General features: G+C 38.2%; 1 protein-coding gene across 3 annotated transcripts; it reads right to left on the bottom strand.

Annotated features, from left to right (window-relative positions):
* Nucleotides 1–29,782: 29,782 nt before the first annotated feature.
* TOX3 (TOX high mobility group box family member 3) lies at nucleotides 29,783–115,243 on the bottom strand. Of its 3 annotated transcripts, none has more exons than XM_074913580.1 (7): nucleotides 114,527–115,243; nucleotides 58,360–58,425; nucleotides 54,210–54,464; nucleotides 37,184–37,453; nucleotides 35,617–35,844; nucleotides 34,181–34,261; nucleotides 29,783–31,630 (listed from the first exon to the last, which is right to left on the bottom strand). In XM_074913580.1, the coding sequence occupies exons 2-7, from the start codon at nucleotides 58,402–58,404 to the stop codon at nucleotides 30,893–30,895; spliced, it is 1,617 nt and encodes a 538-aa protein (XP_074769681.1). In that variant the 5' UTR covers nucleotides 58,405–58,425; nucleotides 114,527–115,243; the 3' UTR covers nucleotides 29,783–30,892. The 3 variants fall into 3 exon arrangements, with proteins under 3 accessions (XP_074769681.1, XP_074769679.1, XP_074769680.1); XM_074913578.1 differs by lacking the exon at nucleotides 114,527–115,243 and adding an exon at nucleotides 109,379–109,486; XM_074913579.1 differs by lacking the exon at nucleotides 114,527–115,243 and adding an exon at nucleotides 109,379–109,486 and having other exon boundaries at nucleotides 54,210–54,461.
* Nucleotides 115,244–144,179: the final 28,936 nt, after the last annotated feature.

The following is a 144,179-nucleotide window of genomic DNA, read 5'->3' as shown; positions in this document are numbered from 1 at the left end:
GATAATATCTTTAAAATAAATTTTAATATATGTTAAGCAGAGGTAGATGTTAGTTTAGCTAACATATCAATTTGCTCATTTTCAAGAAAATTAGTTAGGAAACAGCTGCATGTTTTGCATAGAAGAAAACAAAAAGAAAAAAACAAAACCAAAAGGCAACCCCAACCTTCAGGAATTTAGTCTTATAAAAGCAAAGAATACATAGCATCAATGACATTTTCCTCAGAAATTACCTCCGTTTTCACCACTGGAGAAATAAGAGTTGAGATATATGTGGAACAATTCCTATTTTAATTATAGCTCTATATGGGTTCAAGTTTGCTATTGCTACCACAATGTTAATTCACTAAAATATTATTTTCTGGATATCTGAAGGAAATTCCTTGATAATTATGTAATCTTGAGAAATGTAAGAGACAGTATTTACTGCCTCCAAAATTAGATTGTTCTCAGGAAATATATCTGGAATTACAAAAGATAATTTATTTGCAGTTTGATGTAGTAAATTTCAAGGTATAAGTTAGGGAATCAGTCTTACTGTATTAGCTTGATTTTAAATGTCATATTCTTGCCTTCCTCCACCATCTCTAGGTCTGTGCTGGGACCAAGACAAGAAACAGACTTTCAGGTTTGGATTTAGTACTGGGGAAGTACAGCTATGGTCAGACTCTGCACAGCCCCATCCCATTAGGGATGCACTGAAAACTGGAATATCCGTAATTCAGCAGGGAAAATAGACCTTGGATGTAAGGGTCATATATTTTGTCATGTTCCTGGGCCTTCCTCACATACACATATATGAAGACTAACACTGTTACCTGAGTAGCAAGTAAGCTGCTTGCTATAATTTGTGAAATATCTGGAAGTAATGTTTCTAAGAAAGTTTTGTAATTGGTAGCACAGCAGAGGCCACCAAATCTCACCCAATAATCCATTCAAGTAGTCTGCATTTGTACCAGCAGATACACTGTACCAGCAGATACGCTGTGATCTAAGGATGTTAAATAACGGACAGATTACTGTATTCCTTGTTAATCATTTTTGCTGTTTAATTACCCTTATAATATCCTGCTGAGAAGTGGCACCTGAGCTGGGTTTGAATTTCACTCAGTTAAGAAGAAAAATTAAGCTAAACTTCCACTCTTTAGCAGAAAGGAGGAGAGAGAGAGAACACTGAGGGCAGATCAGCAGTACTCTTCAAAAGTCTGTAGAAGACATTACCACAGATGAATCACGGGTGATGGTTATGGCAGGGAGCACTGGGCAACCCCTTCAGGAGTTGAAGATGCAACAGGTCTCCCTGTTTGAATCTCCAGATTCAAAACATCTGTCAAAAAACCACTAACCCTGGCGTAGTGTGTCTGCCCTCAGGAACTGGAGCAGGTGGCCACTTGAGGAATCTTTCCAACATAAACTTATGCTATCCTTTGTTTTGATTCTTCATGTTTATTTTTCACCTATTGCATTATGACTTGGGTTTGTTTGCTGGATTCATGAGCACTGTAGTGTCATATCTCTGTTTCTAATATATACCCACATCTTATTTTAAGGTTTTCATTCATCATATAGACATGTCATTTGTTACCTTAAACCGGTCTTACCAAAAATGCAATCTTCACTTTTATGAACACTCCTAGTAATGTCAATGGGAAAATGTATATGAGTAGGAATATGCAAACAGGATCTTTGCTTTTTAATCTTGATTATTCTAGTAAAATAATAAAAGTGGTGCTATCAACCAACATGTTAACAGAAATATTAATATTACTGGTGTAGTAGTTAAGATCCCAAAGGTTTCAATAGTTTTAAAACAATGGATTATTTTGTTTTCCCACCAAAATTTTGACACAATCTCTTGCCATTTACAAAGAAGTTGTGCATGTACTTTAGGGACAATTCTCCTTTTCCCTAAACACAGAAAAAAATCAGGTCCTAATGTTCATAGGTAATCCTCTGACTTTACGATATATAACATTATTAAATATAATATTAACAATATATAATGGTCATTATTAAATATAATTACAGTTTTGCCATGGGCTTCAGTAAAAATAAGTATATAATCAGGATTTCAGTTCAGTCTTTACATGTCCATTCTGCTTTTCTCTCTTGTTTTTTTTATTAAGCATGCTCTAGCTTGCTCAGTGCAGTTTGTATTCTTTTATAAATAAATCTTTCAATGACACTGTTCTACAGAAACGGAATAATCAGAATTTAGAACATAAATAATGGGAACATAAATAAGAGAGAGTCTCTTTCCTCCCCACTCATTCCATCTTCAAGTTTGACTTTGATTGGAGTGGGATTGCCAGTAGTGTTGGACAGTTTACAAGCTGTCCCCAAAATCCTGAATGATGTGTTTCTTGCTGAGTCTATGCCCCACAGGATCCGCCAAGCAGGCATCACACTAATCCAGTATTGAACTATTCAAGCATGTGGGAGTTTGAGCTGTCAAGTACTGTAAGAATCATATGCAAGAAACTCAGCTTTTCTCTCTTTTTCTTGCCCACTTCATATATGTAACTACATTTATCAATATGTTGTGTTCACCTCACCACTAGCCTATTTTGATTTCTTGCTTTGAAGAAGCCGCTATAATCAATCTAAATCAATCTAAACAATTCAAGGAATATCATATGTTCACTTCAGAAAGAGCCTATGTGGAGAAAAAGCTTTTCCAATTCATGCAAAATATGAATGGAGGGGTAGGTAGCTGAAACGGGACAAATCTCAAAGTGGTCACAGACTTCCACTGAACCCTGAACAAGCATCTGAGCCTCTTTTTCCCCTTATCTGCAAACATTCTCAATATGGCCTCAGAAATCAGTGAACAATTTGAAAATTGAGAATTTATGTAAACCATTAACAACCCCATTTTCCTGCCCTTCCTAAGATTAAAAACAGAAGGGAAGAAATGGGCTCATCCAGTGCAGTGGGATTGCTTGGCTGCATGGTGCTCCTGCTCAAAGGTTTTTGAATGAAACGGCACAATTTGGTTTAAATACAGGGTTTGGCTTGGCTTTAAGGATACTATACAGAATTCTGAGCCACTCTTCAGAAATGCCTTTACACAGATTTACTCCTAGGTTACACAGTATAATTGACCCTGCATTTCTGAGAAACGTCTTCAAGAAGGAAGAAAAAATCCCTAAAGTTTTGGTTGTGCTTGGTGTGGAGATCCACTGTTGTGTATGACCCCAAAAAAGGTTAAGAAAAACAGATCAAGAAGGCAGCTCTCAGAGTTATGTGACCCCATGAATGGAAAAGCTTGAGCTCTCTGTAACAAAGTGGGCAATATCTATTTCAGTAAAATGTTTTTATCATTTATTATGTCATAAGCAAAAGAGTAAAATAAACTGTTTATTATCATGTATAAAATGCTTTTGACCAGCCAACTGAAAAACTAATTTCATTTTCTCATTACACTGCCTCAGGCATCCTTTAACGTCAATTTTTATTACAAAGAAGGGAAATTAAAATGATCAGTTACAGTGGAAGAAAAAACATTTGTTTCAGAATTTTAAAAAGTAAGACTAATAAGCACTGAACCTGCTAATCATTCTTGGTAATTACCATTAATTTTGCAAGAAATGGAAGAGAGGTCCTAGGGATCTGTATTTTAATGCCCCAGAAGGAACTCTCCTCTGTGGAAGTATTAAGGTTTCTAAGAAAACTTGAAACTGTAAAACCAGGAGACTCTGCAGGGACTGCTAGGTCTCATTGCATTGGAATAGGAAGGTTAGTTATATAGATGCTCCCTAAAGGAGAATTAGAGGCATTTTTCTTGCTTCTAGGTGGAATTTCTTGTTCTCCTTTGGGTACGATTAAACCAGCTTCACCAGCAGAGTCATATGCCTTAACAGCTTTTATAATCCTAAAGTGCATCAGATTTCAACAGTTCTATGGACTTACCAAACAAGACAAGAAAATGCCCACCAGGGAGGTCGCTCAGTACCCCCCAGAGTGGGTCATCTCAGCCCTTTTCCTCCAGAAAGAAACTGTGCTAGAGCAATCCCAGACTGAAAGTAGGCCCCATGGTGATCCCTGAAGGAGCCACAGGAAAAAATAAAAAAAAAAAAAATCTGCACTTACCAGTGGCCCAGTAACTCATTTCATACTGAGGCTTTTTACCAGGAGTGAGGGCCTTTTGCAAGTATGTGGCCAGGAAACTGGTAAGCAGCGAGACTAAACCAGTTGACATAAGTATTTACCATTTTGTGATTTTTTTTTTTAAATTACATTTTTCTTGAAAGATTCAAAGAGTGCTATTCAGCTCATCACCATACAGTGCCTGGCAGAGCTTGTAGCAAAACATTTAATCATCTGGTTCTTGCAAGACTTTCCATGTGCTTTCAGCTACTGGGAGACTGGCAGCAGGGAGGACTTTCATGGATACAACATCAACTGTGCAGCGGTAATAAAAGTGATGTTCTTCCTATCAGGAGCTTCTGCCATAAACTCTACCGAAGCAGCACATTCCAACAAGACAATAACACAATAAAACATTTCATAAGAACTTGTCACATCTTTCTGTGTAGCAATTTCATAGGCATTTCCAATCCGATTCCCAAGCTACTCACAGATGTAGGAATTCAGGCTATTCATTTTCCTGGGACAGCTTTAGGATCCATCCTGTTTCCTTTCCTTGTTTCCTCTTTTTTTTTCTTTCCTTTCCCATCATTTTCTTCCTTTTTGCAGAATACCCAGGACTTCATTGGGAACAATGAGTTCTAAATGATGACAGAATACTACCTTAAATGACTATCACTGCCTTCCATGGAAAAGACTGCAGGGAAGTACATGTATAAACATACAAAGTTTTAATTCACCTACATATTGAACAGTCATCTTAAGATAGTCAAGTTAGTGATGGATGGAGGAAAAGCAGAAGGGTGCACTATAGATGCGGTCAGCTCAGTCATTTTCTGTAGTTAAACTACAGGGAATCAATCCTTACCCATCTGCAAAAATCAAATTAGGAACCTCTTAAACTCTGCTAAAATGCTAATTCTTAGTGGGCGTTTACTTTCAAAGCATCCTCCAGGACAGTCCTTCCCAGAACCCAGGTGAGGTGGATTGCTATGGCCCATTCAGGACTGATCTGCAGCTGTTGTATTTTGGTGGAGTTACTCTGATTTATTCAGTAATTAGACCAGGTGATACCAGTTCAGAATACAGTTTCTACATGCCCATTTGCAATGATACAGGCAGTGTGAAACATGAGACAAAAATTTCCTCATCTAGATTTAAGCCCTAGACAGGTGTTTTTCTCTTTTCTTTCCTGAAATTTTTTTAAATATTTCAGGCAGGTGCTTGAATGATCACCATTAAAAGCTAGCTTACCATCTATCTCTTTTCTAAATGACATGTTGATTTAGGACTGTGTGGCACATCAGTTATAAGATGAGTAAGCCCATATTAATTATTCTTTTATTTAAGTCTATACATTATCTTTAGGTGTTTCTCTGCTAGGCTAACATTGAGACTGTGGCATGTATCCTTCACTTTAAAGTTCTTCTGGCTTATATCAGGCAAAATTAATGCTATTATTAAGCTGTTGAATCTTAATGTAATTCATCTTCTAAACAGGCAGCAGCAAACAGTTAATGCATAAGGATGATCAGCAAAGCCTGCTCTTAATACACTTGCAGGAACCTACCACTAGCTAACAGTATGCAACACAGTTTGTTTGGGTCTGTAAAACAACCTACTCTTCCAGGACATAAAAGTAATATAACATTGGATTAAGGGTACAAGAGGTGCTAGAATAATATTTCCAGAAAGCAGGAAAGACAGTTAAAACAGAATGCACTCACTATACAGAAGAAAATACAGTATTTTGAGAATACCTTCTATTATTCTTGTGAATAGTCTCAGGAGGATAAGGAGGCTTTATATCACAGATAATTAAATGCAGGCTCTTTACTATTATATCTGTTGTATTCCAGAGAGCAGTAGGTTATAGGGCAATAGACTGAAATTAGATTTTAGCAGAACATGTGTCCTGACCTTTCTTTAAAGCAGATCTATTTACTTTATAATGCAGTTCATCTTGTAGGAACTGATGTACTCATAGCCAGTGTAAAGGTTAAGACATATGTGACTCTTAAACCTTCTTGCTTCTAACTCTGACATAATTCTCTTTGTTTATATTGTGCAAAGAGATATAATAACCAGTGTTGAAAATTATCTTTTTTGTGGTGATGTTAATTTCAGCTATCCTAACGTTTATACATGCAGTGGAGCGAATGCGTTTCTAAATTGCAAATCTAATGGGCCTGATCTTCTCCACGTAAATCAGAATAGCTCCACTGAATCAAATACTGAAACCAGTGAAATTTCACTGATTTATATCTAGGTACCAAACTTGGAGCTTAAGTGGATTAATGCCAGATTTACATGACTGTAAGTGATAAGATCTTGGCCTCCTGTATTTTGATACATTATGGGCCAGATTGTGAAACCCTTATGTCAGTGGCACAACTTGCATGAGTAAGTGCTCACTGATGTGACTGTGGGCTGCACAATCTGGCTCTGTATTACACAGATGTAAACAAGTAACCAAGAGAAAGTTATTAAGTGGCTTTGATGATCTCATAAATAAACACGTCATGACACTTAAGTAGCTTTAATAGTATCAGAACCACAAGAAATATGTACAGTCCTATATTACAGATGCCCTGTGTTGTGGTCTTTAAACATAATGGATGAGAGTTAATTCAGCTATATCATGCCATGATTCTGGATATCATTTGATTTGCAGAGAAAAAATAGCATAAAATAGGACAATGTTGCACTATGCAATGCAAATAGGAGGGGTTTTGCACATTCCTCACTACTCTCTGTTGTTGTCTGTTGATCACCCAAAATCTTTTTCCTTTGGCTAGTGATCTTGGGTTTTTCCCCTTGTTCTTATTTTCTCCTCCATCATGTAATTTATTTCCTAGCAAAACTTTCATATTTTGAGCACTGCCTTTCTTTGCCGTAGGTAAATTTATCCATTAATACTCTTAGTAGTTGAACATTAATGCAGATAATAGACACTGCATGTGTGTGTGTGCATGCACATTTCACAAACATTAACATACATATACATATACACATACACATATACATATACACATACACATACACATACACATATACATATACACATACACATACACATATACATATACATATACTAACAAAGTTTGATTCTATTTACATCATGTAGGCTAATTCACAAGAAACAGAGTCTTAAGTAGGTCTCTCAAAACGCATGCCTACCCCTGGAGCTGCTGCTGTGTCCTAGCAGAACACGCTTTGTGACCTGATGTTCTGCAGCCATTTAGGACCTGTACAGACACATTCCCGTAGCACATCACTTAGCAGAAGGTGAGATTATTGAACCATTGACCATGTCTGTAGCTCTTCACTACTAAATACTACATAAATTATCACAGGCAAACACATGTCTTTCTCCACTAACAGTACCATTAACAATAAATACAAAAGAAATGGAAGAAAATAACATTTTAGGGAATTTTCCTTTTAAACTTAGACTGACTGACCATTTGGATAATGAACAAAATTTGCAACACACAGGGATAATACATGAACCTTCAATTGGGTTGGGAGGGGGAAGTAGAGAATGGCAACTCAGCAATTTAAACATTGCAGGAATCAGAACAACAGAAGGCTTTTACAAAAGAAGAATCTAGAAGCAAAAGACCTACTAAGAGATTAGCTAACAGAGCCTCCTGGAGATGCTGTGGACTTCAAACTCATCTCACCCCAAAGCTGCTTTCTTCTTCCAGTGTGTTTTCTGTCATGGACTGGGACCACTCACTCCCCGAGGGACAGTACTCAGCTCATAGCACATTCACCAACAGTGGCACCTTGTGGGGCTGGAAATACAGTTCCCAAGGAGCATTCTGTCTATCTCAACATTTATTCTAAAAAAATGTGTTTCCATTTGGGTCAAAGGATATTCCCAACAAAGTTAAAGTAATCTGAACAAACAAAATAGAAAGGTAGAAGTGTAAAATATGTCATACACCTACATAGCAACAGAATATTCTACCTTAATTTTCTTGAGAAATAACAAAATTATATGCCTTAGAAAATTATTATTTTTTTTTAAATAATTTTTCCTATGTTGTTTTTCAAACTCCTTACTATGGCCATTTCTTTCATTCGTTGTACGAAATTCATATGAATTACAAATTCCAGTTTAATAAACCATAGTAAAAAGAGCAAGTAGTAAAACTAGGAGATTTCAAGGGGAGATCCTGGACCAATAGCTCTGTTCTGACCTGATATGATAAACATCTATTCACCTGACTGTTAGGCCTTTCTACTGGATTATCCCAAGTCTGTTTTTATTACTGTGTGCAGAGACACATAGAGTTATACCGCAGGTTTCAGCACAGTTAGAAAATAGTAGCAATGTGAAGTCGCAGGCCTGTGAGAGGTGCGCCAGCAGCAACAGACCCGGGAGCCTTCTGCACAACCTGCCTCCTCCCAGCAAAGCTCACCTTGCAGCTTTGCTGAGGTTTGCTACTAAAGGCTTAAGGCAAGACCAGAAAATTCTTCTTTTGGAAAATCCAGGCCCAAACACAGCACCTGCTGCTATCAAGGCATATGTGTAGGTTATACAATCAAAAGAAGGGGCAGGGAAGGGTGTTTGGCACTGGGCTTTTTCTCTAAGGACCGGGGGGAGTAAAAGATGGTTTTAGAGGATGACCCAGGGTAAAAGTCGAATTATGGCCTTCTCAGCACTATGGGCAATTGGGCTCTCAGCAGGTGCCCCAGTTCCTCTGATACTCCTGTCCTTCATCACACCTTTCTCTGGTTTATGGCTGCCCAAGTGAAGTGTGTCTTTCTAATGGCATTCAGGGAAAAGCAAAACAAAAAATCCAGATTTCTATGTGAGAACCAGACTTCAGAGCAGCCCTTATGTATTTTGATAGAGCAGCACTTGTTAGCAGCAACAGTACCAAGAAAAAGGATATGATGGCTAATAAATACAGCTGCAACCTAACCATTTCTGCTGTAGCAATGGGAATTTGGAGGGCTGCAACCATTAATGTTGCTGCTGGTACCAGAAGGATCTGAAGAGAAGGGAGACTCTAAGATCTCTGGCAAGACCATAAACTTTGCCCCTGCCACAAGCGATGGGAGGTAAAACAGCAGAGAAGCTCCCTCTCTTTCCCCTCAAAGCAAAGCTTTCCTGCAAGAGGGATGATCTGTCCTGGCGTGAAAAAACAGCTCTGGAAGGAGACAGGCCGTCTGATGGTTGCTATATGCAGTCCGCTTACAGGAGTGAGAAGGAGCTGAGTGGCTGTAACAGAACATATGGCACACTGCGGTCTGTGCTTCCCGGCGCTGCTTCAGAGGCAGCCACGAGATCTTCCCTGTGAGCACGAACGTATGCACAAAGCAGCTGTGGGGAAGCTCTTGCAGCTCCTGGCACGGGCGCATCTCCCCTCCTTTCCCTGCTCTCCCTCTTTCTCTAATTTTGTGACATTTCCCTTAAGTTCCTAAACTCTCACTCATTCTCCTTTCTTAGACAACTGCGTACAAGGCCTGCATTATGCACAGGGAGATAAGGGAAATGGTGAATCATGAAAAACAGTCATTAATGCTGAAATACCATGTGTGGCTTTTTCTGAATACATTGCATGAGATTAGTGGTTTATATGGATGATTTTTTTTTTTTCCTAATCAAAGACTAGGCTTTCTCTTACAGCTAAAATAAAAAGCAAACTATGAAAGAGAACCAAAACCACAAGCTTGGTAACGATCCTCAGTAATGTAATTTCAAGTCCCGCAAAAATGTACTTATTCTGGCAATCTCAAAATCTGTGGAACAATTACCACTGGCATAATAAGGGATATCAGCACTGACTTAATGTGAGCAAAATGGCTTCTACAGTGTTCTTAGAGGAAAAGTAGATATATTATGGAAAAGGCGTTACATAATAACCTTTTTGTAAAGCTTGGATGGCAAGATGATTCTGTAACACACTGAAGTCACATGTCATTAATCAGAAATGACAGTCTTTATTCATGTATATTTGACTGAAACTGCATAATTTTAGCCTCCAATAGCCCTGGATAAATGACCCTAAGTATAGCACTTTTTCAAATTGACAGTGATTGATGATGGACCAAAAAATTATGAACACAGAAGAAGTAAACATGAAAAATAGACAAACCCTTTAGTATCACACAGATTTCTTGTTTTCACTTTTGCAACTCCTTCGCTCTCATTTTTTATCTCTATAACCTTGCTCATCATGTTTTAATCATTTTTATGCTACTGCATTTGTTACATTTTGCCTGCAGTGCCCCCACACTAAACCCTGAGCTTGCTGAAAGATTCATTCAGATAAATGGAATTGATTTCATATTTTCCCATTCATGAAAAGAGTCTTTAAAGTTAGAAACTCTTTATGCAGTATGAAACTAAAGAAATTGATTACTTCTAGGAAGCATTTATCTACATCTCTTGAAGAAACTGTAGAGCACTTACTCACATGAGCAGCATCCCTTACACAATGAGTGGTTAACCAGACTCACTGGGACTACAGCAGCACCAGCCCTGTAACTTCCAAGTCCTTTTTATAAACACAAACCATCTGACTGACCATGGGATAAATAATGTAAATAATGTTCTCTAAGTAATTAAAACCCTACACTATTGATCTTTTTACAAACCACTATACACTCACACTAATTGATGAAAAAGTAAAGAGAAACCAGCACCTAATTAAATTCGTTGTGTATAAACCAGTCCTCGTCTGTAACACTAACTGCTGCTAGAATTAATTACTGACCTCACCTCAGACCCAGCACAGCTCTGCACCATGCCTCAACACCAGCTGATGCTCCCTATGTGAAGAAGACTGATCTAAGCCTGAAATTTAGAACAGGTTTTATACCTTCCTCAAAGTGTCTGCTAGTATACGAGCTTGAGTTTATGACAAGATATTTGTACCAGGGACAGCATGAACAAGCATGCTGTGGCAGAGGGGATTCGCCTATTTGCTGACAGGGCTGGTCCGTCTCACTGTGACCCACCAAGATGGGACCAGCTGGGAGATGGGAGAAGGGCAAGTGCTGCCCTGCACCTATTCCCTCTGCCCCTGCAATCAGTCATAGGGCGAGACATGGTTTCTGATTTCAGATGGTGTAGTCTACAAAACTGATTTCATACCATGAGCAAAATGACTTGAAAGAGGAAAGACAGTGGCTTGCAAAATGTATAAACTTTTGGAAATATTTTGTAATTCATCTGACTAAAACCTTTAAGATATGAAGATGAAATTAGAAACAGATGGTGGTCCTATTTTTTCTCTTCAGATCAAGTATTGGCCAAATATGAGCATAGTCCAGAAATCACCATAGCCCTGCTATTTTATTTTGCTACGAGGCTGATGGTTGAGCTGATCCACCACACACTGTTTGATTTCCCCGTTGCAGTCAGCAGGGCTGAGTGTGTGGCAGTGGTTAGTCGTCCTGGCAACTGAAACACAGTTCTAGATGCTGCTTTTATCTGGAGCTATACAACAATACAAATCTCTTCTGCTTGTCAGGCTTAAATGAAAAGTTTTGGGGGGGTGGTTTAGTTTTGTGGGTTTTATTAAACCAAACAATTCTTGATTTGAGCAAGTACTAGCAGTTGTCATGAAGGTGAAAATGAAACTTAAAACTGTTTCCATTGGTATTACTCCACTGTACTCTAAATCTTTGAACTGATTCTGGGAGATTAAAATTCTGCATCGTTTCATTAAGAACACACTGGTGCGTGTGCTGTTAGTCTGTACAAAATGAAAGGCTTTTATTGGCACTTTTCTCTACCATGAGAGTGAATTTCATATTAGATTAATAAGGCTAATATTGCCACTGCTTTATCACTTTATGAAAATTTGCTAATGAGATTTGAAATTGCTTAATGAAAATATCTCCCGTGCCTCCAAACACCTACCCTGCCATCACCTGCTGAAAGCTGGACTGCATGGCCACTGTGGAAACAGGGAGTGAGTACTCAATGCCAGGAGAGAAAAACTTTTATTTTTCTCACACACTGCATCATGTAATGTCATTTCACATCAAGGTCCCCTGACTTACACCATGTCAGCCCAGCTTAGGCCTTCATGCGCTGTAACAGAAGGTGACATGGTCTAATCCAAAGCAATAAGCTCTAAGGAGCCTGTTGCCTCATTAAAGCACTTGTGCACCGGGGCTGGGTGCTGCCACGATCAATTCTCCCAGTCTGCTGAGCCCTGCACCCCGCTTCAAGCAGGGTCAACACAGGACTCTGCACCACTCTCCAAACTGGGGTGGCCAGACTATGCTGCAATCACCTGCTCCCAAAAGTCGTTGGCAGAGGGAGCAGCTGGAGTACACAGGGATACACCCTAACACAGGCCTGCTGACAGTTCCAATATTTCAAAATAAAAATAATAAAACCAACCCAAAAGCAACGGCAACAAAAGTTATTCCCTGCTGTTTACTTTGAACAGCTTCTACTCTGGGTTGAAAATGAATGGTGCTTTTTTTTGTAGTGTTAAGCTCAGCTTGTCCCACTTTGCTATTCCTTGCACTGAGGAGGCAGAGCGATGGTTTGGACACTTGCAGGAAGTAGCTGCAGTTTTGGATTTGCAAGTGGGAAGCTCTTGGAGGCATTTACTATCAAGGGACACCCAGGAACACTCTGGGACTAGGAGAACAATCACGACAGATACGCAGACCAAGTCCACAGATTTGTGACAGATCCATTAAGAGGACCAGTTCTCACTTCTTACAATAATTGCTGAAGGCTGACTAGTCAGGAAAGCAATAAAGCTCCATTTTTTCCTCACTTCCAGCTGCCACAATTTTCTACTGGGCCATGAAGACAACTAGAAAGCAAGCTGGAAAAGTGTCGGTCATAATTCTGCATTCTGTGGTACATTTCTCGGCCGTGGAATTATGCAACAGAGGAATCTGTCCTCGGGTGTCTGCTTCTCTCCTGCCATAAGTCATGGCTTGTAACACTGCATTCAATACCCAATGAAAGAAAAAGAGCCCCTCTCTGTAGGAGGCATTTGGGTTGACGTTAGCTGCACGAAGGGCTCCATGCAGGCAGCACTGTGCTGTGCTCCAGGAAGCGCTGAACGCCAGTGTTTATCCAGTGGGAATCTGGAGCATCTGAATTTCTCTTTGTTTTGGGTTTTTGTTTTTTTTTTTTTTTCTTTACTCTTTTCATCCAAGTGAAAAGCTTATGGGGAAGAGCCACTATGCGGTTTAAAAACAGATTAGTGAGCAGATGTTCATCTAATCCAAGCACCCACCGTGAATTTTTGTTTATTATTAGATCATGTTTAGACCACAAAAAAGATGAGGTTGCTACTAGACTGTTCATGTATGTGTTGCTCATCAGGGCCATCCTACTGCATGTTTTAATGCAGAAAACCCAGTCTTGGAGGTACAGCCACAATAACTTTACTGGGTAGCCTTTAGGTCAAGCAGTTCTACTTTCACACTGAGCTCCTGGTTCCACCCAGATTTGCACCAGCTCAGATTCACTAACACTACAGAGACAACTGATGTCCAGCTGTGGGCCATTAGGACTCATTTACAAGATTATACCCCAGATCATTTCAGATTTACTGTTTGGTTTCTTTTCACTTCTGCACAGGTTGGTATTATTTCACATCACATCTGGGAAATGTGTACACTTTGATTTGAGCACTATGCCAAAAGCAGGTGGATCTATTGGTTATGTCACTAATGAGTCAATGCCCAGCACAAAAGGCATAAGCAAAGTTACATGAATCAATATTAATAAAATATTAAAACAAGGACTCCCGAACAGTCTACATGTATTGATCAGACAAGGAAAACTACAGAAAGGAGCAAAACTCCAGCCCCTAAGCCAACTTCCAACATGGCAACTGAGGGACTCAGAGCTCCTCATTCTCATTCACACAAAGTTTACTGAGGCATCACTCTGGCAACATAAAGATACCTCAAAGGGGATATAAATATTCAAACCTTAAGGTCCATTTATATTGCTAGAGGAGGGTAAAATGGCCTTAGGGTAAATGAGAATTAAGATAATAGATTTTAAGGCCGGAAGGGATCACTGTGATTACCTAGTCTGACTATAGAGTTTTACTCAATAATTCATTTATTGAGCTGATGTCTTCTGGTAGCAGGAGTTCATCTCAGTACCACAGATATTTACGGCACAGTGAGCCATAAAGATATTTTGCAATGAATATGTCAAGGCTACAGAGTGCAGTGAAGCGCTCTTGTAGTGTCCTGACATCCCAGTTGTAAGAGCTGGGTCCTTTGTGTTTGGGCTAGAGACCACCGGGCTGGGAGTGATCAGGCTAATAGTAACTGCTTGAGCATTTTGGCTGGGGTACAGCAACAGAAAGAGTAGTCAGGACAGCCATCCGGGGAAAGTACTTAAGAGCAACTCTTTCTTTGACGGCTAAGGCAACTGATTTTACATATGTGCAGAAGTCACAGCCTGAAACCAGAGACCATAGTTATATTAATCCCATCATTCTGCTGCTGGTGGTTATGACCATTGGTGGAAAGAAACATGGTGCTGATAAACACAGTTCTCAGAAACACAGCTCTGGCAAAAAATGAGAAGGTTGGAAGACTTTGGCTCCAAGGTGGATGCAATAGTTCCAGTCTGAAACACAAGAGGGTGCAGTCCCTGGCCTTGGGCTCACCTCTCAGCCTTCTGGATACAGAAGTTCATATGCACTGTGCTGGATCAAGCTCTTTGTGCTCTAGATGACCTACTTGTAAAAAAAATGGGTTCAAAGGTAGGCCCTTGCAAAAAAACAGATGCTGCAAGTGAGCTGAACAAGCTCGGGTAATTAAATTGTAATAAAAAAAATAGCTTCCTTCATTAACTATGGTAATTGACCCAAAAGCAATAGGACACCTGATATTTTCATTATAACTGATATAATTCAGGGTGCAATCTCCATGTGGAACAGGTCATTTAGATTTAACATGGCTTCAGATTATTGTATTAAACAGCTCATAAATGTCCTCACTTTGTATTTCCAATCACTGCTTTCAACAGAGTTTGACCAAAGATGAATCCTTAGTACAGGATTTATAACAAACAGCATTTCACCAAATTACGAAGAGTACTCTCATCTTCTTTTGCCCATTCCTCTAGGCTCTATCTAGCATGAAATGTAGTCTTTATAGATCTCTCAAAGTTCAGTGGATGTTGCCTCCTATTTTCTTTACTTGTAATTTAAATGTGATAAAGTACGTATTGTTATTTTTATTATTTACAATGTGCCAATACATGGAAGTGTCTCCCCTGCAGAGTACAGTCTGACAGACAAATGTACTAGAATTGCAAAAGAGGACTTTTATTTTTCATTAGATGGCTTTTATTTTACATCCTACACAAGACGGATTTATTGTCTAACTGTATGTATGTAAATGCTGAGCCAATTCTGTGTCAGTCAGACAGGGTTCTTACTGCAATAATATATTTACCCAAATAACCATCATAGTGACAACTGGTTGCAAGATTCCAACCAAACACATTGCTCCCAGTTTTAATGTAAATAGTAATAGAGTAGTAATAAGTAACAAGAAAAGTAAACAAGATTAATTCATATAAAGTAACAATTTCTGTGGTTTTTGTACTGTCAAAACTACCCCAAAGCTCCTAAGTCGTGTCTCAAGAATTTTAGCTAAGCTTCTTCTTGGCTTTGTTTTGTAAGGGTTCTGCTTATTTTCAGTTTCAGCTGTACAACTTGTACAGCACACTGAATGATTTAACCAAGCAGATTTAGAGTTCAGTAGACAGTGTTCTTTGTTAGATTTTAGTCACATACCAAATTCAATAGACTCTCTGCTGCAGGCGTACGTCAAAATGCCAGGAAGGCATGAGACATTGTTGAATATGTTGGAGTTTATTGTTTAGAAAAAATTAAACTTGGTCTCTCATTCAATCTTTAATTAAATAGTCATACTCTAAAGCTCGAGGGACAAAGGAAAAGAGAGAATAAAGACAGTTGTTCTGTAAAACACAACAGATATTTCTTTATATCTGTATTGAACAAGTCAGTATATGTCATCTTCTCTGAAAATAAATACAAGAATTTTGCGTAAATGTGTTCCAAGCAATGAATTACCATCACTACTGCTAGCTATTACCTACATAAGATCATTAACAAACAGACAGCTTTTCTGCATAAATAGAGCTGTGTTTGTTTCCTAATAAGAACTGCCATCATATTCTCTGCTGGCGAGTTTTGGAAAACAAGTCTTAGATCTCTCTGTAAAGACCTCACACAAAAATTGAACAGCCATATGTGATAGCTAGCTAAAAACCAAGTAATTTCTCTGCTCCCTGTCTGCAAATTTGTCCTTAAATATGAACACTGAGCAGACTGTATGTCAGATCCTAGGTGTCAGGCATCAGGCATCAGCATTAAATTGCTTAAACCCAGAGAACTGCCAGGAGTCTGACAAGCCTCCCATTTCAAGAAATCCTTTCAAAGGCCACTATTAGTGGTCTGACCACAAACCTGCCCAACTGGATTCAGAGTGGGAACACTTGAAAAGTGCTCAAGTGTAGGCAACCACACCACAGAAAACGATTAGCCCTTAACTCTGTCACCCCTGTGATGCTGGAAGGATTTGCACTCTCCAGGGGTCACCGTGGGAAGCATGCCACTCTACAGCAGAGTGCTTGCTTCATTTTGTTAAACCATGGAAGCAAGATTTTAATTTCATGACATCCATCAGCAATGGTCCTTACCACTCGTTTGCCCAGACAGTAAAGCATGTCATCAACCTACATTAAAAGTAGCAATGCTTTGGCTGCTTTCTGGCATCAACTGCATGATTGTCAAAATAACTAACAACAGAAAAGATAAATCTCTTTTACCATCGTAACTGCTAAATTGTGTAACAGAAGTGCTTTATTCCTGCAAATGTAGTGAGAATGGGAAACAGTACAAATTCTAACCCGTTGAATTGCAGTCTTTAAATTGTAATCCTGTTTCCCTCCTTGTGGACCTTATTCACAGTAACTTGCAGCAAATCAATCAGTATCTCTTTAAACTGAGATTCTTAATATTAATATTCTTAATTATCTATTTAATGTGGGTAGTGAAAGTTCATTATTCCTATTCACTCCAAATATTTTTAAATGCAGACTGAAGTTTTACAAGGTTATGACCGAATATGCACTATTTTCTTATACCAAATTGTGAAGGTCGGTAAAGTCATCCGATTAGTGGGGATCAAAGAGTAGCCATGATCTTACAGGCAGGAGCCTCCATCTGTTCCCACCAAAACTGAGAGTTACTCAGCCAGTTCAGCAGAGCAGGGTTAGGTCAAAGATGAGTGTATTCAACTTCAGTAATATTTGAAAATTAAAGTAAGGAAATACTCCTGATGTACTTACAGTTTCATAAAGAAAGAAAACTAGTTACTGTTCAGTGCTCAACAATTAGGCTTAAGGCTTGGAAAAGACTTACTATAGCCTCGCATTTTCACAGATTTTGCCTATAGAGTTTGTTCATGAAATTCAACTTTGCCTTCTGAAACTTCCCAAAGCCAGAATAACCTTTGCAGTGATTTAAAAATTAGTCTTTTAGCCATAAAACCTAAAAATAGACAGAGCAAAGGTTTACCCAGCCCATTCCCCGTGTCCAAAACCAGCTGCTCTGGGACGTGGGTAAACACAAGACACACATAACATGGTGTTGTCCCATACTGCCTTCCAGTCTCCAACAGATTTTATCTAGGGGGCTTCCTGAATGAGAAATTGTGTCTTTGTGTTGAATAAACCTGAATAGATTGTCCTTGATGAGTTTGACCAGTCCGTCCTTTGAACCCACATAAACTTCTGGCATCCTGTCAGGAGGAGGCTGACAGTTTGATTATCTGTTCCTCAAGAGCAATGGGATGGCCAGTACAGGAGCGTTGCAGCCAAGGGAGCACAGGATTTCACTTTTTCCATGAATATGTCAGAGCAGGTCTTTAGCTGAGAGTACAGCTCTCATACAGCATTAGCTATATGGCAGTTTTGTTCTTTTTTCTTAAGCAAAAGTTAACTTTTTTATTTAGTTGAACAGGCTTGAAGTAAATTCTACCAACTTTCATTTTCAGACTACAATAGCCAATAATCACTTACAATCCAGGTGCCAGGGAGGTGTGCAAGAACCTTTTAAAATGCAAAATAACATGATTCTGTGACAAATAGAAAGGAAATCATTTTCAATCTAAAAGCAGTTGGAAAATTCATGATGTGTACTCATTAAAAGTGCCTTCAAGATATCAAGACAGGCTTTCTCTATAAATGCCAGATGAATAAGAATGGTAAGTAGCAGCTATGATGTACAAAACACTTCAAGGAACACAGTTGTTTTTGGTTTATCCTGCTGGGTTGTGTTTTTTTTAAGCAAAACTATATTGCTTTAAAGAGCTGTATGTGGACCAAAGGTGGGAAAAAGAGTAGGGAAGAGAATCTAATCCCAACACAATGTGAATACAAGAAAAACAGCAATATTGATTTTGCTTTGTGACCAAATATCATGAAGGTGGAGGCAGCATCTTGTTTTTGTAATGACTATCTGCTTAATTACCTAGGTGTGGAAAGCAAAACACTGCACTCACAAATACATGAATTAACTCATACTTCAAGGGGAAACAGTGTCAACTCTTTCAACACCAACTACAGCCCCAAATTTTCCCCAAGGTCAGTATTGCTCACGATTGTTCATACAGGGCTGCAAAGCTAAACAGGACTGCATTGGGCTCTGAGCCAAAACAGCCTTCACCTCCCTTACAGCAGGCATTTCATCACAGCTCTGAGTTATCATAACTCTTTTACATAATAAAAGTATTGAAGCTGCTCTGTCAGGATTTGGTCCAGTAGCACCAAAGCCTTTGCAAGCTTTACAATTGATTTCAAGAGGTGATGGCTAAAAACCCACTGGCACTAAACTAAAACTATAGGATGGAAATGCTATATATATGATACAGTAATGGGTTAATGAATCTTTATTCAAGTGCTGTTTAATTCACAGAGGGATCATCTATCTACTCTGCTCCAAGGACTCACTTTCTTTCAGTACCTGACCAGCAAATCTCAGTCGCAACAATATTTGCCCTGAGCTGCAGATGATCAGCTGCTCCCATGTGCATTTCCACATAGGAAACCCAGGAGGATGTTTTAAAGAAACAGGTGCAGTTATCAGCACTTAAACATCCCAGACTTTAATTAATCACCAAGAATAATAGTGACCTGCTTCAGCTTTTACTGAAGTCAACTATTTAATCTGCTGCTTCAGTTTTAACAAAAACCTCTGTAACAAACTTCTCACTTCAATTTTATAGAGTGAAATCCTTAGCAGAACCAAAACACAAAAACCAGTAAAATTTAAATCCTTTGGGAATTCTCATTATTTCTATTTCCAAGGTCTGGAGAAAGATGAGATGGATTATGAGCAGTTACAGGCTTTTCTACTGTTCTTAAATCTTAATTATGTTTCCTACTCAGGAACATACTTCATAAGGAGCTTAACTTTAAGCATGTGCTTGCGAGTCATTGAATCCAAGAAGAACAAGGTAGACTCAGGACGCTGGCAACTAGAAATGGTCTCTTGGCGGGCCACAGGTATCATTAGCTAATCTCCAGGTTCAAAGGTTCACAGAGGCCATTGGTGCCTGTGGGACTGGTTTGATTTGATCTGGCCTTTTATTAGTGTTTATAATTTTTCTGTAATTAAAATCTACGAAATTTAAGCAGATTTTAACATCTAAACACATGCCGAATCAGTATCACCTGAATCTCAATAGGCTTGAACACATGCTTTTGCACTGTACAATAAGGGTTGAAATACAATTAGGCCAGCTGGCAGGGATTAGTGCCCCAATACTCAATCCCAATCCCAACATCCATCACAAAATCAGCCTGCTGAATGTCTGTTTAGTAACGCTCTTCTTCTCACTCACCAAGCTACTGCAACAGGAAGGATAGCAGTGAACACCCTGGAACTGCTTTTTTTTTGTAGTCATTTCCAATCAATTACACTGAGTCCCACCTTTCTTCCCATTGCCTTGTTACCAGTTTTTTTTCAGCAGTGTACAGAGACCACTGGACAGATCAGTGCCACTTTACAGTCCCTACTAGCCCAACAGCAAAGTATCCTTGACCCCAAGACATTGCAATTTAAATGCTTTGTGTCATTTAATGCTTTGTGGCATTAGCTGCAGAAACAGAAAAACATCAAACAGGATTACAGGCTGAAAGTTATCTCTCTCCTGTCCCCCCTTCTTCTTCCCAAGCTTTTAATATTACAGGGAGCACAGAAAAATTTCTGCATGTGCATTAAGCTAGTCCTTTCCAACAAATTCATATTGGCTGGAGCTCTGGATCCTCTAGTGAAAGTGTCTGAAGGCAAAAAAAAAAAGTCACCAACCACCACTTGTTTCCTTCTGCTGCACGGTTCACAGGCTGTGCTCTTGCTGGCGTTCTGCGAGGAGCCTCCGTTGGGCCGGTGGCAGTGCCCGTGGCTGAGCACAGCCCCTCCTCGACAGCGGGTCCCTGGAGGCCACCAGCACCCTTGAGCACCAGCACAGCAGACATAGCTTTCCAATTCAGACAAGTTTTTCTTTCCTATAACGCCCTGCTCAGGCAGCACCTACAGGAGAGACTTAAATCAGCAAGACAGAGAACTTGCAGTGACCTCCCAGGTAAGTGCTCAGAGGAGACCTGCAAAGTGGGTGAGGCTCTAAGCACGTTCCTATTTCCCCACACCTGATGAAGCCAGCAGTCAAAATGCCCTTAACCCACAGCAGGGCCAGCACGAGCCCACATGCCCTGTTTTGCAGGAAGATCCCTGAATGTCTCAGGGACTCCCTGTGATGATCCTGACAGTTTACTATCGACGTTGCCTAGCTGGGGCCGGCTGGCTGTTGAGAACAGGCATCAGAGACTAATGATATAGCCTCAAGTCTGCATAAGAATGAGAGTACCGAACCAGTGGTCACAAACCAAAAGTAACATTTGCCCCCAAGAACGTAGCTTGGATAGTGCCTACACGTGCACTGCGCCCTGCAGGGACTCTGCAAGCCTGTCATGCTATTCCCAGTTGAATATTCCAAGCAACAAAAACAATTTTGGAGGAATTTTTGCTGCACAAGCAGTCCATAATTCTGAGAGATTTTTTTTTCATTTGTTTGCTACTCTCAAATAACCTGAAAGCTATTTTATTTCTTCTTTGTATGCTTTCTTGACTTACTCAACTTTTATTTGCCTGTGTTCTCTGTCCAGAGTACCATGTGAACTGCTTCTGGTTTGCTGGACCAAATGATGCTGATACAGAGTGCTGATGTACCCTTGCATTTCCTTGGCTCCCAGATGTTGGCTGAAGATCTGTGTAATTAAAACCATGCTTCCCCATACGAATGCTTATTTGGAGTCTCTGGTCCAAGTAGGGCAGCAACTGTTCATTGTTAGGGTTTCTTAAGGGTGCAAATTATCCCAGAATACACGGTATATGTAGTCTATCCCAAGATACATAAACGAAAAAATATTTAATAATTTCCTTTTCCTAAGATTGCTTCCATTTCATGCCTTTACCAGCTGAGGGGAGGGCTTGTGCAGCCCCCACCCTCCAGCACCCAAAATTACCCCACATGAGAGCCACAGCCCTGCCACAGACAGGCTCCCACAAGAATTGTGTAACTCTCCAAAGAGGTGACCTTCCTGTGTTGCTCAGGTTGGTGTTATCTCAGTCCATCTGTTTGTTTGGTCCTTTTGTGTTCCTGACTCCCTTGGAATGGCCCTGGAGAACTGTGAGTTACTACCTGAGATAAAAAAGATAAGGCCAACAGTCTTGCCAACTGGGATGGAAAGGACTTGAAATCCACCTTAGCTACATTTGTATGTTAGTCAAAACTCATGTTCAGTTAGGCATACTACAAGTATTTTGCATTTTTTACAAATAAGGCACCTCATACTGTTAGCAGCTATTACCAAGTATAATTGCACTGTAGTTCTATAAAATAAAATGTAATATAATACTTACACTTTCCGATTACACAATAGTAATTGTGAACAACTATACAAAACCTCGGGCTTTTTTATGGCTATTTCCAACACTGAGTTTGTGTACACTATATAAACACCATCTGTAGAGAATTTAAGATGCAACTTCTGTTTGAGAACAGATATATAAAACTGCATCATCAACTTTTCAGTGAGCACCCAGTTAAACAGCTATTGTCTGTATCTTCCTCTAAACTACATGAATTCAGTAACTTACCCTTTTGGATTCACACTTCTGCTTCATTGCATCCAAGCTTACATACCTCCAGTACTTTCTGTTTATTGCAAGAACATTTATGCATATGCCCTCAATCCCTGACTCCACCTCCCCGCAGCCCTCCCTGGGCTCCGGGCGGCGCGTGTACCCCCGCGTCCTGCCCCAACCCCTCCATGCGTGGCTACGATTATGCACCAGTGGTTGACACAGAGCAGTGGTTTCCAAATTCTTGCCATGAAAAGCTTTTGAGGTGTTTCAGTAGAAGGCTGCTAGTTGTGAATACCAAAGCAGGGGCTTTCCCCTCTGCAGAGGCCCCTTCTTAAGTATAAAGTACAAACAATGAAAATGAAAAGCAATAAAAAAAAAAAAAAGAGAGATCTAGGCTTTGAATGCTTCCTAGGGTCAAGCACTAAACCCTCTTTTGACAGCTACAGAACTCACACTTGTTCTCCTCAGAGAATTTGACCTCAAGTAAGGAACTGAACAAAGTGAGTATTTTGTCTACAGCGGACAAATACGTTGTTCTAAGGCAACAAACAAACTTCACATAAAATATACAGATAACCATAGGGAAAAAACCCCACACTCCCAGAAATGAAACCCTACTATAATTTATGCAAATTTAAAAAAAAGAATAAAGTAGTTCTGATTTCATTGACTTTGTGTTGTATGGCAGAAGGTTAATCAAACTGAAGTGTTACATTTCTTCTCTGTTATTGATTAACCAAAGTCAAATAACATTTCATTTTGCTTAATGCATTTAAATCACGAATATTTTCCCAGATGCTCTGCACAGTAACTTTGCAGATTTCAGGGAAAGTTGTTTGCATGCTGAAGCATTGAGCTTGGATAGAAACACTCTGCTGTGATAGCAACACATACCCAACAGTTTTCATTTTCTCAATTCAGGAAGAAAATTGCTGTTCCTCCCTCTTTCGAATTATGTTTCTGCAAGAATTATTCCTACATAATTTGAAAAAAATTACAAGTATGCTCATAATGGCTGCATTTTTTTGCCCATCTTCAGCTAAGCCCTGGCTCGAAGTCCCCTGAAAACACTGGGACTATTTCTACTGTCTTCATGACCTCTTACTTAGTCCTGAGCATGCTGCAAAGTTGGTTTAATAGGTCTGGTGCTCAGTGGAGTTGCTTATGCAGAGAATTTGGCCTAACGGCATAGAAGTGATCTCCTGCCCCCACTAAAGTGACTGCAGTTACGCAACCGATCGTGACAGGGCCAAGATGATGCAGTGGTCCATGACTGGCTGATCTAGCTGCCTTTGAAATTATCCATTACATCTTGCATTGATTTTTAACACTAAAATGACATGAAATGAGAATGGAGCCTGCGCTGGTGGACTCACCCCCATTGCCTGTCGTGTCCATCAGCTGTGCCGCAGGCACTGCGCCTGGCACAGATCCCCAAAGAGGGTCTGCCTGGTGTGCAGCTGGACTGGCAGAGATGCAGAATCATGTATCAGTTAATTTTTGCTGATCAGCAGCTTTGAAAATGGAAAGAAATAATCAGAACAAACTCAGCCTCGGGTTTAAAGCCAAGTACAGCTTCAGCAGACTTCAATAGATGTGAATGAGAGAATTACATTTTTATTACTATTTCTGTTCAAAGATGTTTAATTTGTCCAAAACTGCTACCAAGCTCTGGCCATTTTCTGAAGTGAAGGATAAGGATTTCATTTGCATTGGGAGTTTTAAAAAAAGGAAGAAAAAAGGAAAGGCTGCTCATTCCTTATAGAAACACAAATATCTCTAAATTGACACTTGAAATTACCTGTATTCCACCAGGAGTTCAAGACCTGCTGTAATATGTTATCTGCTGTAAATGGCCAAAACACTTATAATATTGTGGCAGATAAATCTATAAGGGAGAAAGTCTGTTAATACAAAGATGATAATTATCACTAACTTCATCTATATTCTGCCAGTGCCATAGTATGCTAAGCAGTAACCAAATCCTTCAGCAACCCATGCTGCAAAGCACCTAGAATATTCCCTCCAAATCCCCAAATGTATGCCTCATATTTACATATATTTTAGACATTTCCACATAAAATTAAGCGCACACATCTTGACTTCTCTTTATTTAAACAAATATGTATGTGGACTATTTATGCATCTCCTTGTGATCACCAGGAATAGGAGAAACAAGAAGGGGGTCTGGAAGAGGAGACACTCTTCAGGAGAAGCTTTCCATAGCTGGTGATTGGGTAGGAGCAGGGTGCAAGAGCTGGCATAGGGCAAGTAAGCCCTGGATAGTACTGTGATTAGCAAAGCAGAGAGAAAAGTGGAAAGGGATGATAGGAAAAGTGAAAAGCAGCTGGGAGGAACAGGGAATGTGATTTGGTTGTTGCCACAGTGCAGCTCCACAGCTGTTTGTCCCATACCACTGAAGTCAATAGCAAAACACTCACTGCCCCATGCCAAGAGCACACAGGGAAGGAAGGCTGCTTTCGTATGAAGCTGGAGCACATACATGGACTGCCTGCTACTATCAGTCTATATACACACATACATTGGTGCAGCAGTGAGAATCCCCTGATCAACAGCTGATACAGCAGAATTTTCAAAACTGAGCTCTGATTTTCAGACACTGAATATTCAGCATTTCCAAAAATCAGGAACAGGAAAGAAATTAAGCAATGGTACTTATTATTTTTTAAATATCCATGCTGTATGGTCGAGTCTTGTGATTTGTGGAACACCAAAACCAATTACAAAATTAAGCACCAATAACGACCAGTGAGAAAAGTATAACACATGGGATTTATTTATGTAGGTACTTTAAGCTAATGCCAGGTATATAGTTGTTATCAGTACACTATGGGATATAGCATCAAAACTAAACCCGCCTGCAGTAACTATACCCTTTAGGTTTCACAAATATTGCCAATAGATATAATGGTGCTTTGTTTGCCTGCATTTACTCCTCTGTTTTGTAAATACAAATATTTGGTCAAGGCATCTGCTCAGTCAAGAGCTGCGACTGCTGATCCAGGTACAGGTTTTCAGACCCATGCACAGTAGAAACCCATCAAAATGACTGAGTATAGAAATCACCAGTCAGGTGGTTAATTCTTTACACATTTATGATGACAGTCACTGAACCAGCACAAAGGTTAGATACCTGTACTTGAAAATCAAACCTGTGACTTGTTTAGAATAGAATTTAATAAAAGAAAATGCAGAATATGTTAAGTTAGGTTATGTTGCTTTTAGGTTCTGATTATTCTTATTATCGCTACTTGGAATTGTTTGGAAAACAAATACAGCGTTTTGCAATTAGACCCCTGATCTATGACAGCACTTGAGCAAATGTATAACAGAGCATATGAGTAGTCACTTTAATGAAATTACTACTTATATACATGAATTATCCACTCATTTTAAGTGATTTGCTGGATCAAAGCCTTTCTGTTTCAATTAGAGCAGCAGAGTTAAAGTAATGTAACAACTCCAGTTTGGAGAAAATAACAGACCAAAGGTGGCTGATTGAAAAAAGATAGTCCCAGAGGGGAAAAGAGAATAAATGATACCTGTAGAAAGTGCCCATACAACTACACCAAATCAAGTATAATTATCCGTTAAAACTTTTTTTACCTTGAAGATTAAAATAAATTTAATTTCAAACCATGTAAGAAAACTCTGCACTACTGTGGTTTGTGTAAGGGCTGAAGATGCTAATGCTACAAGAACTTGGATTAAAAAAACACTATTTAAAATATCACTTCTACCTTTTAACTGAGGTAAACAGCGTACATTATAAATCTCCGGTGTAGCCTATTGAAGTGTCAGAACAGCTCATTCAAAGCAATACATTCTCTTCTGAAAGATTTTAGTGTTATAATCGAAAATTCTCTCCCTCAGATGCACCTGAGAAGCATTAACTTCTTGGTGACTTTGAGAACCAAATCCTTTAATACAAACCTAGCTTTTCCCACAGGCACTTGAAAATATTTAGCATTTTTTCAGTTGAATGCAATTTTCATAATAAAGTAGCTCACTCGGCTACCTGACACCACAGACAAAGACACCAAGTAAGCAGCTCCTGCCAACTTAGGCAAAGCATGATCACAACCCAGGGTTACATACATAAGTAGGCTTTTAGACATCCAACTGCTGTAACAATTCAAGTAATTTATGTATTATATGTTTTTGTTATATTTTATTCATTATTTGTAACATACGCATTTTATTCCGTAACATCCAGACACAACTCTTGCATACCCAATGTCTTTGAGATAGACAGATAGAGGACACAACAGATCTGAAACTTCTGTAACATTTAAATTCTACCTCTATGACCAGCTTTAGGATACCAAAGTGGCCCTTCGCTACTCTAAGCACAATCTGGATGCCTAATTTTAATTTCTGCATTGTAGGGGCTGGTAATCAGAATTTGCTTAACATAATATCCCTTCTGCTACGAAGTAGATTCCTCCACATGAATACACGCCCCTTTCTGTATGGCACCGGCTCATCACTACTGATGCTGCTCCCTACTTTTTAGTCAACTGTTCATTTCTATTTCACTGGCAAACCTCTCGGAAAAGTATGGGAAGGAGGTATATTTTATTCTGTGCCAAAATGCTCAGTCCAGTTTATCAAATCCAAAATATTCATATTTAACTACATCTCTGGTAGTTTTGAGGGTATAATTTTAAAACTACAGTATATTTTGTTAAATCAAGCCCTACACAATGATCCTGTTTTACTTCCATCCACTTAGCCTATTAATGCAGGCTAATACTGCATGTTCTTGTGGCAGCAAAACCTAAAGTGTACCAGGAGACTACAGTGATAGATTACATGTACATGCTGTGTCATATCCAATTAACTCAAATTGACTGTGTACTGCATTATGCTGTTAGTGCATGGAAGATCAATAAATATGGAGAAAATCCAACGAGGCTCTCTCCATTCCCATCCAATTCTAGTAGGTCTGAGACAGATCATGCTCCTATGATGTGTATGCTGCTGCTGAAGAGGGCAGGTGGTGCATAGACACCATTCAAACTTGGCCTATTCAATCTAAACTCCTCTAACTCGCCATTCATGCATAGCAAAACACCATCTGGTCCTATTTTGCCTCCAGCAATCACAGCTGACCAAAAACGATAATAACAGCTGTTGCAAAACAAAAGCCAAACAAAGGGGGGAGGGAAAGGTTAGAATGAAGTCCAGTGCTGCAGAATACTCCATGAAGTGAGAAATGGAAAAGGAGCCATTCAAATAGCCAATCCCCATTGAAAAGAGTCAGTGCAAGACTTCTGGTTAAACTTGAGATATTTAATCCATCTGTCCTGCAAACCACAATGGTCAGGTGATAATATAAAATTGAGATTATGTTGCATAGAGGTATTTAAAGGCTTTGTTCTCCAAGTTAGAAACTAATGACCCTGTGTCAGCTAAAAATTAAACCTCCTTATGTTCTTTCATCATGTGTCAACCTGGGTTAATGTGAAAGTAGAATGTGGTTAACCGAGGTGATAAAGCATCTGAAACCTTGGGAAAAGAAGGGAGCAGTTAAGTGCTTGTAAATGATATGAAGGAAAACATTCTTTAAACCGTATACAACACTGAAATCATAAAGATACTGCATTTTTCCTGTATAAATTGCATATTAAGCAATTTAAATTAACAGTTTTATTTATGACCTATGATAGCAAAGTTATTCACTTAGACTTAGGGAATATGAACACCAACTTGCACAGTTTGAAACACAAGATGTTCTGCAATATGCTATTGTGGGTAATGTAAAATATAATTTTGTAGCAAGCAGGAGGATGCTCCAGTTTTTCAAGATTCAAATTTTGATATTTAAAATGTACAGTCCCGCATGATGATTAATTTATTTTAGCTTCAGTAATTAAAACTATTTTTCCTGGAATTGACCATCAGTAGTTCAGCAGCTCTTAATCAAATGTGATAAAACCCAGGATTTATGAAACCATTTAATGAGTGTAATAACACCTGCTTCTCGCTGCAAATAGTTGAAAACAGACTTCAGTTGTAATTAACTCTTATCACTAGTGACATTTTTCCAACGATACTTCATAGGTCTTCAAAATGACAATTACAGAACTAATACACAATTACTGTCACATGCAGTTTAGCAATTATTTCTGAAGACATTTGTCTAAAGGTTTCAAAACGACTATAAAATGGTTCCCTTTGTTATGTAACATTGGTGGTTAAAACCGACACACACAAAAATCTCTCCCAACCAGGCTCTGCCACGCCATTTCTAACACAGGCAAGCTTGGAATAAACATCCTCCATCGCAGACATTATTAGATATCACACTAAGGCTATTAGGAGCACGGGTAGCTGTCAACTAACACCTATTATGAAAAGCTTCAATTTATACATGATTTCTTCTGCTTCAAGAAATCTATAAATTTATAATTAGAATCTCTTGCTGTTCAATATTTGTACATAATAAACAGAGTACCTGAGGACGATGAAATATTGAAAGCTGTATTCATTATTAATAAACTCACACAGTATAGTACCTCTTCCCTCAAGTCTGACTGCAACTTTTGGGGGATCTATATTCCATTATTTTTGGGTTGTGGTCTGAATTTGGTAGCCATGGACACCGCCTCAAACAGGATTAGGATTCTGCTCAGGTTTGACACTTGCTGGTTTTAATTTTCATTTTATCATAAGCAGTTTAAGATTGTTGCCAGTGGTAATTTGCAATTTTTATCAAGACCTCTTCATTATAGCTTCTGACAGGACAGATGCTGTAATTAATCATGCAAGACAACTGGGGATAGTGGTCAGGCTGCACTCACAGCACAGATATTGCAGGCAAAGAAGGGAAAGAAGAAAATAAAGGATTTCTCCTCTCTGTCCAGCATAAAAATATATAAACAGCACTAATAACCTGACAACACACTGGATGTGAATGTTTCTAAACCCTTCATAGGAAATACCTGCCCTCTCCATCTCACCTGTTCTCTTCCCCCACCTCCATCTACCATGTCCTACTTTTATGATAAAATAAAAGTCAGACAACTCGGGATCAGCCTGAGTCAGAGTTGGGGGCTTACAGACAGGAAGCCCACAGCAGTAGCTGCCTTTAAATCTGAAACTCAAAGACACAAAGAAAACCACAATTTGTGCTTATTTGCATCTCTGAACACTACTGCCAAGGGACAGGTTCACTATCCTGTTCTTGACACCGGGTACCACAAATGCTTTGTAATTCTACCACCTGCTTTCTCTCTCTGAAGTCGCTGAAACCTCAGAGAAGTTGTACATGACTCTTCAGCAGTACGTCATGATGGATACAAGAGCTGGTCTCAGTTCTGATAGGTACCTGCTTACCCAGTATGTTTGATAAAAAGCCAAAAAGTTAAAGAAACTTTCCAAGAAAGTATTTGCATAAAGAATCATTTCTGGTTTTTGTATCAAAGACTTATGGCTCATCAGTTTTACTGAAATGTGTTTATTCTATAGCAAGATAAAAGCATTTATTTTAGATAAGCAAAATACAAACAACTTAATTGCTGCTATCATAACTCATAAAAAAGTATAAAACAGCATAAAAACACAATAAGCAATGTAGCAATTAATAATTCATGTTACCAGTGTTTACATTAAAGCCTCATTTATGAAAACTTTACAACACATGATATGAAAACTTACAACTTTTAAAGAAAATATTTACATTGATTATTCGGTTGTGGAGTTTCGTTTAAATATTCTACTGGTTTTGCAGCGTATTAAAAATTCTTGCATTTTTTCATCTTAGCTTTCTGTAATAACAGTTTTATTTAAGTGCATTTCCCTTTTAAAAATACAGTGTATTAAATCTGAAACTCATCACTTCGACACAGAATATAATATTCACATTTGTTCTGTAACTGGAATTAACGTAAGAGGGTAAATGTCAATATATATTTTCTTACAAACTATGGTAAGTTTATTTGGAGAAATGAAGTGAAAGGTTGGGTCAAACATTTAAGTTCAGTTACTTGCATTTATTTTTCTGAAGATATTTAGGAGAGAAAAAAAATTAAGAGCTTTGGCAAAAATCTGTGATTTACTCTATTTTTTCATGACAAAAAATGCCATCAACTAACTCATGTCATACAAGTATGATTGTATGAAATCCAATCATCATTTTACAGGTAGTTACAACTGTGCTTTAAGGGCTTCATGAGTTCATACTGCCTTGAAGTGCATTATTCAATTTTAGAGAAAGAAGGGTTATATCACATAACTCTGGAAGGCCATTTTGCAGTCATAAGGTCCAGGTATTTATTAGGCCATTTGATTCACATATTGTAGGTAAAGCTTAAATAAATTAAAAAGGCATCACATGAAAAAGAGCACAGCTTTTTTTTTTTTTTTAAACAAAATGATTTATAGTCAGCTAAAAGATGATACACAGCTACATTGTAGTTCTTTATTGCCTATCTAATAGACACTTTAGAGGATCATTCGATCTGTTATGCATCCCTGCATAACTACCATCAACAATTTACAGTTTTCAGCCAAATATGGTTTACCCCTACCCCCTCCATCAACACAAAGCCATGTTGCACGATCATTTATCTTCAGAAAATACTGACCTGTGATAATACTTGAGTCTGTGTCTGAGATTGTATTTGTGACTGGTGCTGCTGAGGTGCTGGCTGAGGGCTCCCAATGGCAGGGATGGGAGAAGTGATCTGAGAGGCTACCGGAGAATGCTGCTGAGGAGAAGGCTGTGACTGGTGTTGCATATGCTGCATTTGCTGCTGCTGCATTTGCTGCAGCTGTATGTGCTGCAGCTGCTGTTGCATTTGCTGTTGATTAATTTGCTGCTGAAGATGCTGCTGCTGCTGCAAATGTTGTTGCATGTGGTGCTGAAAATGCTGTTGTTGCATTTGTTGTTGTATTTGCTGATGCATTTGATGCTGATGTAGTTGCTGCTGTTGCATCTGCTGCATCTGTTGCTGCTGGAGATGCTGTATCTGGTGCTGCTGGCTTTGCATTGAGGGGCTGACTTGAGATGAAGATGGCGTTGCCACCATATTTGTTCCCATGGAGCTTATCAATGGAGCTGCAATGTTTGTTGGCATGTTTGGTGCAACGGTAACAGAAGCTACAATCTGATTCATTGGCAGTCTCATAGTTAAAGGTTTTGGAGCAATTGCTCTGGGGAGGGACTGTTGAAGAGTTTGAGGAGATGCCGATACTGTTGCATGTTGAGAAAGAGAAGTATTCAGAATAAGGGAGGAAGACAAATTTGTGGATGCCAGTGTTTGCTGAACAGAGCGAATTGTCTGGGCCTCAGCAGATTCTGCAGCAGCCTGTGTTTGGAAAAGAAATTCATCATATTTTAACAGAAAAAAACATTGTTACTGTTTACATTGAAATAAAAAGTCACAGCTACTAAGGGAGACTTTTTTGTGTTTTGTTTTCTATCAGAAAAGATCTATCAACAGTCTGAGAAAGATCACTGATCCACATCACCTCTTCATCTATCTCTGTATACTGTACCTCCAGTTCTTATTTGGACAAAAAACTAACCCATGCCCTTGTTCAACACCAGAAAGTCACAAATGTCACATACGTTTTGTGGCTGAGAGCCAGAAAGGGTCCAACACTTTCTAGATTCATACGCTTAAAAAAAAAAAAAAAACCTGTTCTTGACAAATCTGAGCAGAAGCATATCCCCACACACAAGTTATCAGAGCATAAGAGTAGTGAACAAACAATGAAACTTTTCAAACAGCTTTTAAAATTTGATTATTGTAGTTCTTCACATCTAAGGGATCAAGACCTAGGTATCTACAACAGACACAATCCTAAGGGAACATAGTCAAGGCACCTAAGTGAATACACTGGAAGGGGTACAGCTGCATCAGCGGGGTGCCCTGCTTAGGGAATCCTGCCTACTTCCAGTGTCCTGGAGGTTTCTGAGAGACACACCTGCAGGAAAACTACAATCCAGAGAGGCCTATTGCAATAAATGAGGTGTTCTGGTGCCCTGAAGGCATAGTTTTATTAGGTATATTTAAAATACTGAGTATGCTTAAATTAGATATATTTAAGCACCAAAGGTAGGATTAGTCTTTCACAGTTTTACACATCTGCATTGTACATGACATGTAAAATCCCTATATAAACACAACAGAGAGAAGAAGTCTCTTCTAGCAGTGGCTAAGGGAACTGGAGGTGTTTAGACTGGAGAAGAGGAGGCTGAGGGGAGACCTCATCGCCCTCTACAGCTCCCTGAAAGGAGGGTGCAGAGAGGGGGGGATGAGTCTCTTTAACCAAGTAATAAGCAATAGGACAAGAGGGAATGGCTTCAAGCTGTGCCAGGGCAGGTTTAGACTGGATATTAGGAAGCATTTCTTTCCAGAATGGGTTGTTGGGCGTTGGAATGGGCTGCCCAGGGAGGTGGTGGAGTCCCCATCCCTGGAGGGGTTTAAGAGTCACGTTGACATAGTGCTTAGAGATCTGGTGTAGTTGGGAACTGTCGGTGTGAGGTTAATGGCTGGACTAGGTGATCTTCAGGGTCCTTTCCAACTTAGACGATTTTGTGATCCTGTAACTGACATGTTTTAGACTTTACCTTAAAATGTGTCAAATTGTGCTGCAGAAGTGTCTATTCCATCCCTACTCTCAGCCACCACACTGGATGAAAAAGCTCCAGTGAGGATGTCTTAAATTAGAGATGAGATGAATACTGGACTTAAGAGTGTAAATTCCACTTGCAGTTTTCCCACAAGTTACTCAGCAGACAACGTCCCATGAATTTTGGGAGAAAATATGATTTCTGATGTTTTTGAAAAGGAGTGACAGGACTGACAAGATAAATTCCCTCAAAGGTATTTAGAATTGCAGCTGCTATTGAACTTAGCACTGTGATACTAAAGGCTTTGAGAATATCGAGTCCTAGAGACAATGGAAAAACGCAGCTTCTCAACGCAAGGAGAATAAATCTTCTAGCTTTGAAGAACACATATCTATAATTTCTGCTGTTGTATTTTTAATCTTTAATTAAAATACACAGCAACTTTCTCTGCAACTTACTAATTCTCTGCAATTGTACATTCAAATAAATATTCGCAGGAGTTAGACATCATCACATTCTTCTGCTTTCTTCTGTTATTTTTGTAATTGATCTTTATGAAATATTATTAGAGATATTATTATAATCAACCACCTTGGTTATTTTTTACCCATGTTTTAGATGTCCATAAGCATATTTTCATTTATGGTATTCAGATGCAACAGATCTACAACCGGTGCAGTGCTGCCAGTTACAAAGGTAATTCTCAAATAAGACAGCAGAGCTTTGTTTTCTTCACAAGTTTTATTTTAACTCAAGATGCGCTAAAATACTCCACGTGGCTTTCTGCCAGCTAGTCCATTTGTAAGCACTTTCCAAATTCAGAGCTATCACACTTTTTCCCCTCACCTGCAAGAAATACTTAACCTTAGTCATACAGTAACAGCTCTCCAGCTCCACAAAAAGTAAGACTGTCTTTTGAAAAGTAGCACTTTAGGAAAAACAAAACTCTGTGAATAGCTTGCAAATGTTAATGCCAAAAGGTCAGTGTATTTTTCATGACTGAATTTTACTTTTGTAGTGAAGTGCATTATTTTGCCTCCATAGATGAAGGAAGATGTGCATTTACAAAGTTATTGTTTGGTAACCATTACTGTGCCATTAGAGAGATGATTTTTTTTTGCAGAGACTAAGCAGGGTTCAAGCAGCAGCACATCATGTAGAGCTGTATTACAGAAGTCCTAGGATTCTACTTTTATTCTGCATAACACCCCACCCCCAATATTTAAATACCATTGCCAAAAGCTAACTTCCATTACATTGAAGGCATTATTAGGCTTACCTTAGAAACAAGGCTTGCTCTATAGGCAGCAAGTGCCTTTAGGTATTCTTTTTTGGCAGCTTCAGTTTTTCTTTTATATACCTATTAAAAGAGACCACAATTTCACCAACTTCAATTATTAAGACATTTTTGCCAGAATGCTTTCAAAATCACTTTCAAAGAAACAAAAAACACAGACCAAAACCCTGAAAACAGTCTATGGTTAGATGTGCTTTTTCTTCCCTGAAAGATCTAAGTATTCTTGCAGGAGGTTACAGACTTTCAGGTCTACTTGCTGGATTTGCATCACAATTTATGTTGATTTATTGTGAATAAAAAAAGCTGCTAGAGCAGCCAACTGTTTGACAACACTACCTATCCACACTTTACATCCCCAGGATATGATATTTTAATGAGTCTAAGTAACCAGGATACTGGAAGACAGTATTTCAGATGCTAAAAAGTATATGCAGTAGTATAAAATAGAAAAAAATGGCCATGCAATATTTTTTTTAAACAAATATTCAAACTACAAATAAAAAAAAAAATGTTTATATGTTTAGAAAAGGTCATTCATAGAGCTTGGACAATTTGCTTTCCCCAAAGTCGGTTTGAGAGAATCCCATTGAGTTAAACAAGAACAGTTAGGCAAAAATGAATTAATCTGTAATTTTAATCATCAGTAAATTTAATGTTCACCTTTAAATCATGTTCACCATCATCTTTTGGATCAGACTAAAAGTTTCCAAATGTACTTCACAAACAAGTATCATTCATATCTTGACAGAAGGTGTCCTATATGGGAACCTACTCTTCCATCTCAGCTTCCATTAACTGTTATTGGGAGCTGCATGGAGTACCAACAGGTAAAAGCCTCAAAGGATTTTTTTTTTTTTCCCCCTTCAATCCATGTGTAGGAGTTACATGTGTATAGAAAGAAGAATAACCCTCAAGGAAGAACAAACCTCATCTTTCTGTACCAAGTTTGAGTTGGAGATAACATTTCACATACGACATTGTAATGAGGCGTGGAGGATTGGCTTTAAAGGTTGGAAATCAACATGCTTTGTAAGAAATTCATAAGGCAGATCAAAGAAAATGTGCTGTACCTTCTTCTTTTCTTTTCTAACTTCTGATTAATAGGAAAAAAGAGCTTTGAAATAGGAATCATCAAAAGATGGCCCCAACAAGACTCTGGGACAACATCATCTGAGCTTTTTTACAAACTGCCCTTTAAAATTTAAAGACAAATACAGACATTTAATACTACCTACTGGCTCTTATAACAAAATGCTTTCTAGATGCCAAGTTTTCATCAAATTCAAAATCACTGTAGCTCTACAGAGTAAGAGGTCTACATCAGCAAGTAGCATGATCCACTCGGAGCAGAGGTAGGACTTTTTTTACAAGGATTACTACTTTACTTCTTGTGAGACAACTCTGCACCAATTGTTTACCTGTTTTTGTTCTTCTCCTAAACTGTCCCACATAGATGCCACTATTTTTGAAACCTCTCCAAATGTGGCATTCGGGTTCTGTCCCTTAATGGCAGCCTGTGTATCCCTGAAGAAAAGGGCATATGCTGACACTGGCTTTTGTGGCTCATTGGGATCTTTCTTTTTCTTCTTCTTTGGAGTCTTGGGCTTCTTGCCAGAATCTGGGGCAGCTCTTTTTTCTCCAGTAGCCTAAGAAACAGTAATAACAGAACAGTCAATATATGCATGAAATAAATCAGATCAATTCTGAAAAATTATCAACAGTTTGGCTTACTAATATATGATAAAGCTATTATGCAGGCAACATTTTGTAGAGTTCCTGTTGGGCATGCCTTTCTCCCATCAAATAACACTTAGTCTCAGCTTAATCTCATTAGATCTACTGGACCTAATACATGAATAGTTACTACTTATTGTAAGCATAGCTTAGAGTGTCAAAGCCTACAAGCCTGACCTGAAAAAGTACATCCCAAAGCTAATTTGTATGTTAAAAATTTAAGATTTAATCTAGAGTATATTTTGAATAGTCAATCTATGTTTTTCCATTAAGATGTAATTTCAGCAGTAAAGACTCAAAAGGCAAGAGCTTGGAGGCATTTCCTGATTCCCAGACTTAAGACTGTCAACTTAGACATGGGTCAGGGGTTAGAAAGCCCACCCTTCAGGCAAAAAGCAGCAGCAGCTACGCAGTTTGTATCCACCTGCAACGAACACCCACTGTGCCCACGACCCACCTCCACTGGCCCTTGCGCAGGGCCAGGCGCCTCTGGGACCCCAGGGAACCCCCAGAGCAGCACACCCAGGCCTGTGGGCAACTCTGGTCCCTGTGTGCACCTCGTGCCCTGTACCCTCTTGTGTTGAACTATGCACAGATTATTGCAACAAGGGCGTAGAGGGGCTCTAAATATACCTCTGTGATAGTCATTTTACTTTGGTATTTTGAGGATCCTGTACAATGATTTTTCCATATGCAGAATTTCCATAAACCTAATGAGAAAACCTTTCATGGAACAGTTTAATTTAGGCCCTTTAAATATACTGCTATAATAACATTTGCGCTTTATTTTATTGATAAAATTTTCCCTTTAGAACAGATTTATTTAAAGCAAAATGTAAATTAACTAAACTTACAGTTAGAAGAAAGCTTATTTTATTTCTGTCTAAATGTGTTTTTTTTTTCTGTCTATGAAATTTTATTTCTGTCTATGTTTTATATGAGTCCAGAGAATACCAAAATGACAAAACTGTCCAAGGTGATGAGCAAAGAGATTCACCAGATCTATAAAATCTGAAATTAATTATGAATGTATTAGACCAAATATATATGTATATTCTTACATTTATTATTATGGAGGTATTATGGAAACTTAAGTGAAGAAGCTAAACAGCAAATGAATCATTTTCCACTATACTGTAACATTTGTATTTTATATGACCACACTGCAGCTGAGACGATACTGCCACATTCATGAAAATATCGCATACAGACATGTAAAGCTTACTCACCACAGTGCATGGAATAACTTACTCTATTTGATTCATCTGCATCTTCTTCATTTATGGAGCTGGATGGGGAAGGAGTGGCTGATTTACTTGCAGGAGGGGAGGGAGAAGTGTGTGGCAAATTAGTGCCTCCTAAATTTAGCCCCAGCTGCGCACTTAGCTGAGACTGGTTAATGGTGGTTAGCTGAGAAGGAGGCATAATTCCCGAATGAGCAGCATCAGTCATATGGACAATAGATCTCATAATCAGAGAGTGATCCTGGCGATACTGGGAAACCTGTGTGTGACTCTGATCCTAAAAGAGAATGAAACGTTATTTAGTCATTAGCAGTTACCATATAGCATTATCACATAAAGATATTTTCACAGGCTTACAGAACTGACGCTGTCAACTTGCAGTGTGTTTAATTTCTTTTTGATGAATTAAATGCATTTTTTGATAAATTATATGCAGCAACAGTTACCACACTTGCCCTGGATTTCACTTCTCCCCCACTTGTGGATGGGTTTTTATTGTGGAATAAAAACTGCCTTTCCCCCTTTTTAAACATTTCTTCTCTGGATACAGTTTGAAATACTCACATAAACAACAGGGGAAACAGGCTGACTGACAATACAGGGAAAACACTGCAACTGAGAAGACACAAACTGCTGTCAAATGCAGAAAGTAAACAAAACCGGGGCGGGTGGAGAGATATATATATATAGGGAGAGAGAAAAGCATCTTCCTTTACTGACATTCAATTACTCCTAGCTGTTACTAGTAACAGTAGTAGGTATAAAACAATCCTGACTGAGTGGGATTTTAAAGTTGTTTTAAACAAAGAATACAGCCCTGCCAGTTCTTGAGTGCAGACACTGCAGCATGCTGGAGAACTGTTCAAGTAATTCTAATCACTCCTAAAAATCCTTGTTTGCAAGTACCACATAAAACTACACACTTTTATCTTTAATCCAACAATCAAATACATGTGGAAGTAGCAAGCTATGTACCAATCACTGACTTTTTCTTGTACTTCATGTCTCAGAAACTCAAGTGCTTGCATGGTTTTGTTTCTACTCTTTCTTGAGGGCACAAAATATGTCGTCTTCTACATCTGCACAACACTTACCACATTTGTAAATTAAAAGAAGCAAGACCCTGAAGGTAAAGTCAAGTGGGATCTGCCTATGAACAACTCAGTTTTCTTATTTTTAACCACAGGTATCAAGACACAATGAGGGAACATTGAAACAGAAAAGATTTTTAAAACAGTTAGTAAGTGAAGAATATAAATAGCTCCCAAATTGATTCAGTAACCTGATTAAGCTATAGCCATCATTGGAATAGACAGAAACATGAGAAACAAAAAAGATTTTGACAATTCTTTCATTATTAATAACCTACATCACAATTAGTAGCAGGCACAATGTTCCTTAATGAAATGACATAGGACAAAACAGCAATGCTGGGAGTCCAGTGTACAGTCCACTGGACTTCCACAATGGATTCTGACCTTCCCAGTGCTCTCTTATTAAAGCATGGATAAGACCACACCAATTTTCAAAATCTGTGTCAACATGGAGGTATGTTTAGCCCTAGCGACTTTCCTCTTACTTTTTACAACTCTTCCCTCAATAGAGGCTGTGGTTATGTGCTCCTGAAAGCCTTTTTTTAGATGGGACAAGTGCAGCCATACAAAGAAGCAATACATGTGTTAGAAAGGATGTACATCCTGCCTCATCCATCTTATGTACAAGTGCTGCAGCACACTGCTTCCCTGCAGCAATAAATCATATTAATTCTGAATTTGGCATTCATGTGTCTTTCTGCTGAAGCCTATACAGAAAAAAGAAATCCTTCTTAGCATAAAAGTACATGTAGTATTGCACCTGGATCCAGTACAGCTGAAGTTAACCCCACAAGCTCATGATACAGATCCTATACACCAGGTCTCACCCCCATTTTCCCCATACTTTCCAAGCCATTGCCATCTTGGCTCTTCATCCATACTGCACCACGCTGCCTTTCTTAAATTCTTTTAATATTTTTAGTGAAGGAGTGTAGATCCTTAGAGATCAATGCATGTGCCAAAAGTGGAGCACTTGATAGAGAAAGATCAAAACATCAGACTTACTGGCTGAAATACCCATTTGCTTCAGGGCACCTCTCTGAAAATTTACTGCTGTTAACTACAGGGTCATTTTGACCGTGACTTGTATTAGCACTGGCATCTGGAAGTTATTCAAAGTCTTTTGTAAAAGGATATCACTTTCTGCATATTACTCCATTCACTTTAGTTTACAGACATTATTGCATGAAGAAAAACTATGCTGGTAAAAAAAGGTGGAGATCATTAGAATGACATTCTCTCATAGAAATTAACTTTCTTCATTACTTTGGAGGCAGTACTTTCTTGGAGGTGTTCTACACCTAAAAGGCTAGCTCTTAGTCTTTCTTTATGGTTATGCAGTGCAGGCCTTTCTGGTCTTTCCACCAAGGCAACAAAAAATGGATGACATGGGCTACGAACCATTTACTCCAAGTCTTGTCATTTTGGTTGCATCTATGATATTATTGAGACTGAATTCTCTTGACTTGCACTGACCCAGAATCTAATTTTATACAGAAGCCCATGAATTCTTAACTGTTCCTTTTTCTAACACTATTTAATTCTTGTATCTTTTTTTCATCCACTTATTTCATTCCAGTTTTTCTTTTCTGTATATTTTCCTAACTTTTTCAGCTTTTTTTAAAAAAAAAAATCTTTAAAAATTCAGTAAAAGGTAGAAGTGGAAACAACAATATTTTGTAACTGGCTATCTAGTACCAAACAGATAAGACATATTATGTAAAAGAAAATATTTTGTATAATTTCCAATCTCTTATCATTTCATCACATGTGCATACGATAATGATAACATCTTCTGCACTTTGAATTTAAGTTCGAAAGTTAGGTCTAATCAATATTTTTGAAAAAAATCACAAAGGCAGGAATAGGAATTTCATTTTTTACTTTGTGGTATAGTATTGTGGCCATCAACAACCTATGGTCCCTACAGAAGTTGTTATGTTTGTACAGTGGTTTGGCAAGTAGCAAGAAGGTAGGGAACCTTAAAGTTCACAGCATTTGCATATAGCTCCTGAGCAAACAAAATCTTACAATGAGAAAACTATAATAAAGAAAATGAAATTTCCATCAATTATTTTAACTCTTATTTTTTCCCTTATAATACAAATACTGAACCAAAAGGATCAATAGCATTTCATTATCCACAAAAACTTTATCAAAGAAATGTTTAACAAAAATAATCTTATATCAGGAGCATGCATAGAAATACAAGCGCACTAAAACTTGCACATGACATCCTAATTACATTACTACATGAAAACAGAAAAGCTTATGTATTCAAAACAATCCACTGAGAATACTGTGAAAATTTTAGAGAATATCATAAAGCTCTTTTACATAAACTTAACCAGAAGTAAAAGTGATACACAAGTATTATAAGCATTCAGGATTTTTGTAACATTATGCAAAAACAACAGATTAGTTCTGACAAATTAATTAACTTCTCAAGTGGACAGAAGCAAGTTTTGATTGAGCCTGATCTGCTTTAACATCTTGGACTGAAGCTAGGTGCTTTTAACACAAGTCAGGCAAAAACTCAACCACTGGCTTACTCAGCATGACAGTCAAACAAGGACACAATGTGTGAAATGGAAAACCAAAGAGAAATAACTTGTGTGATTCCTCTCTAGACTGAAATGACTGTCTCAGATCTCTCTGTTGTTATCCTACACAAGTGCTACAAAACCACCTAAGGTACAGAGTCATTTTCTGAGGGGAATGCCAGCCACCTCTCTGGTCTGTTCAGTTATACACATGGATTAAAAAAGCAAAATATGGTCCAAAACGTTTCCCCCTTCACAAAATAACCTTATGGTGACCGTATCTAGGCACACTGGCTTTCTATCACCACTTGCTTGCAGAGCTCCAAAAGCACATGTTATAAAGGCATTGAGCATTTGATGCATAGAAGTTCTCATCAAAGGAACTGTAAGGATATCTGTCCATCAAACTATCCTACTCTCAACTATTCTAATCTATTTCAAAAGTCATGCCAAAGAAGTCATATTGCCCAAGGACGTCTCACGGCATATGCCAAATATATACCTCATTTTACTTTTGATTTGTAAAAGTGTAAGTTCTCAAAAATTGATAAAATATCAATTCCTCAACAGCCACTGGAAAGCAAACAACAGAGTAATGAGACTTAAAAAAAGGGAATGTGTCTCACGCTTTAATTTATCCAGTATTATCAAAGGTGTTTTTCAACAATTACTGTACCTGAGCCAGCAAAAGCGAAACATACCATTGAGTACTAAGGGAAAAATTAAGGTAATAAAAGATAGTTCGTTCTTCCATTATCGACTCATTAAGCATCCAGTGGTTAATACAGCTAGCATTTATTTTGACAGATAAATGCATCCAGCCATTACATCAAGAGATGCCCTAATTTTCACTTACTCTGCATTTTGAGAATCATTTACATACAGTAGTTTTATCCTGGATTTCTACTCTAATATAGTTTTAATCTCCAAGAACATTCAACATGATATTTAAAAATATAGCTAGGAAATTACTTTTTAGAACATTTTGAGTAAAACTGAAGTCTTCATTAAAATCAATGTCTACAGCCTTCAAACATTTAAATAGGCAACACCTTCAGTAAGACTCTTTCTAGCCATGTCAGGACTGAGCCCATGGAAGTGCCTACAGGAAGATGCAGGGCTGGGATCTGACCCTATACTGCATGAGCTAGTTTTTTAAGGAAAGTGAGAAATCTGCCAACAAAAATAACTATGCAAAACCCAACATTTATGGTTATGCTCACTGTGCCCTGGTTTCAGAAGCTGACTTAAAACATTATATATTCTATTGCCTCAGGAATTTGTCACTGTCAATGTAACATAAGCTGATGTAATATTTTAAAGGATATACTTAAGTTGAAGCAAATGCACTGCAATGTAAAAAGTGAAATACTCAGTTGTCCCTGTCTGTAAATTACTTCCTTTACTTTTGGGCAAGTCAGCATATCTCTAGAAGAAATTCTCAATACTCTTTTTCTCCACAAGTAGAGATAAAAGAATCCATTAATCTAAATTTTTGCAAGATTGGAACTCACTGCCAATCAAAACAAATCAAACTAACAGAATGCTTTTCTCTGCCAGAGATTAAATCCTTACTTAATAGAATACAAAACAGTTGCACTTGGTACTGCCACCACTGAAGAAGTGTCCTTCCTCTCCCTTCCTCAGATAATGCCATCAGTAATAGATCTGTCAAACTGCAGTTATCAGAATATCCACTACAAGCAGCAGCTTCTTTTCTCTTGCAATGAGAAAACTGTGTTTTGCTTCGTGTCTCTACAGAAAAGAAAACCTTACCTAATTTAATTCCCAAATAAAAGCTACAACAAACAGCACTTGTGTCTCCTCCCACTCAGGAGAGAAAGACAAGCAGCCTTCTGCAGACTTTCAGTGAAAATATTTACAGTTGGGGTCTCAATACATACCGGATCTCCTCTTTCCAAAGGGTCCATTCCTCCCGCCCAATAGGCAGCTCGTTGAGTTAACAACCACAGCACTCTCAGGTCGTAAGTGGTCAAAAATACTCTGGGCCCCCAGTACCCTTGTGCCTCATCTTCTGATAACAAGATTTGATTGCCACCAGTCAAAGATACCCTCCATACATATTCAGTCTCAGTTTTCTAAGCTTGTCCGGTATATTTCTCCTGAATTTTCAAAAACTCAGTCAATACAGTATCACTCAAATGGTGATCTGTGGAGCTCCTTCACACTGGTCATTAGTGGTCTCCATTTTAATGAATGGTTTCAGGGTTTCCCCTCATTTTGGGGGTAAAAAAGGTCTCAGCTCATTTCTTACTCCTTTGTTGGATACAAGGGTCTATCAGCCAGTTTTGCCAGACTTGAAAATCCTGGTTCACTATCCAGAAGAAAATTAAGATCTGTCAGGTTGCGGGTTTCTTTTTCATTCTCCTCTATTTCAGACTGTAAGATATTTTTTTTTGTTGGTTCAGGATATCAGACAGAGCTGCGTGGCATTGCTGAGTGGTGTTATGCTCAGTAACTAATTGGCTTTGCAAAATTTCAATTTGCTCTTGCAAAGATTTGACCGTTTTAGTAGCATCATGTTCCTTGGCCAATTGATCCTGGAGAGCTTATACCAAATCTTGCAAGGATCTGATTGTTTCCCCTTCTGCTTGCCTGGTCAAGCGTCTATCCTTTTGGGCTGTGGTCAGTGCTGTCCCTAACACAGCACACACTTCAGCTTTTCCTTTGCCTGGCCACAATCCTTGCTCCTTTGCAAGGATAATGATATGGCTTGTCACTGCTTCTGGATTATGCCAATTATCGTGGGCCCAGACCATACTTGGCAGAGTAGGACGTGCCTTATACTCCCTCAATTTCTCAAGAATAGGGAAGCAGTCAAGCACGGACACTTCCCAGGCAGTTATGGCTTGCCACTGCTCGAATGTCTCCTAGTTTATAGCCAAGAGGTCACTTCCCAGTTCTCCATGTCTGTGTTTGTCAGATGGAGAACTGGTATCTGTTAGGGCTTTCCAACACCAAGGGAATTGTGCCCACGATGTCAATCAATTTCAATGTCACATCCTGCTCAGACGAGGGAGACAAATGACTTAGATTCATAAATCCCCAATGGAGTGGACAACGGTGAGACAGGTCTCAAAGTTCAGACATCAACAGTTAGTAATTTCCCACAATGTATTAACTGGATACATGATAACTGACTAAGTATATAACAAATTATGGCAAGTGGTACAATATGACTTGCATTAATTAATGATAACAAGGAAAGGGGAAAAGGGAAGAGAGCTAGAGCTGGGAATAGAAATAGAGACCACTGGTCCAGGTTCCTGTGTTGGTCCTGCCAACGAGGTCCAAGGATGCATCTTTCATACTTCACTTCACTTTTGCTATCCTTGCCCCTCCTCAATTTATACAGACCTTTCCTTAGTCCTTCCCTTAGACTGACCTAAACATCTACGTATCACGTGTATGGGGAGGAATAAGGCACTTCATGGGATGATGTAACTAGCTTGATTTTGTTAATCTTCATTAGCGTATGCAGGGATGTCAACTTCAATATGCATTTCGCAGACAATGAAGCAAAGGTTGTTCACTGGACAGATGGCCCTTGAAACTTTACAAGATACACCAGAGCAGAACTGTCCTGTCTCCACAGACTCCCTCCTCCAGCTGCATCCAGGCAGCCTTATCAGCTCCGGACTTCACATTATCCATTGTGTGACGATAGTTTCATCACTTATATTTGAGACATTCCTTGGCTCGGGGGGCCTCCACACCCCCCATTCCTTATCTTTACCAAGTCTCATCTCCCGCCATTGTTTATGCTTCTCTCAGGCTTTGTTTCAGAAAGTTACAAGTCATCTCTTACATGTTGGTTCAGAAAAAAATTATGTCTGCAGCTGGATCTAAAAGATTGGTAGGTGACAGAAGGCTTATGCAAATCCTGCTGCCTGAAGAACATGAAGTAAGTGCAATTTCTTGGTCTGTGTGTTCCCCCAGTCCCACTACATCAGAATTTCTCATTCACACAAAGCACGTAAGCTGGAGAAGGGACATGAAAAGAAAAAAAATAAACACAAACCCAAACCAACAAACATGAGGGCCCACTGATTTATTCCTCAAAACTGAGCAGCTATCTCCTTTTGTTCTGGCAACCTCAGATGTCTTTAGAAATTAATCTCCTGCAATATGATAGAATTTTCTTATTCAGCTGCAACCTCCAAGTTAGTTCAGCATGTTTTATTGGAATCTTTCTTATTTACCGTCCCTTGCTTTTCTCTGGGATCTGATCTGCAACCACATTTGCAGTAAGCCCTCACATGGCTGGTGTTCTTCATACTCTCCTGTGCAGCACAGAGCTTTCATCAGAGCAGACAGCCTGACCTGTTACAGGGAGGGTAAGAGTGCTGTAAGACCACCAAATAGCAAGTTAAAACCATTTCTTCTATGGAACCCCATTTGGGCATTAGGAGCCCACCCACACCAGGCAGTGCAGCACCACCTCAGAGATGTGACTCCAAGCAAGAAGGTGCCAAGGAACTGGTCCAACCAGGCTGGGCACTTGCCAGACCAGCACTGCTCTGGGTCCCAGGACTAGGCACCTTGGCAATACTGCTCTGTGGTCTCTGCTGGTACCAGCTCATTCACAGCATGCTCAGCATAACAAAATACTGCATTACATGGTGAAGAAATACTAGAAGTTCACAGCTAGGCCAAAATCACACAACTATCAAACTAAGAGACAACAACTTTTCTCTGAAATGCTTATAATTCTTACCCAAGATGCCCCACCACTCTAGCATGGAGCATTTGCTCTTTGGGAAATTTGTTCTTACCCGTTTACCTTCCTGTGACCCTGCAGATTCTTCATGCAGTGCCCAAAGTGGGCTGAAGGGATAATGCCTCTTGGTTGCCTCAGTTGATATGGAGTCCTTCTGCTCTTGCAAGATGGATGGCCCCACTGGCTTGCTATAGCCTTCCACCTATCCACAGTGGCTGCTACAGATGCTTTAACATCACCTAATTCACAACTTCTTTATAATTTAATTTTTACACCATTTTGTAGAGGCATTTAAAAACAGATTCTTCACTCTCTTCTCCCCAAACATCTACCATACTTTAAAGCATATTGCATCACACTCCTTTTGGACAAGGTACCCAACAGCATGATCACAATACATGTGTGACTCAGATCACAGATCTGGGCTCTGATCTGATGAGTCTGTTGGCATGAGGAGCTTCTCTCCAAATTAGCAGTACAAGTTTAGGTCTGCTGTATGCAAACAGTGAAAGCACATTGCAAACAAATCCTGGATAGTTAAAATTAAGTCCCAGAATGTCAGATAAATGCTGTTAGCAGTTTTGTTACAACCTCTGCAACTTCAGGCACTTCAGCTCTCAAATCAAAGGCAGATTTCAAAGGTCCTTGATACACAGTAAGCAACGTGGGGAGAGACTGCAAAGAAGCATGACAACTAACAAACATTATCAAAGGTAACAAAAATTGCGCAAGCAACTGGGGGGGACATGCCTGGGGGTTACATGGCATTTGTTTAAAAATTGCTACAAGTGTTGGTAGCCATGCTCTGGGAGGGTGGTGTGTTTTTTCTTGGGGTTGGGGTAGGGGGTTTTGTTTGGGTTTTCTTTGTTGGTTTTTAAAGCAAACCAGAAAAAGTATGTCTCATTATCTTTTGTATTACCAGAGCCAGGTACTTTTTTTTCCAGCTACCTGGCAACACAGAATAATTTAAAACTTATAGAGATTTGTGTCATTTCTTTATAGTTTGAGAACTTGGAAGTGGAAGCTGAGTACTGGATAAGCTGTGGAAGGGGAAACACAGGAGGTAACAGCAGAGAATAGCAGAAATTTCAAAGGAAGTTTTCAAATGACCCAAGAACGAGGGGGTGGCTGGGCCCAGCAAAGCCTTTGGCCAGGTACAACATATCCAGATCAGCTGCAGCATCTGCCTCATTTAGCAGTTTAAAGAAAGCAGCACCTGATCTTAAACTCAGTAGGCAGAACAGTTTAAAGCCCTGTTACAGGCTTGGTGCCCAGCTGGTGTCCACGGTCACACACGTTCGCGTTCCTTCTGCGAGCAGTTCTTAGGAATATCAGAGATTCAGCTTCCGCTCCAATTCCTGACAGCTTTCCCAGTGGGGTGTATCATTTTCCACATATTCATATGGGACTTCACAATATTTTCTGGAGCTGATGGATCATGATTTAGGCATTATTAATATAGTCACACTCTTTTTTCCCCGGACTGTTCTGCCAGTGTTACTGTGTTTCTCTTTCATGAGGAAGTCCCTCATGTATCTCAATAGGTAATAACCTACTTGCATAATTTTTCAATTATTTTTTTTTGGAACCAGCAGTACCTGCTCTTCAGATTGGTGTCTTTGGCAACTGCGGCCACTTTATTTCCTATAGACAGGTTCTTTCTTGAAGTTACTATGAGTTGCCTATTTTTGAAAACAGCACCAGAATCTGTTTCCTTCTCCAACCATAACGGCGCATTAACAGATGGCCCATTGTGTCTGTATCGATGAGAAAGGAGGGAAGAGCATGTCTCAGAAAAATGACTATATTATCCACACCGAGTATTACAATGTCACTGAGGACATGAAAATCTACACACTATTAAAATCCTATTATTTAGTACATCATGAGGCTAACACCGTCTTCCTATCATGTTAAAGTCGTAGCATGTAGTTTCTGTGCAGAAGCCACTGCTGTCGTCTCCAGGGATTTCAGCCCATTGTCCACCTTCCCCCGAGGCCCCATGAGCTGCGCACACATGTGCTCTGAAAGGTAACTTAACAATGCACAATTATGTCATCAGACATAAAATAAAATATTAACTATACACCAATCAGAAAAAATGACTCTGTAAAGACTTGGAAGTTCATCAGCAAAGCACAGAGCTCAGATCTGTGGGCAGAAACCAGCCTGTCACAGCGCTGAGCTGATAGCGGGCACCAGAGCTGCAAAATCCCAACTGTGTCCTAAAGGTCTAATTTCACAAAGCATCCACCACCATTTGAAAGGTTCTCTACATGGCCAAATGTCACTGATCTGAGGCACCAGAGCATCATTTAATTTGGTATTACTTAATTTTGAGATTAGCTTTTCTTGGTACCACTAAGTATTAAAAACAGTGCTGATAACAGCTACCATTTCTGCTGGGAAAGTCCAGTACAAATCAGACTAACATTGTTGTTTAAAACTGGAGTTTAGTAATCCACTGTAGTAATCAAAGAAAAAATAGAAATACAAAAATTCTGAAGATAATCTCTTTTCCTAGTAATAATAGTTGCTACTCCTATAAATGAATAATTATATCCTTCTGGAATTAGTTATATGTTTTGTATTAAAGATGACAATAAACATGTTCATAATAATAACAAGGGCTTGTTTTAATAAACCGTTCCAGGCGTTACACACATTAATGACCCATGAAATAACTGTTTCATCTGTAACACATTAAACACTGTTGTTATAACATTGTATTAATTGAAAACCTACTCCATTCTCTCTAGATAGGAGATTACAGACTGGGTATTAAAAGAGAGGTTTACAAATAAATTTCTTTGGAAAGGGAAATTAAACATAAATTAGAGGCACGCAGTCAGGTAAGCAGTGAAATGTCTTGCCAATTTTAAAGCAACTTCTAAAGTTTTTATTCTTGCAATCTTCTGTTAATCTATTCATTTAAAGTTAATTACTAATTTTGGTATTTAAATTACTAAAAAATTTAGACCTTTAAGTAAAAGGCACCACTGTTCTGAAACATTAATAATATTTCTGTTATATCCAGCCTTTAATATGCTCAAATTTGCAACTCAGCTCTTTAAAGCCACATCATTGAGCTGTTTATTTAAAAGGTCTCCTTGAAATAAAAGCAATAGTCACCATCATATCTTTGATTTCAGCACAGTGCCACTCTTAACTAGTAATGTAATTAAAGATGGGCGTATTCCACTATGAATTAGCCTTATCTGTGCAGAATCCTGAATGCATTGGCAGCACTGCAACAATTATAAAATATAAACAGGCTCAAATCTTCATCAAATACGAAACATTTTCTCTAGCAGCGTAAGTAATATAGGGAACCATATATGTAAAATTATCAGTCTGTTTTTGTAACATCTGTACTTTTTTGAATAAAAGAAAAAAATCAGACTGAAAGAGACAATTATTTTACTGTCTGTTTCTTAGATATCAGAAAGAGAATTTTGAAATTCATCAAAGCTAACCTTCTGTTATGTACAACAGGCTAAGCTGAAAAGAATGTTAACAAGTTCAATTTTCATTCAATCAGCACTACTGCTCTCTGAAATGTTTCATTGCAGGAAAGAAATAAAAATAATCTATATGGTAATTATGAGGATGAATCCCCCAGTAACTTTCAGCTACATGAAAGGTCAGTTCTATTCAAGATATTTTATCAGTCCCCTGCACATACTCCTGTCCTGTCATTTTAAATCTGAACAGCATTTTATTTTCCCATTTACAGCTACCTGCAGAATTAAGTACTTAAGCCAAATAAGAAAAAAAAAAAAAAAAAAAAAAAAGAAATGTTGAATGCTGGCAAAGGCTATAATAGCATGGAGATAAATCGTTCAGCTGCTCTCTCTCAAGCCTCTGGGGCTGCAGATTTTTCTTCTCCTGGTGCACTGTGGGTATTCAAAACTTGTTCAACATGATTTCATTTCATTTCAGGCACTGCCTGAGAAAACTAAATTACAGAATCAATCATACAGAAGGTCAGAGTGAGACTTCATTACAAGTATTGCATGCTTGCATGAATATCTTTCATTTATGACTGACCCAATATGTCACAATAGCTGTCTAGTAAAAATAATCCACTTTCTGAAATTGATGTACTACTGATGTCAATGCTACTCAGCAGGCTGGGCAGATTATAGAGAGGTGTTAAAAAAAGGAACCCTCAGGAGCACAAGTTGTAGTTTCATAGAATTGCCACACTTTGCAGATTAAAATAATTTTTCTATGCACAGCTCAACAGAAAATGAAACATTAATATAAAATATTGGGGGATGATTTTTAATTAGGATATTGCTGTTGATTTCCACTTATTTATATTCAAGTATTTATAGGGATAATATTTGCATCATGTAAATCCATGTGTTCTTTGAAGTCAAATGTACATCAATATTCCATTTTTCAGTGACTCATTTTTGAACATCAGGATTTTATTTGGGTATTATTAAAATATTAGAATTAATCAAACTTCCTCCATTTTATCTTTTTATGGCTGTAGTCTGTTTTAAATGTAGAAAAAAATGCTGTTAAGATAAATGCATTGCGTTTGTTGTCAATAATAGTGAAGTCAATCAGTATTGTGACAAATCGTCATTCTTTCCATAGTATATATATATATTAATAGTATGAACAACTGTTAACTCATCAATATGATCTTTTAATAATTGCTAGGCCACCTTTATGCTGAGAATAAATATATTTTTTGCATTGTGAATTATTTTTTCAATATAATAATACCCAAAGAGTATGTTCAAAAGAGAATGATTTTTTTTTTTTTTTGGTCTTCCTGTGGGAAATATGTAAGATACGTGCAGAAGTATTACAAGGTAGCTAGCCAACTCCATACCCTAAGGGAGACATAGGAAAACCTTGACATAACCTATTTTTAACCATGCCTCTGGCAATTCTGCATTCAAGTTTATAGGTGAACATGTCAGGTAGTACATAGAAAAAAGCCAAAGACACACAGTATTAATCATAATTCTGTCCAAGCCCATTTTATTTTTTCAACATTTGTGATTTAAAATCTCATGACATTTCTTCAAGGTGAAATTCTTCTACCTGACTTTTCAATAGGGTACAAGTACATTTATCTATATTAAATATTGCTTACAGTAGAGCTCTCTAATGCTTCACAAGATAACCAATAAACTCGATGTAGTTCATATTAAAATAATTTAAGTTTGTATTCAGCTAAAGAAGCTTTAGCGATTAGCAATACACTATTAATATATTAATACAGCCTTTAAATAAGACTATCCTAGTATCTCTGGGTAAGAACATTGTTCTGTAAGTGTATACGAACATCATAATTATTTTACAACCCCATCTTTAGTTCTTTCAGATATAGTAAATTCAATTGACCATGAAATGAAATTTCATAGTCAAAATGCCTCCTTTACATTTTTTTATTGCTGCAATAAAGTTTTTATAGCTCCAAGGCAAGGTAATTCATGAAATGTCTAATTTAAAGATGAATTCTAATATTATTAATAAATATTTACCGGTTTAATAAAGTGCACATTTTCCACATAAAATATGATATAATGTTTTCATATTCTATTTTTGAAATACAGATTAACTGCTGGAAATTTTGAGTACTAAAGAGAGCTATCCGAGTTCAGGGGAAACCTATGCAAGGACCCTCTGTTAATGTTTTTAAACTTCCTGAAGCTACCCAGTGTTTATGAGTAGAAGAGAAAAAGACTACTGACTAAAACACAATGGCAGGAGCCATTCCATCTCACAGTATAAAGCAAATCAACCGGTTGTGGGGACGTGTCTGACACACAAATTTCCTCACGTGGCTCCTCCATACCAAATCACACAATTCCTCATCAAGTCTCTGTGGCAAAATTACGTGTAAGTTCCCAACCCACAGCTTTGAACTGGCAATCACCCTAGAAAATAACCACTGGACTACTGGGCTAATAAGACATGAGCTTCTCTAGATCTTCTTTTTGACCTATACAGGAACAAACTCTTACCACCGAAGTCAATGTAGACCATGCCATTTATTTCCACATTGCAGTCTAGGAGAAAACGTAGAGATGTAAAGCCTCTCATCCAGTGCAAGAAAAGGTGAGAGAAAAGATATCTAAGCAGGAGGCATATTCTGGTTCGAACTGTTAAGGTAACAGCATTTACATATGGAAGAATCCCATTCAGTTAAATGATGCAAAATTAAAAGGCAAAACTGGGTCAGGTTACAAACAACTTGATAACATTTGAGGGGATACTCATACACAACTCATACACACAAGTGATCCAGCCCATGATATTTATTACATATTTCTGAGCAAGTTTCATTGTATTCAGTGTACACACGCTCCATTACTTTAGTTTTCAAGCATAACATTCCTGACTCTCCCATTTTATTCATCTGATCTTGCTTTAGTAGTCACCCAACATGTCCAGTGCATACAAAACCCCATGCAAAATGAGATCTGAAAACAAGTAACATATCCTTCAAGACCTGTTTTATGCAGTCTCTGCTTTCTATCTGTGGAATTACTGAATTCAGTACCTCCCAAGCAGGGAGCAGTTAACGCTTAATTCTGTATTAGTGCTAGCTACTCTTCATGACCTCCAAGGAAATATTAAAATTTGCAATGAAGCCAGCAGTCTGCAGAATTCCGAAGAAGCATTTGCTGTGTGTTGATTTCTAAATCTTTAATTAATTTTTGCTTGCCAAAACAATAAAAAAGAAAAAAAGATTTACATGAAACTATAACACAACACCACAATGACCTTTATTACAGTCCAGTAATAAATCTGTATTTTCACTACACCAAGTTTAGCAAAAGGTCCTATATAAAACAGCTAATCACACAAAACACAGTTGATGTAAAATATCTGTTCAAGCTAAACATTCACTCTGTCTTCAATACGCAATACAGAAACTAATTCTAATTGGCACCACTGAGTTAAGAAAGCTAAGTATGATAAACTGACTGACAGCTGCATCTCATCACTGAGTATGAATGTTAACTGCACAAAGCTTAGAGAAACCCAAGCACGGAGATCCCTCAAAGCTGAAAGGAAAATACAAGAAAGTGGAAACTGCCCCATACACCCTCCCACTAAGATTGCAGCCATACAGTGTGTATAGATTCCATACAGCCCTGGTTTTGATTGTTCCAATCATGAGGAACGATCACTGGAATTAGCGTAACAGTCCCATCACTCAGCCCTTCCCCAGACTCGGATCGTCCCTCCCCATTCTGAAGGACTTGGAAAGAGCCCAGGAACAGGAGAACGGGCTGTTGTGGTTTGAACCTGGGCGGCAGCCGAACACCATGCAGCCGCTTGCTCACCCTCCCCCTGCCCAGAGGGTGGGGCAGGGAGACAGACTCGTAGGTTGAATTAAAAACAGTTTAATAATTGAAATAGAACAATAACAATAATAAACAGGTAATGCACAATGTGACTGCTCACCATCTGCTGACTGTTACCCAGCCCCTTCCTAGCTAGAGATCCCAAAATATGAAGCTCCCACAATCGCAGTCCTGGAAACGAGAGAGAATCCACTCCTTCCCAGCCACCCCTCCTTCATATACAGAGCATGACGCTACAGGATAGAGAATATTTCACTGCCCAGTTTGGGGCCGGTGCTCTGGCCATGCTCCCTCACAGCTTCTAGTGCACCTGCACGTGGGAGGATATGGGAGTTGGAAAGATCTTGAGCTCTTAGCAACAACTGAAAATGTCAGTGTATTATCAACATTCTTTTCATACCAAATCCCATACCAAATCCAAGGCACAGCACTATTCTAGGTACTAAGAAGAAAAATTAGCTCTATCCTAGCCAAAACAAGGCCCAACTTGCCCCAGTCTCTGTGGCCAACAAGAGCACTGGACAGAACAAAGTCTTTTTATGGCCCTGCATTTCCGAGTATGATGAAAGTAATATATCCCTATCATTTCTGTTATGAGTTTAAAAAAACCAAACCAAAACCCCACAACATTTAGCTCATGGAATATACAAAATATAGGGAAATATACGGGTTTTTACTGCTGGCATACCATGTCTGGCTCCCTTTCTGAGCTACTCTCAATACTGTGTTTTCATAATATCCTGATGGCTGTCAGATGTGGGTTCTATATTTGAAATACAGAGAAGCAATTACTTCTAAATTCTTTAGTTTCACCCTGGCCAACACTATGCCAGTGCCAACTGTATAACACAATTTTAAACTTTAGCAGCACTTGGGATGCACATGATGCCAATGGATATGGGCTTCCAGGTCCATTCCCAAAATTAAAATCCTGTGTTTATAAAGCCTGACTACTTCTTCACAAGAGATCTGTTTACACACAGTATAGCATTGCACTGTACATTAACAACCACGTTTATCTTCCTGAATTCACCAATATTAAACCCTTAACCATTTGCCAACCTCCTTAGAGAACTGAGTAATAGCACATCATTGCCTTGCTGTGTGACACTGACAACACGTGTAATCCTTCACACAGAATATGCCTGTGCATGATACAGAACACTGGCAAATGCCTGGTCAGGTTACAATACCAAGATGTCATACAGATCTTCTGAGAGGTCAATTAAAACCCACAGATGAAAAAAAACTACATTACCATGCTTTGACAGACAACACTGGGCAATGGAAACACACAAAGAACTGGACCTACCATATGCAATCCATTGCTGTGGATGAGGCCATCCTGTTCCATGAGATTTCGGGATATTGTAATAGAGGGAAGATCCAAGCTCTGGGGGGGAAACTGAGGTGTAAATTCACTTCCTTGTGCAGGCAGCTGGTCTCCAAGGCCCTGAAAGGGCAGCAGTATATCTGCCATCCCCAGTGCAGGGTCTGACTCGGGTGGGGGGGTAATGGGTGGGATTTCAAATTCCTCGTCCCCAAGGCTCGGCGTATGGAACGTCTGCTAGAAAAGGAAAGGACAAGCAAAACCACGTTAGGGCACACTGCTCTCGGCAACCACCTCTGGACCTGCAGTCCAAATCTTGTTTTGTTCTCAGATGCAAACTCTATATGCAACAAAATTTTTAAGTTTCATATACTAAAGGGGTTCGTGGATCATTCTGATTAAAGATTTAAATCTCATTATCATATGGCTTTAATGGAGTATCAGTATTAACAGTTTTTTAATGCGTACTTAATTAGCAACATCTGTCTTTGTTGTTAGTCTGAATATCAGCTACACTGGATTTGGCTGTATAACAAATTGCTGCTTTATTGATATGTTAGTAAAATAGCACAAACAGCTTACATTACTCTCATGCTTCATAAAATACTGACAATTTTGTAGCACACACACAACATTAATTCAGCACTGACCATTTCACATCTTTTGTGTCCTTTTTATCCACTAATAAACATGAAATATTATAATTCTGGTCTTTACTTCTTTTCCATCTCAAAAGTACAATGCATCCTTTTAAATGAGGGTTGTAATTTGGAGGAGAGACACGTATAAAAGAGTGAGGGTGATTACAGCAGCTTCCAGTGCTTTCTGAATCAAGCCAGCTTTGTTTGAACAGTAGGTTTGTTACGAACTAGACACCTGTTACGATGCCTTGGGCAAAACATTTACTGCCAGTTATCTTCAGGGTTTGTGCGTGTTTGTACGTGTGCATGTGTCTGTCAAAGATAATCTTTATTCAAGTAGAGTCTGTATCTGGCTTCAACATTGCTGACTTTTATTTGGGAAACAAATGAGCTATGCTTATTCAAATTTCTTGTGAGTTAAATGAACTTTCATATATTATTTCAGGTCCACTGCTACTTAATAATAGAAATACAGTGCTTGAAATTAGGCCATTTTAAATGTACCCAAATCAGGACTGTCTCAGTCAAATTGGGCAGTTGGCAATCCTAAAATAGGCACTCTTGTCTTGTTCTGGACATGCAAGGCCGCTTCAGGATTTGTTTGTTTGCATTAGTTCAGGATTCGAGGGGGGGAATTGTTTTATGTATTATTTACATTGTTTGAAAGAGTGACTTAATGCCAGTTAATTTAAAAATGATAAGTTCAGTGAAAGATCTCATTAACTGCTGCAAATTGTCATCCTTCAAACTGTTAATGATGATATAAATTAATAACCGCTTGAAAGAAGACAGAAACTGAAACACAAGAAAAACCTTTGCTTGCACATAGAACCTGTCAGCTGTCATTATTGGTCTCACACCAGAAATGATGAGGTCCCAGATTGCTGCAGTCTGCAGTACCGTCAGAGTCTGCTGAGACTCTACTCATCTTGCTCAAACTGCAAGACTGCAACTTAATTCTGGATGTGAAATCTGGGCCTGGATTAGGGCAACGTTTGACTTCCTCACTGCTCTATATTACAAAAGGTGTGAATTTTTTTCCTGTGGACCCCGTAGTTCACAAACACAAAGGATGGATTGGCCAGGAGAAGTGGTTGGCTAATGAACATAACCCTATGGCTGCATTTGCAGTTATTTTGGCACTAATGTGGTCTAGTAACAGATGCAACTGTAATTTGTGACTCATTTGCTACCCCATTACTGCTTAATGAAATCTAACATATCACATTAACAATACGGATAAACACTCATTCTTGATATGTGGCATTTGGCTGTTTTCATTACCACTGTAATTAACACTTGAAATATTATTTCAATAAATATTTAAGGTGCTTTAAAATGGGTCATAGTAATCATGACATAGAGACAGAAAACATAAAGCAAATGTGTGGCTTCTAAGGCTGAATGTGCTCTAGGATTACACTCTTAAGGCATTATTTACAGGAATAAAATGGGCTTCTAGCTCAGCAGTGCTCAGGCCCAAAATCATAGCAAGAAAGCTACATTCATGTTAATGTAAAAACACTATAATTAAATACATTGTAATGCAGTAATTGCAAAGTTAGGTTCACGCTTTAATGTAAATACTAACACTTAATCATATTTTTATTCCTTGTTCAAGCAAAAGGGTTCAGTGAAATTGTTATTATTATAGTATGTTTGAACCTCTCTTTACTTGACATATTTATGAGATAGTAGTAATTATAAGAACTGGATCTTTTTTTCCCCATCTAACAGAATAACTCGAGGACAGCTGTATAAATATATAACACAGCTAGATAATAGGACAATATTTTACTTAGTAAGCTATAAGTATTAAGATGAATGCTACTTTTCTACAAAGGGGAGAGTAAATGTATGAATATCTTAACATTTTCTAAATGTGAATTTAATTTTCACAATATAACTTGTCCAAATATGTATATATCTTTTTTAAAAAACATATAATGGACCAAAGACTGAGGATAAAATAGGTGTAATCTAAGAAGAAAGAAAGCCCCTTAGTGAAGTCGTCTTAAATCCAAATCACTGGGCTATTCAAGTCTGTAAAAAGACCCTGAATAGTATGCAATTTGAGACTGCAGAAAGGTGCTGTTATGACCAAAAGATGGTATAACATTTGTGGGATTTATCTTACCAATCACATTTTTTAAAGTTATTAACTTTTCAAATATTTATATCTTACACATTTAAAAAAAAACTGTGTGCATGGTTAAATGCCATCTGTACTGAAATGTTCAAAACATTTGTTCCTTTTGATAAAAATGCAAATCTGGAGAACTGTTGTATCAACATATAACAGCCAATGTCTGACACGGTGAATTATCACAGCTGGAATTAAATTGTCTCTGAACAGCTGCTGGCAGCAGAGCTTTCATCAATGTTTGATTCAAACGTAGGAAAGAAATTCTACAGAAAGAAACATCATGTTGTCATTACAGATGGGGTTTGTGTTCATTATCACAAATAACACTGGAGCTAGTGCCAAACAATATTCCCTTATCTAAGCAGTCTTGCTGGGTAAAAAGAGATGGTGACCATTGTATAAATGATTCACAAAATATTACTCTTAATTCTAACCTTCTTATTTATTGTTACACCATTCCGCTTATTTTCTCTGAGATCGCTTTTTTAAAAGAGCACAAGAATCACCACTTACAACACGTAAAATCAAGGCTGCCCAGTTTCTAAGCTTTCCTCATGTTAAGACCATTCATGGTTTGCACCCCATATAAACAGTTGGTTCTTGTTCTCTGTATTGCTATGCACATTACCAGACAGTGCATCTTGCATTTGCCATCTTTCCCTTTGGAATAAGAGCTGTTGATTTTTAGTGGCGAGCAAAAGGTGTTTCTGTCTGGAGCTGGAGTCAGTATTAGCATGTTGATAGTCTATTAACTGGCTGTAAGGCGGCACCACTGTAACAAATACAGAGAGCCTGTGGTTGCCAAACCATTCTCCTGTTTCCGTTCTCAAAGGCAGTGATCAAATACATCACCTCCACAACACAGCCTGGCCCCTGGGTTTGCTCTTGATCCTGGTCAGAAGTTCCCTTCACATAGCACATACACTTCAGGCAAAAAAGTTGGTTTTCGTTTTCTAACTTATATTGAGTATTAAGAACCCAAATTAAAACGTTTGTATTTATAACCAAAATTAGCACATTAGCTAGTAATGACTATTACTAAGCTTGCTTTCAAAGTGTACACCTACTGTGCTTTTTATTTGTTTCCTTCTGTGTATAATTTTTTTCATACATAAAGCAGATTTGTTTCTATTGACATGCTATGTAAGTAACAGCCTTATGGACAGCTAAATTGACTAGTAATGGAGAGCTGTCAGGTTATTTTCTTTCTCATTAAAGTCTTTATTTTGTGCTCCATAAAACACACAGAAATTCGGCACTTCACTCTTCATCCATTCAAAGTCTGTTAAATTATCACAGCAAACAGCAGAACATGAGCATAGATAAAAAAGAAAAAAACATCTACCTCATTTGCAGCGAGAAATGCATTATTTGCCTCTGCCATGTTCATGTAGTTGTTATTGTTTCCAAACTGAAAGAAAAATAAATATTTGGATTTTAATGTATGCCACAATAAACTTTTCTTTACCTCATCACCGGCATAAAAAAAGTTGAAAAATCCCCCAACAAAAACAAAACAGATAAGATGTAATTTTTCAGATGTTCTTTGAAGTCAGAACTAGATTGGATTCAACATTATTATTATTACATACTCTGCATCCCCAGGTCTGTACATGGAAGATACCCAAGTGTATCTCTTCAACTTTCTTCGTCCACGTAGCAAAGCCACCCCACAGACCGAGAGGTGACTTTGGAAATTAAGTGTCCATTAGAAAAACACTATTCTCCAGAAAAGACATTTCAACTCCACTACATCTTCCCTGACACGCATTATAATATTTCTGCAGATGATCCTGATCTGGAGAATTGCTGCAGTTAGAAGTAGCTGGCGAATTACCATTCCAAGTAGACCTGGTTTTAGAGAGATGAAGGTCAATAAGGGGAAGAATGAGAATCTGCAGCGTTGTTCTTAAAATCCCATTATTTCCACAGAATTAAAAAAGCCAAACAATCCCCCTTTGTCTATCCTTCATTCCAGTTGAGCTCCCACGCCCCCAGTGAACATTAACACCAGAAAATTTTGCAAATCAGAGAAACTGTATGACACCGAGACCTTGAGATTTACCCAGGGTGGAGTGGGCCGAGTGCCCACTTGCTCCCACCGAGATGCAACTCCTCTCACACAAAAGTGATCTGAAAGGATCCTCTCGGATGCCGTAGAACACTTTCTCCAAATTCTCAAGCCTGAACAATTGTTGATGAAGATAAGTACTTTTACAGACTGAGCACAGAAAAGAAAGATATTATCAGCTTTTGGTTAACTGCACTTAGTGTGCCTTATTCCTCTAAACAGCACTTCCAAAAAGCAGGTGTTCTGGTAACTATTTCTGCATACGTTCCTGGAGCAGGCAGGCGTGTAGAGTTTGCTTCAAGGAACAGATACCTTCTCCTGCTCCTTCAAGGAGCAGCTACCACTAAAACACTGAATCACAGTCTTTCACATTTTCACATTTTTATCAGGCACAGTGCACACTGCAAAGTAAGAGTATCAAATGAGAGAAAAGTGCCCGTGCTGTCCCTGCAATGCCCTGCCATACTAAACATTCTTTCCTTAATTCCCATTTCTGAGTGCTGTAAAGCAATTTTTTTCAGGAAGGCTTTGTTTTATCTTGACAGATCTCGGTGGACATGCCACCCCACCCCCCGAAAAAAACACCACAGCAAACAAATGCCACCACCATTATGTTGCAGCACAAGCTCTGCAACAAGTGAATGAGAATGGGTAACCAGGCACTTGCACTGATTGTTCTTTTCAAGAAAGAAACTCTCTTGTGCTTCCAGAGCAGCTGAACCTGTCTTGAAAGGAAAACTACTTTCCTACAGTTCAGTTTGCTCCTGCAGTACTTGATGCCTGACTGTTTTCAGCAGGGAAGTGTTTCAGACCCTGACTCTCTCCAGCCCCCCCCCCGCCCCCAGCATCCCAGAGCAGTGGAGGGGCCAGAGCGAGCCTTTCAAGAAAGTCCCTTACCCTGAAAACTCCAAAATCCATTTCTGAAAATAAGACCAGAAGTTAGAAGGAGAAAAAAGAAAGAAGAAGAGGAAACTATAGCAATAGAGGGTGAAAAAAGGAAAATGGACACAAAGAATTGGAGGCTCGTGTACCCGATTAATTGTCTAATTGACAAAACAGGACGTTAACAAAATCAGAAGACAATCATGGGGAGGAAGGAATAGGAGATGAGATTTCTCACTCTGAAGTATGAAACTCCATTTGTGTAGTTAACATGCTGAATCTTTCAACCTATAACACATGTTAAGCAACAGAGGCCTTAACACAATATGTAGGCTGCCTCATAGCTATTAAAACTCTGTTATCCCCAGCTATGCAGATACTCAAGTAATGTCATCCATTTTTTAAAAGCCCAGATGTCACCTATTTTTGGAGATTAAAAAATTCAAATAAAATTGCACATTCAAATTACTGTTTTGGCACATAAGGATGTGTGTGTGGATTTGTTGCACAAAGACATAGTACTTCAGGCTCAACAGTGAGATCAACAGGACAGATTTTTTTTCATGTCAGTTAGTGGCAAACTAAGAAGGATTTACATGAAAAACTGAAATGGCTTCAATAGAGCTGTTCTTTCTGCAGTAACGAAAAAAGAAAATGAAATCAAGCTTTCAAATTATACCTAAGTACAAAGGTACAATAGGCAAGTATAGCTCTAACATTGGACAAATAAATGGGAACAAACCCTATCCTATTTTAATGAGCTTAGCATCCTAGGGGCTCCAATGCCTCAAAATGGAAATGAAGCTGATTTTTACCTTGAAGAGTAAAATTCTACATTATTTTGATCTACGGGTATTCCTCACACCAGAGCTGCTGCTGTTCTGATTGCCAAGTGGTTTTCTTCCTTTTTGTATTATTAAAGTAAAACAAAGGGGAAAGTGACAACATAATTTTCCATTTTATTAAGACTGTGGAAGCAAACAATGTAACGAGGAATGTCAAAACTAGAAGTTACAAGTACATATCCTTAAATTCATTCTGTTCTTGGGCTACAATATTTAAGACCCTGTTGTGTATGACTCAGGCACTGATATCAGAACCTGGCATACTTAGGCTTTGATTAGAATGGATCATAACCAGTATTATTTAAATTTATTATTTGTCTTTGAATTAGAAAACCATTGAAGGCACAGCACAATTATCAGTGAGTATTTCTAAGATTAAACTCCCTTATTATCTAATGGTACCTATAACAACAAAAGAAAATAAAATTGTTATTATCTTAAGGACCTAAACAATTCAAAAAACAAATTAAGCTTAGAGTGAAATAAGAACTGGGTTAGAAATCCTCTTCTGAACAGTTAGTCTGCGAATGTAATTACTGAAGAAACTACAGCTAATCAGCTGTGAATTGTATCCATTAATTAGTATTTGCCCTGGAGAAATGAGAAAAATCAGTAACAATGTTAACACTGCAATGCACTGATGAGTACTGAAACACAGGGCCCTCAGCATTTAGTCAAGCAGGTGGCTCCAATGGTCCAAGTAATTTAAAAAGCTCTCACCTGAAGTGCAGAGCTGGAATTACAAAGCACTTCTTGCATATCTTTGTATCTATATAAGGCTATAATTAATGGCTTTTAATTTAGAAACACTTTGTGATCAGCTGGGAACAGTTATAAATCATTCTAAATAGAGCAAGGGGTTCTTGTCTATTTTAGTAAAATAATTTGGGAAAGATGTTTTTTGTGAAATGACTCTTGTTGCAGTCAACATTTTTCTCCATTTATTTTCTAAAGGATCCCTCGCTCAGACCCCTCACAAACATCTCAGAGCATTGCTAGAGTTGACAGCAGGCATTCAAATTAAAGGCGAGATCCAGCAACTTGGTCTACCCAGGTAGACTCCTGAGGGGTCCCGCCTGTTGGGTTTCCCTGGGACAAAAAAAGACTGAGATGCAGCACCTAGTCCAGCTGTATTTTTGTTTCATACCAGCACGGGGGTGCTTTGCAAATTATTTAGCCATAGCGATTAGCAAGGTTTTGCATAAACTTCTGCATCTAAAGATCTCAGAGCACCCTCACTGTGTAAATAAGGAAAAATAATATATTATCAGCTTCCTTTGGCGACACATACCATTGCATTACAAACTACTATTCATTTCCTTTGATTTCAGGAGTTCATCTTAAGTTTTGATAAATATATTAAACATGAGTACCACAATCTACTGTCACAGCAAACCAACGGAAACCACACGCATATGCTGATTTCATGAAACGGACTGCAAACAAACAAAACCTCTCCTGAACTTGTTGTGAATCGCAGCTTTCATTCTTCATGCAAATCACTGCATCAAAACTATGACAGTTCAGCTCCTCTACTCTTTTATGTTGCAAGGGCACTTGAATCTTGGTCCTACTGAAGAATAAGAACCAACATGAAGACTGTAATGAGACAGTCTTCATGGATGTTTGCTTACTAATACCTCGTATAAAGAACATCAATAAAATTGATTATTTCTAAAATAGCTTGTTGAAGATCTTCTCTTAGCTTTGACTACCAAACCAGAAGCCCAACATCTAGCCTTATTCATTTTTCCTAGAAAGGGTGTACATTTGCAATACTAAGGGAAAATTAATGCCCTCTATTCTTTCCTCAGTGCATGTCCTAATGAAAACCAAACCAACTCCTGCCAAGGATTGGGGATATAAAAATTGTATCACTGCCCCATTTCTACAAACTGCATGTTTTCACAGACCAAACCTCCCAGGCCAGACATTACCATACCTGTTTGCAAATCAAGGGATTAGCCACCTTGAATCAGCACAGTGCAATGCTACTTGGGCTTTCACACCACCCTTTGCACTCACCAGAGCTTAAAAATTGGCTGGTTATGAAAGCTGAGGCTAATGAGTAGTGGTTTTAAGAAAGAGGTCTTACATGATGAACATCACAGAAAACCTTAGCAGTTCGAGATAAAAATCAGTGACTAAATGTCGACAGAGTCCAAATTCCTACTGAAAAAATATTCTGAAAAATCTCAGAATGTTAAATAGTGGCTATTGTCTGGGATCTACTTTTGCAACTGTGATGAGTCAAAAGCCACCGCAAGAAATAAAACACGCAAAAGAGAAGTTTACACCATAAAGCCATATTTTAAAAAGCACAAAATGTAAAGCAAATAACTAATTTTGAAGGTGTTATAGTCACAAAAAATAACATTTTGAACCTATAAAAGTTAATTGAAATTTTGCTACTGATTTTAATGGAGAAATTACTTAAAATATTTGGTCATTAGTATTTATTACAACTTTCTACATTTCTCTCTTTAAATCAACTCTGTTGTGGTACAACTCTAATCTGAAAAACATTAGAACTAACACCCACTATTCATTCCCTAAAAGATGCAAATACAGAAATACATAAGTAACTTAAAACCAGACATAGAGAAGCCCAGACTTTTATCTGAGCATCTCAGTGGAACAAAAAATGAATTTTTAAAATACTAGTATTTTTATGCTTAACAGTAAAATTAATCAGGCAAATACATTAGATTTTCTAAATAATTCTTTTTATAATACTGCTATTTAATTTAATAGTGCAACCGCAAGGAAGAAGAAACCATTGGAAGGGTTATTATTCTACCACAGAATACCACCAAAACCATGGAATGTGAATAAATGTCCCAAATGAATAATTCAAACAAAATATATCTAGAACAGGAATGAAACACGTTTTATCATCTTCTCATAACTAATCCACATTTTGCTTAAAAGGAGTGATTGCAATTCTGTACTCAAAGACTGCATATCGTATATCCCAGAATAAATAAAAAAATTAATAGTTATTACAGAATCCCCTCCCCTCCCCTTTTTTTTTTTTTAATTAAAGAAATCCCTATCCCAACCTTTAGTGCAAAACAGAATTCAGACTTAGTTATCATAACACTAACAGTCCTTTCATAATTATCAGTTAATGTTTAGTCAAAATACACATTTGAGGTTTCTCAGGATAGTATCTCCAGACAAAATTTTCACTGGCTTGATGCTGAACTACTGCCTGCAGAACTAGCTCTAAACTAGTTCTGTCACAGCACTACATACCCACTTGCATATGTAGTTTAGATAGTGACACATCCAACTTCCATCATTTCTGATGCCAATTTATTGCTTATGGAAAATGGCAGCCTCAACTGATCACACTTCCAGTATTTCTGCAGTAAAATTGGAAGCCATATTTTTAAAACTACAGCCATTAATAAAATTATTCTTTTACGGTGTGAGCATGCTCATATTTTTTATATAGAATAACATCTACTCGCACAAATATATATTATAGCAAAGATCTCAGTATCTTCATATTGAGCAAATTAATTCCTCTGAGGTTACACTATCCTTATGAGTAAAAAGAAAGATAACGATCCCAAAAGATGTAATTACAGACCAAAACTAAATTACTTTGCAGGTCTAAGTACTGTATCTTAATAATTTCACCGGAGAACATCTTCACTGCATTTGGGCAGATTTGATTTTGCTGCCTGACCAATAATTACAGCTCCAGCAAATACAATGTCTGATAAGGACATCAATTAAGAACAAGCATTGTGTTATTTAAAAAAAAAAAATTCATCATGTTCACAGCCTGTCTGATTGAATGAAATGCCAAATTAAATTAATGGAGATTGCTAAACCTAGCTGGCTGGTGGGGAACCATGCAGAAAGTGGGACACCATAGACAATAAACTGTCTGTAATTAAAAGATGAGAAGCTGGACTAATGCTACTTCAGCCTGATTACTCCAAACAAAACAATATACACTAAAATTATTCTGGCAACAGAAGTACATGGAGTGGGAGGAGGGTTTGGAGAGGGGGCTGCTGCCTTTTTTTTTTTTTTTTTTTTTTTTTTTTGTTAGTATCAACTATCAACATCTATGAACAGCACGGTCCTCACCAGATGTATTAAATTAAATATTGCTTTTTTCTCATCAGGAAACACAATTTATTTTCTCATGAATGTAAAAGTAACAGACAAGAATTCTCCAATCATTTCTGTTCTAGATGGATATACAGCTAATCTCTACCGAGGTTTTAGTTTTAAGTATGATGTGTTCATAGCAGGAGCAGTGTGTTCTTTTCTGGAAGAGCAAGTCCTTCATGACAGTTTCAATACTTCAGAAGCAGGATGCAGTACTCATATTATTTTATAAAATACAAGTATTCTATTTTATTTTTGCTACTAGAAACAAGGAGGCAGATTTTAGTAGCTGGTTCACAGATGCAATGCCACTAAAACGGTCAGGGATTTGTATCACTGTAAGTGAATGACAAAAAAACCCAAACCCAAACAGAATTTTAAAACTAGAGTTTTAAAACCTTGTAAATAAATAAGTAATTTTATCTCAGAATGAATGCAAAATGGTATTCTCGATTTTGACACTACATAACTACCTGTAAAAATTTCTGTACTCCTCTGGCAGGATGCTAATTTTGGAAGAAATAGCACGCACTGCCAGATGCAAGAGGTATTATTTACCACAGACTACATGCAGCTATTGAAGGTTAAGGATCAAGTCACTAAGTATAAAGGAGATGGAGAATTGGACCAGATCCAGTCAAAATGCTGTCCTTTTGGGTCAGCCTTTGACCAAATATTAGTAAGTAGAAAATGTATCCCGGTTACATCAAAGATCAAACCACTACATGCGTGTGTGCTCAAGGGCAAGGATATATTCACAGAGACAATGCTTTTGTCAGCAGAAGATAAACTTTTTGAAGAATTTCATGAAGTGCTGGGCTACTAGGTAAGATGTATTTTATATATGAAGTTTATAGTTGAGCTTTTCCATTCATATTCTTACATCCAATTTATGATTACTGATTATTATAGGATAATACAATAAAAATCACCTTTCTGAGACAGATTACAGTATTATTCTTATTTTCAGTAGATAATATCTCCTGGAAGTGGGTTCATTTCCTGCTAAATTTTGCCTACAAGTTTTCTAGGAAAAGATCTTCATGTATTATACATGTGAAAAACTACCTAGGAAGTGTTACCTTTGGTGACCTTGGCCACCAGAACTTACTACACAATAGTTACTTCTCTTAGTTTCTTCCACACCAGGATTCTCTAACACACCATATCAGGATCCTGCAATGATCAGGAGGAAATACAGGCCCCATTAAAAACAAAAGGAGTTCCTATAGGGGATTTCACACCAGAAAGCTTAATTTGCTTAAGAGCACATTGATGATGAGTAACTAGCTGACAACAGACAGAAACAGCAAATGTTAGAATAAATGTATCTACATACACAGTTTTGCAGTCACATCCCCAATGCTGAATTTCAGGCAAATGAATAATCTCATTAGGGGTTCATTAATTATTGAGTCTGTACATAAGCATCTGTACAATCATACATTTGACAGTCTTTTGATATTTAAAAATCTTAAAAGCTTTGAATTCAGGGGACCATTTAGTGTTGTGGTAAGGTATTAGCTGTCTTTTTCTACCTGCCAAGCCACAGAAATGCAACGTTCAGATCACAGCTAACCCTTGCAGGAGGTTAAAACCTTCGCGGGAACAAAAGCACAAACGCCAATACGGTGGTTGCTATTTGCTCAATTTATTAACTGCGCAATTGCTTTATATACGCCTTTCTGTACATCGCGAGATCTTTAGTTCCCTGTTCTTTCCGTACATCACAAGATCTTTCATGCGCCTCTATTCTTCCCGTACATCGCGAGATCTTCCGAGAGCCTCTCCCTACAATTTAGATTTCATTTTTGAGTTTCAAACATCTGCTGCAGTAACTGTTATACATATATTGATATACGTGTGCCTATGCATGTATATATGTATACACACACGCACTACTCTTTGCTTAGAGCCAAAAAATCTCAGTAGGATAAAATACTTGAGCAAGATCCTAAAGAAAAATAGACATTTATATTTTTTTCTTATATCCTCAAATCTCCATCAGACACACTATTTGCAGATACTACAGATTTAAAAGTTTTAGATAAGCAATTAGAATGAAAACATTTGAAGTTACTTTAAAAGCTTTCAACCAGCAAATAAAAACTTTGACAATAACAATAAATAGCACTGACTTAATCTCTCTGATTCCAGCCAAGCTCTTTAATGTGAACTCCTTCAGTGAATTCCATGGCCAAAAGCTGTAACTGAAGAATATTTTGCAAAGTGTGATACTGTGTGAGTCTTAGGAACAGTAATGAAAAGAGTATTTAATAGTCTCATGTTAGACATTTTCAGATCTCTTAAGAAGGATACAGTCTATAAAAGTTTTTATATGCAAGAAGTAACTTTGCATGAATATGCACAGTATTATTATTCTGTTGACTGACAGTCAAGGCAATTCAATATATGCCAGATTTTTAATGCTACTTATTCCATATTTAAATGCATAAATATTAAAAGGTGGTCCAAGGCGCAGTTCTGGTCCTAATATTTATGCAAGATTGAGGTGTTGCAAAATTAGTCTGAGTCTTGACAGTTCTCTCCAAGACAAACATACCAAATATTTTACTGTCACATGTTCAGTGAGTTTCAATTTACTGTTTTGGCTCTTTGAAGACAAGAATGGATTTTCCATCCTGCCCACATTGCCTTCAAATGTAAAATGGAGAATCAAACATGGATTCTGGGTATATCTCTCCATCCATCTACATATACTAAGACTACTTTTCCTCTGTACAAGGCTAATACAAATATCAAACTTAGACCAACCGATTAAGTTTCACATAAAAGACTCCACAAGATCCACAGATGTTACTTCAAAGAGTGCTGAAGTACCTTCACTATCATCACACCCTGTTGTTGTCTGAAGATTAAAACAGGGGAAGAGAACAAATGTTAAGATAAACACATTCCGTAACAGAGGCCACTGTAGTTTAAGTATTCATTTAAAAATATACAAATATTTAAAGAACATGTTTTCTTTCTTTGCTTTCTAATCTAGAGCAGTTTGAAGTGATTGCCCATGAAATTATTTTCATTATCACTCTCATGAGCACATACTCATTGCTGGAAGAAACCAGATTAGACATAAATGTCACAGAAGAAATATATTGCTGAAATGCAAAAAGAACTTACTTATATGACTAGGTCTCCTGTTTATATATATTTTTCTACAACTTTGTAGCAATTAGGTTTCCATACGAAAAAGGTCTTCTCAAATATGGAGTTTCACGGTATCCATTCAATGTAGGTATTTTACGAGTTACATTTCTCTAAACAGCTCAAATTATATGTAAGATCTTATTTCTGATGACATCAGAGGACAGATGGCAGTTAAATTATGCTTTTTTCCACAAATGCTCTAAAGAACTGAAGCAAGGGTAAAGCACAATTGCTCCCTTTCCACAGCCCTGTGAGAGGGTGGAAATGTCTCTATTCTCCATGACATTCACCAGATGGAGGAATCTCAGTCTCAGAATGGCCTCGACACGTACACGTGGTACTGCAGAACAACTTGCAGGGAAGACCCCAACCAAACCTGTGACCTGATACTGGGGCTGCCTCTCCAATCTGCCTTCCCGTGCCCCTCTGGGCTGTGGTAGGAGCACCACTGCCAGCGCCTGGTGCCATGACTGTGGGCCACTAACTGGTGTCCCACGCGGGGACAGGATCCCCAGCACACATGGCACCTGAAAGCCAGCGAGGTCCTGAGAGCAAACAGCACCATGCCCCCCTCTGCCCTAACATACCAAGGTTCGTATTAAGGGCCCTTCTCTTAACTCCCCCTCAGAAGACAACTCTGTACCTCTATTGGAGTATCCTTCTACCCCCAACAGTTTATTTTTAACTGCTGTAAGGGATTTTATTTTGGGGGGGATGGGTAGAGAAATGCATAAATACAGAACTGGTTTTGCCAGACGAACATTTCTGTTTTACCTTCCTCTTGGAGACACGAAGTACATACAACCAAGGTGTTTAAACATGTCTACCCCCTCATTTATTTTATATAAACTAAGCACTGAATCTAAGCATTTCTTAACATAATGACAGCATTTTATTCTTAGAATCCCAAGAAATAGTTTTATATCACTATATTCAAGATTACTGTAACATTTTCTCACACAAATTTAAAGTGATGTGATTACACTGCAATTGGGCTCTAAGTAGCTTTTCTTAGAATCTTATATCAAATTTCACTCACTGCAGCGAAAATTGTAAATTCCATTCTAGACTGTGATTCAGCTCTACTACACTAGCAAATTATATCAAGTTTTAAATATAAAATTGATAGAGAAACGGTGAAGCAGATGCAGATGTTTTATAATAATCATAATAGAGGATCAGTCAAGACACTTTCAGGCTAAAATCAGTACATGCATAAAATCTTAACTATCTCAACTCTCAGTCATGTTGATACCATGAATTCCTGCAATTTTTTCTGAAATTAAATACTTTCCACTTTAGAAATACTAATCATAATTAAATAGAAAAATAGAATTTTTTAAAAGTCTGTATTAACTCCACTTCATTATATGCAAGGTTGTACAAAACAAGCCATCTATTGCAAAGACAACTTGTAGGATGTAACTCTGCTCTTATTACACACATATCCAAACGAGAAACAGAGACAAGTCACCCAGAAATACACTGACTCCAGCACTAGACTCAGTGATGGCTACCGTCAACCCAAGCTCTCAGCTGCAGCATGCAATAAGCAATGCCCTTCTATGTGGGAAGAACAGGAAAGTACAGGTGAGGCTCAAGGATTTCATATGCTAACCTTGTAAGAACAGGGGTTGTACAAGAAAATGACCGATAGGCACAAGATCTGGGAATTTTCCTCAGGCAAAAATGTTTTCCGATTTGGAAACATTATGTGTGTCAATATAATACAGATTATAGATGCATTTTGGAAACTGGGACATAACACATCGCTTCCTCCTGTTTCTTTACCTTGCATCAACCTTAAACCTGGAGAATTTCTCCACTATTTTTAGTTGGGGCTGGATTACAAATCCCACAGCAGGGAGGCCTCTGGAGAGTCTTCAGCAGCAACTAACTTTATTTAAACATGCAAGATTGAATCGAATGCAATGCTCTGCAATAACGGTAGAGGAGAATTAAATTTAAGAGTGGAATAATCCCTCATACTAGCTTGTATTCCTAATTTATGCCACTGAGACTAATCAGGCTTAATTTATCTATCTTTAGCTTCCCACTGTTTCCTTCCAACCTAAAGGCAACGTTTTGGGCAGCAGAAACTTTATTTTGTAGGTGAGTAACCTACTTTAATTGCATTTTCATGCATTACTACAGTCTAACATTTTCTTCACTTAATTGGGTCACTGTATTTCTTCTTGTAAGTGGGCACAGAAATTACATCTGATACTGGTTGCAGCCCCTGAGGTTCTGCAAAGAGTTGAGGACACACAAAGGGTATATGGCAAATTCCATTTATGATGTGTGAAAGGAATAAAGTTTCACTCAAAACCTTCACTACTAGTAATAAAAACATGAAAATCCTAATGTTAAATTATTGAAATCTTATATTAAGAAAACTAATAACAGTTAAGAAAAATCAGGTTGCTCTGTTTACAATCTTATTTCAAATGCCACCTGACTGATAGCCTCACAGATGCACGGCTGGCAATGCCTAGCACCATATGAAAGCCAGGCCACTCAAGTCTTCAGGTGATCTTTCAAAATACTAATGACTAATTTGCCTTAGAAGTAAGTGCACAGTAAAAAGTACATCAGGCATCTCAGTAATGTGATTTCTCCTCATAATTTTCAGATGCCATAGAAAATACAATGGTTTTTAATATGACTAAAAATAGTAACAGAAGTTCTCTTGAATAGTCAAGTACCACACTTCATGTCTCGATGTAAGCAAGCCTAAGATTTGATACATGCAAATTCTTCAGTTTCTTTTCTTACAGTATAAAAGACACCAGATCCTAGTGGCATTTCTGCTGCCAAGCTGTTCCACTGCTCAAAACTCATGCTCTGAAAATAATCTCCTAATTTAGTGGACTGAGACAATTCAGTGTCTTATGCTATTCACACCAAAGATGTGGAAGAAGTTGAATTTAAAATAATCAGATTTAGCTCTAGTATGAAGTCAAACTAGATGTATGAATTAGCTGTAATCTCTTAATGAAATTTCTTTATCTGAATGTTCAGAAACCATGCAAGATATTCCTAGATATTCCTCTCAATCACAAGCCAGGTTAATAATTGGAGAGCAAATGGGAAAAGACAAATTTATATTCATGTAGCACTCTTAAGTCTTCCTTACCAGCTGATGGCACGATGGTGATCTGAGCTCCACAAAAACATTTCTTTAAGTGTCTCTGAAACAGTGTTTTTGACACAGAAACTATTCTGATGGAACCAAATACTACTTTGTACCATAACCACGTGCTTCCGGCAGGAAGAATCCTGCTACAATTAGCTGCAAACTACTGCAAGTTCTCATTTTTATTTTATATCTTGAAGTTTATAATTCCATCCCACTTTTTGAACAAAAAATTTCTCAGAGATAAGAAATCTCTGCATAGTAGAAGTGAGACCTGTACGCAGTGTACACTCAGAAAATCCTATATATTCGGGGTTTTTTACCAAATACCCAAGGCTAAAACTGTCTCGTTACTATAGTATTTTTTGGATCCCATAATAACTTTAGCCAAGGTTTACAACACAGATTATGTTTCTGTGATATCAAAATTGCCCAAAAGTTAAGAACTACTAATCCCACATCCAGTTTTGGTAAGTGAAATGATGCAAAATCACGCAAGGGAGCATGAAACATGAAAATTGCTTTATATGTTCACAGTGAGAAAAAAAATCACAGGAAATCCACAAAGTTCATTGCTTCCCTCTCTGCAAAACTAGGGAGATTTTGCTCTACCATAAAATTTCTCAGTCATTTTATCTACCTGAATTGGAAGACCCTGCACACTTTTAGTGTGAACACAAGGAAGAAGGCAGGAACAGAGGAACAGCACACAATGTTCTGGCAGCTCTCTTGCCACCAAAAGAGGAACAATACCAACCAAGGGTGGGGAAATAACTAAATGGTCACAGTAAAAACCAAAATGATATTATGAATCATGACTTTCATTTAATTTGTATAAGCATCTGGAACCGTTTCTGATAATATTTATTGTTCAGTGATTTTTACACTTAAAAACCCCCAAACCCAAACCAAGCCATCCTCCAGATAATGGTTTTGCCTGTAATTACTTGCCTGATCTGCCCTGGAATTATTGTAACAGTTCTCCAGTGAAAGAGATTTCCTTTGCTAATCAAAACAAGGTTGCTCAATGGTATTTTCAAAACTTAGGAACAACATAAAAAATACGCATGTATTTTATGGGAGAACTCAGTTGTCAAATATGATATACATAGTCTGGTTTTGAGAGGAATAAAATTATATATGTAAGTGCTAAAAAACGATGCACAAGTGCTGGGTACTAGGCAGCAGGGAAACGGTGGAAGAAAGGTCCATAGAAAGGTATAGTAAGAAAATTATTATCAGAGGATAATAAAAATTAGCTTATCAGACAGATATGGAAAAGATAAACTGAAAACTGGTAACAGAAAAGGGATGAAAATAAACTTTGAGGAAAGATGAACACATAGCAAAGGAAAGGTATTCAAAATTAAAACAAAAAAGATTGAGAAATTTGTGATACCTTGTAAAACATGATTTTGAGAGCATCTAGAAGCAATTCAAATCATAAGTATTTACACAGATGTTCATATAAACGTCATTCTTTCCATATTTTGAAAAAATGGACAGCTTGTAATAGTGAATATGAAATTTAAATTAATCTTAGAATTCCAGATCACTACTAGTTCTACAGGAAAATGTCTTTTCCCTTTGTCTCCCATACAATCTTATGTTTTGTTCAAGTTCACATACATCCATGGGAAACTGGGTAACATACCATGATGATTCTTCACACATCTCTGTGCGGGACCTTCTATACCACCACTAAAACCAACAATGACAGATGACAAGTGACACAGGATTCTCTTCCAGTGCTATAATCTCTCTCTCATCCAACTGTATATACAAACCACTGGTTATAATAAACACTTCCAAAACCCCCACATCTCTCACAAATCAAAATGCAAAAAATAAGTTGTGTAAGGGTCATCTAGGAAAACCAGAAATCTGCAGTGGTACTTATCAGGGAGAAAAACAGCGAAGGGTTATTTGCTAGCATAAATCAGGCTGTACCGTTTGATTCAGATGGTGGTGGTAGTTCTGTGCTATATTCCAGTAACTGGAATATCATCTGTAGCTAAACTAGCTACTATAAAAAAAATAAAAGGGCTATCAACTTTCATGTCAGCATATAAATATAACACCTTCTGAAATTTAAAAAAAAAGTTTCTGCCATACTGTAATACTTAACCATGCATGTGTGAAAAGGGCATAAGGAGTGAGTGAGGGTGCTCGCATTAATTACATTCCTTGCAGAGATGTATACACTAAATGCTTCATAAACAGAAGATCAAATTGAAAGAATACCCAATCTCTGTAAACATGGCAAGTCTCTATAAACCCTTCATTATTCTCAAATGCAAATTCTCTTTCTACTGTATTCATTCCTCCTACATTTTGCTCCATAAACAGAAATTTGGGAAAAGTCAGGCCCCTTCCCAGTCTCTTCATCCCCTCAGAAGCACAACCCATGTTGGTGGCTCAGTAACCTCTGTCTCCTTCAGAGATATAGAATGGTGTTCAGCTTGTGAATATCACAGTGCTTCAACCTCATTAATGGATTTTTTTATTACTAGAATCTAAAAATGGCTATTTCCCACACTCCCCTCACACCAGGAGTTCCTAGGTCATCTAAACAGAGTCGTCAACATTTAGAATGATCATCAACAACAATGAAGGAGATTTACAGCATCTCCAGCTTCCATAAAATGGTTATATGCAGGATTCAATTTCAGCTATCAGCAGCAGTGGGAACCAAACTAAAGGACATTCCAGTGACAAAGTCACAATATCAGCACTGCCACCTGCAGCCACGTCGTTAAGTGACCTCAAGTTCCAGAGATCTCCTGCATCATGCTTCAAACCTCCACCCACTTGCTTGCTTAGTTATTCACTCTATAATTCAGTATCCCTTTATAGATGCTGATACAACTGTTTTTGCGGTCCCACTGCAAAAATGAAACATTGAACTCGTCAGGATTTGGGGAGGTAAAGGCGATTCAAGTTTCTTTTTCATCTGGGGCTAGAATGAGGAGTGGAAGAAGAAACTCTTAAGCTAGCTATAATAACACGTGGCACACTATGGAACCACACATGTATTTACCAATAGAAATAGCCAAATTTTCAGTAATCATCTTGCTGACTACAGGAAACTTTTTCAAAAAAGTCATCTTTTACAGAGAAGCTGAATTACTAGCAAACTGGCCTGGAAGGGCCACGCTGGACATTTACAAATCTTATTTACTCACCGAAGTATGTCAGATATTCTGTACACAATTCACTCCTGACTAAGGCATAAAATGCACGTGACCTAATGGAAGCAGTGATGATTAAGATTTATATAACCAGTAGATAAACTATGCTTTGCTGTTGTGCACTACTGAGAAGCTTACGGGACAGAAGCAGGATTAGTTCAGGACAAGGGAAATTATACATGTAAGAGTTAAAGCTTAAGAAAAGAGATCTGGCTTATATCAAGTTGACGCTTCAGATAAGAGACTGCATCATAACAGGTTATAGTTGCAAAAATAATTTTGATTGGCATATCATTTATACTAACTACTGCTTGGAACCCAACCAGAGTATGCAGCGTACTACAAACTGTTAGGAAATATATCTGCGCATTGTTCAATATTTACCATGTGCTTTATTTTGTAAATATAAGACCTGGCAGAAAAATTTAGAGTATTAAAAATAGTTCTGCTTAAAAAGAATCCCCTTTTCCCTATAAAAAGAAGTATTTCACTAACAGCAGTTCATAATTTTGTTCAAAAATGTTCACAGTAAAGCTAAATAAACTTTCAATGGGAAAAATTTGATTGCTTTGTTCAGCTGCTCAAACAGATTTCTATCTCTACTTATTTGCATATTTCTGAATATTCTCTTTCAGGCCCACACCATTTCTGTTAGCAAAATCAATTTTCTGTTGGACAAAAAGTGAGATTTGGTCTAATGATTTTAAGCTTTTAAATAAACATGAACCAAATGGTGTAAAGAGCTCTCCTTTTAAGAAAAGATCCTTGCTGTTTGGAAAGAAAAGAATTCTTTGCATTCACAGATATCAATTGACAGCAACAGATTTTAACATGAAGAGAGAAAAAAAATATACAAGGGCAAAACAAAAAGAGCTGCAACCTAATTGTGTAGCTACAACACAGACTGATGCTAAGTTTAATTTTTAAGGAACACTGTGTACAGCACATCCAATATACAAAATGTAAAAAATATTAAACTATGATATAAAAGCTTTATTATTGATTTTCCAGAGCTCAAACAATACTCATGTTTATGAAATTGTTTCCTCTGCACCTGAAGAGAAGGATTGTTCTAAAATCCAACAGTTCTGCAGAACCCTTAGCAAACACCAAGCAAACGCATTTTTTTCTAGATCTGTTCAGCTCTGCTAATAGTTATTGTTTGCACAACTGTAACTAAGTACATTACCAACTAGTTGTTCAATCTATATAAATTTAAGAAACACACATTGCCAAGGAGTGACTCATATATCAGTCTATTATATGCTACAGAGCTGACTGTATTAAACAAATCACTTTCCCTACAGCTGAAGAATAGAAGCTATATACAGAGCAGAGGTTATTGTCTAATTTAAATCTTGGCTCTCTTCCCAGAGCTGTACAAGATTCCAATTTGTGGAAATGTTACTCTCTGCTACTGCCAGAAAGGCTACAGAAAATGGTATTGGGTGCCTTCCAGAAATATGTCTGCAAAATGCCAATCAACAAGTCACTAAAGATTAACAGTATGACTGTACCAAATTAATTTAAATTATAGAAACATATGGCTAGGATGTTTGCACTGCACTTAACACAACACCTGCTTCACAAACAGCTAAGTTTTCTCCCACAGTATAAAATAATATATATTAAACAACTTAAACCTGATTCCTATAAATGGGAAAAAAAAAATCACTTAATAAACAGTAACCAGGGGTTACCACTATTAGCTACAAGCCACCATTTTGTAATTATTAGATCCGTTATTTATTTAAAATTTTACATCAACCTAGATTAAGTAGTCCCTTCCCATCAAAGAAAAAGTAATTTGCAACAACTGAAATGAAGAAAATAAGATGACAGAAACAAACATCTTTATATTCCATTTTAGAAATCCAAAATTCTAAGTTGATTCTGCTAAAATATTTCCAATCTTGTAACAGTCCTTCAAATACAGTGTGATTGTCTTCTCTATACATATAAAGTTGACACTCTTAAGCAAAAGTCACTCCTGAAATGCACAATAAACTCATTAAAAGTTAAAAGATTAACAATCACACACCAAAAGTCAAATATTCTATATTTCCTTGATGTGTTTTTTTCCATTATTTTTATAAAACTCCTTAGTATATATGACCATGTCATCAAATAAAAAAAAAGAAATTAAAAAAATCAGTGACAGTCTTAGAAATATTTACACATTAGTGTATGCCATATTTCAGCTGAAGAGGAAGGGAGCTGTTTTATGTTTCTCTCCACTGCTTTTCTATTATTGCCTAGCTAATGGAAATACATCAAACAAATGTTCTACAAGAGCAATAAATATTAAAGTTGACCTATCCATCTGGAAGAAATGAGAACAATACTGCTCACTTTTAGCCCAAATATGACACTGATAAATGAAGCCGTGAGATTCCATCACACTTTCAGCAACCTGGGCTAAGCGCCCACCACGTGATTCTTGTACTGGCAATTTTCTCCATTCATCTTCATTAGGCAGTCACTTGACCTGCCTCCTAACATCCCTGTCAAATTTGAACCTTCGGGGGGCTTGTTGTACTTTCTAACGATGTACTCTAAAAGCTCTATTCCCTTTTGGAAAAAAGCTCAGATGAACATAAAAGAATATATGAGCCATTTCTTCTGGAGAGAGAACCATCAGATACTAGTCATGATCAAAAAAAGGAGATGGCAGTACTGTATATGTGACAGTAGGAACAGTAGTGTTCTTACAGTCCAGAACCAACAATACTGCCTGGCAGAAAAGCAAACACCCTTTTGGACATCAAAAGAGAATTACACATTCAAATGAGAATGTGCATAACCTCTTGCCACAAAGAAAATGCCCTCGTTTTCCCCCCCTCTATCACTGCTTGAAGAGGCCTAGGACAAGCAGCCATAGCGTTCTTAACCTAACATAATAAGAGCGCTTCATCACATTAGCAGTTTTACATTACATCCTCATTATTTTCTTTTTCAACAGTATAATAATAACAGCACTGATTTGATTATTCTGTAATAGTGAAAATGAATACCAATTCAATATGAATTTGCCAGTATAATAAAACAGGATTCTTAGAGACCTCCTAGAAAGACTGTTTATAACTTTATGATCACTTAGGGAAATCAGAAAGGCTAAAGGCACCAAAAAGCGTTAAGCTTTTGACATTAAAACTATCTCAGACATTCACACAATTACAATACCTTCATTAGGGTAGATCTACAATGTTTATCTGACAAACATCTGATGCATCGACTCTGTTTTTCTATTGCACACAAGTCATTTATCTTTCTTTTTTCAAAGTCTTTAGAAATAAATATTGTAGACTGTCATGGTAATGCAGCAACTAAAATACACCCACATAGATTTCTTTTACGCACTGAGTTCTTCAACCTTTTTTCATGTTGATCAGGTCTTACATGAGTGGTTCTATACAGCTGCTAAGCACACCAGGGACTTACTCATCCAGGAAAACATGGCTGAATGCAAGTAAAGACTGCAGAATCAAACAGAAAATATGTACGGGTGACACAGAGGTAAGATGGATTTCACTGTAATCACCAGAAAATAACCAGAGATTTCTTTTATACAAATCGAGTCCTTTCATGAACAGATACTCCAGTCATGCTAAGTTGGATGTATAGCACTAAAATTTTTATTTTTCTTTTAAAAAGTGTTCAAACGGTATCTGATTTCAAGTGAAAACACAGAACGTCTTATTTTCTGTCATTCTTTTACTGGGTTCTACAAGTATCAGAAACCACTGAAATACTGAATACTGAAACTGCTGAAATACTGAAAACATTTTCAGAATTGTGGAAAAGAGAAATTATTAACAGATATGCAATTTAAAAATCAAGACCTGGCATAAGTGTATTTATGGCAGATACATTAATTTATTGACTACAGAACACATTACAGGGAGTAACTAAGTCATCACCAATAAGGTGGTGCACTTCCCTGCACAACATTAGGAATGTTTCTCTGTGAGCTGGAATGCTGATCTGAGCTTCTTTTTAATCATAACTATACGATCTTACATCAGCATTAGAGCATCACACAACAATCCCTGGCAACATTTTCATCAGGCTTTTACAAGACAACAGACAATTCACAGGAAAGCCATCGGTGGTATTAGGTTTCACCTGAGCCAAGACATTATTATGCTGTATTAGTATTATCTGCATTAGTATCTGTGACTGCAAATGCCTTTACCAATACACAGTGAGCCTCCCTTTCGAAGGAAAAAAAAATGCGTTCTCCCTTACTTGCTTGTCTGAGATGCTGAAGATTTCAGGCCTTCTGCACTGATTCCAAGTTCAAAGTTTGTCACGTTTCTTTCACTGATGACATAGGCCTTGGCCATTTTCTTTGTATGAACAGATTCTTCTCAAGAATGAACGAATGTCTCTGTGATGACAGAGAGATTAAAAAACTTCACAAGTGGTTTTCACGTGTGGTTCAGTCTACAGCTGCTGCAGACAGTTGATTCTCCGTATAAAAAACTTGGAAAGATCAGCTTGCAGGTCCAGAGGTTCTCAAAATCAGCCACATGTCCATTACCTATCCACTTTCTTTGTCTGAAGCGACTTCTTCCAGAAGATTAATATCAAGTTAACAATGAAACAAACTGCTCTGAACGGAGTCTCTGTATACAAGATGACAATGACTTTTCAATATTTTACTGAATTCTGTTCCTGGATGAAGCCCGATTCCAACAAGATTAAAACAATTGCTTTGCCAAGATTGGTAGCTAGAAAAATCAAAGCACTAAACAATGAAAAAGAGAGGCCTGAGGCATTTTTCAAGGAACTTCTTGGGAAAAAAAAAAAAAGTAAGAGAGATCTCAGCACAGCCCCAAAGACGATCACATGAATAGGAAGAGATAAAATGTTATATGAAAGTCTAAGAAGGCATCTCAGAAGTCTTGACTAAGGAAAAAAAGCAATCATTTCATCTGCTTCCAAAAAACCATATATATATATATAGGACAATCCTTATATGCTGCACTTCGAGGGGAAAAAAACCCAGACAAACAACAGATACTCCAAGAAGTGGAGTTGTACAAGAAGCAAAGCAGATTTTTACCTCAGCTGATGTTTGCTATAGGACATTTCATCAAAAGTGACGATGATGTGTTATGATAGTGTCAGCTTTACCATCACCATCTTCTGTCATGTTAGAATTACTCTATGGCTCTTGATGATGAAGTGACTCTTCAATTCTTCAAGACTGAGTGACACTGAAGCAACCTGTAAAAGTATTTGCTAAACACCTTCAGAAAAAAAGAAGCAAAAGTATTCTATACTGCTTGAGTTAGGCTATGCATACATTAGTATTCATATTAGTAATATTCTAGTTGGAATTGGTCTCTCTCCAAGTAGAAACTTCACTAAGCAGTTGTACCTTGACAGGAGGCAACTCATCTTAAATTTCATTAACTTTTCTTCTACGCTACTTTCTTAACTTTATTCAGTATGCCCTTTCAAACACAGTTCAGCCATGAACTCTCTCATTTATAGTGCAGCATTGTTTGTGTCGAGTCTTTGTAGCAGGGTTATCACTACAGGTTAATGGATTTGTGTTCTGAGAAGCCATGATTAGAATAGGTTTACCAATAGTGACCTGTGTTCTGCATTATACAGTGAAAAACATATCTAGCAGCATGATTGTTATCAACCATCAAAAGAGATACTGAGAGCTGAGTGTATAGATAGCACTAAACTCAGATGGTTTTATTACTCTATACAGGTATTGCGCAGTGGTTAAATTTGACATGTACAAATTGCTGAAGTGAAGGTTTGCAAAATAATAGTATCTATCAATGCTAATGGCTTAGTTTAGAAAATGATGTGCAGGATTTCAAGCACTGCATGAATATGTATTTAAAATATTTGTGGCACTTTAATGGACATTTTCATTAGCAGAGGTTGTAACAATGGCAAAAATCTGAAATTTTATATAAGGTCTGAAGTTATTACAACGATTCCACAAAATTCAAAGATACATTCTTACTGTTGGAGAAGACATTAAAAATTAAGACCCTTGAACTCCCCTTCCAATACAGCTATTCCAGTAGAAAAATCAAACATAAATTAAGGAATAAGTTTTCATAAAGGCTTTGTAAGTTTTCTTGTCCCTTCTGTAAAACTTTTTAAGTACTGTTCAGAACAAAGTAGTAGAAAACTTAAACTGTCATAGTTTTTCTCTTCCTCTTTTTCATTACGATACCACGAGCTGACATGAAGGAGAAAAAACACAGAAAACTCATTTATATTTTAAGTGGACTATAGACCTGCTTGCTATACTAGCAGGGCATCAGAAATAGAGATTAGGAAAGCATTTCATAGTAACTATAACATTAACAAGAATAAGTAGCACATTCAAGGTAGAAGTCCAACTAATCACCTAGTGAACAATAACACTTGCTGCCAGAACAGACTGCACATACAATGCAGGCTTGGACTTTCAAACCATTATGTATGCACAGCTACAGCCTTCCCTTGTTCAAAATTGGACTTTCACACATTGATTTTTTTTTAACAAATACAGTGATACTGCATTGTGATACTGAACCCATTCAGTTATGAAATGTGCATCAATAAAAAATCTTGCAAGGAAAGACTTCAATGCACAGGTTCAAAATTTAAGCACTTCATAGCATCATGCCTAGAAAGCCATTGACTTTCATGAGAGCTTTACCTAGCAAGTTTCCAGTTCCTGCAAAGGAAAGAATTCTTTCCAAGTTCAGTTCAGTATGCTTCAAACAATTTGGGCAAGACTGATTTCAGATGGTCTGCTTCTTAAGAAAAGCCCAGATTTTGACAACTGTTTGTCCATCATTTCAACTACTTGCAGGAAGGCATTGCTGCACTCCCCAAGAGTAGCAATGACTCTGTATTCCATGTACACAGCTTCTGCGGTCTACACAGCTGAGTTCTAACTATGATAGTTTTAAAATTCCATTTCCTTTTCTTTTTCCTCCCCAATAAACAGCCCTGAATCATCAAAACAGTAAGTTACGCCAACTGTTTATTACACTTAAAATTTAAAAAAACCACACTGCTTTCCTGTAGAGGCAGTAATATATTTGCATCTGACATATGTTGTCCTCAGGATATAATTTCATTGAGCATTTCTTCCTCATTTAGTGTGGTAGCTTAATCTGCCTTAGTTCTTGTTACAGCTTGTTTAAACTGTTCTCAGAAGGATTTTTTTTTTTCCTACCTAACACCTATTACAGTGGCTATAATACTTCTGACTTAACATGCTGTGCCAGGAGTTGCTGATGATCATTTCCAGGACAGTGCCACTAACATATTTTCAGTAATACTCCTAACAACACTTTGCTTTAGAGAGAGCGGATCAAAAGGTGCTAAAGAAGGTCCCTTGTCCCTTGAATATTCTGCTAACAGGGAGTTCTACTGATATCTCTACACAGCACACTCACCAGCTTTGAACCTAAACATCTGTTTATGACTTGCCAAGACAGTAATTCCCTGAAGCACCATCTTCCAGATTTTCTGATGTGAACCTCTGTTACAATGAAACAATGATCCCTGTGATAATAAAATGACTGCAAAATAATAACCTCTGTGAAACACTGAAAGACTGAGCTTTTATATAACTGTCCTAACTTCTGCTGTTACCACAGTTAGATAAACTGCCCTAAAGGCTGTATTTTCAAAGTCTTAAGGTTGTCACACCACTGGGCAATGTACTAACCATCACTGGCTCAATAGGATAGGACAATTCAGCCCATTCCACTCAAATAAAGGCTTTCAGGCTTCTGTTCAGAAGAACATTGAACTCATTTCTGTAGTGAAGACGGTAAGTACTGTCTACAGAAAAGCATCTTCTTACATGGAACCACACTATGTTAAAAAAAATAAATCATAAGTAATGGAGAATTCTGGCATTCACTGAACTGAAGCACCAACCGAATCAAGTTTTTATTACCCAGACATCTACAGGCTGAAAAGGCCTGAGATGTTACTGACTATCAAACGTGGATTCTTTATTTTCAAAAATCCCAATGCTACAAATAAGCTGCCTTGAATAAAGAGAGTATTTTGAATGCCAAGAAAATAATTTAATGCAATGTGATGCTGAATACGCACTTCAGTATTTTTCAGGAAAATATTCACAAATGTTACCTTTTTTATAGGTCTTAGTGCATTTTGAAGTCGACATAAGAAAAAACATAAGCAGAGGATTTGATTTTCCAAAGGGTAGTGCCTTGTCTCTTACTGCTTAAGAAATAGCTGGTAGTTCAGATATCTTTTTATTTTGGAGGAAATTTATTTAGCACCATATTGGATGGTAAGGTCTGTTCTTGAAAGCAGAAGAGAAAAAAGAAATTTAAGCGCACCTAAACAACGTCTAGTCCAAGTAAAAGCACTTTACTAAAAGTGCAAATGCCCTATGAAAAACTCTACATAACATTGCTAACTTAAATCTCTATGTCTATCTATGCTCATTTTGAGCTTTTTTTAAACAATTTAAGTTAGAATCAAATCTGAAAGTGTCTCTATCCCTGAGCAATAACCAACAGGAACATATTCCTGTGAATTTTTTATTTTTCTGGCACAAGAAGTTATTCTCACATCTGTTAGGGCTGATTTGGAATCACTACTCTTGGAAGACAGATTCTTTTATTTATTTCTTGAACATGATTCCCTGAAGAGTTAGAAAGGCCTCAGACACACAAATGGGGTAACCTAGGAAAACCCAACCTGTGCCAAGGGGCAGAGGGAAATAGTTTTAATGCTACAGTGCAACCTCCTGAGCCCAGGGAACTGTAACCAGCCTGGGGACTTTTACTGATTACAGTCCAATGCAGCTTTTTAATTTCTTCCCTGGAAGCCACTGATAGACATGTAACAGTCTCAAGGGAGTTTTACCTATGGGTTTCTGCATCTTACTAGGAAACACTCTCTAGGAAAGGAAGGATGGAATTACAGCTAAAAAAAGATGTGTACAATTTCTAACTCTGCCACCTGAGTATGCATGGCCTTGATCAAATTACTTCTCTGTAATTCTTGGCCCTGAATGTCTAATGAAAATAATAAAACTTCTAACATCACAGGGTAGAAATTTTAGGTAACACTAAATGTAAGCAGAAAAACCAAAAGTATTGTTTTTCCAAATGCAAAGAGAACAAGGCAAACGCACTAAAATCTATAAGAATAAAGGATAAATCAGGCTTCAAAATTTAATCACGAGGTCATATGTTAATATCCAGTTGGGTATCAAATTAAGGGGGCAAAAAGAAGTGGTAATATTCATACAGCCTCTGTTTACAGAAAACTGCTGATGAGAAACGAATTCTTTATATTTGTTTCACATCTGTTATGTAACGTTTGTTTGCCAACCAAAAGAACAAGAGAAAGCCACACACTTACAGGTTGAGTTAAGATGTAATAGTCTTTCTTTACAGATACCCTGGCACTTGTTTGCTCCTTAAGTGTAACAGTGCCACATTTAAAACACAAAATTCCATTGGCTTTAGGGCTAGATCTGCAAAACATTGTCCTCAATTCTTGCCTGCACATAACTTGTAGGCATCTGAGTTCCACAACAGAAGCTACAGCCCCAAATGAAAGCAGGATTCACGATCTCAAAGTTCCTCTTTGATCTAGGTCTTATCGAGCTGGGGCCTTCTCTTTACCAGACTTTCTGCAGAATGGTGGCATTGTTGGCTACCTGTAGGTATAAACACTGAGAAAAATCACAGGTTTCTATGGGCTTTAGGGAAAAGAACACTGAAGCAGAGATTTATAAAGCTCATACTTTTGGATTTAGACACTTTCTGTCTAGACCTCAGTCCTACACACTAGGGTATAAACTTCTCAACCATTTAGGTTTCTAAATGACAGAAATATTACTCGGTGAATTAGTTCTTGGCACTACAGAATCACAGAATGAAACAACCACTCATAAGCGAATGATGGATTTTATTCTGGTAACTCATCTGGCTGACTCAAAATAATTCCCAACTTTTTTTTTCTTCGTAGAAGGAGATGACTGTACAATGCAGAATATTAGTGATATGAAGCTATTTCAGCTGTACACGTAGTATTCATGTGCAATTCAATACCTCCCCCTACACATGCACATAACTCTACAGAGCAGCAACTGCTGCTGCTACCTATAGTAGCACTGGAGAAAGCCAAGACTGAAGATTTATCTTCTTTAAATATTTACTTAATTCTCTTACACAAAGACTTTTTTCCATTATTCACCTTGATGATTTAAAATATAAGTGATACTGCCTCTGCACTTTGAGTCAGTGAATTTTATAAACAGTTTATAGAGTTTAAGAATGGCTGCTCCCTCCCAGCCAACAAATAATGAATGTTAACACTGGTGTGAGATCACAGTCAATGTCCAGAGCCATTCCTCCATGCAGGTAAGAAATCAGAATCTACTTCACTACCATTTAATCTAGTTTTATTCTGGTGTGAAATTGTTGGTTTCATTTTAATCTAGGAAATACACAAAGGTATATATAGCCCTGCATGGAGGATGCATAATAAGTCATAAATGTTCAATGTGAGATAATATTTGCATCTTAAACTATGACACTTGCATTATGTATGTTCTTTATTTATATTACTCATGGCACAAGTGGCAGACTGATCTCATTGAGCCTGAAGCCAGTGCTGACATGCAGCCTTCCTGTAGATGAAAACCAATGCTTTCCAGAGATAGAAGCTTCTGCTTCACTCCTGTGAGCTAGACAAGGTGACACTGAAACTTCCGAAAGGTTGCCGAGGACAGAGGAAGGAATGGTAGAAACTGCTGTGCTGGAAAATTGCACTGCAATAGAATAAATCATAGGAGAGCCACAGGAGTTGCATTTTTCTCCTTTCCATTTTTGCTAAGAGAATGAGACAGAGGTTGGCCCAGGAGACAGGCTCCAGATTACCATATAAACTGCAGGCACTAATATTTAAGACTTTTATCAGCTACCTTGCTTACACTGTGCATCATTCCTCTACCTAAAAATGAAGCCTCTAACAGGTAAAAACAACTTCCTTGTTTCAAAGATGTGAGAGGTTTGCATTTTATTTCTCTTCTACACTGTGACTTTAAATACTTTTTTTTTTTTTTGACACAATCTTTGCAACTGCATTTGGAACTAATACTCAGTGCAAGAACTACTTATACTGCTCTAAACATTGGCTTACAATGCCTGTTTTCTTATCGAACTACCTTCACTGCAAAAGGAACATTGCACAAAGAATTCTCTCTTGGAAAAAGAAAATCAGAAAGCACAAAAGATGCTACCTTTGCACAAATACAGCATTCAGATACTAGACTATAATTAGGTTTCTATTCCAAGTATTTCAATGCAAACTGTTAAAACTTAGACAACTGGTCATGAACCTTTTAATTAGCATGTTATCTTTGGTGCAATTAATATCTTGTACCTCATGTGTTATCTTTAAATTAAAACTTTTACTATCTGAGCACTATTAATTAATCAATGTGATTCTAAGAGGAAACAGACATCATTCAAAAGTCAGTGTTTTTAGAATGTAACAGCCACTGACACTTAGCTGCCTTCAAATACTACAAGGTAATAACCTTTAGTTTACAATGTCTTTGTAGAACATGCACAAAACCCATGACATAATTATTACATTTACAGCTGCAAACAAATTTTATTGTTGCATTATACAAAACATCCAACTACTGCAGTTAAGAGAAAATTTTACTAAGAAAAAAAAAATTAAAAATCCTTAATAATTCCTTCAATACAGTCAAGACTCTTCCTCTCTATACTAAAGCAGATAGACAGTAGCAGCAACTCAAAGTAAGAAGCGATGTGATTGACCCTGAAGATACCAATATAGATGATGATCTTTTATAAGCCACTGTGCCAAGATTTACTGTGATGAATGTATAAATTTATAGCCTAATAGCTTGTCGCAATACATCTGATTTGAGACATTAAAAGAGGAAATAATTTCAAAAGATGATTGTCCTTATACAATACTTAAAAACTCCAGAATATTTAAGGTTTTTCTATCATGTATCAGATTTAATAAAAGTAAACACTAACTAGCATAAGGTAGCTAGTCTCCATCAACAAATAAAGCTATCTTTTTTTAACAATAAACTTCTTGTGTTTAAACTAGGAACTGTCTTGTGTCTCTTCATAAGCAAAGGACTCCTTAGTCTATATTGCACAAAAGGAAGATAGTATATTCCCAAGAAAACACAACCGGAATCAGTTGCAAAACACTGTGTTTTCTTTAATTGACTTAGAAAATGAAAAGTATGACCTAGAAATATTTAACAGATGAGATGAAGATTTTCTTAGAACTGCAGGACATCAGATTCCCAGTTTTATTCAACAATTATTTGATTCCATACGGCCTTAAACATGAAAATTTAGGACAACTGGGTAGCTACCTACCATACAGAATTGCTATCTGCATAACGACGTAAGCAGACTGCTATTCTAGTGATCTGACTTTGCGGTTCCTCTTTTATCATAATTATTCAGTTATTATTAACCCCATATAAATTAAAATCCCTACGTATATAGTTACAGCATAACCATTTAAAAAAAAAATATCCTGACACCCAAAGAAATAAACATTCTGAGTCAAAACACCTGTGGATTTAATAAAAAGATTTTGCTCCTACTACTTACATCTTTATTCTACTATGATCATAAGTGGAAACAAAAATGTCAGTAGTGTCACAAGATGACTCATTAATATAAACTATAATTATACAAGACGGTAGTCAAACATGCCGATACCCATTATATATAGATATATATACTTCATATATAACAACATGTATTATGCACAGTTATAATATGCATGAATATATAGAAATAGCTGCAGCAGGGCCTGGGCAGGTGTCCCAGAGCACTCCACAGATAGCAATGAATTAAACTTCAGATCACTACCAGGAGGTCCCTATATATTATCATCCCTATTTTCATGGAAAAAGTCAGGGAGGGACAGGCACAATAAACGGCTTGCCCAAGGTCATACAGCAATGTAATAACTGAAATGGGATTGGAACCCAAATGCCCTGACTTTTATTTTAATAAATACAAAGTATTTCTTTTCTTATAATAAAGGACAGAAACAGAACATACATTATTTTAAGAGAATACGCTTGCTAGCTTGAAGTAATCAGGATTCATTCATTTATTTAGAAAAATTTTGAACTATGTTTGGAAACATAGGAAGAAAGAAGAAGAATAGGACAAAAGACTAATAAAAGAACCGTCACCAATTTGATAAGGAGTGAACTAGATTCGTATCACATCCACGTCAATGTGAATCCGTGATTTTTTTAGAAAGGATACAATTGTTCAAGCATAAAGAATTTTACCAAAATTAATATCTTTTACATTTCTTACCAAGAAACTAGACAGCTTTCACTAGATGTTCAAAATAAAATGCAACGGAATTCTGACGATACCAGTTTTAAATCAAATCTCTATCTAAATGCATTTTCTTTAAAAAGTCACTTTCTTAATACAATAAGCCCTGAGAAATAAATTTTCTGCTGAAATTACTCCATTCCTTTCATGCCACAGGGAGAAATGCAAGTAGGACACTCCAAATGACTTCTACTCACTTAAACCATCTCTAGGAAAACCCAGAGTCCGAAGGTCACATTAGCGCTGAATCGCACTCGTGCACATACATAACAGATAGTCTATTTGGACACTGATAACTTTCAGACAACCCTAACCCATAAAAATCATTATAATGGCTTATTACAAATTACTACAGCACAAAACCTGCAGATTTTTAACTACTGCTTCAAAACCAAATCTGTTATAGGTTGAAACAATCAGTAGAGAAGACTGATGGAAAACAAGGTAGCAAACTCCATATGCAACTGAAATAACCAGTGTGGTGTCTGAAAAGAACTCTTTTTTGGCCTTTCAAAGAAAATTTATTTGAAAGATCCAAACCATGGAAGACCCAGAACCACCCAACTGCCTCTGCTGTGCTCCTCCCCTAGAGCATGGGACAACCTTGAATGTATTCCTCCAAATCCTCCTGTCGTTACATGTAACCATGACTCTTTTTGCCAGGAGCATTGAAGACAGGGATAGGATATATGTTGTTGCTCTCCCTCCTACACACTTTTTTTTTTTTTTTTTTTTCCATGTTTAGTGTCAAAATTACCATTTTTACATGTGAAGCTTTGAAATTCCAAAGAATTGTATCACAAAATACAGAGCTTCATCCAAACCACAACTATGTCAAAGTTACTGCTTTTATTGACCCACTTATCAATTCTTCAATTCCTATGCTAGTGAAATTACCACATACAATAATTTAAAAGATTAAACATACCATTGCTGAACTATGGATGAATGATAGACATTATATATTTTTAACTTAAAAAAAAAATATTTTGATAATCTGCAATCATTACTTTGGATTTTCCTTTCCAAAGACATGATTCTGACTAGGGAAACAAATTTACCAAACTTTGTAAAAAACATTTTTCAATTACATTTAATAAATCTTTAGCATAAATGTGAATAGCTGCTTATGCAGATGAAGAGCACTAAACAATTAAATTAATGCTACTGAGCAAATGTCATTACCATTTTTTGAAGATTGGAGGAATATTAGCTTTGTTGGTCAATGACATTTTGAATATTTAGGATTGTATAAGGGAGGTTCATTTCTTTATACAGCAACAAATCTTCAGATAGTACTTCTGTCTGGTTGTAGAAAACTACAATTGATATCTTTTCCATATATACTTAACCTCCTACAGATTTATTTGATTCTCAATAATTACTATTCTCTGGTAAGAGGCATATGTTATTACAGCACACTGCACTCCCACAAGCTGTCCACTCAGTGTATTTTAATAAATCTCTGCCAAAGCTGTATAAATTTGATCCTGTTTAAATTTAATAAGGATCAGAATATATCAAAGCACAGATTCCCATGGGAGAAATAGATATTTTGCATAGTTATTGAGTGCCCTATTCATAAATACAATGTGTAAGACCTAGACCATCAACCTTGAATTAAAAAGAAAAAGAGATTAATGTGTGCAAAGCCAGCTACTTCTTAAATAACTAGCGAAATTAGGGTTTAATAAAACATTTTTCCCTGTACTACTGTAAAAGACAGCAGCACTGCTACAGTTTTAATATTACCATTCTAATATGTAACTATTGAATATTTGCAGTATAGAAATACCTTTTCAGGTACCTTTTGTAATTCTTTAAAAATTTCCCTACATAAGGACACAGACTGCTTAACATGTCACCAAGTGTTTCTCTTTGGGTTATAGCTTATCCTTTTCTGTTCAGTGGGAACACTATCGTAAGCAGAAAGCAGATCAGTGACCAAGAGCCATGACTATTGAAGAACCTGAACTAGTTTAGGACAATGAATAGTGTGAACATATATTTGATATTCATTTTCCTCCTTTTTCTGGAAGGATGTCTAGACGAGGAAGAAGTTCTCCAACACTCTATTAATCCTAGGTAAATTTTTCTGATTTTACATAATACCCTACAAAATTTTGTGTTCTATTAAGTAGATCATCTCAGTGCTTGTTGTGGCAAGATATCAGGAGACGTAACTATGCAAATAGATGCAATCTAGCATCTTACGAAGAATTTTGAGGATCACTATCATAAACACAAATACTGCATGTCTTCCAAATACATTTATATAATTAATTCTTCAGATTCCAATGTTTTGGGTTTTGTTGTTGTTTTAAAGAAAAACTGTTTGCACATAAGGGGGAAAATCCCAAACACCCAAACCACATTTCTACCAACACACATAGAGACCACAAGCGATAGTTGCTAGTCAATAGTCTTCCATAGGAAAGCTGCATTCTTATCATTGCTTTCTGTTAGTGATTGTGTATAAAACTGGGTATACAACCTACCACTTTCAAAACAGCTCCACTTTCTTCCATCATCTTTGATATTTACATGATATTGTATGTTTACATGAAAATATATGGTATGGGAAAGAAACCTGACTATATTTATCCTGAATTAAAATTCATATTTTCAGAGTAAGAGCATGAAAGTCAAAAGACAAATCATTTTACATGGAGCAGAGATCCTTCCCAAGGGAAAAAAAAGAAATGTACTAAATCAATTTGCCATTGTTTTACAAGTCAGCCACTGAGAATGAAATCACAGATGGCTAAAATTAATGGGAGTTTTGCCATTGACTTCAATGGGCCAAAGATGTCATCCTCAGTGTTTTACTATACGCAGAAGCCTAATGTCAGAATTAGTACAGCTTTATGAAGTACAATACAACATAATTCAATCCATCAAAGGGAAGCCAATCACATCATCACTCAATCATTGTTCTCACTCACATCTACGGTAATAACCATTCTTGTTTTCTTTGCCCTTTACCATCATATAGGTATTGGAGCTGGGAAAAACCTCAGCCACATTTGTCAGCAATTTTTCTTCATCCACTGAAAATATTATGTTGTTATGGTGAAAGTGCAGATATAAAAATGAAGTTGAAAATTCAAATTATATCAATGAAAATGTGTGGAAGCCACAACACAGGCAACATAGCTTTGATAGAATATTGCTATTGAAATCATAGCACTTAAAGCACAATTACTTTGAATTAAGATCAAACAATATCATGATATAACTATTCATCCTGGGTAAACACATGGCTAGGTCTTTTATGTGCCACCTGTAGCACAGGGTTACAATCTGTCTTCATTTTCAAGAATTTTAGAAAATATTGCACACGAGCGGTGATAATGTTGGATCCATTCATTTAAGAGATTTAGTGTTTAAGCACAAAGAGGCTGAGTTAAGAGTACAGTGACTTAATTTCCTTGCTTTTACAGGTCTGTGTCTTTCAACTTTAATGCTATTTCAACAAAGTCCTTTGTGTTTATTATGGAGATACTCTGCTGTATTTCCCTTTTCTCAGTTCATGAAATTTTCAATATAACAAGAAAAAAACAGCTCAAGTTCCTATTTTGAAAACCATATTGCCATTTTTATTCAGCCTGTATTTTAATATAGCATCAATATTTAACTACTTCATTAAATGAAGTGTGACTTTTATAGTGAAAATGTCAGTCTTTGCAGTTCATTAAATTCATTTAAAGTATAGCTGCCTGATTTTTTTTCCTGAAGGAATAAAGGACTATTAACTGAAGACATAAACTTAGCATTAGCATGTACTTTTTCCTTCAAATTAACATTAAGATTTGTAACAGTCCTTACAAATTTAAGGGATTGTTTGTATCCTTTTGCATTATCTTTATTTTTATAATAGATGTCACTTTTATAGCATATACAACTGTTTATCACAGTTGGATATGACCAGTAGGATGTCACAGAGGATATTAACATGTCACGTGCTATTATGAATCTGTAGAATTCTACAAGTAGTATTAAAAATACATTATTCTGAACTGTAGCATCTGGAAAAATAAACTGTATATGATGTAAAATGTAATAACTCTTGGAGTCCAACAGGGTTTGAGTATTGTTTTTCTGTTTCATAAAATGTTCTTTGATGAGTATCCTTTTTCAAGGAGGGTTTCTATTAACTAATACAAAAGAATACAGGGAAAGCTCCATTTCCAGAAAGGTAGCGCCATGCTTTGGCCGGATCTAAGAAATCCTGGTTCATGTTCTCTAGGACTTCTGTGACTAATGTCTCTAAAGCTGGGAAAGCTAAGTATTTCTGATTAAAAAATTGATATGATTATAAAATACTTTAATAAGAATAAAAAAGCTGCTTTGAAATATACTAAGATATAGAAGTGGTGATATTTACTTTTCAATCTACCACTCCTTTTAACGTTTGGAGTAGATCTCAATGACAGTGAAATCTTTGGTTTTGGAAGACAATCACGAGTTCTTTTCAATTTTAGTGTTTGGGTCCTGTCCTATCCCATTTCCCCCCTGTCCCCAAACAAAGCCATATGATTAGGCTACTCTCTTGTCATACTGATCTGAATCACTACCATGATGATTCTCACACTTCCTATTCTCAGACTGCACTAAACAGTCAATGCTTAATTTATTACCATACAGATGGTGATTAGGGGGAGGGGTTTGAACATGGACATGTGACAGTTTAAAGGGCTTCATTTTCATAACTATAATATCCATCGTCTGAAAATCAGATACTTCTTCCAGTGTCTAATGTAGACTGCAAAATACCTTACCACACACAAGCATTTTGGGTACCATTACATACCACGGACATTTAGGCTGGAACTAGGACTTTTAAAAGTATCAAATTATTCAATCTATAATTTTAAAATTAATCATATTCCTCATTTGTCTCACACATGGGCACTTTAGCCTCTATGAAACGAACAACTGGAATCAAACTAGAGAGGAAGAAAAAATGAGGTATGCAGTAATTAATGCCTACTTAAGTCGAAAGCTTCCTACAAGAAACATTCTTCCATGAATGTTGTGCACAACAAAGGTTTATTTTCTAGGAAGACTACTTCTCCAAAGTTGTGCTAAACTACTGCGATTTGGTTTTCTATGTGTGAAAAGTAACAGGGTTTATAGGAAATTCTGATGCTTGATCCACTTTCCTCTGGATCATACAGAGAAAGCTAACAGGTACCAGTGACACATATTCCAGATTGGATTTGAAAGAAACAGTCTTTACACACAATTATTTTCTACACTGTTACACCTGCCAAACCAAACCGATGGGCTCTAACTAGCAATTCCTTAGAGCAAGATTACATGGAGCTCAACAAAAATAATTTATTTTAGGATATCAGGAGTTAACATGTAACATGCAAAGGGAGAGGTATCCAGTTGGCTGTATTAAATCCATATGCTCTAGACAGGTCACAGTTATCAGCTCACTCACATCAGTACACACATGCACACGTTGCAGGACTGGGATTCCCATCCTAGCTCTTCAACTAGAAAGCAAACTCTCCACCATCAGAGTTAAGATAGCTATCCTGAATATGAAACCAGTGCTTGGTTCTCCCACTGCACAGACCTTCCAGGCAAAGGGTGAAACAATGCCACTCTGCCACATCCTCGTTTTTCTAAAACAGTACAGGGAGGATGAAATTAATCTTTCCTACCTAACTGCCTTGTGCAATCATAGGATGGTTCAGGTTGGAAGGGACATCAGGAGATCTCCAATCCATCCTCTGCTCAAAGCACAGGCCCCATTGAATTCGGAAACTGCTTACTTGGGGCTTTTCTTCAGTCAGGTCTTTGAAACCATCAAGGACAGAGAGAAGGCAACCTGTTCCAATACCCTGCTACCCTCAAAGTGCTTTTTTTCCCCCCTTATATGCAGTCTGAACCTTTCATTTCAACTTGTACCTGCTACTTCTCATCCTCCTACCATGCACCCCTGTGAAGCCTGGCTCCATCTCCTTGTGGGTACATGGGCTGCTGTCAAGTTCTCTGAAGTCCTCCCTTCACCAGTCTGGACAAGTCCCACTCCCTGAGCCTCTGCTCACAGGGCAAGAGTGTCAGGGACTGACCATCTTGCTGGTCCTCCATTGATTCATTCCAGGTCGTTGATTTATGTTACTATCCACCAGGACTCACTGACCCTTTTCAACAGATCTGCTATCCAGCCAGTCCGACCACAGGCCCATATCTCTCAAACCAATAAACCATAACAAGTTTTTGATACACTTGGCCAAGGATAAATGCACTGACATTGAGCTTCAGGGTTCTGCAATGCTAAAAAAGCCTCACAGATCTCCCAGCCCCTTTTTTTAAAGTCCACTTTAAAAGAAAAACAACTTATTTTTCATTTTGTCGTCCAAATAAAATACTTAATTACCAATTTTATGAATAAGTATAAACAAATAAAATCCTATCATTAGTATTAAGCAGCTGAAGTAAGAAGAACCATTACTTTGGATAATTGGGGCTTTGAAGAAAACTTTTACACCAGCTATAGCCACCTGCTTCAAAGTTAACTTCAACAGCAAATGAACTCACACTTCAAAAAAGGACAAAGCTAGAACCCTCTTAAAAAAAAAAAATTAAAAAAATATATATACACACACACTGGGTTTTAATCACACTTTAATTGCACAAAATTAAGTATCTGTCCCAGGACATATTAAGGAACAGCAGCTATGGAAACTGAGTAAGATTTTTGCACTCAAACTGCCTCATAACCAAGCAGCAGATCCTCACAGTACATTTCAGAGTTCAGTAATTCCCAGGAAATCATGCTGCAAATGCAAATACTCAAGACCTCTGAAAATGAGGCTACTGGTGTCCAGAAAGAGTCATCCATTTAAAACCTCAGAACTAGCAGGTATTTTCTACTTTCTCAATTTTTCTGGACTTCTAAAATCAATCTACAGATTCAGTGAGTCTGGGACTCCAGTTCAACCAAATAATTGCTTCCAAAAACATCAGCCTACCATGTTCAGCGCTACAAATGAGCAGCTTTCAAAGAGATCCGTGATTTACCAGATCTTCGACTATTGTATCACACATTGGGCCATCTCTTCTGTAAACACTAAGTGAACTGATTCCACCCCAGCTGAAGAATTCTCAAGATACTGTTTGTTGACTACTACTCTGTTTCACCCTTATTTAATGCAACTTCTCAAAGAAAACCAAACCAGAATGCAATGAAACCAGACCATCTCAGGACGTTCCCAGATAATCTTTGTTTAAAATGAACAAACATGCCACCTCAATTTTTTTATCACATAATAGACCAGGAAGAGGAAGTATATACAAAATAATTGTAAGAGCAATTAGAACAAGATAATCATCATCATCATAGAGGACACTAGAAATTTTTCTGTACAAGTAGGTAAGAAATTATGTTGTTATTTTTTGCATACTGGACTAAAACCAGATACAAATGAACATCACAGTATAAAGCATAATACCTGGGAATACTGCATTCTAAAAAGCTTCTAATTTGTTTACATAAAATTGATACACGAGTTCTTCTAAAACTGAACCCCTTTTAAATTAACTTACTGATTTAGCAACTTTAAGATAAGATAGAAGTATCCTTGCAACTCTAATCAAAAATATTCATTTCATCACTGCATCTGCAAGCACAAATACTCTACGACAGCTGTATAAAATGCATCAATTTGCTACCAAAATGGGATTATAAACTGGATTTTTCAAGGAAAGATTGAAAGAATGTAATTATGTTGTACCTATGTACCTCTGATATTAACTAGTAATCCATAATTTAACTCTAATCCTTAATTTACTCTACTGTGATTCCACTTTTACCATATATATAAAACCAACTAGTACTGTCAACAGTTTTGCTTATATTTAAAAATGAAGAGGCTATGTTCTTACAATAGCAGAAATACCAACTGTATGAGGAAATCCAAGTCTTCCCTTTGCCACACAAACAAATCAGGTCAGGCTATGAGTAATTAAGTGTCCAAACTTCAGGTGGAGGAGTATATCTTCAAAGAACCACATAGTTGTAGTAGCTGATTCTTCCTAGGCTTGAATATATACAACAGTGCTGGCAGGTGGAACATTTTACACAGACAAGACTACATACTCCCTCTTAATGGATTAAAGGCAAAATAAAGATATCCACTAACATCATTTTCATTTTTTCTGACCTCTAAAGCAATAGACTTACATTGCTCAAGAACACAAATGGATACTAAGATGGGCTGCAAATTTTTGCAAGTGTTTCATATACCTCTCTGAAGGACTGCTGAGTTCCACTGCCCAAACACTTTCTGAAAATCAAGTTCTCATTCGAATCTGCAAGAGCAGAATATTTTTTAGAAACTTGGAACTGAGGCAGTTACCAGTTCGCAGAGCATAGAGGTAAGGAAGATGATGATTATCTGATGTGCACTCTCAAAACACCCACATCAGGACAAACCATCTAATCATTTGATACCACACTTCTACAGACTGTCAGCCTCCTAGATGTGGATTTCTCCATCATCTCTTTCAAACACTTAGAGGCCTCTCCCTCCCTACCACCACCAGGGAAAAGCATGCCACTTCTGAAGGAATAACTAAGTAATCTCTCCCTCTTCACAGATACTAGGTAACTCCCCAGCATCTTCAAATCTCATTTATAACAGTTTTCCACTATAAAATTAAACTTCAGACACAAATTTTCTTTACTAACTGTTATACATAGCTCCAAAATCATTGTTGAGTCGTAACTATCACATCTATGGTTGCCTTGTCCTAATCAGAGACTCACTTGGGATCACAGAGTGCACAACACAACTTCAGTATCGTATCTTTAGGAATGCCAACATGAAGACTAAAAGAACTACGTTAAACAAGATTAAAAGTACAGTTGACCCCACAGTCAACCACAGTATAGGATATTTAGCATAAACTCAGAACCTTAAAAATGACTCCTTTGTCCCCACTAATACTGGAAGGCTGCCTCAGCACCTCTGGAAGATAAAGGCTTTCTGCTCATTCCCAGCCTAAGCTCATAGCCAGTGTTTATACAGCCACACTTGTAACAACACTGTCTTCTCTCTCACCCTACTGTTTCCAGTATTACTGTTAAAGCATAGATACTTCAGGTCTCTTATGTCTTCTTTTCTTAAGAAAGATAAATTCTCCAACTGTAAGGTACTTATTTTAAAAAAAAAAAAAAAATCTTTGCTGCCAGACCTGCAATTTTATGTGTCAGTTCTTTCACACTTCAGAAATGAAGATTATCTAGACCTTCCCAACTTGAAGCAGCTGAATGTAGCATTTTGCTTCATTTTCCTTTGGTATCTAAACTGGAGAAAACATAATAATGATTCATCTATTTAGTAGAAGCACAGGCAAAGCCAATTGGAGACCATTTTTATGATTGCCACTGAGGCAGATGTGCTGGTTCTGGTAAGGATGAGAGGCCAGATAGAACTGGTGCTTTTCAGCAGCCAGAGTAACGTTTATCAACATTACAGCCTGTCCCCACGTAACATATTATCAGTACCGATTCCTTTGTTTTGTCAGCAGGTACAAAGAAGTGGCTTTATCCTTTTAGGAAATGAACGGTTCAGTGCCCAAGAAACTACTACTTCAAAACACATCCTCCGAACTGATTTTTTTCCAGCAAGTTTATGAAGCTCAATTCAAAAGCAGAAACATCTCTCCTCTTCAAAGGGTATGCTCCTATGCAAGAGCAGAATTGCACCCATTTCTTTTGAATCCATAGAAGATTTTAGAAAGTAAGGATGAGAAAGAAAAAGTTGAGTATGTTTTAAATCAGTTCTTACATGAAGTGCAGTTTGTTTTTCTCATTGATTGGGTTTTTTTTAAGATAAACATAAATCATCTTCAGAGCGAAAACTTCAGTAGTTGGGATCAATAAAGCAACTGGCCTTGCTCTAGCATACTTACTGAGATACATCATCTAAAAGCTTATTATTTCTTATTTCTAAAGATCCCTGGCAACTCGAGTTTCAGAAAAAGGCTGCAGATAGGAGCTCCTTTGCTTGGGTGGCATAAGCCAAACAAATGGAGAAGCAAAGACGAACCGGTCTATTTCTTTTGATCAAATAAGAACAAAAGATCAGTTCTGCAAAATGTATAGGAAATCTTTAAGTGTGAATGACATGTAATCTTCATTCTCTTCTTCCCTCCCTGCACCTCCCCAGAAAAAACCCACAACAAAAAAACAAACAGCACTCAGAGCTGCAGGAAGTTTAGGAACGCAAGCAGACTGAAAATACTTGATCCTCAAGTTGTAAATATTTAGCAACGTTCCCTATCCACCATTCCCTCTTTCTCATTACGGTGTTTCACAGCCATTTCTCTGTTCTTTTTATTAATCAACAAATGGCAATTTCCTTTGGCAACAGAAAATGCAACTGCTCAACTGCTTCCTACCACAGCAGTGTGGAAGATGAAGTAAAATAGTAAGACTCAACAAAATAAAAAGAAATGGAAGAACTGTAGCTAAAACTAAGTAGGAATCAAAGATATTTGTCAAAATTCTGTGCCAGATTTGTGGTGCTCTTTCACATTTATTTTAAAAGAAAAAGGTTACGGGGTGGGGGGGCAGAAAACAAGGCGCATGCTTGATATCAGTTCTCACTCATGCAGAGAATAAACGAAACAGAAGATCTACAAATACTTTATATAGTCTAGAATTATATGGATAGCTATTATGTTCTTATGATTTCTAGACTTTATTCTTTCATGTGCATTTTGAATATTCACTCTATTGATGTCACGGTACTTTAATGGAGTTTATTACCACTTTTGAGTCACAGAAACACTGAGAACGAGGCATAACAACATAATGTTCACCTGCAGTTAGTCATATTATGAATCAAGCTCTGTCATCACTGTCTCTCAGTTATGCCTCATGATAGAATCACCTTAAGAACTTTTATTTAGAATAATTCTGCATAAACACACAAATAACATGGACTATGATGCAGAGTGTGCTACAGTGGAATTCAGTGAATTAGCAATCCAAAAGTTACAAGCAATGATAAAGAGCCCCATGATCTCCAAAGAAGATGTACATATCCTGATTAGCGGCAAATAGCCTCTCCCCACATTTTCCAAGCAGTGGAAGATTGTTACAACTGATGCAGACCAATACAAATTGTCTGCGCTCTAAAAATTTGTAACTGTACAACAGTTACATTTTTGATTCAGCATTTATTAGTCACATGTATTACAAGTAACGGCTGCCGATCTTCTTTACAAAAAAAACCCCAAAGCTCAAAAACCCACCCCTTTAATACAGTATCAAGTGAAGAATCGGGATTCTTTTCTGGTATGTAAACTCTCTGCCAGACTATTAAGAAAAGGGCAAATTCTGAGACCTTCCTTGAAAAATTGCTATTTACTAGAGACAAGAATACAGGAAGATAGGCAGCATACTTGTATGATATGTTATCGCCAGCAATATATTTGTGCTGATAGAAGTCAAAGCCAATCTTCACCGTCCTTACTCAAACACTTTCTAGCAAAGACAGAAAAAGACTGCTATCCTATCACAAGTTGTTTGCTGACTAAATTTAGAAAAACAGTTTGCTACTTGAACTGGGCAAGCTATACTTGCAGATTGAGGCAAAATAAACATAGAAGCTCACAATACAATTTTATAGCTGTATTTTGGGAAGAATTACAGCAAGACTGATCGCTAAGCTGTACACTGGACATACCACAAATCTGTGTATGCAATATACTGAAGTGTTATAGGTTTGCCCACTTGACTAGGTATTTAATGAACATAATTACTATGTTTTCCTTTTATATGATCTTTGATTGATCTCTCTGAGTTATATTTAGACCTAGATTACATTGCCTGCCTTTCACCTTGTTCAGTCAGAGCTACACATCAAATGAAATTCTGTCCCAGTTGTGGGTGGCTCAAAGAATTTCAGGTTGTTGCTGTGTGCTACCAGCCAGCAAGTCCAATCCAGAGCAGGCAACAGAGCCATGGGGACATGAGAACGTTGCCCAAGGAACGTGCTGACGCAGAGCATGGTCCAAGGATCCCCTCACAGAAAAGGCACTCACAAAGCTGATTCCAGAATGGCAAGATCGTAGAAGCAAGACAGCATCCCTGTAAGGCATGATGACTGGGAGAGCATGGGATACTGAAACACTTCACTGAAGCCACTGATGCACATGTCTGATTTAGACATTACTTTAAAAAGACCAAGGTAAGACAACCATCAGAACTGAGAATGCACATATGTACAGCTTGCCAAATCCTTGAAACAACAATTACATATTTTCAACAAGCCCTATGCACTTTACAAACATCATCACAGATCCCAGCACAAAGCTATTATGTTAAAAAAGGCTTAGACAAAGGTATGAGAACAAAACAAAGGTGGCTTTCCTCACCAGTGCTTCTGCTATGTCATAAACAACAGGTAGATCTCTATCATGAAAGCAATGATGCAAGCCACTGTTTAGGAAGCCAGGCTGCCTTGTATGACATAACATCTGATTTAACACTCCACATGCACTCGGGTCTCCACTGCACCACCATGGGAGCATAAAAATAACTTTAAGTAGGTTTTAAAAATGTCAGAAGGAAAGGACAGCAGAAGCATCTGTTAAATCTTTTTATTTAATAATATCTTGTACTGGTAAATTATTGGGCAGGACAAAATAAATTGACACAAATCACTTCATTTTATCATTTGAAATACAGTTACTGGACACTCTCAGAAAATCACAAAGTCACATAGGTATAAACATATTATTTACTTTAATGATTACTTAGTCGTACAAATCTAAACTAGGCTCTCATGTTTGCACCTCACAATCTATTTACATTTGTGGTATGTCCAGTCTTGTTTTTACTTACAGTTCTGCTGTGAAAAAGAGCAGAAAATGCATTGTAAAATTCTGGTTATCTTGCAACATGTATAAAGTAGCCTTTTTTTTTTTTTTTTTTTTTTTTTTTTTTTTTTTTTTTTTTTAATGTAAGGTTACTGTATTTCAATCCATATCAACCAAAACAATAGGAGAAGAATGAACCATGTTGGGTTGTGGTAGGAAACCACAACTATCAAGTTTTTCACCAGAACAAATCAATACCATGATATCCTCATAGTTACAAGGCCACCTATTATTATCATTTCATGTACATGTTTACCAAGGACCCACAAAAGCAACAGCATTAACCTACTAAAGCAAACAGGATGACTATTTTCCCACTGCCTAATCAAATTCTTATTTAAGGAAGCAAACTGCTTGAAAAAAAGAGAACCGTTAATCTTCTATCAGTAAAACAGTTTACTGATAAAAGTACAGTTTAACGAAAACACTTTTATTAATAACAAAGAAATATTGAAATACGGTATCCTAAACCATTCAAAATTCAACTACTTGTATATGCCATATGACTACAAAGAGAGCAGCATAAAAAGAACAGCAGATTAATATGATCTGCTCTGAAAATAAGCTACTCCACTATGCAGCAATTGATTTTGCATGGTTTTAACACAATTTTTCATACCAAAATGAGACAGTTAATCAATATCGAGGTGTTTAAATATGTCCTGAACCTACAAACCTTTATATAATTCAGTGACTTTAAATACAGGAGTTGTCCCACTGGGATAGAAAGGATGATTCATACAGCTCCGGTTGTTTCTATGCGCAGGTTCCTTGCAAAAGAAACCAAACCAAACCACACTGAAAAAAACCCAGACTAATACTTTATTAATTTGTATATCTAAAACGATTTAGTTTTTAGGTCCCCATCTAATTTCTCTTACATTAACTGTACACAGAACTACACTGTAAACTATATACACTTTGAATCCCAAACACAGAAGAGTTTCTCTTGAAAAAATTTTCTTAAGAAAACCAAATGGAGAGATTAAGACAACTCACTTCAAGTGACCAAAACCATCTACATATAGACTTCATTTTCCACACATCCTACCATACTGGTAATTTTACATATTGCAACCTTTTGTTAGGTTGCCTGGCTGATCAGAACTCTTCAGAATATTAAATATAGAGAAAAGAAAATATAAATGTAAATCTGTCTGGTTCAAGCTTGTGCTTTAGCATTATGATTTTATGTAATCATCAATGACATATTTTGTAAAGCAGATGAGGAAAGTGAGGAGATGCCCATGCTATTGTCTACGCAGCTCATGTCAGCCAGTAGCAGATAAGGTCATGACAACAAAAATAAAAAACAAAACAAACAAACAAAAAAAAACAAACCAAAAATTTTTAAAAAGCAGAAGACAAACAGATCCCTCACTTCAGAGGTTGCCAGTCCAAATCCTGGCATTTCATCCCAACACACCCTACATTTTTAACTTCACTATGTCACAACCCACTCTCTTCCCTAAGACTTAGTCTTAGCTCTCACAAGTCTTTGGCCAGGAATGATGATATATGGTCATAGTGACCCAGACAGTAAGAAGGGCTATAACTTTACAACAGCAAAAAATAAAACATCGAATTCATAAGAATTTCTCCCATGAAATGCCAAGAGCAGGCCTGATCTAATACCCATATAAGTAAGTGCAAGATGCCCATTTTGAATCAGTCTCCAACAAGCATAAACAAAGCTGAGATAGAAGTGCCAGGAAAGAAAATAAAAGTAGATTTCTATCCATGACTATTTTTATTTTTTTAAAATCAAACTTAAGAGGGATATTAAGGTATACTTTCAACTTGCAGTTTTTGAGAACGGACTGCTACTCTTTTTCCTCTTGCTACTTACACAGGGTTTTTCAACAAAACATGGGCTGCTGGGCAAACTGGCCGTGCAGGAGTAAACAGAGAACACTGATGCCAATAGCTGGCACATGAACTATACAAACAGACTGAAAACTAGATGAACTGTTTGTTTAAAATATTTTTCATTTTCAATAATATGCTAAGTCTAGTTTTAGTAGCACACCTTTTCCAACAGAATTGAGTCTGCAGCACTGGTCAATCATATCTCCAGCACTCTGCTCAAAACTCAGATATTTTTAATGTGGTGAAAATAGTATTTTCAGGCTGTCTGCTGTTACCATGAAGTGTTTGACAAAGTTCATGAAAACATCTGTTTGGATACCTGAGGTACCTGTGGCAGCAGCAGTTGTATGGCAACAGTCTCCCCTTTTGGTTTTTCTACCTCAGCAGCCCTGTAATGCCTGATTTTTCACTATATTATTTCAGATACAAACAGAGAGAAATACATTCAAAACAGAATTTGGATTGGTTTGACATGTGCTAACATGCAGTGGAAAAGATATGAAATAGAAATCTTGTTACAAAAATAAATAATGAATAACACAGCAGCAAGCATGATCTCATCAAAGTCTTCATCTGAACAGAGCACAGTGGCAAAGACCAGAAGGCTCTTGTGTGACATTGTTATCTAAAGTCCTGATTAGATTTTCACCTCAGAGTTCTCAATTTTGGTAGCAATCATCGCAAAGATACTACAGTGACTGGCACTCTATAAATACATCACACAGACAGGTAACGGTATAGAAGACGGCTATCAGATAAGAGTTTGAAGCATTTGAAAATTCAACCCTGCCATTAGGTCTGTACAACAGTACTCAATTTTACAGCAGGAGAAACGTGATTACAGATAAAAAGGTAGGATTAGTGCTGTACAAATTCTTCCCCTCTTAAATTAGATTATCATAATTCACTAGCATTACTTAGGTTTTTAGGGAGTGTCAGAATTCAACAAATATATAGGCATGTATTAACTGTAAATTTAATAAAAGCTTGCAGCACAACCCAAAGGTCACAGTCTGATTGGCCTCGCTTTGCCAGACACTGCACAAAACTGCAACAAATGAGTCACACAACTTACAGTCAATGCAAACTACTCTCAAGTATCTGCCAAAGAATACAAGCTGTTGTTTCCTGTGTTTCTATTTTAGATTTTATTAGAAATTCATACTAATTCATTATAGGGTTAGGTTGGACACTGGAGCTCTGCATGAAGTACAACATTTGATGCAGGCCATGCTATGGGAATGAGGCTCTTGCCATGCCAGTGGATTTAGTCCGTATTGCCTCACTCTAGAGCCAGACATGTAAATGGGTGTCTGTGTCCATGGCGCACACACATCAGAGTTGCGACTGCTACAAAACGTCATTATTTTAAAATACACCCACTAGTAATTTCCATACATACCATAAATACTCCAATTACCTCTAAGCATTAAACTCAAACTCTTCATATATTACTGTACATTATTACAAGTATCTTACTAATACAACAGTAACCCATTGTAAAGAAAACATCTAAAAAATATTTTTTTTAATTGACTTCTACTAAGTATACTTTGTATACAACCAACTCCTTATGTCTTGGTAACAAATGGTACATTCAGGATAGGAGTTGCATTTTTTGAGCAACAGAAAAATTGTACACTACACTATCCAATTAGTATCTCCACTATACATGCTCATTCTGAGCAACACAAGCTCTTGCACAGCTCCTGCCTTTGGCATATAGGGGTTTCCTTTCACGTCTAGCAGCTCTACAAGCATGTCATGGAACCTGTGGAATGATTACTCCTGAAACAGCATAATGTAAACTGTGGTGATGATACAAATTATAATTTTTATTCTTGTGGATATACTCATCTGATCATTGCACCTTCTCTTCCAAGCACTGGGAGTGATATGTGCAACATTTTTAGTGCTGCATTGGGCAGCCAAGTATTTTGGGAACTTTTTTTCTCCCCGGCAGTAGTTGACTGTGTAGTCCTGAGTTTTTGAGATATCAGAAGCAGGGGAGGGCTGTTCTAGCAAAGCAGCAGTTCAGCACACTTGCCACATGTGCCAGAAGACCAATGGGGAATACTGATGATAAAACAGCATTTATTGATTTGATAGTGCAACAGAGAGTTCCCAATGCTTGACTTAAATTGTCTCTACCAAGACCCTTATTTGTGTCTCTGCTTATGCACCTCTACTCTCTAGTTTGTGGGAGCTCCTTGGTGCTTTCTGGTGCTCTCCCACCACCTGGGGCCACCTCGGTCATGGTCAGACTGTAGGTACACGCATGACCCCAGCAAACGTCAGTCACCAGAGACTACCTCCTCTGCATGAGCCGAGAGCCCAGATGTAAACTAGCATATATGCAGGGCAGATGAGTGAGCATGGAGCTTTCTATCGTAACAGCATACATGCACCCATTGTCTTCACCATCTGCTATATGAAAGAAAAACCTATGCATATACAGCCACACTAAATTTGCAAGCAGAGTAATTTTCAACCGTTTGCATAACTGTAATCCATTTTTTCCTAACAACACACACTAATAGGAATGACTTATAGCCCCAGTTTAGCATGTTACTAAACTACTGCTGTCTTTACTTTACCTCTGCAAGAACAAGATAACCTTCCTGAGCTTCCTTTGTAAAATGCAAAATATTTCAGCCAAAAACATCAAGCTCTGACATTCACATATGTATGCTAGTGCCTGAATTAAAGTATGTATGTTTGAAATTTGTATCCTTCAAGGACAATCTGTGTAGAAGAGATAAACATTCTAAAATGTAGACAACTAAATAATGAAGTAAGGATTCTGGAATATTTAATAAAATGATAACTCAAGCACTGAGCTGTATGTGTTTAGGTTTTGAGTTTTCCCTTTTTCAAATTGCATTATAAGAATTATTGTTCCTTTAATTAAAAAAAAAAAGTATTTGCTATGATGAATAGTAGTTTCCTAAATATTTTTAGTACAAGACATGTAATTTACTCAGTAAGTGAAAAAGTTTGTTTAGAAAGAAATACTCAACTATAGCGAATGTCCAAAATCATTCTCCATCTGCAGAACCATAAAAGGGCTCAAAACAGAAGCAGAACTTTTTACAACAGCTGGTCTCTTTCAAATTCCTGTAATTTTTATAACTACTTTTTGGGACTCTTCTAGAAAGAGGCAGACCATGATTTTGCTTGGGCAAGTCCATGAAGCAGAGGTGTATCGCTGTTATCCTGAACCACCACCAGTCAGACACATGCAGGGTCAAGTTATATACTCTCACACCAGCATTGAAAACTTATCAAATATGGCCCTGATCCAGCAAAGCACTTAAGCACATGCTTTGCTTTAAACATGTAAGTAATCCTATTAGAGTAAATGAGATTCAGCATAAACCACTGGACTGAATCTCAGAATACCTTGGTTGTAGCCCTGATTATGTCAGTGACCTTGGACAAATCACCATATTTCTGTGTCTTTATTTTCGCTTTTGCTCTTTATGTGGGTTTACCATGCTGCACACTATCTCAATCTGGAATTTTCTAGAAACCACATACTACAACTAAAGGCAGATACTTATGCATGTTAGTCCATTTTCAAGTGCTTGTCATACACTCAAAACTAATGCTCCCCCCCCACACCCCGAAAAATGCAAGATGTCATCTCCTACCCTTAGGTCTACTTATTCAGTACTGACAACCAATTTCAAAAGCATGACATTGCTCTTAGAAAGGAGTTGTGGAGGAGGAATCCAACTGAAGGGTACCTGCAGGTATGGGCCAGGACACCTCCCAGGCACGTGTGGTTACAAGCCCAGGACTTGCGCTGCAATTCCCTCCCGCTGCTGGTCCCCTGCTCGCAGGGCAACACGAGATCCTGAGTCCTGCTTGGGGATTCACGGGTCAGTCTGCCACGATTCTGCCAGTGCCGTACCCACAAAAGGAAAGAACCTGTACGGTCCTGGGAAAATCTGTTTAAAGCATGCAGGTCGAAGACAGCATTGTCTCAGCGGGTGCGATGCATTTACACTGGAAGGCTTTATGTTCATTTTTAGAAACTGCGATACAAGATACGGTTTTCCACAGGTAGGCCACATGCCATTAACTCTCTGCCTTAACGATCCTGACAGTATTTTCACACAAATAATTCTGCTTTTGCACAGGTATACAACCACGCAGCATGTTTACTCTTGCCATCACACTTCCTGCTTCCCAGCAGTTGTCACAGGCAATGTCACTGTCACAAGGAGAATATGGATTCAGCTCCTAACAATGAAGCAGGCACGGATGAGTGGGCAGGACACTCAAATGAGTTTCAGAAAGACTTGAGGTGAAATACTGTCCCTAGTGAAATCAATAACAGTTCTCCCATTTACTTCAGCGGGGTAAATATTTCAACCCTTTTTTTTTTCTATGCCTTCTGGCCATCTCAGTGCCTAACAGAGTAATCATTTATTTTCCTTAGGAACATGGGGACAGAATGGATGAAAAGAGAGGGATGGAGGGAAGATTTCAAAATAAATGTACTCTTTTCTTCAGAATAATTTTTAAAAAATTACAATGATTCCTATAGTTAATTATAGATTAGATTATAAACAATGTAGAAAATGAGATTAGACTAACACAGTTAAAACCCTCCTTTCTAGGAACTCATTCACAAATTCCTCTTCTGTCCTTGAAACACCTGTACACCACATTGCTGCTTTCCCAGCTGAGGCAAAGAAGAGCTCACAGCAACAGCAACACCATTTCGCGTGTGTCGATCTGCTCGGATCAGGCCTTTTGCATACAAAGATATCTATTATAAGGCACACACATCATGAGCTGTACTCCGTTAATTAAAATATTTTCTGCTGCAGATTGGAAGCCTGGCCTACAAGATACTTGCCAAAATTACGTTCAGGAGCACAGCAACTGAAATGCGTTTCTGAATAGGTCAAAAGTTAGTTACTTTTGACTTTTTCTGAATGCACGCTCTGTTCTCATTGTACGATGAAGGGAAATACAGTCAAAAGGTTATATATAACTGTGCATTTGCAGCAAGTTAATGGACACAATAAACTACTGGTTTTCAGAAAACATTCAGGATTTTGGACATAAAAAGGAATAAGAACCCATACAGTAACCTGTAAGAGAGCCCGAAAGCATGCATACCATGCATAACACAATAAAGTCACCGAAGAAGTGCAATTTCCAGTAAGCATGCTGTTTGTCAGCAAGTGTTGCAAGTTTCCAAAATTAGTTGGCATATCAGACAACAGTGAACAGTTACTACGCATTTTAGAGCTCCTGAAGTCCTTAGCAGCATTCAAAGTTAAGGTTGACATTTCATCTTTAATTCATGCTCCTGTGCCTTTCTATATTAACCACTAACAAAGCAGCATGCCAAGAGCCCGGCACAGGGAGCATGCGCTGGGCAGGGGCTGAGCACGCTCCCCGCAACGCCCTCGGCATCGCCAGGACGGCACATCGCTGCCTTTGGGCGAGGGACGCTGCTGCCAAATCCAGACGGACAAACTTGAACATCGCGGCAGCCGAGATGGAGATTATTGTAAAGAGCAGCAGAAAAGGACGCTCGTGACATCTCCGTAGAGGCAGTTTCGCTACAAGAAAGTTTTCTTCAACTACTGAATCTCTTTATTCGAGCCCACATTATTTCTCTCTCTGAAAAGTGATCTTTGTGTCTCATCAAACTTTACTCATTTGGGAAGGATTCCAGAAAGACAGGCTTTAACGTAAGTTTAGACCCCGTGCAGCACCCTTCTCTTCCCCAGCATCTCATACAGTGCCTCACAAAAGGCCCCAGAGGTTGGACAAACATAGCACCAGGAAAAACACAGTGTGAAAGGGATCTTTATGTGCATGTGTGAGGGCCCAGTGCTAATAGCTCAATGTGCTATTGACACATCACAGTGCAAACAGCTAAGTCTTTTTCAAAATAGCGTGAGTCACAGTGTCATTCTTAACTTTGCCTTTCCCAGATTTGGGTAATTTGTGAAACAAATCATCCCCGTACATTAAAACGTATTTTTGTAAATGAATGTAGCCCCTGGGAGATGACTATTGCTTCTGACTGTAACGTTTACTCCATCAACTACACATGCCGCAGAGAAGGTGCGAACAGAAAGAAGTGGTACTGCAACTTCTCCGCCAACCCTCGTCAGATCAAAGCGCCTGTTCTCTTCCCGTGCTAGCAGCTGATGTACTTTTAGATAATCCTCCCGTTTGGCACGACCCTTCAGCTAGAGCCTAGCCATAACAGAGCTGGAATCATCCGCAAGAGCAGGGCAGAGGGAGGCGTCCCTTCCCCTCCCTCCCGGGGACGCCCGAGCTCCACCGGGGCGGCCGCGGCGGCTCCAGCCCGGGCAGAAGTTGCGCAGGTCCCGGTCCCGGCCGGAGCCGCCAGCGGCTGCGCGGGGGCGGCCGCCTTTTGTTCCGCGGCCGCGGGCGGAGGGGCTCGCGTCCCAGAGCTGCCGGCGGGTCTCTCGGGGTTTCCAACTCGGCCGGAACGCCCGAGCACCGGGCCGAGGCCTGGCGGGCGGGTCCCCCGGGGCGAGCCCCGCCGCGGCCGCCGGCCGGAGGAGGGAGGCGGCCCCGCTGCTCCGGCCCCGCGCTCGCCCGCCCGCTCCAACTTGCCGCCCCCCCCCCCCAGGCGTCCCCCGCCGCCCCGGGCTTTCGGGCATCCCCCGCCTCCCCGCCCCGACGGAGCCCAAACTCCGGCTCCCGGGGAGCCGGCCCTGGCAGCAGCGCGAAGGAATCGCTACACGCGGGAGTAATCACCTTGTTGTAGTTGTAGTAACCCAAACACTGGGCAAAGTCCAGGTTGGAGGGGTCTCCGGGGAGCGAGCTGCCCGCCGCAGCCGGGTAAAATCTTACATCCATGCCGGTGCTTTGGTCCAAGAAGTGCACTTGGAGAGACCGCCGGGAGGTTTAATAGATCCACCTTCAGGTGCCTTCCCCGGGGCTGGGGCGCGGGCAAACCGCCGAGGGACGGGAGCTGCGGGGCGCCGAGCCTTCCCCCGGCGCGGACCAACGAGGGCCGGGAAGCGGCGGGGGACAGCGAGGGAAAGAGGCGGCGGAAAAGTGCAGGTAAACAAGGAGGAGAGGAGAAGACAGGAGAGGAGGAGAGGTGGGCGGCGGAGCCCAGGTGGGTGCCCGTCCGCCTCGGCGGGAGGAGGGGAGGCAGGGAGGGAGGGCAGGAGGGAGGGCTGTTGTTTTTTAAAAGCTCAGTGCCAAGCCACGGGCTTTGCCTCCGCATTCAGGAGCAGCTGCTGTACACAAAGAAGCCACGCGCCCAGCGCGGACAGACCGACCGACCGCCGCAGCCTGCCCGCGCCGCCGACAAAGGCGGGGCCGGGGGAGCGGGGCACGGCGATGCCAGGGCCGCCCCGCGGCTGCCGGGGAGGGGGCCGCTGCCCCGGAGTCGGTGCAACAGGGCTGCGCAGCGCGGGGCGAAGTGCCGAAGGAGCCGGCGCCGCGCTGGCACCGCTCCCCGGGAGGAGCGACCGGCGCCCGCGCCCCGCCCGCCGCGCCCCGCCCCGCCCCTCCCCGCCCCCCCGCCCGCTGCCGCCCCCGGCGGCCGGTGCGGGGCCGGTGCGGGGCGAGGGCGGCCGCTGGCCGGCAGCGCTCCCGGACGGCTCTAGGTGAGCAACTTTCACCGCTCCCACCCGTTCTCGGCCTTTTCTTTTCGTTTCGGGGGTTTGTTGGGGTTTTTTGGTAACGCAGTTTATTGACTGACGCCGCCGCCGCCTTGCAGCGTCAGGTTGGTGGCAGAAGAGAGTTTCCCACCGTACTGCCAAGAGCAGGACTTCGAAGCACAGCAGCCTGACTCGCGGAAGCCTTCTTGAACTCTCACAGTCACTGGGTGCTGACTCAAAGCAATCCACTAATAATTCAAATTTGTTTAGCCAGTCACAGGTGCTGCACAGCTGTATCAGCTTTCCTGCCCCAAAATCCTGCCCTCAGACCTTTGGGAGGAAACACCGAAGCAGTCGAGAGGCCACTGAACCTCATGACTTGTGCCCTGCACACAAGGTGCGAGGAAGAAGGATGAAAAAATGCCCTTGGCCCAAGGCTCTGTGACAGGGAGAGAACTGCCTTTCTGGTCTAGGGCCGATTCCAGCGCAGTTACAACACAAATGGAAATACGTCTCAGTCAGACCTTAAGTTTACTCCATTTGGTCCCAGAATAGCAATGACAGCACAAGTATACAAGGTTTAACTGTACAACAGCAGCAAGACCTTCTCTGAAGGGCTCTGCATCTCTGCGCTGGCTGTCGAGGACAGATAGCCTGGGCCTGGGCTGCACCCCCCTTCTGACAGAGGCCTGCCTCGGAAGCACCCCCTTCACATCCAGGCATGATTCTGCACTGTCTAGATAGAAAACAGTCAATAGCTACAACACGCAGGAAGAGAACATCTTCCCAACTCCATTCCTAGAAATCTTGTTTTCAATATTTATGGTTGCACAAGTAGTTCCTGCTAGCACAGGAGACACCAGATCACCCTTTTTCAGGGTATTGATCCTGAAGTGTCACAGTCTGAAGCAAAGAAAGATCTCTGAAATGACATTTTGCACTAACAGCAGAATTAAACATAGCACAGATATACATCAGTATTTTCATGGAGCACTTAGAATTTAAGTTCCTGGAAAAATCTATGTGAACTGGTAAATGCCTTGGTAGAAAACAGGCATATTCTGTCAAATGCCTAATCCAATTTCATATTCATTGTTTCAACCGTTTTTAACCAAAGGGAAAAAAACCTGCAAAATCTACTCTTTTGCTAGAAAAGAAATGGTTGAGGAACATACAGCACAGAGTGTTTGCACAGGCACACCCCATACCTGTGGCAAAAATTATTTGTGCTCCTGAGAAAAACAAATTGTTCAGAAATAAAAAGACATTGAATCTGTTTCAGAAGGCAACATTGCATTAGAGCATTCTTCCAAAGCAGCGATGGAAAAGCGGTAGTGAATAGGCACAGCAAACGCATTTCAACATTCCAGCTGAAGTTAATAAAGTAATATCTGCTTTGTTTTATGCATTGGGTGACAAACATTCCTGTAAACCCAAGTGTGCATGTTAGAATAAGCAGATTCGCGGGTATAGGAACAGATCACTAGCACCAAGTTCTGAGGTGCTCTGCTGTATAAATACAGGTGTTTCCACAGACTGCTTCTCTCTGCTTCTCCACACTTTTAACAAAATCTGAAAGCATATTCCCAGTGAATTCAGAGGGAAATCGTTTCAGTGAGGAATGAACAGCAAATGATTCCAAATTGGGGATTTGGTCCCGTTGTCATGTTGAAAGGAGCCTCTGAAGGCTGCAGACCTGCCTAGTCCACGGCTTCTGGGTGCGTGTGGCCTGCGAGGCACTGGGGCTGCCTGACAGGGACCCCCAGACTGACCAGCCCAACTCAAATCCTGTCCTACGGCCTCGGCAGTGGCTGCTGCTCCCGAGCCAGCGGAGGGGGTGGGCAGAAGCACACAAGGTGCCATGGTGGGTGGGCAACTACCACCTCTACATTAGAAGTCTTAAATTCAGAAGATAAGCAAATAATGGTAATGAAAAATATTATTATTTTAAGTATTCTGATGGAATGTACTGTTTCCAACACAGATTCTTCTGAAAAGAACAGACACAACAGGAAAACACCAAAATGTTCCATCTGGATGTCACTGGCACAGGAAGTTAAGGTAAAATTGAGATGGAATAAATAAAAATTAAAAAAAAAAAAATCCAGCTAGGCTTTTGTCCCATAATATGATTTGGTGAAAAGTTTTGAATTACTATCTATTTATAAAATTATGAAACCAAAATACAGAAATTTGGTGATATTTCCAACCAAAAAAGTTCCAGTTCCTGACTATAATCTAGCTTTGGCAACTCAACCGAGTGCCCAAATTAAGTCTTTTGCAGAACTAGTAAGACTGCAGTGAAATTAATGGGTGATTTAAAGACAAACAGAAGAGAAACTGGGATATATATGCAAATTTGTTTTTAAACAAAATATTAGGTTTTATGTGATATTGTGCCAGAGAGAATTTTACAAACTAAAAACTTAGGCAAGTATATGTTTTCCTTTCTCAACACCTCTTCAGCGTAGTTTATGAAATAAATAAACTTGAGGAATCTCTGCTACACTCTAAATCCATATACATGACATCAGATCTGTTTGTTAGTAACAATGTATTTATCTCAGGAGGACATTAAAGATGGAGTATGAGCCAAAGTATTTATATCTTTTTGTACGTATTGCTTGAAAGGAATCCAGCTTCTCTCAAGCTATTCTCTTTAAGGTCCTTCAGTAAAACTATGGCTTTGGAATTCTACTTTTAATTTTTTTTGTCTTTCAGAGCAGTTGGAAATATGAAGTATTTGCAATTTTGAGTAAGTATTCCCTTCTTTTCTGCTGGTTTAATAAAAGTAAGCAATCTAGCTACAGTAAGCAGAGTACTCCAGTAATTTCCCTAGTCTTGATTTCAAAGAAACTTTTTGAAAAGCATTGTTCCATAAAGATTTGAGTGTATGCCTACTGATGCCAACAATTATGATTCAGACAGTAACACACAAACTCTGACTTTGTTCCATCTTCAGCTATACTTTCTCTGACTCATCATCACAATTCAATTTTAAAAGCCATTAGGAACACTCTAACTACTTTTCTGATGTAAGAGCAGAAACTATTGGAGTGAATCAGTCATATATAAACTTGAGAGTGTGCATGTACAAATTCTCTCTGCTGCCCTTTCAGCTTGCACAGGTAAATACTAATGTTCCAGCCTAACTGATTCCCACACAAGCCTGGCGAGTCCTTTTCTTTGTACCAGGACATAGCAAGGGAATGTGTTTAATGGTTATGGCTTATTTGCTTTAACTGGGACCCTTACAGACTCTGCAAACTACTCTGCAAACCCTGTGTCAGCCTCCCAGTCTGTAACACAGATAGAGTACCAGAGGCTCAGTAACGTTTTCTTTCTTTTTCCAATAAAGAAGTCAAAGGCACTGGGAAGAGATTTACTCCAGCAAACAGCAGTCAGGAAGAAACCTCAGAGCTATGAGCAGATACACCAGCTCCCCAAATGTATCCAAATGTTCTGACAGCCAGCCATCTTCCACAAGTGCTGCAGCTCAGCCACCCCTGTGGCCCTGGCCTGGCAGTCCCCTCACTGGCAAAGACAGCAAACAAGAGAGGGGGCAGGAAACCAGGGGGTAAGGGGAGAAGGGGTGGAATGAACCAAGGCTGGACCAAGACTCCTCGTTCCAGCTTCGCAATGCAAAATCAACATTTAAAAAGACCTGGCATTCATTTTCACAGTGCATGGTCCACATCTGCTGACTTCTGTAAGAACTGGGAGGAACAAGAGGAGATGGAGGAATACAACATCCCCAATGTCACCTGCTAAGGTACAGTGTCTTAGCCCCTTCCCCCAGAGCACATGTGGAGGCTGAAAGCGCACAAAACAACAAGGATGGAATACAGGAGGAGAAAATGACAGAGCACCAAGCAGGTCTGGTTTAGAAAATAATCTAAAGCCTCCTAGAATCAATAGGAAGTCCCTTTAATTGATTGCAATGGGCTTTGAATTAGACCTATATTCTACTTATCAAGTACAGCTGCTGAGAATCAATAATATTTTGACTTACCCCTCAAAGCAACAACTACACTGATAACTTCTGGCTAAGAAAAAATACAATTAACAGCATATTAATTTGTTAGAGTTTATCTCACTGAAGTCCCCTTCTCAGATTGGAGTCAGCTGGCATTTCTAAGTGATCATGCAGGCATGAATATCCTACATAAATGGGGCAGTAAAGTAAAAAACTTTTGTTCTTAGCATTAATTCAGATCAAATATTCATTGATACCTACATTTCTCAGCAAGTATCTCAAGCAGAGATCAATAAACACTTATTAGTGACTGACCACGTTTCCTGCAGTAAAGGAGGGAATGTCAGCCAGCAGATGGGAGCAGCCAAATAATCAGGGGAGCTGGGTCTAGTGCTTGTCTGCCAGATGATCGTTTACCTTCTTTTTGTCTTAGTTGCTGCATCTAGAAAAGTATGGATCAAAAGAATATTTTTTTAAAAAAAACTCATTCCTTAAAAAATATAAGTCATTATTTCAAAATACAAGCATGGAGTGTTGCAGGAAAAAAAAAAAAAATCACAACTGAAAGTTTTTGGTTTGTGAAAATTCTGTTTCTTTCAGGCCCAAGCCAGGAAATGCATTACTTTCTGAAAGTAGGAAAAATAAAATTATTAAACTTTTCAAACATTTACATGTGCCTGCTTTGATGTTTCTGTGGATTGCTGAAGCCTTTTATCTTGCCTGAAGTATTTTACTACCTCAACTCACATGCGACAATTTTATTCATATTCTAGCACCAAAAAAATGTATGAGTTGTTTACAGAGCAGAGACAAACACTAATACTGTTGAACTACGTTACAGCAAAAAGGTTTCTGCCACTTTAAAGAAAGTATTCCACAATTCTCCAAAATAACCTGTGTGTAATGGACAATATAGGATTACTTTTTGACAGAGTGAATATCCTGTTACTATTGACTGCCGTGTTACAGTATCCTGACATACTAGTATACAGTTATTGTGAGATAAAGACCACGTTGAAAAACAAACTGATTGCTCTACTGAAAACAGAAAAGGAACTGTCCAGTAATATAAAATTGACTTCTTTAAGAGAACAATGACTGGAACAGCATCATTTCTAGATTAGCATTAAAGAATAAAAGCTTTAACTGAAACTAAGAAATTGTTGCAATGTATTCCTTTCTTCCAGGGATGCCATTTTAAAGCAAAACTTGTAGAGATAGCTCTGTGTGTATGTGTGTGTGTCTATATATATGTGTGTGTGTATACATATATATTGCATTTATATCATCTGTTGATATAAAAAGCAGTGGAAACTGTGTTGTATGTTTCTGTTTTGTCTTTGTCCCCTCCAGTCCTCTCCACATTCATACATTTGTTGGATTTAAGCTAAAAGAATCGTTAAAAGGGGGAAAAAAGCTGCTGGCATCTACTTTTTAAAGGGAATTTACAAGGACAATGTCTACAGAAAGAAAAACATGCTCATCATGTGCAATCCAAATTCTTCTTTAATTTTCTGTATTAGGCTAAAGGAATTGGTTAGGCAGAAACTTTCATTTTACAGTAGAACTAAATCTAATTACTGAAAGAATTATTTTAATGAAATGTATCTGAAAAGTCTCAGTGAGATATGGTGAAGAGTATTTCCAGGTGAGAAAGGTAATCCTTGTATCTGCACCAGATTCATTCATACATGTTTTTCAGTTTTAATTTCATCCAATGTTCTATTAGGTAATTATTTGAAATGTACAGCATATAGCTATAGGACCTCTGATATTTTTCAGGTGCACACGTTTCATTATCAAGTATCTAAACAAGGATGTGGTAACGTTCCTGGAGTGATCAAGAAAATAATCTTTCTGTGATTTTCTGGGTTTAATGCAATAATATTTTATTTCCCCAAAGAGAGGGCACACTTACCCTTGAGAGCCTGTGTGGTACCCTGGGGGGTGTGAGCAGCAGTGCCCTGGCAGTCCCCAGAAGCCACAGAAGTGGTTGTATATGCTCTCAGTGACCGCAGTGCACATCTTTTGTTGGTGGGTATGGAAGAGATGGGCTTTTGGTCATCCTTTAGAAGCCACTGAAGGACTTGATAAGACACTGCCAAGATTTAAGGTAAAAAGCTGTGTATAGTTTTACAGTTATGCTTTAAAAATAAAAGTAATTATTTAAGAATGCTGCTGTTCTTATGTCCCTTTCAAATGTTACAGTGACTTACCATGATATTAATGTCACCTTCTACCAGCACAGGTTATAACATAAACTAATTAATGACCAATTCTAGGTACATTTGATAGGACTGTAGACATACAGCTTTATTTGGATAGATCAGATCCATACAATAACTGGGAGTAGCCTTCCAAAGGACTCATTAGTTATCCTTTAGGTCTCCTAATTAATGATGTAGTCTTCTGAGAGCATATTAATAACTCTGGTATTAATAGCAGCATAATTTTAGCTGAGAATTAAAAAAATAAAACACTGTAAGTACTTGTACAATAGAGTTTGGGACTAAGTAATAGACACATACATAAATTAATCAGATTAAAAAGTAACAAACATTTCTGGAAGTGTGATCTAGGGACTGCAATAACATCACCAAAACAAACCACTATACTTTCATTCAGGAGACTGACATTCAGTTTAGAGAGTTGAGCTCTCTTTTTTGATGCTTCAATGGGCTGGGCTTTCAACATTGAAAAGCTAAAGACAGATTTCATCCAGTTCTCTAGACTATTTCCCCAAGCTCATAAACAGTATGTGCCAAGCTGTTCTTAAAGAATCAGCCCTGATTTCCATGAAAGGCTAATATTTAATAAAACATCTGATCACAAAACCAAATCTAAAAAAATCAGTACTAAAATAACACTCCAACTTGCTGCTAAATGCAATGTTCTTTGATATAAGCCCATTTCAATTCCATTTATTCCAGGGTTCTACAGCAGTCAAACTAATCAATGCAGAATTTTCCATGTGATTTACACATTGCTTTTTAAAATGAATTGACTGAAACAAAAAATGCTTATTTCTGCTGCCTGGCTTGTTTTCTAAAACATATTCTCTTTCTTTTAAAGTGAGAGAACGACCTCTGCTTCAGGAACAATTTTCTGAGACAGTGTGTTTATCAAATGGCTTCTCTGCTTTCATGAAAACAATTTATTTTCACCGAACTCTTCAAGATAAGCACTGAAGTCAGGAAGAATGTACAATGACATTTATAATTACATTCAAGAAACAAATATTTTGCTAAAGAAAGGTTTTGGATTTTTATCTTTTTTAGAGATACAAAATATTGTCTTTCCTCCAACATACCATTTAAAGATATTTTCTCCCTGAAATTACAAAGTGTATTTTCCTATGCATGGAAGGAGAAGCGCAGGACAGTAATCTTCTCATAGAAAGGCTACAGTATGCATCCTAAACAATGAAAGCTGTAGCATAATCCTTACAACCAAATTGCCTTCTCTGCCCCACTCTTAGGAAATAATCTGCAGACAAATGACAGGGAGAGCAGGGGGATACATGACCTTGCAGAGCCTCCTCCAAACGCCCCCCATATGCCCAATCTTAGAAAATGGACAAAACAATTGTCCCTTGGAATGGCACGTCCATCTCTCAAGCTTTCCTCCCACATTCTCCCCTTGCTCAGCGACAGTTGCTTAAGCCCCAGAGCTCGCTATGGACATAGGGCATGGTGCCTCCCATTCTTTGGGGAAGGAGAAGATGTTGCAAAATAAGCACCCTCCACTTCCCTTATGGATTCAGCTCTGGACCTATTCTCAACTATCAACAACAAAAGCTCAGTCACACCAGACAATTACTGCTTCCTGCTATATTCTGAACTACCCCTAAAATCAAGGTAGTCCATAATGTATCTCATCTTTCAGGATAAAGCAGCCACAGATTTAGCCATACAGTGCCTGTATTTTCAAATGCAAATTCAGTAACTACCTATGCAAAAGCTGCCCATGAATATATTTAGGAGTTCCGTTTGGGCTGCCTGGAAACATGGGTCTTACTGGATTAAAAAGACATATTACTATCACTCCAATGAATGCCCTTCAATTTGTGGGAATTCGTTTTAGAATTAAAAATTTAAGAGCTGGTTTATTCCTTGTCAGTCAAACATCCTATCTTTTCATTATTCCATTTTTTTCAGTGCATGGAGGTAGTTCTCATCATAAAGATTCTCTGATAAAGTTCTCCTCCGGAGACATACTCTTTTTGTAAGCTCAGCTAGTGAAGAAATATCATTCATTTGTAATAGTCATCAAAGAGAAGTGGAAGAAATCAAAAGCAGCTGAAAAAAGATTGTATTTCACTAATATACACCAAGACTTTCTTTAAAATATACGATGTTAAATTTGATCAAATATCAGCCCACCATTCAGAGTGAAATAATCTCTTTTAATTTGCATGTATCTGTGTGTGCCAAAGAGAAGCGTGTTTGCTTTCAAGCAGGTGCACATCCTGCTATGACTAAATCTCTAACTCATCAAATTGCTTTACCAGTGTGGGACATGCCCTTTTTTCTGGAACAGCTTCAAGCATTTTCCCCAGCATTTCAGCCACCTGTTTACTGAGTTCATACTCCAAAGGAGATGCATGCAATTAGAAACAAGGAAATGAAAATAAATGACCTTGTTTGTTATAAATAACAAAGAGACTCAGCAAAATTAATGCAGTGAAGCCTGACCTTCTGACCTGAAAGAAAGAATCACCTCATTCCTTTGTAGCAGGCTCACAATGCTCCAGCACCAGGCATTGTTATGCAGCTTTGCCTCTTTTGATGGATCTTAAAGGAGTATATTCCAAATATTAAATGTTTTACAAGTTAGATTAGGAAATTTGCATTAGAAAGCATGTTGAAACAGAGTCAAGAGAGCAGTGATAAAGATGATCACTGCTTTATTTAAAGAGCACAGGTAAACTCTGTGTATGTTAGTTCAGTATAATACAGTTTTTCAACTGAAAAAAAAAAAAAAAAAAGTGACATTCCAGGTACTAAAGAGCCATGGAATGTCTCTTTCGGTGTTCGGTGAATTGATCAGGGAGAAAGTTTTTAATTACCCGACTCCAAGGAAAGGAAACATTTTTCCTTTGTAAATTGTTTGGGCTATGACGATCTGACTTTTGAGAAAAAAGCAATGTATTTCCACAACTACTGCCAAAAATAGACTTTTTTTTCATTGTCCTTTAATTAGGCAAGTAGAAATGCCTTCTTTTGTATGAAGTCTACTGAATAACGTTTCTATGGGTTACATTTTCACTTTTGAATGATTCATGTCATTCTGGAACAGTGTCCAGCTGTAATGGAGGGCAAGGTGTTAGAAATTTGTTTCACTGCTTGTCTTTGGAGGTAATGAGAACACACAGTTGTTTTTATGGCAGTCTTCACAAAAAGAGAAGTGTGTAATTACAGTGCTGTTTCCCATCTTGTCACTCTCCAAAACAAGTCTGTTATTAATGAAGCAACTCAGAGCCATTGCAGAAATGGAAGGATAACACCTTTGTATCTTACCGAGAGCAGTTCTTACAACAGGTACTGTTTGACAGGGATTTTTCCAAAATTTGTTTAGTGTTTTTTTTCCCCTTTCTCTCACTTTCAGTGACATCCATCCAGCAGCTAAGGTAACTGCAAGGCCCTTCACGGTAATCAAGGCCTCAGCTCTACAAGCTTCTCTTCTGCCCATAGTGAACTGAGTGGGGGACTGGGGATGAAGTGGGCAGCTCTACCTGCAATGCCCATGGGCTGAAGGGCATGTCCCCGTGATACTGAGGGCCTCCGGTGCCATGGGACCGTGGAGGGAAGGCAGGCAAAACAGTCACAGAGAGGTACCACGAAATCAAGTCTCCTACATAGGAGGATGCATCGGGGCTGGGTCAGCAGCAGGAGCACCTGAATGCAGCCCCCGCCCCATACCCCGACATGCAGGATCCGTGCCCGATGCAGTGCTTTGGCGATGAGAAGCAGGAAGGTGCAGCAGCTCTCTTCCTCCCCACCCTCTCACCCATTCCCCCACATCCACCTGCGTACGGACTCAGCATGAATCACTCCTGCTCCCATACTGTTACAGTAAAAGGGTGACCTGAATGAATAATTTCCAGCAGAAAAAAAGTTGATGAACAAAACCCCCCTTTCTGTTTCAAGTGCCATGAACAGCTTGTGTTTTTTCTAAATGTATGTATCATTAAAACCTAAATGGCCCACATTTAGTTGTTGAAGGTAAGGATGTGTGTTAAGTGCTTGGTTGAATCAGAGCCCTTAAGAGTACTGCCTTCTCAATGAATCTGCATCTGTTCACACGGAGTGAAACCAGACCACTCACATTTCTAAGTACTGATCTGTGAGGCCCTGTATGACAAACCACATTTGAGGAAGACCTGCACAACAAACAGCCTTCTGAGAGTTGAGCCCAACCAAAAGAAATTCTGCTTTTGTGGAACATGAAGTCATGATCTCTGTCCTGCTCTGGGGCTCCACACACCATGTGGGGGTCAGGAAATACCCAGGCTGGAGAGGGGCTGCGCCACCATTGCATGACATGCAAGGGCTGGAACAGGGAGACCAAAGCTGGGGATCCATTAATGTGTATCATGCTCCAAGCATGAGCCCTTACTGGCCTATAAATTGTGAGTATTTATGTGGATATCTATTGTGAAATGTCTAGACTGGGTTTCTTTTGTTGGATTTTACTGACTTCAGCAGTCAGCATATATATAGTTCTTCTTCTTCGTGAGGGGTAGGTAGAAATAATTGATCGTCTTCTGCAAAATCTCATTTTTATCCATTCAGAATAAGTTCTAGATGAATATTCTCTAACAAGTAACTTAAAATTCACATGTTTAATATTTGTCCTGAAACTCACTCTTTGAAGGATTTTTGTTAATTCAGCTTAAAAAGTGTATCATTCCAGGCAGAGAAAATTCAGGGCTCTCAAGAAAAGTCTATTAGCTACCCTACATTTGCTTACTACAGCCTCAATATATGATGACTTAAATGAGGAAAATAGTATTGCAAATATTCTACTGTTATGTATTTATTTGAGACAAAGTTCCCAGAAACCTATGAGCTGCCTGAACAATCAGTGAGTGGAAATATTAGAAAAATTGGAACGGACAATTTTCCTTTTTTACCAGAAAACTGACACTGAAGAAGGACACTCAGTGCCCCTCATTAAAAATGCACTCATACCCTAGCAGCTCCAAAGCAGTTACCGTAGTTGGCTAGTGAGTTCCATAAACTCCTTCCTGTCCCCTGAGGAATCCTCCTCTCAGGTCCTTCCAGATTTTTTTGGATTTGGCCATCATATTCCAGACATTTCTGCCCATGGTGCCATGGCACCTTTGCGTCCTGCCAGGTGCACACTGCTAGTGCCTGCACAGTATATCATGCATGTGACAAAAAACAAGTCAAAATCTCATAAAGGTTGGGCTGAGCCTGTGCTGAGAGTTGCACGCTAAGAGAAACTGCAGGGCATTCTGGAATGAAACTCTGCCTCCAGCTACCTCCATCAGAAACCCAACATTTACCTACCTACAGCAGGCTGCTACCATAAAGCCAAAGTGCCCGTACAGGGATACCAGCAGCCAGCCATGGGCAGACACACTGCTCCTGGAGTTCTGCCTCATTTGCCACAGAGCTAAACTCATGATGCAAGTGCAGTGAGATGAGCCTGCAACATCAAAGGCTATGCATCTGCTCAGCAAGCTTTGGTAGGTTTTGTTTAACCCACACTGTGGTTCGGATTCCCAGAGTATTCTAAAAACTGTACTGTCTGCTGCAGACTAAGGAGAGCTATTTGAGTGTTCCTGATGACAACAGGATAAGAAAAAATTAATTTCCATTGTTTTCAGGCTATATAGATCTCAAAGGTTAAAAGCTGTAATTTCAGTGCCACCTTGGTATTATTTACAGACAGAAGAAGAATAATGTTAGTCCAACTAAATAAATTTCTCCCACTAATGGAAAATTTGCATGGGTTATTCAGAGATGGCAGGTAGCAGAACAGAGCAAAATAATTTTCTGTGTCACGTGAGCAGTGTGCTCTTCTGGCTCAGCAGTCCTAGCCCCTTTTGGACGAGTCTCTGCTCTAGCACGTGCTTTATAACCATCCTTCACCTAAGACTACTCAATACATGCTTTTTTTCCCCTTCTTATGCAAGCTTCCCAGATTACACTGCCTCCTTCAGCTGATCACCTTTATTTTAGAGCAATTACTCCCACCCTACACCTCCAGCCAAGTTTACTGCCAATTGTGCAAGCACAAAACCCATTTTACGGTGCAGTTCAAACATGCAAGCTGGTTGTGCAAGCACAACCATTTGGTCTGCATCACATGCTTGAATATCCTTGCATTACTCTGGTGAGACATACCTCATTGATGGGAAGAGTGGTCTCACTTTTCCATAATGATAGCCTAAACCAAACATTAAGAAAGGCAAAGAATGCAGCATCCAAGAATCAGTGTTAGAGATATGCACACAAAAACAGTATTCCAAATGGCTGGAAATGAGTAGTGTCCAAAACGAGTGATATTATTGTCCTGGTTTCAACTAGGCTAGAGCTAATTTTTCTTCTTGGTAGCTAGAATAGTGCTGTGTTTTGGATTCAGTATGGGATTTGGTATGAGAGGAACGCTGATAATACAGTGATGTTTTCAGTTGTTGCTAAGAGATCAAGTTCCTTCCAACTCCCCATGTCCTGCCCATGTGCAGGTGTACAAGAAGCTGGGAGGGAGCAGAGCCAGAGCACCAGACCCAAACTGGCCAGTGAAATACTCTATATCATGTAACATCATGCTCACTATATAGGTGAGGGTGAGCCGGAAAGCTCACACTCTTCTGGGACTGCAGTTTTGGGATTTTCTCCCCTCTGGGATGGCCATCCAGGAATGGGCTGGGCATTGGGCGGCGAGCATTGACATTGTGCATCACTTGTTTGTATATTCTGTTATTACTATCATTATTATTTCAATTTTATTTTATTCCAGTTATTCCATTGTTTCTATCTCTACCTATGAGTGTCCTTACCTTTATCCCTCCAATTCTCTCTCCCATCCCCCAGGCAGAGGGAGTGTGAGCAGGCAGCTGTGTGGTGTTTGGCTGCCAGCTGGGTTTAAACCACGACAATTATAAACTGGGTTTAAAAAGCAGCAATTTTCAGGAGCATTAGTTTACGTTAAGTAGATACATAAATGGCTTTCAAATTCAGCTGAAGTCAAGTCTCCCTGGAAAGCAAAGGCTGTACTTTTACTCCTTGGCTGTTTCAACTATTAAGGAAGGGTAGCTACCCACACTGGAACAGGAGAGCACAGATTTGTTTCCTAAGAATACAGGAGGCACATGCTGACCAAGAAAATAGTTGTGGAGAACAGAATTCCTACACACAAACTAGGGCTCACCCAGTTGAGCCTTTGCAGTTAGCTATTAAAGGTGCCACACGGTCAAAGTTATTGTCACTAGCATTGGGGAAATGCTAAGAATTAACAAAAGTTTCCTTCTTTCTTCCTCTGGTTCCCATCCAAGGAGAGGGTAAGCAATACCACAAACAGTTCAAGAGGACAAAGACAGTGTCAGGGCCAGTGTCCCCTGTCTCAGCACGACAGCCCTTAGTGGCCACGGCCCTATGAGCTACTGCTGCGCACATAATGATTTTGCATTGAAACGCTAAGCCAGCCATGCTCTGGACTGAACAACCACAACTCTAACTCATTCCTTCATTAAATGCTTTGCCATTCCTTGAGAATGAGAGGTTCTATAGAAAATCACATTGTCCTGTATTCCACTGGTAAACAATATCTTATATATATTAAACTGGTTTGTAGTAGTCATCTGTTCTTTTCAAGCTGTGACAGGACTTTGAATTATTTGCTCTATCAGCAACCGCTGTAGTAAATTCCCCAGTTATGCTGTGCATGGCAGGCTTGCGGAAACACCCGTGACAATGAAGTGAGCAGAGAACTCATACATGACGGAATCCACTCAGCAGACTGGTTTTTGGGGACAGTTGGGCCTCAACAAACAATCCTTTCTTCTCAGTCTATAGAGGAGCTGCACTGGGGCCTACTTTGGCCATTAGTCTAAGGAAAGCCTTTGTTGAACATATAGCTGCTTCTCACATTGAAAGAATAAATCACATTCTTATTCTGGGTATGTCTCCACTGCATTCACTGACGTGAATGTTGTTCCATGGCTGAAAAACTGGGTAAACAGCTTGCCCTATGCCGGCTCTCTGCGGCTCTGGCTACATTACTAGCTGAGCAACCTAATTTAAAGCCAGTTTGGATGTGCCTGTAAGAGCGGCAGTCTTGGCACAGATCTGGCCTGCAGACAGTGTACCCCCTCTTTTCAGGAATATTTCATTCTTCAAACTGGATTACTGGGATTTGAACCAATTTGGGACCCACTTCGCCTGTGGAGGAGGAAGAATCCTATCTTTTCTATGAACTTAGTGAAGCAAAACCCAATCTAGGCATGTTTCAGGAGTGGTTCTGAGTCTGTAGGTTTTTTAGGGTTATGCACGTATACTTCAATTTCTCAAGCACTCATGCTAGAAGCGCATGTTCTGTATAGTGCATGCCCCCCCTAATATTTAAAATCCACAGTAATCAATGTTCTCAACTGCTTCAATGTACAGCAATTCAATACCCAATTATCTTTACAATCATACGCCTCTCTCCACTCTTCAATTTGTTTCATCATTTACTATTAACTTACATTTTTGCCCATCTTCATATCCTTGAAGAAAAATGGAAGATCCAGGTTTCAGCAGACCATAGGGACCTCTGCTGACAGATTCTATACAGACGGTCATCTTCAGATGAATAGAAGTGGTCTTATATGATACCTGAGCTTCAGTCATTCAAGATTAAGATTTCTATCTGATAGAGCGAATCTGACAATCCATCATCACTCTGGTGGAAAGGCACCCACTTCCAGGCAGGGTGCTACAGCCTCATCTGAGCTTTTGAGTGACTCCTAAGTATAAACAACAAATAGAGCACATGTTAGTCTGTGGCACCTACGCTCAGAATTCTCCATTATGCCATCTGAACAGGAGTTTGGTAAAAAAATTACATATATGTCCCTTTTACTTCACATTTCAGTTAGCACTTTCCCATTCAGGGCAGTGCTGCAGAAGAGAGCCTTGGCTGAATCATAAGGGGAGCTGCTGGTTAAACAGGACGACTCTCGGGAAGCACCCATTCCTGAAGTGCTCTCGTGATTTTTGTTCAAAGCTACAACAGGCAAATTCCAGAGTTGCGTTTTAGTTGGTGTGTGCATTTGTGTACTCCTCTGCACAGATGTAAAATTATATACATTTTCGTTAGAAAAGAAAAGAAACAACTCCTCTGATGACACAAGCCCTTCTGCTATACAAGTTGTCAAATGGGGTAAATAGTAGACACAAAAATATATTTAGTGAAGTAGTTTTTACTCCCTCTTTCCACACAACATACTTGTGCTGCTAGGGAATCACTGCAGAAGAATTCCCAATAACCTGAATTATAACCACCTCTAAATTAAAATTTCTGTTTCAAAGTTCTGCCTTCTTTTGCTATTTATTAAAATAGAGATGACTTACGAAAAGATTATGTGTGATTATTTGCAAAGAAAACAGCTCACTGCAAGTGCTAATGTTAAATGTCTATATTTTTTAAACCTTAGATACACTAACCCTTTAAATTATTGTTTCAATTATTTCTTCCTCTTGCTGACATTATTGAAATATTTCATACATGCTCCCTATTTGTGTAAGAAATTCCAACTAAATATTTGTGTCATCCATCTCTTCTAGTTCACACTTCCTTGTTCTTCCATCTCAGAAGATTTCAAATAACCTGGTAGCATTTATCCTGTCTATTCCCTTCAGAATTATCTTTGACTCAATGAGATGTCCTCTTAATTTCCTCTTTTCTACAGAACTGCTTTCTCTAACTTTAAGATGTAATTAAGGTCTCTCTGCCCTTGTACCATACTAGCATTGGTTTTGAACCTTGTCTGTTTGTACAATTACTTTTTTTAAAAATTACTAAAACCAAAGATTGGATTTTTGATCATTACCATAATACTGTCATGTCTCACCAATATCAGACTACATGAAACCTCTGTATTTGCATTCCAAAGTTTGCCGCGATTCTTTCTGTTGTTCGTTCTTTTGTTGTTGTTGAAAACTCTTCAGTCTTACTGTTGTCCATTGCTTTGTGATGTCTTTGAAAGTGTATTTTATACATTCTTTACTTGATTGTGAACTCATGGTCTTTTCTATTCTCCTAAGTACCATTCATTGTCTTTTCTTGGATTTTTAAGTCAGCTTCTGAAAATTACCCTTACTTCCATCTAAAAATGTCACTGTATATCTTTGTGTTTTCTCCTTCTAGGGAGGATTTAAATATACCTAGCATTTGGAAGTATATGGGATGGTGATGAATAGGATACATACTACTTAAGAGTGTATACAACCCAAAAATTGCTTGTACAGAAACTCCATGTGTCTAATTTTTCTTACTGAATTTATAATAGAAGAATTTGGGCTAGATTATGTATAGTATTGTCATGGTTTAACCCCAGCCAACAACTAAGCACCACACAGCCGCTCACTCACTCCCCCCACAGTGGGACAGAGAAAAGAATCAGAAAAGTAAAAGTAAGAAACCCCATGGGTTTTGGTAAAGACAGTTCAATAGGTAAAGCAAAAGCTGTGCATGTCAGCAAAGCAAAACAAGGAATTCACTCACTACTTCCCATAGCAGGCACGTGTTCAGCCACTCCAGGAAAGCAGGGCTCCATCACACCTAACAGTTATTTGGGAAAATAAATTCCATCACTCCAAATATCCCCTCCTTCCTTCTTCCCCCAGCTTTATATGCTGAGCGTGATGCCATATGGTCTGGGATATCCCTTGGGTCAGCTGGGGTCACCTGTTCCAGCTGTGTCCCCTCCTGAATTCTTGTGCACCCCCAGCCTCCTCGCTGGTGGAGTGGGGTGAGAGGCAGAAAAGGCCTTGGCTCTGTGTAAGCCCTGCCCAGCAATAATGAAAACATCCCTGTTATCAACACTGTTTTCAGCACAAATCCAAAACATAGCCCTGTGCTAGCTACTGTGAAGAAAATAATCTCTATCCTAGACAAAACTAGCACAGGTATGATGAACACAAGCACTAGCAAAGTACTGGGAGACTTTGCTTTGGCAGATTCTTTCCCCTATTTGACTGCTCTACTTGTTAAATTTACCATTAAATACCCTACCCAAATACAAGGAGCATGTGGCCTCTCATCACCACTCCTCTGCATCAACCTCAATTTGGTCCCATTTTGGTACCTTTCTCTCTACAGCAAACTAAAAAAAAAACCCGCACAGTAGACAAGGATAATGGAAACTGCTACGTGAAAAATTGCTACATGCAAAACTATTCTCTTGTAACCACAGACTATCCAAAACATCTGTGATGACTTAAAATCTGCCAAGAATTAAGTGTCTTTGACTATACTTCAAGACATCAGGCATTTCCAGCCAGCCACTATTTCCCATGATATGATCAGCATCTTCATATCTCTTCTTGAGTGTTTTAACTACTCAAAGAAACGTGGGTTGATTTTTTAAAGTCCTGGATTTTGTCAGCATTCAGAGTCTATATTTTTCTGTTTCTGTGTTTCTCTTATTTGTATTATCCTTATCTTCATTGAGAAAACTGAGTCAAAATATTTAACATCTGAAAAATATATTTCTCTCAACCAAAGGTAAGTTACCTTTGCAATGTCTCAAACTCTACTGCTTCTCCAGTGACCTTGTTTCTTTCGTATTCAGAAAATCATATATTTATCTTAGCCCTTTGCACAAACTTCTTTTATTTTGTTCCTTTTGCTTACACTCTTCCCTTTACTCTGTAATCTTTCAATCTTCCTCACCAGCTTTATCTTACAGATGATTGATATATGCATTTCAGCAGTCTCAAATGCTCTTTCATTTATCCCAAATAAATATCCACACTGGATGGCAGGTATAATTCTCTAGCTACAAAACTTTAGCTTTGAAAATCTCCTATTTTATTTTCCATCCATACCTTTCTATGATCCTCATGCTTTTTAGAGCTTTTCTTTCTTCATGCGCTTTTTTATTTAATTATAAACCTAACTTGGTTATAACACCTCATATCAAGATATTCTCCCATTCTTACATCTCTAGTCATGCTATATTTATTATGCACACCTATGACAAGGATTGTTCCCTTTTAGTTCAACCTTGAAAATTGTGTTAAGAAGCAGTATTATAGTGTTCAGTCTGTGATTTGGGCTACACACCCAGACTGATCAAGGCTAGATGGAGGGGCAATCCAGGTATCTTGTGTGTTTAAAGGTCTCAGTGTGAAAGAGAAAGAAATCTATAATGTTACCCTCAGGATTTCAGGCAATGATATTCCAAGTCTGGAAGAGAGGGAATAAAGAAACTGAAAAAGGCTACACACCACTGACCAATCAATTGAAATGTATGGTAAATGGAAACCAGAAACCTCCTTGGATTTGCCCTGTGGGCTGGTAGCAGTGGCTTTGTATAAAAAAAGACAGCACTTATGATCCACTTTCTACTTGAGACATATAAATTAGTTTTTCTGAAGGTGTAACCCACCTAAGGTGGTGTTGAAAAATCTCACTACTCCTCGAGATGAAGACGAAATGATGCCCTGTCTTCCATGGATCCCACGTCTCCTTGCTCAGGCAAAGCTTATCTCTGAGAAACTCAAAAGGTGTTGAAATGCAGCAGCCCTAACTTCAAAACTAAACTGCACTGAGGATGATTGCAACTTTTATTAAGACTCAGGAGACTTTTTGGTTAGGCTTAACAGTAGACAAGTTACAAAAGGCTCCTGTGCTTTGTGCTATATTTGTGGGAAAGAAACCTGCCTACAGGCCTTGAATGAAGGAGAGAAGAACCCCCCCTACATCCTAACTTACAGAAGGAAGCCTGGTTTCCAAGCTCACTTCACACAGTGCCTCACCACTGGCAGTCAGCTCCATCTTACTTTACTGACACGAAGTCTGTCTCATTAGTTCTGGACTTTAAATAGATCTTGAGGACCAAAATTAGTGAAAACTCAGTATGTGTGTGTGTGAGAGAGAGAGAGAGAGAGAGAGAGAGACTATATGGGGCAGGATTCCTCAAGTACCTATCACATTGCTGGAAAACTGCAGAAGTCCCAAAATAATCGAAGTGTGGCTCAATCTCAGACCATAGCAAGGGACAGAGAGAACCTCTCAGAGAATCAGTCTTTTCAGAGCTTGGTGGCAATGCAGAGAGCATTCACTGACATCTTTTAAAATACATGTCACACTTTTCATTTCTCCTGTCCGAATTTTCTCTCAGCTCCAGGAGTATTATAGTGGCATCTCTCCTAACAAATTAGGCTTTATAATGATGTTAAATAATCATTAGCAAAAGAAAAAAGAATGACACACTAGAACCAAAAAAAAGTGAAGTTAAGCTTGTCAGTCAGGCCTCCTGTCTCCTTCAAAAACTTCCATTGGAAACATGGTACAGAACAAGAGAAGCCTGTGAAGGCAACCTGGACCACTCCACACTCACTGGCAGTGCTCTCCAAGCAGACCAACAGGCACATTTAACCTCATCATGACTTCTCTAAAAATACTGATTGTGATTATTCTACAGTAGGATTCCTTGCATAAGAAGAATCATAGGAGGCTTTGCAAAGTCCTAAAAGACAGTAAGTGAAATACTCCCTCTACAACACTTTTCTCAAACAAGTTGAACTTATTTTGCAAACCCACAACTCACCTTTTTAGTACAGGGACACTTCAGGACATAAAAGTAAAAAGGCAAATATTAAATTACGTGACTCAAACATTTACGCAAGCAAAGCCACTCTTATTTTGTCAGAAAACAAATAAAGTTCAATGTTGGCAGAGTTTTATAAGCCATCACACTTCACTTTATTCTTCCACTTCTTTTTCATGGCCCAAACTTGAAAGACAAGGTAACCTTGGTGACTGCTAAAGTTGCACACAACTGCTCAGGATTGTCCCACTGTTCTCAAGATTTCATTCAGTCAGGACATATAGAAGCTAACTCCTCAGCAGGTACTGCAGGCACAGGAAGCAACATAATGGATGGAAAACTGGCTGAGCCAGCAATGTGCGCTCACAGCCCAGAAAGCCAGCCGCGTCCTGGGCTGCATCAAGAGAAGTGTGGCCAGCAGGGCGAGGGAGGGGATTCTCCCCCTCTACTCCACTCTCTGCAGTGCTGTGTCCAGCTTGGGGGCCCCCAGCATAAGAAGGACATGGACCTGCTGGAGTGGGTCCAGAGGAGGCCACGAGGATGCTCAGGGGCTGGAGCAGCTCCCCTGTGAGGACAGGCTGAGAAAGTTGGGGGTGTTCAGCCCGGAGAAGAGAAGGCTCCGGGGAGACCTTAGAGCGGCCTCCCAGGGCTGAAAGGGGCTGCAGGAAAGCGGGGGAGGGACTCGTGATCTGGGATTGCAGTGATAGGACAAGGGGTAACAGTTTTAAACTGAAAGAGGTAGATTTGGGTTAGATCTAAGGAAGAAGTTCTTCCCTGTGAGGGTGGTGAGACACTGGCAGAGGTTTCCCAGAGCAGCTGTGGCTGCCCCCTCCCTGGCAGGGTTCAAGGCCAGGTTGGACGGGGCTGTGAGCAACCTGGGCTGGTGGAAGGTGTCCCTGCCCATGGCAGGGGGGTGGGACTAGATCATCTTTAAGGTCCCTCCCAACCCAAACCATTCTATGATATTAAAAGTGTATGTTGGGTATGTGATTGGGATAAAGGTCAAACAGAACCCCAGCCTTTTTTTTAATTCATGTAGAACACACACAAATAATACTCTCTGCTTCTTAAATAAGTCCAATTTATATAAAAATGTAAAAAAAAGAGAGCCTGAGGTAACTTTGTTAATATTACAGGCATTGAAAAGTTCTACCTTGATATCTGAGTCACATCATGTTTTTGCTACTCAGGTCAATTGCTACCAGGTGTCTCAGAAGCTGGAAGAGACATTGGAAAGATAAATTCTAATGGACTGGATAAACATCTTCCTTTGAAACAATGTAACAATTGTACAGGGACTATACAAAAACTACTTAATTTTAATGACAGATTTATGTCAGAACAAATCAGGTTTTGTTGAAATGCTTAGCTTAGATATTTTAGCTTGTGACTCTTGCTCTTTTTGTGTACAACTTAAGTGATATAACTTGATAGGGAAGACATTGAATGGAGACTAGAAGCAGATAGCTCTATTCCAAAATGAGGCATGTAAAGGTTGTACAAATGTTTGCTGGATAGTGCCCTAATTCATTACAGAATGGGATTCGTATACTTACACAGTGAAAAGCTCGGATTAGGCACACAACATAATTTCCATTATGTTAATGTTGCTTTAAAATATATTGCACGGAGTGCTGCAACAATCAAATTATCAATTATAATGTCTACTCAGAGTAGAAAAGTGTTGCAAACAGAGGGCTGATTACTGCTTCAGTACTTCCAATCTGCATACTCATTGTTTAGTACAGGGAAAACAAATTATCTTGTGTTGGCCCTAGTTCAAATTTAATTAAATGAGTGCAAAGCAATTATAATAAAGTACAATAGTATAGTAATGAAAGGAAAATAACTCATTAACCTATTAATCTTTATTTATGTTGCTCTCAAATAAGTATGTAATTTCTTTATCACTGCATCCCATAAGAAATAGCAGGCTCTCACTGCTCATGGCCTGCTTTAGTGGGGCTTATTTTGCTAAAGATCATTGTATGACTTCACTGTTACTATTTATATAGATTTTATTTAATGTGTCTGATTTTTCTCCTCTCCCTTACACAGTATATTTTAAAACCCTTTCCCACATATCTGTGATGAAGATTATAAACCTGTTCTCACCCCCCTTTTCTTTTAACACTTGTCAGTTCTGAAAGGTAAACCTCTCTAGGAGCATTGGTATGCTTCTGTCATTGCGTAAGGGAGGGAGCACTCCCAGAACATCTGCTATAAAAGACGGTCTTACATTAAGACATAAGACGAAAGCATATTATTTTTAAGAGGACCTGACACAGCTATTGCTTTACAATCTTTATGGGTACAACAACATACCCCATATTTTCAAATGTGCTTTTTTGGTTATTCATTCCAAGTTTTATCTAGGTTGTTGGGTTGTTTTGTTATTCTGTCAAATCTCAAGTTTAAGGAAAAATAATAATTTTAGATGATTAGTCAAATATTACACTGTGGTGTGTTTTAATCGTGTCTGCTGTATGCCAGCTATCATTATTACCTTATCTCTCCAGAACTGGTTTTGTTTTCATTGACATCTTACATTCTAGTGTGTACATTTAATGTCACACACCAGTGCTTAGCTTATTGCAGGCAGTCAGGGTTGACTCTGTCCTTTCACTAAGCTGAGCCACTCAGAAAAAACACCCCCAACCAAACAAAAAAACCCCAAACCACCACTAAAACTAAGCTGTGAGGAAGCAGCAAGATTATGAGCAAAAACACATTTCAGAAACTTTTACTAAATTGCACTTTCTCTTTTTAAAACTGAGGAAAATAATAACATTATCGATAATATTTTTTCTACTAAATAAAATGAAGTAGAGGTGGTACTGTACCATAAAAGCAGTGACCGAATATTATCCTGGAAAGTAGGCAAAATTGGTAACTGCTATATAAACCCTAAGAAAATTAAATTAAAAGAATTACAGTTTTAAAATACAGTCTCCACTTCTGCATGCACAAGTCTGATTTCTGGCACTTACAGAAGACCAGGGGTACCTGCGTAAAACATATCAACAGAAACATAATTCTGAATATGCACAAAGGATGAATGAAGGCTCCTTTTGAAAACTGTGAAATAAAACCTTCACAAAAGAGTTTGCGAAGTCAGATGTCCCTAGGCTTTTTCCTTTCCATGCACGGACCCTGTTCAGGCAGGGTCCAATCTTACTGCCTTACAAGATTCGAGCAGAATAGTTTCCAAAAAGTTATTAACAGATTCTCTGAGAGGATTGTAGAGGTGCAAATTTACAGCTCAGATGGCTGAGAAACATACAAGTTCACCATATCTTTCCTCTTCACACATAGCAAAAAACTTCTGCCTTGTAGAGTGTATTTCTGGTTTCACAATCTGCTGCTGAGAACTCTGTTAGCAAGAAATGGAACTCTTTAATCTTAATGACACTTAATGAGTCACTCTATTCTTTGCACATTTTTAACACTCAGTTCTTTATTTCACACTTATTGCTCAATTCTTGCTTTTATATTATTGCAGCACTAGTACTGCATTAATACAACTATGCACAGAGCTGTGTGTGGCTCTATTGTGCTGTGTGGGACAAATGACATTGTTCGGCCTGACATTGGTGCTGACCTGTTGGAGAATGATCAAGAAGTGCAGAGCCACCACCAATAGGTGGCACATTCGCATTTTGCAGAGTAGAGTGCCATAATTCTTTTGTTTGTTTGTTTTTGTTTGTTTGCTTTGACAATGATTCATGTTTTAATTACAGTATTTCAACATGTGAAGTAACTAAATCATTAAAAGATGAAGAAAGACAAAAAATAAATTTTGCTACGTACAATCATCAGAATCTCATATGAATTGTTATCTTTTTGAATCCAGAGTTAAATACTTGTCATCAAGTGAAATCAATGTTTATTCTCTGTGTAGAGCAACCACTAGAGGGGAGTTTGACACTCATGTTGCAAGTTCACAACTATATGCTAAACTGCAGGGAAATGTAAAAGATCAGAAATCCACAGTAATTAAAAAAGACCATCACGACAAACCCACAAATTCTCACCATCTTTCCAGATTACTGAGTGAGATGATTTCTATCTGACTTAATAAAAGTCTAAATTCTGTTGCCAGTTGAGCTTTGTCTGGCTTCCTGATACATAAAATGAAGAAATGAAACTGCAGTGAGCTGAGGAAGAGAATATGAAGCATGTACAATAATGAAGACAAATATAAAATAGAATTGCCTGAGATGAGACTAGACTTCACAGTCAATGGACTTTGCAAGCCCTAGGACAGCTACACAGAAAAGACCCTTTCTCTGTGTTTCTCCTGCCTGTAAATCACTGGCTTAAGATGGTATCCAGTGAAAATATACAACTTGAGAATATACAACATCTGCTGTCTGCACCTAAACTGTATACCTAACTACCCTTGATGTTTCCTCCTGCATGTACCTTGGTTTTATTTAAAGTGAATTCGTACTGTACCGTGCACCACAGGGAGTGACAACTTCAGATTTTCAAAAAGCATCAGTCTACCTGTACAATGGGTATAACGTACATCATCAGCAAAATTTTCCTTTAATGCAAACAAACACAGTTTCACTCATGTCAATTTATACCTGCAAATGATTTGGCTGTATCTGTATAAATCATAAACATACCTGCCAGAACATCAGACATGTTGCAGAATGCTTGGCTGCAGTGGGAATTAGGAAGAACTCCCCAAGTGCCCAGGCACAGGGAGGTACAGCCAATGCATGACGACCTCTCCAGTTCTGACCCTTTGTATACCTAACCCTTTAGCCAGAAGAAATACTTCAAGCTGAATTGATTTATCCTATTAATCATACACAATCTCATTGTAACCATGACCTTGTATTACAGCATCATATGGAACTGCTCTAGTAAATAAAAACAACAACACAGAGACTACAACTTCCTTAAAATTGTAGTTTGTACGACTGTGGATATTTTCAGGGGCAAGCGTACATCTGTCGCAAGCAGAATACATATATATATATATGTACATGTGTGTATATATATACACACACTGACACATAATTTTTTCATAACTGGGTCTCAGATGTACTTCTGATCTTCAGAATAATGGAAGAGTGTAGATTCAAAATAATAAAAAATATATCTTCTAGAAGAAAGAACTGAATACATTGTACATTGCTTGTCACAAAGAATGTATTTAATCCATGCTCTTATTTATAGCATCAAAATGTTTTTGGCAGTAGTAAGGAGAGTAAAAAGTCATCAAACATGAGACAAAGACAAGAAACAAAACTGTACTCAATTTAACTCAATAATATTTAAAGGGACATTGATCATGCAAGAATATATAAAGTATATATTTAAAAGTTAAAGTCGTTGCCTATTACAATGACACTCCTATTGTGCACCATAACATACTATTCACCTAATTTACTCTTAACACCTACCAGTGTAAATCAGTAGTTACTCCACTGACAACAATGGAATTTTTCTGGCATACAATTGATGCAAGTGGAGAATTTGACCCTATATCTGAAAACCTTCCATTAAAGAAATAATTAGTCTACACAGGTGTTGTTTTTCCTTAGTAATTGATGTGCAAGTCTAACTACTTCTAAAGCCTGGCCATTTGTTTGACAGACAAGAATTTATTTTCCTCAGTAATGAGCACAATTTCATATGGATGAGCTTTTATTTCTCCACAAAAGAGAAAGACAATCTATATTTCAGCATTCAATCTTTCTCATGTCAAAATCTCAAATGTCCCCTAAAAATCTTCTACAACTCCATGGAGTTTATGCAAGATACTGCAACTAGCCCTACTGCAAGGCACCATCTTGGGCACTGGTACACACGAATTCCTGAAGATTTGGAAATGTGCTGAGAATACCAAATGCTTGGGGACTACTGCCCTCAGTGTTCATACTCGAAAGCTTCCAGGAACCCACAAATAGTTCAAGGGAGGCACCAGAAACCAAAAGTCGAAAAGATCAAAAGGCATTTCTTCATATTTACAACTGAATAATAACCGCACTTAGCGCACCAGCTCTCCCTCCACAGGTGTGGAGCAGTTTAGAATAGCAAGAGCAGGGACACAATGCCCGGTGATGGGACCAACCTTGTAGAAGTGATTGTGCTTTGGCCTGCAGCTCTTGAAGCAGAGAATCAGTACTTTTGTCGATCATAAGAATTATCCTTTGTAGGTTGATTCCCAGCATGAACATTAAAAATGGCTATTCTAAAATGAGATTTCAAGATCACAGTTTATTAACTGATCATGAAATGTCTGCAATGTAACGCTGTCCCCCCCAAAGCTTAAAATGATCCTAAAATATTCCGTGAAAATAGGTAGAGCACTATGTCAACATTTCCATAAATGTGCTTCAAACCTTGCATCTGGAATATTCTACAGGTTATATTCTGTTCAATATTCTACGTATCAAAGAAGATCATACGTGTGATAATAGGATAAACACAGACATCCAGACCTAATCTTACAAGGACTGCTGAAGAATTTGCCAGCCTCACAAAACAAGTAGCTCTAGCAAAAACCCCTTAAAGTCACTATTTACTAAGTGTGATTCATCTGTTTAATGGTGACAGAGAATTCAGTATGTAGTCCAGATGGTCACATACATAACAAATCTAGCCCGGCTTTTTGATGCTATGGACAGGCTGTCTGACTGGCTCACACTAAGATAGATAGACAGATAGATAGATATATAGATAGATAGACAGACAGACAGTGACCTCTTCTTGAAACAGTTTTGATGTTAATACACATTTTAGAATTAAAAAATCCAGCTATGCATAGACCTCACTAACCTAGTACAGGAGAGACCTGAAAACATAGGCAGAGTTTTATTTTAAGTTTACAAGTTCAGATGTTTCTGTTGTCCCCTTAGGAAAGAAAAGGGCAAGGACTGAGTTCGAAAACCTATTCAATAATAGATCTTAAGCTCTTAGCTAGAACAGGACAATTCTGGGCCAGCACAGTGATTCCCCAACAGCTGGTATATGTACTTTGTAGTACTACAAGCTTTTGGCAAAGAAACTCAACTGACTCTGGATTGTATTCCCAGTGCTGCCTTTCCCCAACTTTTAACCCAGGGCAATTTACCTAACTTCTGTCTGTTCCTGGCTAGCCATCTGGTAAATAGATAATATAATTGCATCCTTTATAGGCTCACTGTGGGGCTTAATTATTGAACATCTTTAAGATATGTCAAGGTTCTTGGTGAAGAGTTGTGCAATCCATTAATAAATAATAAGGCGGGGGGGGGGGGGGGGAGGGGGCACGAAGAGGAGGTGGAGCATAAAGCTGAATTGTTGCACAGGAGAAACGTTAGCCAAAGTGAGGCAAGAGAAATACAGGCAAAGTGATTAGTTGACAACATGTGAAAATAAAGAGAGCAAAAATCACTAAATTAATTGCACTAGAAAATGTAGAGAAGGACAATGGACTAAGCTGAAATGACAAAAAAGTAAACTTGGACAAATGGGAAAGGACAGACCTGGCAAAACAGAGTAAGTTATGTGCCACTGGAGAGGTGTCGAGATTGGACTGAGCCAGGAAGCTTAAACTGACTGGAAGGCTGACTTCTCCATGCTTTACAATTCATGCTTCATTCTGTTCCAGTTTGCTCATTTCTTTTCTGTGTAGTTTACACAGATTTTTCTAATGGATGGCACTGCCACAGGGCATATGCCCTCTCTGTCTCATCTGAAGTGGGTGGTACCTCAGGGAGTTGACAGTTTCTCCTGAATGTGTGGCATTTCTGGGACAGACATCTGCACAGACATCTCTGTAACAGCCTAAGGGGAGCAGCATCACTCCCTTCTCCAGCCTGATTATCTGCAAATTACATCATAGGAACTACTTTCACTTCCTAAGCATAATTGGCATAAGTGATCCATTGATTGCTATCTGACACTTAGCTTTTCTGGTTTCATTTCCCAGATGTGTCTGGTTTTGTCATCTCTCTCAACTCCATTTTATCAGAGATGTGAGAACATATATTGAAAGGACATGGCCACAATGAAAAGAAAGAATTATATCAGATAAATATATCAGATATAACCATAGTGTTTAAACAGGGTTATCACAAATTTAATAGTTTGCAAATGAAACACAATTAACTTACTGTTTATCCATCTCTCATCAGAAAAGTTGCTTTCTGTACTGGATTTCTTCATTGCAAATGCCATGCACTTTAGACAGCATGGCAGCAAACAAAACCTTCTCCTTTAACTTTTTGAAGTGCCACCATTTTTTTTGAAGAATAATAGATATTTATTTAAAGAGAGTTTTTTTCCTGGAAGTTCCTCTTTGGATCACAAATCTTTGGATACAATTAGATATATAAGACCACTAACTTTATCCTCTGTTTGTTTCACGAAGTTTTAAGTTATTGCCTCTTCCTACTATAAATATAGTGGGTACCCATTGGAGCTATCACTGGATTCAGTTCTCCAGCCTCTACTTACATTTAATACTTTAAAATAGATGCATTAATGTGAACAAGGGAATGAGTTAGTCTGCACAGTAGGAATTGAAAGACAAAGATTTTTTTTCAATCTTTTTCTGTAATCAACTAAAGAAGGGACCTAGCTCTTGGATTTATTTTTCAGGAATGACCTTGATCTGGAATTTACCAAAGTAGTATATTATGTAGGCAGGGTACTTTTTATGTCAAGAAAATTGAGAGTTTGGAAGACAAATAAAGTCCACAAAAACTATCCTTATGCTACCATTTTACTATGGCATTCCTCCTGTACTTAAAAGGTACAGTCTAATTGAGACACACACACACACACACACAGAGTCTTTTCTACCAATGTGGATGGGCTCTTCTCCTCCAATGTACGAATACAATCAGTGGTTTTCAATAATATTTTAACCATACTGAGGAATGTCCCTCAAAAAAACCCCCAACTCATTAGGTATACCATAAAGAAAAACACCATCTAGCAAGAAGGAGAAAAGATGGTAGAACAAGGACCTCATGGTTATTTTCCATATTGCTGAGTCCATACCACACACCCTGAGATATACTGAGCAGGTAAATTATTTCATTCCACACAGTAAATTTTGAAAAATCATTTGGCCTCATCACTTGATACTGAACACAGTCTTGCTCAATCTTGCTCTTAAAAGTATGAATGACTCAGAAGAATTCCATGCCTTTTAGCAATAAAATATTAAATATGAACATTGAGCTTACCTTCTGTCACTCCACTACTCATTTGCCTGCTACTGACAATGAAGGTGCATCTCTTCCAATAAAACTTCATTCCAGCTTTCATGTTTTTCTTGGAAAAGAAAGCAGATGAATCCTTGATCTGTAGAAGATAAATGTTATTTTGTTCTAGTCTGTCTGACCAGTCTATCAATGACAGTCATTCATCTGCTGTGGAAAAGTGAACAGTGCACCATGAATTTGCTAACACTGCATCTGCCTGTACATTTTTCTTTGATAGTGAGGCATAATAAACCTTGATCTTTTTTATATGCTGTTTTTTGTTTGAAAGTATGATTCATTGGCTATTTGCTACTACACATTGTTCCTCTACAGAATCACATTCTACAATCACAACAAATTTCTTCCTTGGATTCAGCAAAACCCACTATTTATTATCCTTAAAAAATAATAATAGAGAAAACTCCATGTGAAAATTTTAGGCCTGCATTTTCAGTGCTGACACCTGCTGAGTGATGCATCAGAGAAAGAGGGCCTATTATCACCATAAGAACTCAAGAAAATTCTTTCTGAATTCCAGTAAATATCTTCCTTTTCAACAGCTTATTCGAGATATATGAATGCGATGAAATTCTGTCTTCTGTGAGAGTGAAAGCGTTTTCATTCAGCAAGTAGCAATCTGTAACTCCCAACATTAGAAAGAGTATTTGTCTTTGCAGTGTTCCATGGAAGTTGTTTGAACACCTCCGTCAAAACTTTTCATTCTAAAAGCTACATCGGTGATCATTTACACACACACACAATTTTCCTAACAGTACACATTTCAGTAAGTCTGCTTCACAAATAGAGTACTGCGGAGCTGGATTTTTCTTACAACGTACTAATGACTCACTTTCTCCTATAACGCTTCTTCCAGAAGAACATACAAGGCAAGGTGAGCACCAGTCAGTTCATGTCTTTCATCCAAAGTAGATGAAAAACTATAACCATATCACAGATTTCTTTCTTTTCAGATAACTCTTTCTTTACGTAATATTTATTAGCTTTCTTCTAAAATTTGGGTAAGCTTCCTCACTTTTTTAACACAGGAGAAAGAGGAGAGGGCCCAAACTGATATAAATACAAATAAGCCTACACATGGGTGTAATCTGATTCAAAGAACAGGTTTCAGCTTGTGCATGCTGCTGTATCTCACCTGAAGCTAATGGATTCACAATAACAGACACATTATGAACTCAACCCAGTCTGTCATATGTACACAAAAGAAATAAAATTAATTAAAATCACAACAGAAAACAGCAGTAATGCTCCCTGTTAAATATGTTTTGCCTGTATATAAGAAAGACAGCATGAAGATTACTTTGACTTTCCAATGCTGAGACACATGTGAAAAAGATTTTAAAATAACATGAGATAGGTTTCCTTAAGTGATTGGAAACATTCCTGTATGAGTAAATCTTACTTTTCTTTTATATATATATTATTATACTCCCCTTGTTTTTCATCTTGACTAGTAGAAAATTATAATCTGTCATATAGAAATGTATCTTATTATAAGGAAATAAAACAAGTAGGCACATGACATGTTGAGTAATACAATATATAATTACTGGATATGATACAAATTAATGCACTTTCTATGTTTCACGTAGGAAACACTTTTTCAACACTGTGCTAGTAATTTCTTGCCCTCAGTTCTATTTTGTCTATTCCTTCAAGAAAATGTCTCTTCTCATGTATACACTCTCTAGAGCAAGACTGCAACTATATTTATAATACAGCAAAAATGATATTCACTGAAACACTATATTCTTAATGGATTTGAGTCAGGAAAAACATTTGGAACAGCTTAACTCAAACAGTAGGTACACCGTGAAGCAACTTCCACTTATTAAAATACTGAAACATAATGATCATTTAAACAGTAACAGAGGCTCATATCTATGAGCTTTGTTTGCTCAGTTAATATTAAAATTCTTTCATGGATTCACCATTAGATATTTCAGTTTTCCCTTTTATATATCTAAAACTGGTGAACTCTTTCCCCTAATGTAACTTTCCATAGTCAGAGCAGCAGCAAGAGCAAGACAGAAAATAATGTTTAGAAACCAAAGTCATCACCTGACTTATATTTCCAAATTATTATGAATATTTTTATTTAGCTTTCATTTTATAGCAGCACCAAGGAAATCAAATTCCGAATCAGTACTCCCTTCCACAGTGACAAGTACAAACAACAGCAAAGCAATCCTTGCTCCAAATCCATTACATATAATCAAGTTATTAAAAATAGTAATACTGATCATTATGGTCTGTCTGTAAGACTGCATTTAAATTAATCAGCAGATGCAACATCAAGCACTACATAATGATGAATTGTTATGTAATCTGCTCAAGGGCACAAGACCAGCACTTCTGATCCACAGCTATGGGACTGTGACTTCACTGAACAGTACTTGAAAGAAGTGAATTCAGAAAATGCTTTGGTACAGGCCTAACTTCTGTTGGAGAAAGGGCAAAACATAAATACCCTCTTGCAAGAACACACTGCTAAAACAGTCTTTAATTTTAAGGTACACAAACCTGAACTACCTTACACTGTTACCAAGTTCCTAGAAAGGGCTGGACCTGTTCGGGATATTAACTGGAGCTCACACATTTCCTAAATTCCAGCAGGTCTGCAAAGTTTTGCTTTAATACTGCCATTATAATCAAACTTCACTGAAAAGAAATGAAACAAAGGGATATTTATATTCTCAAAATGAATCTTGCTACCTAAATTTCAGAATTACGAGCATGCTATTCATACAGAGAAATTTATGCACTTTTTTTTCATAGCCATCTTAACTGCACAGTCAAACACAGTATATGAACAAGGTAGACTCCGTAATAATTACACAGGAGTGCAAATTCCATGCTTCCTCATGCAGTTCTAACGATTCGACTCGTAGTTTTAATATGGGGTTTTTGTGTAGAGATTTATACTAATTTCTCACCACTAATAAGTAATATTTCCTTAAACAACGTTACCTTAATTTACTAGGCATTTCACATATAAAGGTTCAGCCATTAGCCATTCTCACTTCAATAACCACAAGTTACATGTCATAGATTAATAAAACCTATCATCTATGCTAGCAAAAGTACACTATAACACATCCAGCATCCATCAGTTTTGAAAATGCTAACATACAAATGGTTTGCTACAGACTCAAAAGTTGAACTAGATTGAGAACCTGTTTAAAGCTTAAGGGGAAATGTTGTCCTAAAACTGAGGAAGCTTTATGGCAGAAGGCTGTATTGATTTCTGCACTTATGTCCTTATCAAGAGCAGGTCAAATAATCCTTTCTTGAAATTACACAGTGATGAGTTCAGATAAACAAACCAGACCATGTAATTCACAATCCAAAACAGTAACCGTTAATTTTCAGAATCTGTCTCCTATGAAAGAAAACACTGGTGTTTCAAAGCCATGATTATTTTAGCTCTGATTTACTCGTACCACAGTGTGTATTTGCCTGCTTCTGAACAGATCCGGAAAGCCAAGTAACTAGGCCTATAAAACTATACTCTGTGGATTTCATATGAGTCTAAATGTAAACAACAGAACTTACAACTAATTGCCTTTTAGATAAAGCTGACTTAAGCAATTGAGATAACAGAATCCTACAATACTCCGGATGAAACATACTAAAAATGTGAATTAATAAGTTAGCTGATATTGAGCTCCAGATGTTTCTTACTCTGGCAACATTCCTTAAGTGACGATAAGCAGATTTACATACTTAACTAATATGTTTATTTAAAGAAAATTTCCAAATCCAGACTAACATCCAGATTTCTTATTTGGCTTCAGATCAAAAGACATACTATCAATAAGGATGGCATCCAGGAAAATCTTTTCAACATCTGCTTAGAACTGAACAACAGATATTTGATTTTCTGCAAATTTAATTTCAGGCAAAGTTTTACTTCATCCAATATTTTTTATACCCTCAAGACAGCCTGACCTAGTCATTTTGCATATTCAAATCTCAGAATACAGCTCATACACTGGCAGAGACAGCAGTTGCTAAGGAGAAACTCAGTTTGTAGTTCACATTTAAAATGCTATGAGCAATTTCACTTAGAGTGAGAACAAAAGCTTTTTGGAGGCAAAACCCTCCCCTCGCCACTCATATGAGTGACTTAAAGAAGCAGGTTCAAAAAAGTTTTATATGTTCCTTGTAATCTAAAGAAACTTAAGTAGTTAATAACAAAAAATGAAGCTCTGCTGTTTCATAAGGTTGAGGAATGGAAGACAAAGTTAATATTACTGAGTGATAGTTGGTATTCTTTGAAACTCTCTCTTATGAGAAGTGCTTATTGTTACATTTAAGGCAAACTAAGAAAAGACCAACTCAGAGCAAAAATTTAAAAGAAAATACTTGGAGGAATGGTTTCTTCCCAGGTTACAGAAAAGAAAACACAAATATGCTGTTCACTAGGAGGGCAAGTGTGTATTCCAGGACTGAAAAAAAAGAACTGACCAGGAACCACAAAAAACGGACTTCATTTTCAAGAATAAGTATTTTAGATGAGAAAATAAATGAAATGAAGACAAATGTTTCCAAACAAGTTGAGCACTCGCATAAACTTCTACTGAAAGTCAAGATAATTATTATATAAGCATAAAAAAGGTAAATGTTAAGCAAGCATTATACCAGTAGATACACAGACTGAGGAATAATGCCAAGGATTAGGACATGAGAGTAAAAACTAGCCAGTGTTTCTTATGGTTCCTTGGTGTACAATGGAGAACAGGAAACATGCCTACCAGGAATTTGGGACAGAAGAAAATCTTCTGGATCTAGATAACCCTATAACATGATTGGCTTCTAGTACCTCACACCCACAGCTTTCAACCTACTTTACAAAGCATGTAAGTACAGGAGAAATGATAATGCAAATCACCCTGCAGGGCCATGGCAGAATCAGAAATATAAGAAACAAGAATGCCCTACC

Source organism: Athene noctua, chromosome 9, assembly GCF_965140245.1.
Source record: "Athene noctua chromosome 9, bAthNoc1.hap1.1, whole genome shotgun sequence".
NCBI classification, from domain to species: Eukaryota; Metazoa; Chordata; class Aves; order Strigiformes; family Strigidae; genus Athene; species Athene noctua.
The sequence above is the reverse complement of the archived record's forward strand: the minus strand, read 5'-3'. Positions and strand labels throughout refer to the sequence as shown.

Excerpts from the sequence above, each read along its gene's own strand:
- TOX3 (XM_074913578.1), bottom strand. The coding sequence starts at position 109,480 with ATGGATGTAAGATTTTACCCGGCTGCGGCGGGCAGCTCGCTCCCCGGA. Across the intron at positions 37,454-54,209 it reads ACAGCAATGGATTGCATATG|GATCAGAGTCACACACAGGT; the intron begins GTAGGTCCAGTT and ends ATTCTCTTTTAG. Across the intron at positions 35,845-37,183 it reads ATGCAGATGAATCAAATAGA|GCTACTGGAGAAAAAAGAGC; the intron begins GTAAGTTATTCC and ends ACTGTTTCTTAG.